General features: G+C 44.5%; 1 protein-coding gene and 1 long non-coding RNA gene across 3 annotated transcripts; both read left to right on the plus strand.

The window, feature by feature from the left end:
- Positions 1–3,092: 3,092 nt before the first annotated feature.
- On the plus strand, positions 3,093–90,302 carry BLM (BLM RecQ like helicase). Of its 2 annotated transcripts, none has more exons than XR_010404828.1 (22): positions 3,093–3,244; positions 28,354–28,455; positions 29,443–30,140; positions 31,391–31,550; positions 34,250–34,380; positions 37,695–37,827; positions 38,117–38,823; positions 40,753–40,944; positions 43,058–43,176; positions 44,052–44,165; positions 47,209–47,307; positions 47,510–47,658; positions 58,749–58,855; positions 60,911–61,071; positions 67,082–67,277; positions 70,030–70,220; positions 73,904–74,051; positions 80,898–81,097; positions 81,571–81,759; positions 84,468–84,590; positions 86,635–86,836; positions 89,940–90,302. XR_010404828.1 is itself a non-coding variant. In XM_045899365.3 (22 exons), the coding sequence occupies exons 2-22, from the start codon at positions 28,358–28,360 to the stop codon at positions 90,115–90,117; spliced, it is 4,299 nt and encodes a 1,432-aa protein (XP_045755321.2). In that variant the 5' UTR covers positions 3,094–3,244; positions 28,354–28,357; the 3' UTR covers positions 90,118–90,302. The 2 variants fall into 2 exon arrangements, 1 of the variants encoding a protein (XP_045755321.2); XM_045899365.3 differs by having other exon boundaries at positions 3,094–3,244; positions 81,567–81,759.
- On the plus strand, positions 74,067–78,244 carry LOC135361526 (uncharacterized). The gene is made up of 2 exons (XR_010404829.1): positions 74,067–74,855; positions 75,441–78,244. It is a non-coding gene; the product is annotated as an uncharacterized LOC135361526 (long non-coding RNA).
- Positions 90,303–113,791: the final 23,489 nt, after the last annotated feature.

A 113,791-nucleotide genomic window follows, 5' to 3' on the forward strand; every position in this document is an offset into this window, starting at 1 on the left:
CATGTGTGAAGGTGCATATGACATAGAATTTACCATTCACCATTTTAAGTGTACAGCTCAGTGACATTAATTCCATTCACAGTGTTGCACAACCATCCCCAACATCCATCTCTAGAACTTCTTCACCATCCCAAACATAAATTCTACCTGTTAAACAGTAACTCCTCATTATACCCCCCATCCCAAATCCTGGTATCCACCATTTCACTTTCCGTCTCTGAATTCTGGGTACCTGATATGAGTGGAATCATACAGTCAATGGTCCTTTTGTACCTGGCTGATTTTATTTAGTGTGCTGTCTTCAGGGTTCATATTGTTCCATGTGTCCGAATTTCATTCCTTTTTGAGACTGAATCATACATACTCCGTTGCATGTATACAGCACGCTTGTTTATCTGTTCACCCGCCAATGGACTCCTGGTTTGTTTCCACGTTTTGGCCATTATCAGTGACACTGCTGTGAGCGCTGGTATACAAATGTCATTCTCCACATGACAACTGAAAAGAGCTTTCTAAAATCTGTTCAACTCACTTCCCTCCTGAAAACCTTCTATGGTTAATTAAATAACAGTGAGGGCGCCTGGGTGTTAAGTGGCCATCTTCAGCTCAGGTTATGATCCCAGATCGAGTCCCCTATCAGGCTCCCTGCCCTGCTCCCTCTCCCCTTACTTCTTCCCGCCTGCTTATGCTCTCTCTCTCTCTCTCAAATAAATAAATAAAATCTCTAAAACAACAACAACGAGCAACAATGAGATACCATTACACACCCTGCAGAATAGCTAAAATGAAAAGGATTGACAATTTCAGTGTTGGCAAGGATGCAGATAATGGGACACTCACCCAGCGTTAGTGGTAGTATAAAATGATACAACCACTTTGAAAACATGACTGCCTCTACCAAAGTAAAATATATACTTAACCCGATAGCCCAGAAATCCCATTCCTAGATACTGTTTACTCAAGAAAAAGTAATGCATACAATCACAAAAAAGACTTATACAAAAATGTCCATAGCAGCTTTATTTATAATAGCCAAAGGGAAAAAACTTAAATGTCCATCAGTAGATGAATGGATAAATAAATTGTGGCGTGTTCATACAATAGCTTACTGGTGTTAAAGAATAATTTTTAAAATCAAGTATAATCATGATTCTCATTCTCATAAAATAAACACGCCAAAGGTTTTATTTAGCTCTTTAATTAATGAGATCCAGAAGGATATTACAACTGAGTCAAAGGAAAATTTAAATTTAAAATTTAAAGTACTGCACATATATACTGTAGTTAAGTAAGAAATAATGAAATACTTTACAAATAGATGAAAAGCTGGCAGGACTGATGAAATTGACAATAATTAAATGCATTCCACTGGACACAACTTGTATTTTTCTAGACAAGAACCGTTTTTTGAAAAAACCTTACAGAGTTGTTCTTTATATCAAAGACAATGAAAGGTGTAGAGCCTGCATAGAATCAGATATCCCTGAGGGTATGCTAGACAACACCTGCTCACTGGACAAGAAGTAATATTTTGGGGATCATTTCTAAGTTTTCATGAATTTTCTCTACACAGTAATAAAGAGAATGAGTCACTGGTACACACAATATATATGAAGCTCACAGACATTATGTTGAGCCAAAAAAGGCAGATATGGAGGAGTATACACCTGGTGATAGCAGCTTACGGCTGGGGGCACAGAGAGATGGGAAGCTCCCCAAGGGAATCTTACCGGCTGCTGGAAATGGTATATACCCTGATTTGGGCGGTGGAGATACATATATATACACATATATGTAAAATTGTTGATTTTACTTAAAATTAATGAACAAAGCTCTCCCTATCCCACTTGTTCCCAGATCCCTCCAACAATTGCCATTTATCTTTGGGGTGAAGTCCAAACTGAGATCTGGTCCCTGTTTCCTCTCCTGACATCTCTCTCTGTTGCTCATTTTCCTGACATTTCCTCAAAGGTACCTTACTGTGGTCTTTCCTGTTTCCTGGCCTTTGCCTCCAAATCATACCTCTTATTCATCTCCCAGAGTCTTACCTAATGCTGCCAATCTGTGTATGTGTCTCTCCTGGGTGCTCCCAAAACATCCATCAGCATTCCTATCACTTTTGTCACCAGTGTGCAAGTCTAATGTCCTGTGCGCTCCATGAGAAAGCTCTCAAGAGCTTAGCACAATGCCTGGCACTAGAGATGGCAGAAATGTGAAGGGCAATTTAGTAAAAAGCTAAAGGAAAATTGAGGCAGTGTGTGGCCCAGGCGATTTCAGCTGAGTGTCACCCCTCATTGAGTTCTGAGACGATCCTACTTATTCTGGGTAGTAGTACCCTTTGAGTCTTAGGCGCTTTCTCTTTTGGTAGATTTTTCATACCTCCTCCTTTGTCTCTATCCTGCTATTTGGCCATTTTTCTATGAAAAACCTGCTTTTGCTTTTTCCCAGCGTGTTCTGTTTGACTGCAGCGTGTTATTTTTGTAGCATTTTAAAATCGGCAGATTTCACACATAAACGCATTTTCCATTTTTCTTAGAGAAGAGAAAGGAAAGAAGGAAGAAAGGGAGGGAGGAAAAGAGAGAAGGAGGGGGGAAGGGAGGGAAGGAAAACAAATCTGGCATCACAGGGCCCACAGTCCGGCGTGGCAACAATCAGCCCAGCAGCGTGGCTTCTCACTCGGGTACTGCCCATGTCCCCCGAAGCATCTGAGCTTGCGACCCCTTTTCCCGTCAATGACAATTTACAGGAGCTCGGGTCGGGCAGAGGCCAGCGTTACAAGAAGTGGAGGCGAGAATCCGCCGAAGCCTCACAGAGACCGTGGGTAAGAGCCTCAGCTTGGCCCGTGGAAACTGCCACGTCTCAGGCTCCTCTCAACTCCGGGGTTTTTCACTCCCGCCACAGCTCTCGGTCTCAGGATCCTGTCTTATTCAAAGCCTCCGCAGACACTAAACAACTCACGGGAAACAAAGATCCCGAGGGTGCCGGAAGCCCGGGGTTTAGCCGTGGTCGCGTGACTTCGGCTTCCGGACTCTGATTGGGCGTTGGGAACACCCCGCCCCAGCAGCCCCTCCGGGGGCGGGGACAGGTGCCACGGGGCGACGGCACTGGTCGGTTTCCTCAGGAAGCAGCCAATCGGGATCGGCCGGCTTCCGGCGCGAAGGGAGCTCGCGCTCGGCGCGGGGGCTGAGGAGGCGGCGCGGGGAGTTTGGACCCGGGTTCCCCCCGCTGCGAGCCTGCGGGACAGGTGAGTGCGGCGCGCTCGGACTTACGGGCGGACGGGCCCCAGCCCTGGCCCGGCCCAGCCCCGCTCCCACGACCCGGCCCCGGGGCCGGAGTGGAAGGCTCGCCGTCTCCTCCTTGCCCGCCCCGGTCCGGCTAGGCCCGCGGAGCCCTCCTCTGTCGCGGCCAGTAGCCTGGGAGGGGAGCAGAAAAGCACGCGTGTTCGCAGACCCGCAGAGGCCCGGGGGTGGGGCCAGGGTCGCCCCGGGCGTCGGTGGAAGAGCCGGCCCAGCGCCCTTCTGTTCTTGTTCCCGTGCTCCGGTGCCTGCCGTGATCCCAGCCCAGTCCTCTGGCGCTCCCCGCCTACCCCCGAAGACCCAAACTCTACTCTTCCCGTGCCCTTCCACGGTCACGTGCCGGGCTGCTGTGTTTTGGGTGTACAGCGTGCCACGTGCTTGGGACCCTTTATCTTACACGTGTAGCTCCACGATACCTGCGCGAAGGGGAGTGCTTAGGGACAGGCTGCATCCCATTGCTGGGTTCGAATCCCGGCCCTCCCACGTACCAGCTCAGTGACTGGGTCCGCTCGTCATTTAAACTCAGTGCCTCGGTTTCCTTCTGTCCTCCGGGGGAAATCTGCCACATCCTGGAGGGCTTGTTAGGATTGAACGGCTTAATATATGCAGTAATGCTTCAAAGAGTGCTTGGCACATAGTAAGGTTCTGTTATCACCGTTACCCAGAGAAGTTGGTAAAGGTGTCCTGATTTTTGACAAGGAGAATCTGCAGCACCAGGAGATTGTTCCTGTGTTGAAAGAGCTGCCTGACTCCAGGCATCTTCCACACCAGACTTTCTCCCATACACTTCGCCTGCCCTCAGGTTACTCAGCACTTTGGACATTTAATGGCCTCAGATGGAGCAGCCACCCTACAGCTCCTGGTGCCACCAGCGTAGATAAGTAGCATTTTTGTGTCCCTGTCAAGGTTAAAGGGCAGTAATGGCAGAGACTGGTGTAGAGGTCAGAAATTGGGAAGGAAGGAAGGAAGGCAGAAGTATTGCCTATGGGGAATGTAAATAGAACTAAATTGAACCAACATTTTGTCAGCAAGGCTGCAAGACTAGCTTACAGTCTACTAGGAGGGAACGAAATTTCTGGGTCTTGAGTTCTTTTCAGTGCCAGTCACCATGATAGGCACCATATACGTTCTATTTCTACTCCACTAACTGGAAGAGGTAGTTACTGCCTTCATTTTACTGGATAAGGAAACCCAGAGTTTAAAAACTGGACAAAGCCCATAGTGTTAGATGTGTAGTGAAAGACCAATACGCAGAGAAATCATATGCATCCACTTTGGGATAGTCAGTATTATCTATGAGGGAGGGGAAGAGAAGGAGATAAGAGGAGTGAGTGGGGGGACGCCTGGGTGGCTCAGTCGGTTAAGCGTCTGCTTTCAGCTCAGGTCATGATCCCAGGGTCCTGGGATCGAGTCCCGCATCGGGCTTCCTGCTCCGCGGGGAGTCTGCTTCTCCCTCTGCCCCTCACCCCACTCGTACTCTCTCGCTGTCTCTCTATCTCTCATGAATAAATAAATAAAATCTAAAAAAAAAAAAGAGGAGTGAGTGGGATTTTAAATATATCTGAAACATTTTATACCTTTGAAAGAGAGTAGGACAGAATTTGACTTCTTAAATTTGGTTGGTGAGTACATGGGTATCATTTTTTTGTATGTTTGAAATATTTAAAATTAAATATATGCTATATTAAAATTAAATATATTAATATTAATTTTAACTAAATATACACTTATTCTAACATACAATACCTATTTTCTGTATATACTTTTATATACTTCCTTTTAAGGGAAGAAAGGATAGAACAGAGAGGCCCAAAGTAATTTAATTGCAAAGTACTCAGGAACTAAATGCTAAAAACCCTAGTGGTTCGCCATTGCCAGGAGCATGTCTTTAAGCAGTCTCCTTGTCCAAGCACCTGCTATTCTACCTCAGACTTGGCACAAATAGGCATGGACTACCCTTCACACCCCCACCCTGTCTGGAAGCTTTGACCGGTCCTTTAAGATCCAATTCAATGTTCTTTTGAAAGCTTCTCTATGATTTTCCTGAGTTTTTCCTTCACCTCGGGAGCTATAGACTGGCCCCCACCTCCACACTGGCCCATTTTGTTTTCTAAATGGAAGTATAGTTGATACACAATGTTACCTTCCTTTCCCATGTACAACATAGTGATTTGACAACTCTAGTCTTTTCTACGGTGCTCCCTGCAAGTATAGCCACCACCTGTCACCACCCAAAGCTACTACCGTACCACTGACTCTGTTCCCTGCACTCTACCTTTCCTCCCCGTGACTTATGCATTCCGTAACTAGAAGCCTATACCTCCCACTCCCCTTCACCCATTTTGCCCGTCCCCTGACCCCTCCTCTTTGGCAACCATCAGTTTCTTCTCTGTATTTATGGGTCTGTTTCCGTGGGAAGTCAGACTTTGAAGAAGAAACTTTTTTTGTGGGACTTACTTCAGTGAGTTGTAATTATTTGTTGACATGTCCATTTCCTGCCAGCCTAGAAGTAATTCTGTCTTGCCCGTCTCTACTCCAGTTCCCAGCATGGTGCCTGGCACAGAGTGAAAAATACACGCTGAAGTCAGCTTGTGAAAGGTCTTGCGGTTATGACGTATGGACTTTGTTCTCTAGAATTGCAAGGAACTATTGAATTTACTTTGTTTAGAAATTCCTGTATCTTGGGGCTCCTGGGTGGCTCAGTCGTTAAGCGTCTGCCTTCGGCTCAGGTCATGATCCCGGGGTCCTGGGATGGAGCCCCGCATCGGGCTCCCTGCTCCGTGGGAAGCCTGCTTCTCCCTCTCCCACTCCCATAGTGTGCAGGCCCCGGCAGAAGGCAGAACACGACTCCCCACTTGGTTCATGGAGCTAGCACATTCAGAGAGTCCAAATTTTTAGTGGGCAGAGGGTTCCTTTGTGACCAGTCCCCAGTAAAAACCCTAGATTTTGAGTCTCTGATAGGTTTCCTGGGGCAGAAATGGTGCATCTTCCCTGAGAGAGAGTGTGCTCTCATGGGACTTAGAGAGCAGGGTCCTACAAGCTCTGCCTGATAGGTCTTTTCCCCTTGCTGATCTGGCTGTGTGTCCCTGTTGCTATAGAAGATCTTAGCTGTGAGTAGTACTTACTATATGCTGAGTCCTGTAAGTTGTTCCAGTGAATCACTGAACGTGAGGGGGTAGTCTCTGGGGCCCCCGAAATAGCTTAATGACATACTTGACAAAGCAAACACCCCTGTACCTATGTCTCAGGTAAGAAATAGCAAGCACGTAGCTAACACCCTCAGAGGCCCCATGTCTGCCCCATCTCATCCTCTACCCCAAAACAACCATTATCCTGACTTACGTGTAATCATTACCTTGCTTTTCTTTATATTCAGTTGTCTCAAAAGTCTTGCTGTTTTAGGCTATTTGACACATAAAAGATTCTTTTTTTTTTTTTAATATTTTATTTATTTATTTGAGAGAGAGAGCACATGAGAGGGGGGAGGGCCAGAGGGAGAAGCAGACTCCCTGCCGAGCAGGGAGCCTGATGCGGGACTCGATCCAGGGACTCCAGGATCATGACCTGAGCCGAAGGCAGTCGCTTAACCAACTGAGCCACCCAGGCGCCCGACACATAAAAGATCCTTAAATTAAAATGTAATTCAATTTTACAGTCTTTTTCTTTTTTTGTTAGTGCTTTTTGTATCTTATCTGAGAAATCTCTTGGAAGTTATGAAGTTATTCTATATTATTCTCCAGAAACTTTATTTTTTTTTTTTAGATTTTATTTATTTGAGAGAGAGAGAGAAAGAGAGAGCGTGCACGCATGGGGAGAGGGGCAGAGGGAGAGGGACAAGTAGACTCCTGGGTGAGCAGGGAGCCGGACATGGGGCTTGATCCCAGAATGCTGGGATCATGACCTGAGCCAAAGGCAGACATTTAACTGACTGAGCCACTCAGGCACCCCCAGAAACTTTATTGTTTTGCCCTTTACATTTAGATCTGCAGTTCACTTGAAAGTGATTTATGTGTATGGAGTGAATGAAGTAGAGTTTAAACTTCATTTCTTTTCCATATAGGTATCCAGGGTCCCAGCACTAACTACCAAAAAGACTCATTCTCTAGTGTTCTGCAGTGATAAATGTCATAAATTGTTATAAATTATCTGTGTATGGGTTTGTTTCTGGGTCCTTTTACTCTTCCACTGGTCTTCCTGCCTGTCCTTACATCATCCCCACTATTTTTTTTTTTTTTTTTTTGAGAGAGCGTGAATGAGCACATGCAAGCAGGGGGACAGGCAAAGGGAGAGGGAGAGAGAGAATCTCAAGCAGACTCCATGCTCAGTGCAGAGCCCAATGTGGGTCTCAGTCTCACGACCCTGAGATAATGACCTGAGCCGAAATCAAGAGTTGGACACACAACTGACTAAGCTACCCAGGCACCCCATCACTGCTATGGTTTTAAAGAAGTTTTTTATTAGTCTTTTATGTGTCTGGCAGAGCAAGTCTTAACCATAGATATTTCCCTTAAGTGGTTATAAGGCTATCAGGTTTTCTGGTTCTTTTTTTTTTAAGGTTTTATTTATTTGAGAGAGAGTGAGAGAAAGAGAGCACAGAGGGAGAGTGAGAAGGAGAAGTAGACTCCCCGCTGAGCAAGGAGCCTGATGCGGGGCTCGATCCTGGAACTCCAGGATCATGACCTGAGCCAAAGACAGACACTTAACCAACAGAGCCACCCAGGCGCCCCTTCTGTTTCTTTTTGAGTGACTTGATAAGTTAATTCTTTTTTTAAAGATTTTATTTATTTATGTGACAGAGAGAGACACACAGCGAGACAGGGAACACAAGCAAGGGGAGTGGGAGAGGGAGAAGCAGGCTTCCCGCAGAGCAGGGAGCCTGATGCGGGGCTCGATTCCAGGACCCTGGGATCATGACCTGAGCCGAAGGCAGACGCTTAACGACTGAGCCACCCAGGTGCCCCGATAAGTTAATTTTTAAAGAAGTTTGTCCATTTCATCTAAATTTTAAAGTTTATTGGCACAATGTTGTTCAGGATCTATTACGATATTTTAACGTCTATGATATATATAGTTAAGTCTCTTCTTTCAGTCCTGTTAACTGATTTGTGTCTTTTCTCTTGTTTTTGGTAAGTCTTTTCACAGAACAAACTTTAGCTTATTGATCCTCTCTATCATTTGTTTATTATTTTTAGTTGTTTATAACTTTCTCCTTTCTATTCTCATCAGGCTTAGTTTGTTTTACATTTTCTAACTATTTAAGATAGATGCTTTCTGCTCATTAATTTTCTGCCTTCTTTTCTAACAGTTATGGCTGTACATTTCCTGGTCACTACCTCTTCAATTGCATATCACATTTTTATATGCGGACCTTCATTATGTTCAGTTCCAAATATATTCCAGTACCCATTGTGATATCTTATTTGACGCACAGTTTATTTATAAGTGTATTTTTCTTTTTTTTTTTTTTTTTAAAGATTTTATTTATTTATTTGACGGAGAGAGACACAGCAAGAGAGGGAACACAAGCAGGGGGAGTGGGAGAGGGAGAAGCAGGCTTCCTGCAGAGCAGGGAGCCCGATGCGGGGCTCGATCCCAGGACCCTGGGATCATGACCTGAGCCGAAGGCAGACGCTTAACGACTGAGCCACCCAGGCGCCCCAAGTGTATTTATTTCTAAACATGGAGATTTCCTATATTTTTTTTCTTTTACTTTGAAAAATTAAAAATCTTTGGAAAAGTTGCAGGATTAGTACAGTAATCTATCTTTTTTTTTTAAAGATTATTTCTTTATTCGAGGAGAGGGAAGAGGGAGTGGGGGCAAGGGGAGCAGCAGGGGGACGCTGAACTGAACGTAGGGTCTGAAGCAGAGCTCGATCTCAGGACCCTGAGATCATGACCTGAGCCGAAACCAAGACTTGGATGCTTAACCCACTGAGGCACCCAGGCGCCCCATGATCTATGTACTTAAGTGTATTTACATTCATAAAAATAGTTCATATATTACGTTGCAAGGAAAAAATTAGTAATTTCTATAAAGTAGAAACGTTGCAAACAGTTATCATCATACAACAAAACTAGAAATTTATTTATTTCTTTTTTAAAGATTTTATTTATTTATTTATTTGAGAGAGAGAGAAACAGCATGAGAGGGGAGAGAGTCAGAGGGAGAAGCAGGCTCCCTGCTGAGCTGGGAGCCCGTTGTGGGACTCGATCCCAGGACTCCGGGACCATGACCTGAGCCGAAGGCAGTCACTTAACCAACTGAGCCACCCAGGTGCCCGACAAAACTAGAAATTTAAAATGAAATTTTAAAAAAGCAAAAGTCTGGTCCATATGGAAAATTAAACCCTCAATTAAAGAACTATTGGATATAAGGAACTACAAATTGAAATAAAGGATTCCTTAAAATTAATTAAATGAAAACACAATATCAGATTCTGTAAGATACATATAAAGTAGTGGTTGGGGGGAAGTTCGTCGTCTTACACACGTTGTCAATTTAGGAAGGAAAATAAATGAAGTAAATTCCAAACTTAGAAAGTTAGAAAAAGAACAAAAGAAAACAAAAGAAAGCACAAGAGAATAAAAAACAATAAAGATTAAAGCAGAGATTAATGAGATGGAGAACAGAGAAACATCTGATTAAGAAATCACAATCTTAGATCTTAAACTATTTAACAAACCAGGTAAGCTAATAGCTAAGTTAAGAACATTGGGAGAAATCACAAATACAAAATAACAAATGACAAGTGGAAAAAAATTTTAATGATATTAATTTGCATACTTCTGTGTTAAATGATTTTGAAAATTCAAATGAAATGGAAAATTATTTAGGAAAATACAATTTACCAATATTGACGCCAACAAAGATTGGAAGTTAAATAACTCAATTTTCATAGAATAAGGTTATGAAAGAACTGTCCCATTGGACATAAAAAAAAACACTAGATATAAATGGTTTCATAGAGAAATTCTATTGAAAATTTTTTGAGTCCACATAATCCCAGTGGTGAGTACATTGTTTCAGAGCATAGGAAATGAAGGAAAACTTCCAAATTCTTTTTTTATTAGTTAACTTTGTATTCTTACTATTGTTGGTTTAGTCATCTGTCTTGAGTTGTTGAAGGACTAAAGTGAAATAAAATTTCCCCAAAACTTTCAGTCTTCTAGATGTCTTTGGGTTTTATGTGTTTTAAAGCAGTTTTATTGATCTACAATAAACTGCATATATGTAGAGTGTACAATTTTTTGCAGGGGTGTGGTGGGGGCTGTGCAGAGGGAGAGGGAGAGAATCCCAAGCAGACTCCATGCTAACCATGGAGCCTGACGTGGGGCTCAATCCCATGACCCAGAGATCATGACCTGAGCCAAAGTCAAGAGTCAGTTGCTCAACCAACTGAGCCATCCAGGTGCCCCTGTAGTGCACAGTTTGATCAGTTTTGACAAGAGATATCATCACCACAATCAGGTTCATTAACATATTCATCTCTCCCAAAAGTTTCCTCATGCCCCTTTGTCTTGCCTCCTTTCTACTCCCCTTCCCCTAGTCCAGAATGAAGAACTCCTATAGTCCTTAAAACAAATAACAACCCAATTAAAAGTGAACAAAGGATTTGAATGGACATTTTGTCAAAGAAGATACACAGATGACCAAAAAAGCACATGAAAAGATGCTCAACATCACAAATTTATTAGAGAAATGCAAATTGAAAACACAAGATATCATCTCACACTTGTTAGGATGGTTACTATAAAAAACAAAACAAAACAGAGAACAACAAGTGTTGGTGAGGATATGGAGAAATTGTGCGCTGCTGGTGGGAATGTAGAATGGTGCAGCTGCTGTTGAACGTAGTATGGCTATTCCTCAAAAATTAAAAATAATAGAATTACTGTAGGATCCAGGAATTCCACTTCTGGGTATAGACCCAAAAGAATTGAAAGCAGGGTTTCAAAGATAATTTGTACACATATGTTCACAGCAGCATTATTCACAATAACCAAAAAGTGGAAGCAACCCAAATGCCCATGGACAGAAGAATGGATAAACAAAATGTGTTAGATCCATACAATGGGATATCACTAAGCTTTAAAAAGGAAGGAAATTCTGACACATGCTACAGCCATGAATAAACCTTGAAGACAATATACTAAGTGAAACAAGCCAGTCACAAAAAGACAAATACTGTATGGGTCCACTAAAGTAGTCAAATCCATAGAAACAGAAAGAATGGTGATTGTCAGGGGCTGGGGAGAGGGGAAGTGGAGAGTTACTGTTTAACAGGTACAGAGTTTCACTTTTGCAAGATGAAAAAGTTCTGGCAATTGGTTGCACGACAATGTGAATATACTTTATTCCACTGAACTGTATGCTTAAAAATGATTAAGATGGTAAATTTTATATTACATGTATTTTAGCACAATTAAAAATGTAAAAGGATACAGGAGCCAGCTTTAAGGAGCTCCATTCCCACTAATCAAATATGAAAGCATTTGAGCATGAAAATAATGACAGTAATGGATTACAGCCCACCAAATATGTTAAGAATCCTTACTGATAAAAAGCAAATAGGGGAGAAGGGAAAGTTCTTTACAGTTTTATGCCAGCTACTGAATCATGGTGCCAACTACAAAGAATGATGGATGGGGTTATGAAAACCATCATTACACAGTCCTACTGTTTACAATCATACTATTATTTCTTCAGGCATGAATCATCAATGGATACTAAAACAGTTTTTCCAGTTATCTTTTTATTATTGATTTCTGGCATAATTACATTTGGTTGGAGAACATCTTGGGACTTCAATCCTTTGAAATTGTTGAGACTTGCCTTATGGCCTAGTACATGGTCAGCTTCTGTAAGCGTCTATTCTTGAAAAGAATGCACATTTTGTGGTTGTAAAGGTTGTGTTATTCAGATCTTCTGGGTTGTTACTGATTAGTTACTTGTTCTATCAATTACTGAGAGCTAATTTTAATTCTATAATTATAGTCTTTTTCTGTTTCTTATAATTCTATCAGTTTTTGCTTCATGTATTTTGCAGTTACTTTATGGGCCATACAGATTTAAAATTGTTATATCTTTCTAGTGAATTGAATTCTTTATCATTATACAGTGACCCTCTTTACCTCTAGTAAGGTTTTTTGTCTTAAGATCTATTTTGTCTGATATTAATATAGCAATCTCAGCTTTCTTCTGGTGAGTTTTTACATATATTTTTCATCTTTCAACCTTCCTATACACCTAGTGTTTTAGACATGTCTCTAACAAACAGCAAATGTAATAGTTAGATTTCATTTTCTAAGTTCAGATTGATAATCTTTTCAGGCAAAGTAATTGGTCAGTTTATATTTATTGTAACTAACAAATACTTGGATTTAAATCTACTACTAACTTATTTTGTACTTTGTATTATATTTTTCCTTTTCTCTCCTTTTTTATAGCTTTTCTTAAAGACTTATTTATTTGAGAGGGAGAGAGCGTGTGAGCAGGGGGAAAGGCAGAGGGAGAGGGAGAGAATCTCAAGTAGACTCCCTGCTGAGCGTGGAGTCGGAGGCGGGTCTCCATTCCACCACCCTGAGATCATGACCTGAGCTGAAATCAAGAGTTTTAAGTTAATCTATTTTTATTCTTCAGTGGTTACCTAGAAAGTGCAGCATGCATATTTGTCCTCTCAAAGTCTAAAGCTAAACAACACCATACACCCCTCACAACACAGAGGCCTTGGAACACATTAACTTTCTTTACCCTACTTATGTGTCATTACTGTTGAGTATTTTAACTATTTATTTTAGCCCTGCAAGACATTATTGTTACTTTGTGCAGTCAGGGCTTTCATAGATTTAGCCACATATTTGCCACTTTCTTGACTTCTTCAGTCCAGCTATCATCTGAGAACTTCCAGGTAGGCTCACTTTTCTACTACCTTAAGTACCTCCTTCAGAATCTCATTTAATGAGAGTCGTTGGTGGCAAACTACTGGTTTTGATGGTCTGAAAATGTTTTTATTTCACCTTGATTTTTTTATAACAACTTCGAGATGTGATTCACAAAACGTGAAATTCACCCATTTAAAGAGTACAACTCAGTGGCTCTTATTATATTCATAGACTTGTGTAACCATTGTCACGGTTGATTTCAAAATATTTTCCTCAACCCAAAGAGAACCTCCACACCCCTTGCCATCACCCCCCAATCTGATCACCACCCCCACCCTCAGGCAATCACTAACCTACTTCCTTTATACAGCTTTGCTTATTCTGCACATTTCATATAAATAGAATCATACCATATGTGGGTTTTTGTGACTGGCTTCTTTCCCTTAGCGTAGTATGTCAAGGTTCATCATTATTGTAGCATGAATCAGTACTATATTCCTTTGTATGACCAAATAGTATTTCATCACAGGGATACACATGTTTTATTTTTCCATTTGTCAGTGGATGGCCATTTGGGTTTTTTCTACTTTTTGGCTATTATGAATAATGCCTCTGTGAACATTCAGGTACAAGTATTTGTTTGAATCCATGTTTTCCGTTCTTTTGAGTATATATCTAGGAGTGAAATCACTCTCTGTTTAATCTTTTGAAGTACTGCCAGACTTTTCCAACACAGCTGCACCATTTTATACTCTCAACAGCAGTGTATGAGGGTTCCAATTTCTCTGCATCCTCAACACTTATTATCTGTTGCTTTTGTTATAGGCAGTTTTAAAAGTAACAGCTTTACTGAGATGTAATTCATATTTCACAAAATTCATCCTTTTAAAGAATATGGTTCAGTCTCAATTTTTGAAGGATATTTTTGCTGGGAAAAGAGGTCTAGGTTATTTTCTGTCAGCACATGGAAAATATCATTCTACTGTCTTCTGATCTTCATTTTTGCGGAAGAGATCAATTTCCTATTCAAATGTTGTACAATGATATATTTTGGTGTGGATTTCTTTTTTATCTATCCTGCTCAGAATTTGTTTGCTTTCTTGAATCTGAAGATTCATGTCTTTGATTCTGGAAACATCCCAGCTGTTACCTTTTTAAGTATTAGCTCTACACCAGTTTCTCCTCTTTCTGGAACTAGATTTCTGTTTAATTTCTGTTACAGTTTCTTACTCTATCTTCCATGTCTTCTAACTTCTCATATTTTCCATCTGTTTTTATCTGTGTAAGCATTTATTAAGTCAGAAATCATGAAGGATCTTAGATTTTGCCCTTCTTTTAAACTAGCAAGTTAGCCTGTCACAGGTTTTTATACACACATATGTGTACATTTACATAGTACTGACAAGATCCAAGACCCCTGGATCAGAGATACAGACAATTTATTACAGCAAGCACAGCCAGCAATATCTTACATCAGTTCCCCATGCCCTAATTCCCACAGGGTGAGGTGATGAGGGCAAGGTGATATCTGTGCATGCATACAGCTTAGTGCATCACAGAAAAGGAACTCCAAAATTTAGAGACTCTGAGCACTTAAGGGTTGCTGACACACTGCACATCCTTCCCTCCAGAGAGATTACTTGTTACCCTAGGATGTAGGCAAATCTGCCCTGGGTGAGATGGGGAAGGTGTCTTAAGGTTTATTACCCTGAAATGTAAGGAAATGTCTCCAGGGAGAGAAAGGAGATGGCTTTGTCTTTACTACTGTGGGATGTCTCTGGGGAGGTATGACTCCAGATCTGTCTTTGAGGGACACGCAATGTCTAGCTGCCAAAGATTTAACATGTCCTTTGCCCAAAAGGCTTGGACTATGTAGGAATGTGAGAAATCCCTGGAGACGGATCCTGGACACTTGCTTCTGATTTTCCCTCCCATTTACTAATTATCTCTTTAGTTGTGTGTAATTTACTGGTAAATCCATTCATTGAATTCTTAATTTTGGTTATTGTATTTTTCATTTTTAGAAGTTCTCTTGGCAAGATCATTTTTATAGTTTTCTGTTTACTGCAGATACTTTCAAGCTCGTTGATTTTTCTAAACACAGTAAGTTTAATTACTTCAAACTTTTATGCCTAATACTGTTCAACTGTTTCTCTATTACAACTAGTTCTCATTCTTGGTGCCTTGTTTCCTTGTGTACTTGGCTATTTTTGTCTGTGTTTGCTACATGTTGTCTTGAAAAATTATTTATGGAAATTATTTAAGCCCTAAGATAAAGGTATATTTCTCCAGGGACATTTTTGCATTTGCTTATGCCAGGTGCTTTGGAGTTAGGATCATTTTAATCTAAATTCATGACTCGAAGTTTTAAGGAATTATTCAGGTCTAAAAATTGATTTGAAAATATTCTTGGGCTTGTGGTCTCAGGGTCTGTCCCACTTAGTCCCTCAGCAAATGGTAACTTCTCTTTGCTTACAGACACCAGGGATAGAAATGGGGTTTAATTTTGGTTTACATTTTCCCAAATCATATAGCCATTGGGGGTGCTGGTTTTATAGGCAAACATTTCCCATACTGGTTAGGCCTTAATTCTCATTTTGTCCATCTTTTCCCTCCAAGGCTATCAAAATTGACATCTAGATTCTCGGGATTAGACACCTGTCTTAGGACAAAAGCAATTTCAGTGTTTCCATAACTCTCTGGTTGCCCACTTTCATTTTGATTTTGGCCTGATAATTTTTTTAACTTCTTGTCGGAGATTTGATGTATTTAATAATTCCTTTTTTTTTTTAACCCAACAGTAATCTAAAGCAACTATCAACAAACCTTTAAAGGGCCAGATAGTAAATAGTTTAGGCTTTGCAGACCAGATAGTCTCTGTCATAACTACCCAACTCTGGTGTTAAAGCAGCCATAGGTAATATGTGAACAAATAAGCATGGTTGTGTTTCAGTAAAACATTGCTTACGAAAACTGGCTGCAGGCCAGATTTGGCCCATGAGTTGTAGTTTGCCAGCTCCTGATCTAGAATATATTGCTTGCTAACACCCCAATAATGCTTGTTAAATACTAATTATTTTCCCTATCTTGTTATGTTTCTCTCACCACACATTAAACATTATGTTTTGGAGACTAGACTTTTCTTTTTTAAAGATGCGTACCATGCCATTTAAATTACTGTTATATTTAACATAATTGTATTTCCCAATGTTATTTCGTCTTGTGCTTTTGTCAGATGAACTTTAGAAGCATTTTTGTTGTTTTGTGAAGTGTTCTTGTGGTGTTTTCATTGGAATTTTGTTAAACTCGTGAATTAATTTATGAAAAACTGTTATCTTAATGATATTTAAAACTTTCATTGAAGAATATGAAACATTTGTCTATGAAATATTTTTCCAAACTTTTCTTTATTTCTCCCAGTAATATTTGGTCATTTTCTTTATATCATGAAGATGTATGTCTTTTGTTAGGTTAATTGGTAGTTTAATACTTTTAATTGCTATTGTTAACTGAATGCTTTTTAAAAATTGTATTTTCTAGTTAGTTATTACCACTACACGAGAATGCACTTGACTTCTGTGGATTTCTATTTATCTTTTATTTAACCACTCTCCTGAAGTTTTAATTATCTATTGTTATGACTGATTTCCTTTGGATTGTGTTGGTATATAATCATATTGTCTGCATGTAATGATACTCTCATCTCTTCTTTTCTAGTATTTTCCTTTTTGAGTATTTTTGTATTGGCAAAAATGTCCAATATGAGAGTGAAAGTAAGAGAACAGCCTTGTTTTTTGCCCCTGTTTTTATTGGATTCACCCCTAATGTAAAATATAAGATATTACATTGGGCCTTAATTTTAACTTTTTTTTTTTTTCTTAATTTTAACTTCTGTGTTTTAGTCTATTAGACATAGTTTGAGTTTTATCAGATGGCTTTTCAAAAATGCATTGGTAGTACATACTGTATAATTCTCTATATATGAATAAAGAAGTTCAAGAAGAGGCAAAACTAATCATTGGTAGTAGAGTCAGATAGTGGTTACATCTGGGGTATATTAACTGGGAAAGGGAATAAGAAGGCATATTGAGATGTTAGAAATGTTCTATACCATGATTTGAATGTTGTTTATGTAGTTGAATATATAAGTACAACTATATTGAGACATATATTTAAGTTCAGTGCACTTTACTGCATATGTGTTTTACCCCACTAGAAATGTATTTTTAAAATCTGTTCATCTGATCATACTGATTTTTATTAAGTAAACTGTTAAGATGACATATCATATTAATGGTTTTACTTAATGTTAAACCAGCTTTACATTTCTGAGATAAGCCATAGTTGATCGCAGTTAAAGTTCTTTTGAGGGGTGCCTGGTTGGCGCAGTTAGTTAAGCACCTGACTCTTGGTTTCAGCTCAGGTCGTGATCTCAGGGTCGTGAGATTGAGCCCCGCATCAGGCTCCACGCTCAGAGCTGAGTCTGCTTGAATTTCTCTCTCCCTCTCTCTCTGCCCCTTCCTCCCCTGTGCACATGTTATGCTCTTTCTCACATTCTCTCTCTCTCAAATAAATAAATCTTTAAAATAATAAAGTCCTTTTGAGCCATCCTTTCTATATTCTTTAAAATTGTTTTTATTCTTTCATTTAATAAATATTAGTTAAGTGCTAGGTACTTAGAGACACTATGAATTATAAAACCAATAATGGGGATGCCTGGGTGGCTCAGTTGGTTAGGTGTCTGCCTTCGGCTCAAGTCGTGATCCTGGGGTCTTGGGATCGAGTCCCATATCGGGCTCCCTGCTCGGCAGGGAGCCTGCTTCTCCCTCTGCCTGCCGCTCCCCCTGCTTGCGCGCACTCTCTCTTTCTCTCTGACAAATAAATAAATAAAATCTTTTAAAAAATAAATAATGGCCCAATCTGCATAGTACTTACAATCTAGTAGAAGAAATAACCAATCAAATAATTACAAAAATGAATGTAGAGTTAAAACTACGATAAGAACTGCAATTGAGAAGTATTTGTTATTATAAGAATGTATTATAGGGGAATTGTTCTTTATCAAACACACACACACATATATATTGCTTACTGTCTACCAGAGACCATTCTAAACACTTCACAAACACTAATTCACTTAAATTCACGTAACAACCACATGAGGTGGGTGGGCACTGTGTAGATGAGGAATCTGAAGTACGAAGGGATTAAATGATAATGTCCAAAGGGACTTAGCTAGTAAGTGGCAGAGTCAGGACAGAAACCCATGTACTTTGGCCCAGAACCCATGCTCTTAACCTCTTATGCTACTGCCTAAATACGGAGTTTTCCTTAAGGAAGTAATGATTCGGTTGACATGTTGAAGGATGAGTTAAGAGTAAACTGTGTCAAGAGGGTCTGATAGAAGCCTCCTGTTTCAAGAAGGAGCATATAGTCAACTATGTCATATACTTAGAGGTCAGAAAACAGAAGGGTCGAAAAAGGCTATTGGATTAAGTAACATAGAGATCATTAGTGGCCCTATTAAGCGTTTAGCATTGTGGTCAGGGTAGAAGCCAGATATATATGAGGAAAAGAGTTGTGAGAGTGGGGAAATGGAGAGTGAAAGTAAGTCTCTCAAGAAGTTTGGCTCTAGGGGTACCTGGGTGGCTCAGTCAGTTAAGCGTCCAACTCTTGATTTCAGCTCACGTCATGATCTCAGGGTTGTGGGATTAAGCACAGCGTCGGGCTCCGCGCTTGGCAGGGAGTCTGCTTGTCCCTCTCCTTCTACTCCTCCCTTGCGTGAGCTCTCTCTCTCAAACAGATAAAATCTTTAAAAAAAAAAAAAAAAGTTTGGCTCTACAGGAAAGGAGATACAGAGTCATATAAGTGTCGTGTTTTGGGGTTTTAGTAATAAATAGAGTAAGGTTTTTGGGAAGATGGAAGATGTGTAGGGGAATCTAAAGTTTCAGGTGGAGAACTTGATCTTGTCAAAGAGAGTAGGCTGGGTTCACATAAAGGGCGGGCTTGCATGTTTGGCAGCAGAAAAGTGAGAAAGTTTCCTGTGATGGTTTCTTTGTTCTCTGTAATGTAGAAAGGAAGTCATCTGCTGAGAGAGAGGAGTAGGAAGTTTGAGGAAGTAAGGTGAGAGTAGATTGACCAAAGAAATGTACTTTTCTCCAGCAGAGCTGCAGGCCCATTTGAGGTTGGTGAGCATTCTTACTTCTTACCTAGGTTTCTTACTTTGTTCTTATGATGTTTTAGGGTCAGGATCATGCTTGTGTTATAGAATGAATTTGGTGCTTTTTAGAGAAACTTTATAGTTCTTTCTGTTTCTGACTGTTCATTTTGGTTTCCTGTATCTTGTGTCGATATTGAGGACATGTTTTTTTCAGAAAAGTATTTAATTTGGATATTTCAAATCAACCAGCATACTTTTGTACTTAGTGTTTATGTTTCTCTTTATGTTTTATTTCCTTTTTTGTATTTTACTTTGTCCTTTCATATTTTGTTTTACTATTTGTCCCTTTATTGTGCTCTAGAAACAACCTCTTATCAGTTCCCCTAATTTTTCTTTATTGGCTTTCATGACATTAAAAAAAATTTTTTTTTAGGGGCCCATGGGTAGGTCAGTTGGTTAAGTGTCTGCCTTTGGCTCAGGTTGTGATCCTGGGGTGCTGGGATCGAGCCCCACATCAGGCTCCCTGCTCAGTGGAGAGCCTGCCTCTCCCTCTCCCTCTCTCTCTGTCAGATAAATAAAATCTTAAAAAAATTTTTTTTGAATTGTTATTCTGTGCTTTTTCTAAGATTATACAATGTATAATTAGTTCCTTGTTTTCCTCTCCTTCAGTCATATTCAGATAAAGCAGATTCTTTTTTTTAAATTTTATTTTATTATGTTAATCACCATGCAGTACATCATTAGTTTTTGATGTAGTGTTCCATGATTCATTGTTTGCATATAACACCCAGTGCTCCATTCAATACGTGCCCTCTTTAATACCCATCACCAGGCTAACATATCCCCGCCCCTCCCCAGAACCCTCACTTTGTTTCTCAGAGTCCATAGTCTCTCACGGTTCGTCTCCCCCTCCGATTTCCCCCCCTTCATTTTTCCCTTCCTGTTATCTTTTTTTTTTTTTTTTTAACATATAATGTAGAATGGATAAAGAAGATAAAGCAGATTCTTACCAAGGGTTATGGGTTTCTGGTGGGACTCAGAACCACCTGAAACTTATGACAAAATTGTGTTCATTTTTTTGGACAGAGGGTCCATTACTTTCATCAGATTGTTATCAGAATCTCTGACCTAAAATGCTAAGAACCACTGCCAACTAAGAGTTCAATATATAGTGTTTTAATTTTCACTGTTTAAAAATAGTATTATTCTATAATATTGAGATTTTTCTATCAGCTCCAGTTGTTTTATTTAGACCATAATTTAAACTTTCTAAATTTTGCTTTTATTTTCCTTATTAATTTGTTTTTATTAACTTGTGCCTCCAAGTTGAAATGATGTAATCTCTACTTTTTTTTTTTTTAAGATTTTATTTATTTATTTGGCAGAGAGAGACACAGCAAGAGAGGGAACACAAGCAGGGGGAGTGGGAGAGGGAGGAGCAGGGAGCCCAATGCGGGGCTCAATCCCAGGACCCTGGGATCATGACCTGAGCTGAAGGCAGACACTTTTTTTTTTTTTTAAGATTTTATTTATTTATTCATGAGAGACAGAGAGAGAGAGGCAGAGGGAGAAGCAGGCTCCCAAGGAGCAGAGAGCCCGATGCGGGACTCGATCCCAGGACCCTGGGATCATGACCTGAGCCAAAGGCAGACGCTTAACCATCTGAGCCACCCAGGCGCCCTGAAGGCAGACACTTAATGACTGAGCCACCCAGGCGCCTCTCTACTTTTTTGTATATGTTGTTTCTTTGACAGTTTTTTTTTTATTGCTTATCAACATTTTTTAAAGGATTATATTCTCCACTTCTCATTTTATTCCTGCCAGATACCATTTAGTTCTGGAATCATAGAAGGCTAATTTTAGAAGGAAACACAGAAATTCTCCCACCCAACCTCCTTATTTTACAAATGAGGATGCTAGAGAGAGTAAATGAATTCCTCCAAGCCACACAGTGAATTTGTGGCAGGATTGACCAAAGAAGCTGGGATCTCAGTACATTTCTCATTTCCACTGGTCTTTGTGTTTTGTAGTAATCTTACAATTCTGTTTCTTTCCATTATTTCTCCTTGCATTTTTAATAGTTTTAACTTTATTCATTTTCTTGCTGTGTTGTTTGGGTCATAGAAATTAAGTATAGTTTGGGCTTTTTATCATTCTGCAATGACTTTTTTATTTATTCCCTTTGCCTTGGACTCTTCTTTGATATAATGTGTAGGTTCTTTTTATAGCTCTTATCCGTTGTTTTAATTTTACTTATTAAATATAACTGGAAGTTAAATAAAAGTCTAAAAGATGGAGAATTACTTTAAATACATTTTTACTATGGGTATTAAAAAGAGAGATAATTAAAACCTTTGTAATAAAAATAGCGATATGAAAGATCTTTGGGAAAATGGACCTGGCAACCACCTGATACCCAGTAATTAATAAATTTCCCTTTCTTGTGGGATACAGTCAGATTCCACATTTTGACAGCTCTGCTCTTCTTGGGTAACTCACACAGATATGCCTCTTCCTAGAAGATAAACTATGTATGACAATAAATAAAGAAAACACATATTTATGAAATCCTAGTCAAAAGTCCCTCCTCTTCTAGAAATTGTATTTGCTTGATGTTTGATTAGAGAGAGTGTTGCTTGTCCCTGGTGCCTCATTGAGGTGGAGTTGAGGTTTGTAAGGTTATGATTGGCCCTCACTTTTGCCCCAGGAAAGGTAGCTCCTCCCTTTGGACAGTAACCAAGTGGAGCTCACCCCTAAAACCTCCACTTCCAGCAGAAAACTGGAAACAGTGCAAGACATACCTGAATGTTAGTTGGCACTGGATTTCTTAAGAGCAGTCTTTTTAAGTAGTGTATCCCCATGTCCTGAAGTAGCCATCCTAAGACAACAAAAAGAATAAAAGAAAGGCTTGACCTAGAGAGAAGGTAGTACTGATTGTGATAGATCCCAAAATAGTAACTTTAGTCTCACTTATTTGAAAGAAAAGGAATTCTGCCCTTAAAGAAAAAAAAGGAAGAAAACTTTGCTTTCTCTGTCCTATGTCCTTCTGTTTTTCTGCAGTCTTTAACCTGACTTTGGTTGTAATAACTGTGCATTTCACAGCAACTGTCCTTTTCCCGCCAATGTTCTCAGAATACGTCTCAGACCTGGTTAACTCAGATGAGCTGCTCCTTCCACGAACTTTTTAAATTTTTGTTTCTATTGTTTATTTTGAAACACTGAAAAAAGTTAATGGTTTATTATGATTTATCTATTTAACAACCTAGAAGTTCACAGCCACCAGCATTTCCAGCGCAGTTTCAGGTGCAGTTGGGAATTTAGGCATTTCTGTGGAGCTGTTAGTGTAGCGAACCTTGTAGGTAAAATACACATGTACTTTTTTTTTTAAAAGAGAGATGGGTGGTAGGGGCAGAAGGAGAGAGAGAATCCCAAGCAGGCTCCATGCCCAATGCGGAGCCCCACGCGGGACAGTCTCCCGACACCAAGATCATGACCTGAGCCAAAATCAAGTCCGATGCCTAACCGACTGAGCCACTCAGGCACCCCCACGCATGCTTTCGATAGCATACATGAAGGGATCTCTCTGAAATTGACCTTAGTAGTCTCATTCTCAGCAGACTGACTCGGGCCACGCGACGTGGCTTTTATTGTTCCGGATGTTAATGCATGTTCTTTCCGCAATAAGTTCATGACCATCCAGAGACATCAGTTTGACGTCCACGGGCCTTCACAGCCATCATAGGTGTTCTCTTCTCTACCCCTTATGTTCTTAGGAAATTCTGCTTCACTTCCACAGGAACTTTCGTAGTTTTCTGGCAAGGCAGGGACACAGAGTCTGCAAGCTACCCCTTGTGTCTACCGAAATTTGTGTTTTTAAAGTCAGTGTTGCTATTTGAACATCTCTCTTTTTTTAAAGATTTATTTATTTTGGAGGGAAAGAGTATGCATGTGTGTGTGAGCTGGGGGAGGGACAGAGGGAAAGAAGCAGACTCCCTATTGAGCATGGAGCCCCATCTATTTGCACATTTCTTAACAGCCAATTTGGGAGATAAGGCTTGTACCTCACAATGTTAAAACTCTAGGCACCTGTGTGGCACAGTCAGTTGAGCATCTGACTCTTGGTTTGGGCTCAGGTCATGATCTAAGGGTTGTGAGATTGAGGCCCCCCCCCCCCCCCGTCAGGCTCCACACTCAATGTGGAATCTGCTGGAAATTCTCTCCCTCTGTTCCCCACCCTTACTCGCTCTCCTACTCTCTCTCTCTCTGTCTCCCTCTCTCAAATAAATAAATAAATCTTAAAAAAAAAAACTCCAAGAAGGTATTTCTCTTCTTGTCACAAGTGAATGAAAGTTGCTTGGATTTTTTTTTTTTTTTTTTTTTAAGTTTTCCTTTTAGGGGCACCTGACTGGCTTAGTCAATGGGGCATGCAACTCTTGATCTCAGGGTTGTGAGTTCAAGCCCCACATTGGTGTAGAGATTACTTAAATTTTTTTTTTTCATTTTAGTTTAATGTCATTGGACTACTTCTTAGTATAACAGCCTGCTTGTTAAATAAAGGTCCTCTCAATTTCTGGCCTAAATTATTTTTGTTTATTCAAGATACTGTTCAGATAGGACACCTTTAATTATTTATTTTTTGCCATTGGTTTCCTTTAATTTACAAAGACTTGAAGTCTCGTTTACTAGGTATATGTTTTGTTTTGTTTTGTTTTAATCCATACTTTCATGCTTTATTTTAGATGAGCACAGAGCACAAGTAGGAAACAACTAGGAGAGGCATTATAGTTGTTATTATAGGATAGGAAGTGAAAAAAAAAAGTTTGAATAACTAATAGTCTGATACAATAAAGGAGTGACCTAGGCATGCTAAAAACAGTAAAATATGAAAATTTAATTCAAGATTACATACCAAATATTAAGTGTCAACTGTGATCATTCCAAGGATATCTTAACAAGAGTTTAACCTGATATTAATGGCTGAATTTTATTTAAAATTTCTAAACTTTATCTTTTTTAAAAAATTTTTTATTGTTATGTTAATCCCCATACATTACATCATTAGTTTTAGATGTAGTGTTCCATGATTCATTGTTTGTGCATAACACCCAGTGCTCCATGCAGAACGTGCCCTCCTCAATACCCATCACCAGGCTAACCCATCCTCCCACCCCCCTCCCCTCTAGAACCCTCAGTTTGTTTTTCAGAGTCCACTGTCTCTCATGGTTCGTCTCCCCCTCCGATTTCCCCCCCTTCATTCTTCCCCTCTTGCTATCTTCTTCTTTTTTTTTCTTTTTTTTTCCTTAACATATATTGCATTGTTTGTTTCAGAGGTACAGATCTGAGATTCAACAGTCTTATGTATATGTTTTGTATTCCAGCTCTGGATTGTTATCATCCTCTCATTCCTTCTTTTTACTCATTTATTTATTCTTTCTGGTTTTGTGGTTTATTTTGTTTCATTCAGTAATTTTTTTCTCACTTTTGAATCAGTATTTTGCTTATTACAATGGCTTAAGAATGATTTCCCTCCTATAAGTGCGAGAAAATTGTTGATCATTTCCAAATTATACTTGCGATTTCTGTGGTGAATCTAATTCAGAAGTTTATTTTACTTTAAGTTTTCTGGGCTCATTACTTTGTTCCTCTTTTTTGGTATTGTGAAACTTTTCACTGGTCTCTATTTTTAATTTATTTTCCTCCTTTAATTTTATATCACTGATCTTTGCTGTTGTTAGTAAACAATTTTTTTTATGTGTTAAACAATTTAATGTTTTAATGGAGTAGGTACAAAGGAGACACCTTTTTGCTTCTCAGCACTCACCAACTTTTTTTTTTTTTTTTTAAAGATTTTATTTATTTATTTGACAGAGAGAGACACAGCGAGAGCAGGAACACAAGCAGGGGCAGAGGGAGAGGGAGAAGCAGGCTTCCTGCCGAGCAGGGAGCCCGATGTGGGGCTCGATCCCAGGACCCTGGGATCATGACCTGAGCCGAAGGCAGACGCTTAATGACTGAGCCACCCAGGCGCCCAGCACTCACCAACTTCTTAAGAGCGTTCCCACTAAAGGATTATGAGTAGAAAATTGTGAACATAATAAAAAAAGGAAAATAAAATTATGTGCTTGCTACCATGCTTTGGAATATGTCTCTGGCTAGAGGATGCTGCCCTCTGGGAATAACCAAAGTGTCATGTTCCTTAAAAATAGGGAAAGGTGGCCCAGGGTTAAGGCTGACGGCATGCTAACTATGAATCCATAATGTGTCACTACAATTATGAAATATTTAATCAAACATTTGTACTATTGAGATGATTAAATACACATATCATCATGCTGTGGAGTGATGTTGGAAATCTCTTAGAGTACCATGGCTGGTTTTGATCCAAACATAAATAAGACATGGAAAATTCATAGAGGGATAAGATAAAAACTATAAAAACTTAGAAGGAATGTGGGAAAAAGTTAAGTATTGATGATGCCATGGACCATTTTGTTCTACTTAGTGTCTTAAGGTTGAAGATCTGTGTTCCCCTGCCTCCGTGTCAGCTGCTAAGGTTGAAATTCTGAGAGACAGCAGTGTGACTTCACTCTTTCTCATTTATACCGTGAAGGACTTCCACACTAGACAGACCTTGGAGAGAGCATATTTCAACAAAAGACCATTCCTTTTAACTGGATATAAAATGGGGAGGTGCCGGGGCTCCTGGTAGGCTCAGTCAGAGAAGCGTGCAGCTCTTGATCTCGGGGCCGTGAGTTCAAAGCCCACGTTGGGATGAAATGGGAAGGTGCCTTTGGGCACATGGAGACTGTGGTCTTAACATATTCTCCATGAAAAAAATCGGGGCCCTTTGGGGAAATGTCTGATTCTAAGTCTGGGGCAAAAAGTGCACAAGATTAGCCTGGAATATCTTTTCATTCCAGATAGCAGGGGAGCTCACAAAGACTAATAAGTTTATGTCAAAAGGACTAAGGAGACTCCCACTGGCCAAACATGAAATAATTGGAGAATCAATAAGGACGATAACTATTGGCCAAAAATTACCTAATATGTTTAACCTGTGAGTTTATAATACTGAAGAAAAAATTGACCATCATTGGGGGGTTGTTGGTAAATCAAGTCAGGGGCACCTGGGTGGCTCAGTCATTAAGTGTCTGCCTTTGGCTCAGGTCATGATCCCAGGGTCCTGGGTTCAAGCCCCACATCAGGCTCCCTGCTCCGCGGGAAGCCTGCTTCTCCCTCTCCCCCTCCCCCTGCTTGTGTTCCCTCTGTCAAATAAATAAAATCTTTAAAACAAACAAAAAAATCAAGTCATTGTTTTGGAAATTAATAAATAAAGGAAAGAATCTAACATTTATCCTATCTTTCCTATGTGAACTGCACTATACTAGGTAACAAAATAGTAGATCAAAGGAGGCTTCTCTTGATAGAAATATTGCAGGTAATGAATAAAGAAGGGACAACAGGATTAAAATACATTATTTGAGGAGGTTAACTTCCAGAATGGTAAGGTGAGGACACTGGGATGTGTGTATAGATGAAACGATATTGGAGGAGTTGATAATTGTTGACTCTGGGTGATGGGTATGTAGGAGTTCATTATAACCCTCTGTCTAATTTTTTATGATTACCTTGGTAACAACTTTATTAAGATCTAGTTCACAGGGGCGCCTGGGTGGCTCAGTCGTTAAGCGTCTGCCTTCGGCTTAGGTCATGATCCCGGGGTCCTGGGATCGAGCCCCGCATCGGGGTCCCTGCTCAGCGGGAAGCCTGCTTCTCCCTCTCCCTGCTTGTGTTCCCTCTCTTGCTGTCTCTCTCTCTGTCAAATAAATAAAAAATCTTAAAAAAAAAAAAAGGTATAATTCACATTATCAGTGTGAATTATTCAGTGTTTATTAATTAATTAGCTGTTTTACCTAAAGCATATTAAAGAGGAAGAAGAGGCAGAAATCATTCCTTCTGGAGATCGTGGAACAAAATTTATATCATAATCATCTTCATCAAGCTGGACAAATGGGAATTTCTCAATTGAATATAATTCCATTTCTTCCAAGTTGTTTTCACTACTATCTAAAGTAAAATAGGGGCACCTGGCTGGCTCAGGCACTCACACTCAGGAGTGTGACTTTTGATCTTGGTCGAGAGTTTGGGCCCCACATTGAATGTGGAGATTACTAAAATAAACTTTAAAAAAAAATCAAGTAAAACAGTTGTTAAACAGATCATTTTAATAATCAGCGAGTGGAATATGATTTATGTAAAACTTCGTATTTCCATGAATGTCATCTAGTGTTGTTAACCCTTCCTCTTAAGGTACATGGCATAAAATAAAAGTAGATCTCTGGTAAAGATGGAATGGGAAAGAGGATTGTAACTGTCAGCCTGAATGAGAATTTTTGACTATGCATAGATATCAGCTATCCTGTCTTCCTTCAGCCTCACGAATTTTAAGGTGGCTGAGACTGCATTATCCTGCACAGTAGCTCAGCAATATCACACTTGTCGCACGAGGGGTATAAAGGTGCTTGGTGAAAGTACTCTTTCAGGCAGAGACTTAATGATTGTGAAGCACAGCATCTTGCCGGAAAACCATTGTTCTCACTGGTGATGCCTTTCTTCTTTTCCGTTCACCTGTTCTTGTGGTTTTCCGCGTGCTCTCATCGTTCACTCCCACGCCACTCCCATCCAGCTTGTTTACTCTTCAAGCCCAAGCCAGGTCCTGTTTTTCTCCAAACCCTTTACAGATAATCTCTTCTCTGATGTCTTTTGTGCTTATTTTAGCATTGAGGGAAACCAGGTCATTTTGCTATTTAAGTGAGCCTTCAGTGAGTTAAGGGTTTTATATTTCAAATACCACCAGTTGTGAAAAAAATGTCGAAACAGTTCATTGACCAAAAAAAACCCTAATTTATCTGAGCACAGTTGGAAAGTACTGTGCATTACCCCCCCCCCCCAAGAAATACTATGATTAATGCAAAGTACGTAACTCCGCTGATAGTTCTTTTCCTTACTGTTTAGGATCATGGCCGCTGTTCCCCAGAATAATCTACAGGAGCAACTACAGCGCCATTCAGCCATCAAACTTAATAACAAATTAAGTCCTTCTAAACCGAGATCTTTGTAAGTATTTTGGCTTTCATACACGCACTGACCCACAGTATTGTACAGATGAAGTGTCTTTCAACCCTTTCACTGCACAGATGAGGAAATGAAGCCGAGGGGTCCTTGATGTTCCCACTTTGTAAATTAACGGTAGAGCATTTGCTTTAGCAGCTCAGGTAATAAATGTTCGGTACCTTCACATGGTTCCTGGCGCGTAATACTTGCTCAGTAAATATCTGTGGGCTGAATGAATAATGAATCTTCTTATAAATTTGGGCACATAGGTACTTTTAATATTTTAATATAATTTTATATCCATTCCAAAAACAGTTTATAAGGACACTGTAGCTCTCCATTTCTTTTCTTTCCTCCAAGCTAGACTCCAAACTCCTTCTGACAATATTTAATAATAATTTCTATTCTTTAATAAATATTTCTATTCTATTTGATAATAATATATTTAATTATATATAATATAATAATATATGTAATAATAATTTCTAGAGCTTTACCAACTGTTCTGGGTGCTGGACTTTAAAGTTACCATTAAACTTCATGTCACCAAGGCCAGCAGACATCCAAGACACTTGTCCCTTTTACTTGTCCTTCAGATTCCAGTGTGGCCTGTTCAGTTGTCACCTCTCTTCCCCACAGAACTTGTATCAGAGAGACCACAAGTCACCACATTTGAGTCTCTTCTCTTTTCCTTATATGCTGTCTCCTCCCGCTGGACATTAAGGACGACCTGCCTGGGAAATAAAGTAGTGGGAATGGCCCGAATCCTCTCAAAACTGAATAATTAGCTTCTAAATTGGAAAGATCAGAGCATACAAAGTATAATTGAAGTTACCATATAAATTTCAAAATCAGAGGGAGATAGATTCTTTGCTCATTTGTGATAGTGAAGGAGTTGCTGTATACATCAGTAACGAATTTTAGAGTTCGTATAGTTGGTGGGTTTGTTAAAACTAATCAGTCTAATTCAGTTTTTCACTTATCTTTCAGAGGTTTTACTTTTAAAAAGAAAATAACGACGGCCAGCAATGTATCTGTCACTAGTGTGTCAGTAGCGAAAACACCTGTGTTCAGTGATAAAGATGTTAATGTCACTGAGGCCTTTTCCTTCCCTGGACCTCCGCCCCTCACAAGTCAGCAGACAAGGCCCAGCGACTTCAAAAGTGCTCCAACAGGACAGCAAACCAGGAGAGCTGTTTTAGAACCATTATTGCCAGATGTGTTGCAGGTTTCACAGGGAGTCTTGTGTAATACGCCGAACACACCAGTTGTAAAGAAATCCAGTAATGCTACTTTCAAGAAATTAGAATTTAGTTCTTCATCAGATTCTTTTATTACCATCAATGATTGGGATGATATGGATGACTTTGATACTTCTGGAAATTCAAAAGCATTTGCTACGCCCTGCAAAAATCACTTTGTGAGAGTAAGCACTGCTCAGAAATCAAAAAAGTCTAAGAGAAACTTTTTGAAAGTACAGCTTCCCGAAGCAAATACAGGAAAGGCTGATTTGACTCCATCCTCCTCTGACAGCAGGCAAGCATGTTTGACTAAGAAACAGAATGACGACTCGGAATGGTTCAGTAACGATGTGATTTGCATTGACGATGACCCCAGTCCTGAAGAGCTTATACGTGGAGATGCTCAGGAGAGTCATCCTTTAAAAACTCATTTAGGAGAAGAAAGAGGTAAAAATGATGTTTTATCTCCTTTCAGTATGTTGACTGTATTAATTTATTCAAAGCTAGGCACCGGGAACAATAGCAAATAGATACAGCCTTTGTCCTTAGGCTCTGTGGAGGGACCTGTTACACAGTCTGTTGGCCACTTTCTTGAGGCAGGACCCACGGATGAAATGACAAATTTTATTCTAATACAGTTTTTATATAAACACCAAGGATAGCTCTATAAGGTCCATAGAAGTTAAATGGTTTCTTTTTTTGTTAAGATTTTTATTTATTTATTTGACAAAGAGAGAGCAGGGGAAGTGGCAGGCAGGGGGAGAGGGAGAAACAGGCTCCCTGCAGAGCAGGGAGCCCAATATGGGGCTCAATCCCAGGGTCATGACCGGAGCAGAAGGCAGTCGCTTAACCAACTGAACCACCCAGGCGCCCCAGTTAAATGGTTTCCTGATGGCCTACTGGCTAGCTTGTGGCAGAATTGGGACGTGAAACCAAGCCTTTCCATTATAATTCCTTTATGGCTTGTTCCCACCAAATGTGGATGTGTGACGTGATCTAATTATGCTATTAAAGTATTACAGATGACATTCAAATCATTATCTGTTTAGTTCTCCTAGTTTTTAGGTGTCCAGAACCTCACAGCTGAGATTAGCCATGTGTGGAAGTACCCGCCCTATGAAGTGGTTGTAAGTGTGAGACTAACGCTTCTAAACACCTGAATCCCATCAAGGTTACTAGGGGGTGAGAGGGGACAGAAAAGTGATTGATAATAAGTACAACTGTAGTCTAATCAAATGCTGGCTGCTTATGAAGAGAAAATTGGGTCAGAGATAAACTGGAAAGCAACCATTGGGCATTGTTATCCCACATAGTCGAGAGAGACACCGACTGTGGGGGACTTCAGTAACTAGGGTGCCTTTGTGGTAAAGTTAACAATGTACAATTATCAGATTCATCTCTTATACTTCCCTCTTATTGAAATATGAGTGAAAAATAGAAAAACAGAAGTTTCATAATTGAACTGGAGACCGTCATGCAAATCCTTAAGCAGATCTTCAGCCTCATTCCCACATCCATTAGACTTAATCCAGGTGACTCCGTCATTATTCATGAAGAAAGCCCCAGCACGGACGTGTGGAAGGAGGGCACACAGGGGGCATGAGTCGCCCGGAGCGCCCACCCCAGTGCTCCTGCCCTGCACTTTCTGTCTCAGTAGCGATGAAAGTAACCTGTGTTTATCCACGGTTTTACTTTAGATGGTAGTGAAAAGAAGAACTTGGAAGAAACGGAATTGCATTCAGTTGAGAAGTCTCCATGTGTTGAGCTTGACGAAGATGATTACGATACAGACTTTGTCCCACCTTCTCCAGAAGAAGAAGTGATTTCTGCCTCTTCTTCCTCTTTACAATGTTTCAGGTAAAACAGCAAGTTAATCAATGAACATTATTGTTTATTTCTGGGATATTTGAACTAATTCTGTTTAGCTGGGTAGTGTCATTTCTGTTTTAGATTCGTTTCATGCTTCTGCAAAGTTTTATATCCACATGAAAGCATCAAAAAAATCCCTATTTATACATTTTATTTAATTGGTGGTATTTAAAGCTGTAAAGTTACATTATGATTAATTACGTGGGACCTCCAAACAGTTTTATTTAGTTGATTTTGACGTGTGGAATATATTCCTAGAAATACTATATTTCCAAACTCCTAGACCTGAAATGACACAAAACTAACTCCTTATTTGGGAAGTGACTTAGTAAATAATATGTCCTGTTCTTTTCTCTTCTCTTCTTTTCTCTTTGCCCTGCAGAATAGAATTGGCCATTATATTTGTCATTCACTGAATTTTAGTAAATCAGTGACATGGTTGTGGTTAATTGGCAGTATTATGGGAAAACGAGGTGGTACACATAACCCATCAATAGCTTAAAATACTAGTAGTCAGTCTTACCTCCATCCCTGACCCAATCTAGATCATGGTCCAGGTGAGTGGTGGAGTATTTACTGTGAACCAGTATTTTGATGAGAAACATGTCCCTCTAGTATACCACCTTAATTAAGGAAGGCAGGCAGGAAGGAGGTGTTTGCCTGCATAACCTTGTTCCTCTGGGGTTGTGTTTTAACAGGTGGGTTAGGTTGTTTAAAGAGGAGGGAAAAGTTGGAGTGTGATTACTATTTGATGACAAAACTAATAAACTACAGGAGCTGCCCTCTCCTCCCTTCCCATAGGAATTAGGACAGAATTATAGAACATGAAAGAACTGAGCAAGAGTTCATATAGAATGTAGATTCTAAACAAGATTCTCATTTAACAGAGAACCAGCCAAGGCCCAGGGGGGGAGCAGGGGATTGCCCAGGATGATAGAGTTAATGGCACATGGACTAAGATCCAGTGTAGGGCTATTTCCTGGACCATACTGATTCCTACGGAACATCTGGGTTTTTTTTCTCTATTTATTAGAAAAGTGTGTGTTGCGCAGATGACCTTGCAGCCAGCTTACCGGGATGCTTGTCGTTTTGCAGTTCCAACAAACCAGACATTTTCTTTACCTGTGTTAGGTTTTCATACCCTCTACATGTGCATGTGATTTTTGCATTGCTGTAATCAATATGTAGCTATAATTTTTTATTCTTCTTTTCTCTTAACATTTTTAAAACATGTTCCATATTGCTACATAGTCTTTATTCTTTCTAATGGCTACCTAATTTATTGAGTTGTCCTACCATGGTTAACTTTACCTAGATTTTTAGCAGTTGGAAAATGTTTATTTCCAGGGCTATTCCCAAAGTAGTCTCTCTCTGTATTTTCCATTGCAATCTCAAATACATATTTGTATATATTTTAAAACTGAAATAGAATTTTCACAAATGATACTCTCACTATGTGCAGTACACACTTAAATTTTATTTTGTATTTTATCTTGTTTTGAAACACTGGTTGTGACTTCTGGACTAATTTTGGAGGTGTAGCAGTCAGGTAATAAATAACAAAAAAGAGAAAAATGTCTTTGTATCTCCTGCGTGCCCGAACCTCTCGAGCCAGCCCTCAAAGTCCTCCATCTTCAGGCCCCACATTACCTCTTCATTTCTATCTCCATACGCCCTTATGATAACCGTAAGCTCCAATGAGCCAAATGAGACAAACCGACAATCTAGAAAACATTGCTAAAAATATAAGGCCTTTTCTTTAATTATCAGTTTTTAAGACTATATAAAGCATAGTTATTTATCACTGTTCAATTAAGTTAGAAGATTGCATTCTGGGGCGCCTGGGTGGTTCAGTTGTTAAGTGTCTGCATTCGGCTCAGGTCATGATCCCAGGGTCCTGGGATCGAGCCCCACATCGGGCTCCCTGCTCCGCGGGAAGCCTGCTTCTCCCTCTCCCACTCCCCCTGCTTGTGTTCCCTCTCTTGCTGTGTCTCTCTCTGTCAAATAAATAAATAAAATCTTTAAAAAAAAAAACCGAAGAGGATTGCATTCCAAAATCCTGCTTTAGGCAAGTACAGTTGATATCAAATAAAGAGAATTGTCCTTTGTCTCTCCTCACGTTCCGTTACTTTTCCCATACCTGTCATTCAAGGCTTCCTCAAATCTCCCTCCTTGGCAAAGCCTTCTCAAGTTCCAGAAGGTGTTATCTTTGGATTTCCATGGTACCCTCTCTTAACACTAATTTTAATGTTCATTTATTTTGTTACTTTTAAAGTATTTCTTGTATCCAGTCAGGCTGACCATGTTTATATGTGTTAATAATTTTTGTATAGAATGATAAATTATCGGAAGAGATTGGACCCTGGATTTTCCAAATTGAGAGGAGAGTGAGGCAGAATCCCTCAGGTAGACCAAGTAGACCACGCTGGGCTCCTGTGAGGAATGTAAGTCGTGCCCTGTGACACCTCACAGGGTTACTGGAAGGACATAATTGGAGATAGAATTGAAAAGGTCTCTCAGGGCCAGAAGATGGGAGACTTTGAAGAGGTTCTAGAATAGAGATAAAAAAACATGTTTCTCTTTTCTGTTATATATTGTCTGACCAGTCGTGGAAGAACATGAGAGGAAAAATTATACATTTGGTCTAAGTCTGTACTGTGGTTGGTCTTATATTTTTTAATTTGCAGTATGTTAAAGGACCTTGACACCTCGGGCACAAAGGACAGTCCTGGCACATCCAAGGCCTTGCTAACGCCCGAGGGGGTGACAACGCAGCAGCCCGCTCAAGAGACCAGCCCAGACAGTGACGGTACAAGAGGTATTTCGACATAGCACGTATTTTAACCACCTAACGCTGGAAAACAAAGCACAGTTGTATTTTTAACCTGTGGCTGTCTGGCATAAGATGGCAAGCTTGCAGTTCCGCAGCTCTAACACAGAACCACCCCTGGGCGCTGGTTAGCCAGCATTTGCTCGAATAACCCAGAAACGCGTGTTCTCTAAAGATAGTCCATTCTCTAATGTGAAAACACTACCAGTTAGAAAGTTTTTTCTCACATTGAGTCAGAATTTGCTTTCCTGGAACTTTAATCCTTGTGAGATAAGTCTAAAGCTCCTAGAAGCTTTTCTTTTTTCCCTTTTTTTTTTTTTAAGGGCTAAATATTGTTGGGTCTTTTAACTCTCTTTATAGATACTGGTTTTGAGACCTTCCATCCTCCTGATTTTCCCTTGTTTGTACTCTGGGTTTATGACTTGATGTCCATGCAGAGTTTAATACTTTTTGTTTGATTTGTTTCTAATTCATTTTTAAACTTTCTATTAAATATCTAATATAAAGAATGCAGCCACCCTACAACTTTGGAAAGCGGCAGCCTCCTTTCCCACTCCTGATTTCTACTTCGCAGGGGCTCTGTCAGTTCCAAGGCCTGTGTCCTTCTATCCTGGAAAGTTTTCTGATACTATTTCTTTTTCTTTTCTTTTTTTGTTTGTCTTCTCTTTTCTCTTTCACTCTTCCTGGAATTATATTATTTGGATATTAGGCTTCCATGAGTTATCTTTTCTATTTTCCATCTCTTGCTTCTCTGCTTTCTGGGAGACTTACCAACTTTTATCTTTAACTCGTTTATGGGATTTTTCATTTTAATCAGCCCTCTTCCAAAAGCTCTTTTTTCATTCTCTGAATATTTCTGCAACGTGTTCTGGCCTTTTTTGATGGGTTCTGTACTTGTGTGTGTGTGCACGCGCGTGTGGTAGGGTGTGTGTGCACAACATATGTGTGTTGTTTCTGTTTCCTCCCAATTTCGTTTTCTTTATTTTGGTGTCTGAATTTATTGTTAGAGATGTCCCTGAAACACCTGATGTCCTCAGCGCTCTTCTGGATGTTTTGTGCTATTAACTTCATCCTCTCAGCAGCCCTGTAAGGTAGTTTCTCTTCTCCCCGTTTTACAAATAAGGAACCCGAGGCACAGGAGTGTTAACTAGGACTACGTGTGCTCACAGAACTAGACAACGGCAGAGCGGGGCTTGAAACCCAGCGGTGTGCAGGCTCCTGAGTTTATGTTTATAGCCATACGCTCTGCAGCTGGTGCGGCATGGTCCCACTGATAAAGTGGTGGGCTAGGCAGGGGGCAAGGACAGAATGTCATCCGAGGTCTCCCTCTCAGCTGATGTCGTGTTGTCACAAACCTGCCTTGAGACCTCGCTGCTCTCCCTGGCCCACGGGGCTGCAGAAGACTCACAGGACTCCACAGGTTCAGGGTCTGAGGCAGCAAGAGGGAACAGGGCAGGGGACATGGGCTTCTGAGTGATGCAGTCCCCAGGTACGAACCTGTCTCCTCCTGCCTCTGGCTGGGAGACTGTGGAAGATTAGTGAAGCTTCTCTGAACCTCAGTTTCTTCTATGGAATGAGAAGAATGACATCTACCTTGCCGGGTATTTGTCAGGATTCATGGTAAAGGGCCCAGTGTACTCTTGGCCTTCGATAAATGGTAGCTATTGTTATCTGCCAGTCTGGTAATCCCTTCAAAGAAGGAAATACATTAAGATTACTGATTTATTTATATGAACTCTTGCTAACTCTATAATCGTTTCCTCCTCTTCTTAGAGCTCACAAAGCAGCCATTTGATAACATGTTCTAGAATTTTGCCTTGAATTAACATCCAAAGCACCAGCCTATAGCTTTTGGCAATCCGTTCAGAATTTTTTGAAAATTAGAACAGGGTTTGCCTGTCTTCGCTCTTCCATTGACTGTCCTGTTCACTGAAGGCCTCACATATCAGCGGGATCTTCTTTGCGGGTTTCCTTTGTTTTCTGAGGTGTAATCTGTCTAGACAAGGAGACTTGAGCTCCTTTTCAATAGCTGTTCTCTCTCTGAGCCTATCTTGGCTTTCGTTTCGTTCAGACCATTGTTCATTCTCCTCTTTCCAATCTGATACCCGTTCTCCATGTAGAGAAAACAGGCAAAACGGGGATTCAGCAATTCCTCTTCACCATCTTCAACCTCACGTCCTGGTCCATGCCGGTCACAGTAAAAGTCCATGTTTCCCAAGTCATTCTGACATAGACGCTTGTCCCCCCAACCCCCCGTCTGTCCTCTCTCCCTCTCCTTCCTGCCCTTTGGACCCTACGATGGGCTGCCCTCTTCCAGTGATTTCCCGGTAACCTCATTCTCTTCTCTGACTGTTCTTTTCCTGTTAGCTCTTGGATTGTCTCCTGAGAATAGTTCCCTCTGCAGCCCACCTAAACCGTTTATTTCTCCCATATCCCTTAGGTCCTCGGGGTGGAGTAGGCATCTTCCTTGCTTCCCATTGCTACTCTAGCCCTTTCTTTTCTTCCTTCATTTAAAGCCTTACCTCCTTTGACATTCTTTTTCTTAGTTCTACAATGTAAATTTAAAAAATGTGGAGCGGGCTGGCCGGATTCTGACGTGCAAACATCATCACCAGGCATTTCTCTCTCTCACACCTGTCTTCTCGCCTCTCCTCCACCCCCTGGCCCCATCTCAGTCCCCCCGCTCCTTTCTTTCTCGTTTTCCGCTTTCCCTTGTGTGGGTCTTATTTTCAAGCTGTGTTTCTCGGGGTGGTGGCAGGGGCGGCCACCAGCAGCCTGTCCAGCTTATTGAAAAGAGAAGTCTTCTTTTCCAGTCAGAAAACCCCCAGACCTACTTCTCTTTGAGCTGCCTGACATCAGATGCCCAGAGGTTGGGGGCCTGGTGTCTCCAAAGAGAAAGTCTCAGTGCTGAGTTGTTTCCTTGAAGGAAGCGTGGGTGCCGGGCAGCCTGGGACTGCAGGTGGGGTGGAGTTCTTGATACCTTGTCTGGGCATGGTGAGATTTACCCCTGAAGTTAGTGAAAAATGATAGTAAGCTGATAAACCTTTGCATCTTACAATGACATTGGTTACCCTGAGAGAAATAATTGAAAACTAACAAAATGAAATGATGATAACGCAGTTTTGGACTCTCGTGAAATAAAGTAGAGATAACATGATTTCAGATTATTTCACAGGCAGATAATATGGCAATATAGGGTAGTTCATAATCTTGTTGTTAAACTACTGTCAATTTGACATGCGTGACTGTCAAAATTGTCTTTTTTCAAGGAAAAATATTAACGAAATTATAACACTTTATAGTTAGACAGACAAGTTTGCAGCAGCAGCTTATTCACGTGATGGACCAGATCTGTAAATTAGTCGATACTATTCCTGATGATGAACTGAAAGCTCTGGATTGTGGGAATGAACTGCATCAGCAGCGGGACATAAGGTATCTTACTTTTTCTTCTTCTGGAATATATCTGATTACATTTCGACCGACCTAAGTCAGAACGTATGGGGCAGAATTTCCAGGCATTCTGAGCAGGAAACGGAATAGGCTAATTATCACTGTGCTTTATGTTTTAAATTTATTTACTTTCCAAACCGCCCCTTTAGCATTTGTATTCACATTTTCGAGACTGAGGAAAAGAGGATATATTTCGCCACAGTTTGGGATGAAAACTAAAGGTATACTTGCGTGGCCTCACATTTCATGTGGTGTTCTGTTTCCTCTTTAGAAGGAAGCTCCTGGCCGAAGCTGACCTTAATACAAGGGACGCCAGTATTCTTGCTTCAGGGTGGAGATGCAGGCCTGACTCACCTGGTAGCCCTCCGGAGGGGATGGCCTCTGTTTCTGCTCTCGATGCGTTTCCAAAGGGCAATTCCTGTCCTACAGGGAATTCTGTTAAGGAGTTAAATTTTCCACACCTTCCCTCACATTCCAGTTCCACTAGGGAGTGTTTACTGGCTACTACCCCGGGAAAGACAGGATTCTCAGCCACCACGAAGAATCCCCTTGAAAGACCATTATTCAGTCCCCATTTACAGAAGTCCTTTGTAAGTAGCAACTGGGCTGAAACACCAAGGATAGAAAAAAGAAATGAAAGCTCTTACTTCCCGGGAAATGTTCTCACAAGCACGGCTGTGAAAGATCAGAATAAACGCGCTGCTCCAGTAAATGACTTAGAAAGAGAAATCCAGGCTGCCTGTGATATTGACACTTTTGACATAGATGGCTTTGATGACGATGATGATGATGATGACTGGGAAGATATTATGCATAACTTAGCAGCCAGCAAATCTTCCACAGCTGCCTGTCAACCTATTAAGGAAGGTCGGCCAGTTAAGCCAGTATCAGAAAGAATTTCTTCAGCCAAGACAAACTGTCTTCCAGTGGCATCTACTGCTCAAAATAAAAACTCAGAGTCAATTCAGAATTACACTGGTAAGTTTAAAATAAATGCTTATATTTTATATGAAAACATAACTGTCCAAAATCAGAATTGTGTAAGAAAACCGATAGCAAATCATCCTTGCTTGAAAAGTACATTGTTTCTATGCAAATTCCTGCTGATACTATGAATTACAAATCACAATTTCAAAAGCAAGTTGCTCCTTTGTCTCCGTAGCAGCTGTAGTTTTATAAAATGAGTAATTATAACCTATTGTAGTAAAGCTCTAAAGTCATTACAAATGTGCTTTGCCTTTAAATTAACATTTTTTAAGTCCCTAAAACAATAAAGCTCATAGGACCAAGTTTTTAATAATTTGGGGGATGAGTAAAAGCAAGGCTGAATTTATATGTTAAAACTGTAATTGTATGTATTTTTAGAACTCTGAATTGATGAAAATTGATCAATTTATAAAGTAGAGAAACATGCAGGCAGTCTAAGAAAGACATGAAGTCAGAAATTTCTTAAGACAAATTATTTCTTGGATGCCTGGGTGGCTCAGGCGGTTAAGCATCTGCCTTGAACTCACGTCATGATCCCAGGGTCCTGGGATGGAGCCCTGCATTGGGCTCCTTGCTCAGTGGGGAGCCTGCTTCTTCCTCTGCCTGCTGCTCCCCCTGCTTGTGCACGCGCGCACTCTCTCTCTGAAAAAAGAAAAAAGACTAATTATTTCTTTGGGCCTAAAATCCTTTTAATTCATTCAACAAATATTTATGGAGTGCGCACTCCGGCCCTGTTCTGTGCTGGGTTCTGGTCATAGACAGATGAGCAACAAGTAGTTCCTGTCCTCCTGGAGCTCACAGTTTAGAAGAAGTTTGTGGAGAAGTGCAATTAGTCACTGGAAAGGCTGCAGAGAGAAGCCAAAATTAATTTTAAAACCTTACATCAACCCTGTAAAGTTATTGCCAAGTGTTTTTTAACTGAAACAAGTTTCTGTGTGTAAGCTTTTATAAAGTACAGCCTTGCCTATTTTTGCCATTGATGACTTAATACCACGGAGGTTGTTCTTAACAGTTACACTGTTGACCTTTAGAATAACCATTAATGGATTTATTTTTGTATCACATTAGAATGTGTCATACTTGATGTTCCCAATTATCTTTGAGACAGTCGAGTGTTGGGATGAGAGAGACTGCCAGAGCTGGCGTGAGCAGCCCTTGTTCTATGTGCTGAACCAGGGCTGCGAGAGCAGGGATACAGAGCAGGGAGCAGAGCAGGGGGGTGGATGTGATAGACACATTGGAAGAAGAGCAGAGGAAGCCGAGATGCCTCCGAGGTTTCAGACCCAGTGACTGAGAAATCTGTGACACCATTAGCAGAGCAGGGGAGTCAGGAGGCAGAGCCGATTGGGAGAAAAGCTGAGGAGGGCTATTTTAAGACTTGTGGAGCTTAAAGTGTTGATAAGTCATTCAGGTAGAAATGTCTTGCAGACATCTGGAGACGCGTGCAGGACCGGCACTTTGGCAGGTGCCAGTGGGACCTTATGAAAGAGCATTCTGTGCACAGAGGTGATGTTTAAGATCAGAGCACTAGGAGAATTCCAAAGCAAGAATGGCTAAAAGACTCTCAAGTCTGCAAAGACTCCCAACTATAAGGGGCAGGTGGAGAAAGTGGAGCCAGGAGAGAGAATTTAAGTAGAAAACCCATGATTGTCTTGAAGGTCAAGAGAGAAGGAAGAAGGGAATAAATGAAATAGTAAGTGGTAGGTGCTGCAGAAAGATCAAGGAAAAGCCTGGAATTTGGCCTCAGGAAGTCTCTGGCGGCTTTGACATTTGGCAAGGATGAAACCCTGATAAGTGGTTAAAGAAAGATGTGCTGCAGGGACATGTATGCCTTTGATTTTGTGTGGCAAAGGGTAAATGCTAAAACTGACTTGTTAACAATAATGCACTGATTTTTCTTAACATCGATTATTTTCTCAGATAAGTCGGCGCAAAATTTAGCATCCAGAAATCTGAAACACGAGCGTTTCCAAAGTCTTAGTTTTCCTCATACAAAAGAAATGATGAAGATTTTTCATAAAAAATTTGGCCTGCATAATTTTAGAACTAATCAGCTAGAGGCGATCAATGCTGCGCTGCTGGGTGAAGACTGTTTTATCTTAATGCCCACTGGTATGTATTTTTAGATGTAAATTGGCAGGAGTCCATTGGCAGATGTTAAATGAAAGCCCTTTAGTAGAAATAAAACGAACACCCACATGGTATTTCCATCATTAAGGGACCTCTAAACCACCTGTGCTTCAGTGAGACAGTGTATTACCTCACGTCCTCTGTTGACATGATAACACTAATAGCCCGTTAAGATTCGCAGCTCAAAGCTTGTTGTGTTGAATCGATCTAGAATTTCCCTCTTTCTAGCTCTCTCTCTTTTTTTTTAAGTCTAAATTAGTCTGGAACTTGAACAAAAAAATTACCGTCAGAGACCTTGCCCATCTCTGGCACTTTATTTGGCACAGTCTAGTGTTGAAGGGTGGTTAAGATCATCGGCTCTGGAGCGGTGTGGCCTGGCCTCAACGCACAGCCCTGCCACTTACTCGCAGTGTGACCTTGAGCGAGGCCCTTCACCCCGAGCGCCGGCTTCCTCCTGTGTGCAGGGAGGATGATGATAATACTGCACAGAATGTCATGAGGATTAAACGGAAAGCGTTTAGCCATAGCTTTCTTGGCCTCCGTTTTGAAGAGATCCAGGACTTTTCATTGTGCCATTAAAGTCTGTAACAGCTGTCTGATGGTTTACAGTCATCCAAGAAGGAATATTAAAGCAGCACTTAGCATAGGGAACTCAGGAATCCGAGCTGCGGTACTTACATGGAGCCTTCCCTCTGCCTTTTACCCACCTTGCTGTGAACTTTAGCAATTAGTTATTGCCATCGTTATTAAATTATGTTGAGCAAGCATCTGAGCTTTTTCAAGCTGATTGTAGAATTTAGACAACACTGGTTTAATAATCAGCGTCTCATATTTCATTAACTTGTTGTTCACTGTCTCCTGCTCTGACTTGGTTTGGTATTGCAGAACAGAAGTTGGAAGGGATCATGACAATGATCTAGTCCAGTGGTTTCAGGACTTTTCATGGTCCTTTAGGACTTCGAGGGGCTTTTTGAGGGTCTTCCCACCCCAGTTTCAACCTCTTGATTTATACAGATAAAGATCCAAATAAGGTTTCTTTTAGAACCACCCCCCCCAAAAAAAAAACACTGATCTAGTACATTTTGCAGGTGATAAAATTGACGCCTGGTAAGGTTAGCTGGTGTTTCTAAGTCAGACAGCCTATTAAGTAGTGGAATAGAAGCTAAAACACAGCTTCCCAATCTTTCCTTGACATTTACACGTACATATATACCAAAATGAAATGTACTTACCCCACATGCAAAAAAAAAGGTAGAATGTGATATACAGTTTAAAAAAAAAAACCTCCTAGAAACTGCCTGGCACAAGCTTCTACCTTTAGTGGATGGGAGAAGTTGAAAATTAGAGACTAATCATTTTAGTTCTCATTAAATGTGTACTGATTGTCTTACCATCTTGAATTAGAGTTACACAGAGAGATGGGGGTGCATCTCAGAATGTCTTTCTCTTCATCTTCTGTTAGTACACACCAGCGTAGTTCTACCCTTCTTTTTATCTCAAAGGCAGATTGGGAATATTTCCTTATTGATAAACATACAGGGAGTCAAAGCACAGATATTTAACGTTGAAAGGTTCATACTAGTGGTTTAAAAAAGTGAGATCCTGCAAGCGTTTTCTTAATCATCAAAGAAATATTAAACATGTTCACTGTGGTCTTAAGTGATGTATAGTTTATCACATTTTAAGTCTTTAAAAATTAAAATATTATACAGAGTAATTATTTTCATCCTAATACTGTGGTAGAATACCCCTTGTATTGCATTTGGATTTCCCAATTAGATTTTTAAAGCCATTCTATTGCCTCTAAGTTCTCTGCCCTGATTCCTGCTTTTGCATTCATGTATGAGTACATGAGATGTCCTAAAAGGTAATTTTCGCACATTTAAATTGTCTAAATATTTTGACTCATTCGAATATGGCAAATTGTTGGCACCATGGGGAATGTCACTTGGTGTCCTATTACTTAATTGCTTTTAAATACTACCATATGATTTACTTTGTAACTTTTGCCTTCATGTTCTCAAGATAGAACCTGACAGGTTTTTTTGTTTTTGTTTTTTTTGTTTTTTTTGGTTTTTTTTGTTTGTCCTTTCAGGAGGTGGTAAAAGTCTGTGTTACCAGCTCCCTGCCTGTGTCTCTCCTGGTGTCACTATTGTCATTTCTCCCTTGAGATCACTCATAGTAGATCAAGTCCAAAAGCTGACTTCCTTGGATGTAAGTTAAAACACTACCAATTATAATAAAAATACTAATAAACACATAAAAATAACTATATTTCAGTACTCTGGGTAACCTTTTTTTGTTAAGTAGTTCATGAACTATAAGAATAAAACGCAGCAGTTTCATTAAGTTGTACGAGTCTTTGAAAATTCTTATAACAGCTAACCTTCTGTAGTTCAGTCTGATTTTATTCTAGAAAAATGTAATTTATCAAGAACTTTTAACCTGTATTTTGCTGATGTGAATTTCTTTTACTAATGTGAAAGGATTTCTTTTCTTACTACTGTGGGATCAGCATAGTTCCCACCTTTCTTCACATCTCAAAATGCGTACACAGGAGCACCCCCACACGTGCATCCTTTTTCCTCCTGGCTGAGGTTAAGAACGTATATGAATGTATTCTGCCAAATCCTGCATATTTTCAAGGTTATGAGCCCCCACCCCTCAACAAGACCACTGGTTTGATTTTTCTCCCAAAGAATGTGTTTGTGCGGTGCCCATCCCCAGTGGCCCACCAGGCCTGATGCTACGGCTCTCTCATCGTCCCTGTGCTTTAAAAATGCTGGAGATACATTTTCCCAAACTAAAACAAGCCGTACCTTAGGATGTGACTCTCTTGGGTACTGAATTCATATTTATCTTCTTACAGATATGAAAAGCAAAGGCAGTCTAAAAGAGAAAAAAGAAAGAAATTAATGGGAATATTTTGAGTTATGGCTAAGAGAAGTTTTTTTAAAATACGTTCTAAATACTTATTTTCACTGCATTGAGATTATCTTTCCTTTGACCCAGGTTTGATATGTGACTTATAAAATATTTATAGAACCTAAGGATAAATATATGCTTACGTTTACCACTTTTGTACTTAGATTCCAGCTACATATCTGACAGGTGATAAGACTGACTCAGAAGCAACAAGTATTTACGTGCAATTATCCAAGAAAGACCCAATTATCAAACTTCTATATGTTACTCCAGAGAAGGTTTGTATTGATACCATTATTTTAAAATATGGTATTAAAGCTGTGTTAGAAAAACCGTCCAGTGCTGCCTCCTGAGGAGGGAAAAACCCAGTCTTCCCCTTCTGTGTTTTCTCCTTTTCCATCACCTAGAGTGTTTCACTTCTGGTGACCAAATGTGTGGACGTTTTTCCTCACTCTGAGCAGCTCTCTGTGACCCCAGCAGGGTGTCCTACCGTTTAACTCAACTCTGACACTGTCTGCACAGAGGTAGCCTCGGATCCCACGGGTTAAGGGCTTGGCCTCTCAAGATGGTTCCCACCCTTCTTTAGATGCCAACAGCAAGTGGAAGGTCCCCAGGTCCCATACCTTCTGTCCGATTTGGCTAACAAATCAGAGGTTCCCATGACCCCCTCCTCAGTTCGATTAATGTGCTAGAGCGGCCCGCAGAACTCAGGGGAACACTTAACATTTACCAGTTTATTAAGGGACGTGATAAAGGATGCAGATGAACAGCCAGATGAGAGACACAGGGCGGGGACTGGCAGGGACTGGGAGGGTCCCAAGCGCAGGAGCTTCTGTCGCCGTGGCACTGGGATGAGTGACCCTCCCGGTGTGCATGCATTCACCGTCCACTTTGGAACTTGCCAAGCCCCCGACTCTCAGGATTTTGTGGCAGCCTCCTCACTTAGGCAGGATCATTTCCAGCCCCTCTCCCCTCTCTAGAGGACGGGGTGCTACTGAAAATTCCAAGCTTCTGATCGTGGCTGGTCTCTCTGGTGAGCAGCCCCCACCCAGAAGCCATCCGGGAGCCCACCCAGAGTCACCACACCCGAACAAAAGACTCTCCTGCTGCTCTTATCACTTAAGAATTTAGAAGGGATTTCGGAGCCTTGTGTCAGGGATGGGGTCAGAGACAAATACTAGAATCAGGGAGGCTTCTATTCTTTTTTTTTTTTTTTTTTTTAAGATTTTATTTATTTATTTGACAGAGAGAGACACATCGAGAGAGGGAACACAAGCAGGGGGAGTGGGAGAGGGAGAAGCAGGCTTCCCGCGGAGCAGGGAGCCCGATGCGGGGCTCGATCCCAGGACCCTGGGATCATGACCTGAGCTGAAGGCAGACGCTTAACGACTGAGCCACCCAGGTGCCCCGAGGGAGGCTTCTATTCTTATCACTTAGCAAATTACAAGGGTTTCAAGAGCTCTGTGCCAGGAACTGGAAGCAGAGACCAATATATTTTTCTATTATCTCATTAAAGCCCACTAGAATACGTATTATTTTTAAAATTTTGACATGATCTTTTTTTTTTAAAGATTTTATTTATTTATTTGAGAGAGAGAGCACGAGCACTGACTGAGCCACCAACCGACTTAGCCATTGACGTAATTTCTGATATACAGTATAGTACAAGGATTCCTGTATAACTTTCACCCAGAAACCCTAAATGGTAACATTTTACTATTTTACTATAATTGCTTTATCGTTCTTTCTCTCTCTTTACTTTTTTCCTAAAATATTTGAGAGTAGGTTGCAGACATGATATCCCTTTCAACCCTAAACACTTCACTGTGCATTTCCTAAAAACAAATTCCGGGGCGCCTGGGTGGCTCAGTCGGTTAAGTGTCTGCCTTCGGCTCAGGTCGTGATCCCAGGGTCCTGGGATCGAGCCCCGCATCAGGCTCCCTGCTCTGCAGGAGGCCTGCTTCTCCCTCTCCCACTCCCCCTGCTTGTGTTCCCTCTCTCGCTGTGTCTCTCTCTGTCAAATAAATAAATAAAATCTTTAAAAAAAAAAAAAATCATTGAAATGAGAAAATGTTTACTGATACCATACAGTGACTTAATCTGTAAACCTTATTCTGGTCTCACTAGTTGTCCTAATAATGTCCTTTATAGCAAAAGGAAATCCTAGATTATGGATTGCATTCGGTTGTCATGTCTCTTTAAAGTTTTCCTGTCTTTCCTGATTTTGACAGTGGTGAGGCGTGAAGGCCAGTAGTTCTGAGGACTGCCGTTCAGCTCGAGTGCATCTCGTGTCCCCTCATGACTAGGTTTATGTCGCTCATTTGGGCAGTAGTATCACAGGTGTTGGTAGGTGCTCAGTGCGTCCGACTGACGCGCTTGATGTCCACTCCTTCCGCTACTGGTGATGTTAACTTTGATCACTTGGTTGAGGTAGCGTCTGCCCGATTTCTCCACTGTACAATGATTTCTTTGTTGTTGTTGTTGTTGCCATTAATATAATAATTACAAAAATAAACATACATTTTTTGCTTTTGTAATGAGTAGGTATCCTGCTCTGGGGCACACTGAGACTGTATAAGTATCCTGTTACTCCTCAGACTTTGACCCAGGAGAGTCTTTATCCTCCGTTGATGACTCCATCAGTGTTTACTATAATGGATGCCAAATGATGATTTTTCTACTTTAGTTGGCATTCTCCTGTAAGGAAGAGCTTTCCCTTTTACCTACATATATATTTATATCAACATAAAATCATGGGTTCTTAATTTGTCAGGGGGCTATAATCAGTTCTCTTTATTTGGATCTTCTAATTGTCCTTGACTTGGCAAGTAGAAGAGCTCCATCTCACTGCTTCTGTGTCCTTTTGACATGTCCCTATCTAGACGTGGATGCCAGATGTTGTCATTGCTACTGGGCTATCATTGCTTCTAGGCCCTGTATAGACAGAACCATGAAATACATACATACGAGAGTATGTGTCGCCCCCCGAAATGACATGCATTCCCACGACACACATCTGTAACCCTGTTACCAGCGTAAACGTGTGGTGAACCTCAGGTATATTGAGGCAAAAAAAATGTTTTAGAACCATTGACCTAATACATAACTGCTTGCTAAATGAAGGGTGAATATTCTATAAGGTCTCATTTGGAATTTTCTATTACTTCTGCCAATTCTCTTCAAACACTGAAATAAGAACTCCTTTTATATGGAGGTGTTGATGCAGCCTAAGTTGTAGTGGAACTTAAAGACAACAGAGTCCTTAAGGTGATGTGGTGTTTAAATGTTTTCAGATCTCTAATGGATACATGTCTGGTCTAGGTCTGTGCGAGTAATAGACTGATTTCCACTCTGGAGAATCTGTATGAGAGGAAGCTCTTGGCACGTTTTGTCATTGATGAAGCACATTGTGTCAGTCAGGTAAATACTGGTTTATGTGACTTGAAATATCAATAAATACATACTACCAACAGGATATATATTTTCAGAAGAGAGGGAAATCAGTGACTTATTCTAGCTCACTGAAAAAAAGGATAGTTCTCAATACAGTGAGCAGTGTTTGCTTTTTATGTAAGGAAGATCCAAATAGTCTGAAAAGTGGTATTTTTTTTCTCCCAACTAGTGGGGACATGATTTTCGCCAAGATTATAAAAGAATGAATATGCTTCGCCAGAAGTTCCCTTCTGTTCCAGTGATGGCCCTTACCGCCACAGCTAATCCCAGGGTACAGAAGGACATCCTCACTCAGCTGAAGATTCTCCAACCTCAGGTGTAAGTTGCTGAAAGTTCTGAATTTAAAAACCCTGGGACAGTGGTTCCCGGATTGCTGCACATTGGAATCGTGCACTGAGCTTTAAAAATCCCAGGCACAGATTGCACTCTGTCAATTAGATCACAATTTGGGGGGCCGGGGGCCATTGTTTCTAAAAATCCCCAAGTGACTCCACTGTGCAGCAAAATTTGGGAACCGAGGCCCAACGGCTTTTTACTTACTAGCATTAAAACTCTACCCCAATATTTTGGAAGTAGGGATAAAGTGTGTGCTGTACCTGTTAACTCTAGGATGGTCCCAGGAGTAAATGAGCTTTTATTCATCTCATTTCAGCTCCCATACATCCCAGAGTATACATCATGAAATAAACAGATGACCCTGCTTTGTCATTTTCCCCTGAAGTCCCACTTATATCCAAGATATTGAAAACCGTCCAGAAACAATGTGTAACAGCTTTTATACTTTGTTTGCCTCTCAACAGCAAAGTGCTTCTTGTTGCCACCAAATCCATAATTACTTGTAACAGAAACTACTATAAAAAAAAAAAATATCCCCACATATCTAGGTTGTCCTGGATTGTTCCGTACCTCCGCGTGAGTTTGTAGAGACAGGTGCCTTCTCTGATAGGTTCATTCACTCAGCAGATATTTACTGAACAGCTGCTGTGTGCCAAGTTAAAATACTGTTCCCTTCTAATTTATTAATGGGTGGTTTGAGTCTGAGGAATGCCTGAAGAAATGACCGATAGTTGGGGTGAATTCTTACGGCACACCTTTTGTTCATTTGGAAGTAAAGACAATAAGCTGGCTCTCTAAGTATGGTCGTTGGTAAAAACAGCAGCATCCCTCAACGGGTTATGGGAAGAACCGAAAGTGCCACATGAAAGATATGGGAGTAAGACAGCCACAGGGATTAAACTGGCATTCTTGAGCACGCAAATTTTAGAGTCCTCAGAATTTTGTGTGTGAAATCACAAAATTTGGAATGGAATATTTTACTTTAATCTCACTTGCAGAAGGGTGTTTGTGTAGAATTTGGAGATGCTGGGAGACTTTGCTTCCATAATTGGTATACATTATAACATTAGATTTGAGGTGTCACAGTATGCTTTAGATTCTAGGGAATAACCTACATGCTAGAAATTCACTTTTGTAAGTACTATATTGATCTGTGAAAGCCTTTCTTTTTTTTAATAGGCAATGTTTTTAGCTTTTTTCCACCAAATTTATGCCAGATGCAGTCTACTCTTCTTTTAGGCCAGTCATATTAATTGCCAAATGCACACAGTTAAAAGAAATTGTATAAATTCAACTCACTTTTTGAGTAACTTTCTGTAAGTATGGAATCTGTCATTTTTGTTTGAGTAAACATTGCACATACGCATTTAGAGACAGACACCTTTAGTATCTTTTCCTAGTCACGTGAGGAGATAAGCCTGGAAAAGCAGTAGATTGTACATTTCCTGAGTCTAGCATGTGGCGCCCTGTGCATAATTGGCACTCAGTAAGAATGAATAAATGGAACATATGGAGGAATTTTGGTAAATGTGGGTAAAATATGAAGATTTGGGCAAGTCTGTTGATTCCTTAATATATTTGGTACTTCTATATTTGGGAGAGTTTAAATCTCTTAGTGGAAGTAAAAGATTTTAACAGACACTTTCTAGTACATTTTTTCCTGATCTCTTTTGCCAAAGGCCCTTGTTTGGATTAAATTTATCCAGCTGCTGCTGTGCTGTGGGCCCTGGTGAAGGCAGGTCTCCCTAGGCTTGGAGCCGTGGCCCCCGTGCTCCTCTCCTACAGTCAGTCTGTGCTGATCTTCTTCTTTGGGAAGTACAAGGATAGGTAATAAAATAGAGACTTTATTCCTTTTCCTTAGAACCTTAAAATATAAAGTGAGAAACAGGAGACAGACATATAGACAGTTGATAGAACAATAATATCGTAATACAACAATAACAAGAGCTGACAGTTACATATTTCGCCTATACAATGTGCCAGGCACTATTCTTGACATTTTATGTATATTAACAATTTCTCTACACAAAAGGTGAAGGCTTATGAGGTTAAGTACTCCTATTTTCCTCACTTTGGGATGAGGAAATGGAGGCACAGAGAAATAACTTCAACAAGGTCATATGCTTCGTGAGTGCTGGAGGGAGGACTTAAACCCAAACAGTCTGGTTTTAGAATTTAAATACCTTTAAATACTTTTTAATAAGTTGCAGAATGAAGTAAGTGGTAATTAGAGATGTAAATTATGACTGCAGGAACTCAGGAAGGCAAGATTGACTATAACCCAAAATAACAACTAGTTGTTAATGAGGAGGGGTCAGATAGGGTTGTTTTTTTTTTTTTAAAGATTTTATTTTATTTATTTGACAGAGAGAGAGACAGCTAGAGAGGGAACACAAGCAGGGGGAGTGGGAGAGGGAGAAGCAGGCTTCCCGCTGAGCAGGGAGCCCGATGCGGGGCTCGATCCCAGGACCCTGGGATCATGACCTGAGCCGAAGGCAGATGCTTAATGACTGAGCCACCCAGGCGCCCCTAGATAGGGTTTTATAAGGGAAGCAGGCTTTGTAGAATGAGTAGTCTTTTTTGTAAGCAGCTGTGTTGAGATACAGTTTACATACCTTAAAATTCACCTATTTAAAGTATGCAACTCTATGTTGTTTTTTTTTTTTAGTTTATTCACAGGGTTGTGCAACTCCACAACTATCTAATTTTAGAACATTTCTGTCTCCTTAAAAGAAACTCCATACCCATTAGCCATCACGTCCCACTATCCCCCCCCATCTCCCCAGCCCTAGACAACCACTAATCTACTTTGTGTCTTTATAGATTTTTGCCTAAGCTGGACATTTCATATAAATAGAATTTTACAAAACATGGCCTTTTGTGACTGGCCTCTCATGTAGCATCACATGTCCACGGGTCATCCATGTCGTAGAGCGTCAGTACTTCATCCTGTTTCAGTGACAAAAAATATGCCATCGTAAGCATACTCTCTACATTTTATTCGTTCATTTATCATGTGTTGGATATTTGAGTTGTTTCCATTGTGTGGCTGTTATTATTAGGAATAGTGCCATGAACCTTTGTGTCTAAGTTGTCACGTGGACAGGCGCTTTCCTTTCTCGGGGACATCTGTCCAGCAGTGGCGTTGTTGGGTCAAAGGACCTGCAGGTTGTTTTCCCAAGCAGCTGCAGCACGCAGTGTGTGAGGGTTGCGGTTTCTCCCCACACCAACACGTGTTACTGTGTGTCTTTTTGATGATACTCATCCTAGTGGGTGTGAAGTGGTGAGAATGGCGCTTTCGCAGGTGGAGAGTGAGGATTCAGGGCTGAAGTTTCAGGCATCAAAGTACAGGTTGGTTCCAAGGAACAGAATAATCCATGGGATGAGTGGAGAGACGTGGAGAAGGGCTGGCCCTGGGGAGGTGGCTTGATGCCTGATCCTGGGGATCTTGCGTTTCGCAATGATAAAGTATTTGGACTTAGTCCTGTGGGCAGCTTGACTTGGGAAGTGGCTTGACCTGAACCCTATGGTAGAATGATCCACTGTGGCAGCAGAGCAGAAGGTGGAGCGGAGGAATGAGAGATCAGAGGCCAGACAGCCCTAGGAAGCCCACTGTAGCGTTCTAGGAGAGGGGTGATGGGGACGCAGGGGACAGGGTGGAGGGAAATCACAGTTGAATCCGTAAGACTGGCAGCCGATGGCATAAGAAAAGCAGACAACGTGGAAGTTTCTACTTGTTTCTGGTGCAGGTGACGAGCACCACTGACCATAACTGGACGTGCAGGAGGGGAGAGGGGTGGAGCGGTGGGTAATGAACTTGATTTTTAGATCTGTGGTTTGGGGGTGTTTACGGGATGAGTGGGGATGGTCATGGCCTCAGTCTTCATACTTTCTTTGGTCATATGGGCCTCCTAAAAGAATTTTGGAAAACCGTACCACTTGTGTATTTCTAACGTGACACCAAATATTTTTCAGCATGAGTTTTAAATAGAATATGGTCTGTTGTAAATAACATTTTTAAATAAAATTGTTACCTAGCCCTTTTAAATGTATCCAGTAGAATATAAGCATAATAGCAATTTTGTACCTACTTTCACTCATTTAAAAAACACATTAAAATTTTTTAACTTTAAATTTCTTCAAAAATTTCTTTAACAGATATTTTACATCTTTCCTTTTTCTTTTTGAACTCCTATTTCTCTTTCAGTTTCCCCACAGATTTTTATCCTAAGGTAATATGTTTTTATACATGAAGTCTTGTTTCTTACTCTGTCATACTTACCTGCAACAAAAATAGGTAATATAAATTAAAAGTTGTTTTTAAATTTCCCATGCCAAAATTTTCTTCCAGATTGAATTATTATAATCATTAGTTATATATAACTGATCAGAATAGTTTAACTGTATTTTTCAAATTTTAAGCATACATTTTGATTGGGAATGTAATTTAATGAGATAGGACTTTTCAGTTAGCTGATACCTCTGTGGACAAATCAAGACAGTTCATATTTCTTATTTTTATAGATGTAAGCATTGAGAACCATTGCTCACATAAACATGTAGATGGGAATGGAAAGCATTTTATTATAGCAGTAACGCTCAATTATTTGAATTTTTTCTGACGTATATGCCAAAATTACATAATGATCTGTCATCAAAAATTATTTTTAATGATCTGTCAGTTGACAACTTAAGTCCTTTAAATTTTGTGGAAAGCAAAGAATTATAAACTATTTGGCAAAATAAGTCAGATCATTAGTTACTCACTACTTTTTCTGGGAAACATGCTATAAAAATATTTTACCAAGGCTTATCTAATGACCATTAAATATTGTTGTTGCTGGGGCGCCTGGGTGGCTCAGTTGATTAATTATCCAAGTCTTGGTTTTGGCTCAGGTCATGATCTCAGAGTTGTGAGATTGAGCCCTGCGTCAGGCTCTGCACTAGGCATGGAGCCTGCTTGAGATTCTCTCTCCCTCTGCCCTTCCCCCACCAATCAATAAATCAATCAATAAATATTCTTGTTCATCTTTCACTGAAATTAATCTTGTATCCATTATATTCGGAAGAGTTGGGGGAATCAAAATGCTGTTAGTTTCAGTACACCTTTTTAATATATTTTTGACAGGTATTTTTATTGTGGGATATGCTTTTAAATAATAGTTTTACCAAAATTCTGTGGCTACCAGTTAGCTTTTTCAAATACTGGGACATGACTACTATATAACCTGGTTGGCAAAGCCAATGTACATCACGAGACCCATCACCTAAATTAAACTTACTTTCATTTATTTAAAAGGAAAATTCTGACTTGGTTTCTCAATCCACATAAACTCTTTAGTACACATCCCCATGACAACTCTCTCAATTTCAAAAGCAACAAGAGCTGAGCACAAATTGATTCCATTTCCTGACAACGTCACTTAAAATGACATGAGTTTGACACCCTGGACCTAATCACAGTTACCAGGTTAATGTCAGCTGATACAGTGCTCCCTTAGTGAAGATACAGTCTAGAGTCTCAAGCTTTTTAAAAAATAAGATCTTTATTGAGATATAATTGGGGTGCCTGGCTGGCTTAGTCGGTAGAATGTGAGACCCTTGATCTGCAGGTGGTGAGTTCAAGCCCCACATTGGGCATAGAGCCTTCTTAAAAAAAAATAAGAGAGAGGGAGATAATTGACACATCATAAAATTCACTCATTTAAAGGTTAGCATTTGGGGCACCTGGGTGGCTCAGATGGTTAATTGTCTGCCTTCGGCTCAGGTCATGATCCTGGGGTCCTGGGATCGAGCCCCACATCAGGCTCCTGGCTCAGCAGGGAGCCTGCTTCTCCCTCTCCCTCTGCCTCTCCCCCTGCTCATGCTCTCTCTCTCTGTGTATCTCTGTGCCTCAAATGAATAGATAAAATCTTTAATTGGGCGCCTGGGTGGCTCAGTTGGTTAAGCGACTGCCTTCGGCTCAGGTCATGATCCTGGAGTCCCTGGATCGAGTCCCGCATCGGGCTCCCTGCTCGGCGGGGAGTCTGCTTCTCCCTCTGACCCTCCCCCCTCTCATGTGCTTGCTCTCTCTCATTCTCTCTCTCTCAAATAAATAAATAAAATCTTTTAAAAATAAATAAATAAATAAATAAAATCTTTAAAAAAAATAATAATAATAAAGGTTAGCATTTGGGGGGGATTGTCTTTTCACAAAGTTATGCAGCCACCCCCCAAATCTAAGCGTAGAACGTTTTCATCACCCCAAAAAGAAACCTGGAACTTGTTAGCGGTCACTCCCCATGCTCCCCTTCTCGTGTGTGCCCATTGGCTTTCCCTGAGCAGAGTTTTCTCAAGGCTTATCCATGTTCCCACATGTATCAGTACTGGGTTCCTTAAGGCTGAATAATCTTCCATTGTATGGGCATTCCGGGTTTATTTATACATTCATCAGTTGATGGGACCTTTCTCTGACTGGAATATTTGGTAATTCCAGACGTCCCATTTTCCAACAGACCAAGTAAGACAAACTCTAAGCCTCTGTTTACGTTCACATCGTAGCAAACTGTGTACAGCTGCTTTTAGCCAGGGGCCCATGTGCTGGGTTCAGCGGGCCTTTTGCAGCTTTGTGGTTTTGAGTTTGAGGTCGGCAGCTTTATTTCCTAATCTCATGTCATTTTATTATTTTTAGTAATTTGTTTGACTAAGTTAACATTTCTAAGGTGTTTTTTTAAATTATGACACACATATTAAAAATTTTTCAGATTGGGGCTCCTGGGTGGCTCAGTCATTAAGCGTCTGCCTTCAGCTCAGGTCATGGTCCCAGGGCCCTGGGATCGAGCCCCGCATCGGGCTCCCTGCTCAGCGGGAGGCCTGCTTCTCCCTCTCCCACTCCCCCCTCTCTCGCTGTGTCTCTCTCTGTCAAATAAATAAATAAAATCTTTAAAAAAAATTTTTTTTTTCAGATTCTGTGCCAGTTTTTGATAACCGCTTTATTGAAATGTAATCCACATACCATACAATTCACCTATTTAAAGTGTACAATTCGATGGGTTTTAGTGAGTTTTACCACAATCAATTTTAGAACGTCTTCCTCACCCTGCAAAAACACCCATGTCCGGTAGTCGTCACTGCCCCTCCCCCACACCCCGCCGGCCCACGGCAACCTCTAATCCACCTTCTGTTTCTAGATCTGCCTGTTTTGGATATCTCATACAAATGAAATCACCCGATCCGTGGTCTTCTCTAACTGGCTTCTTAACATGATGTTTTCAAAGTTTATTGCTGAATAATAGTCCATCGTATGGGTGTGGCCCATTTTATTTATTGGTGAATATTGGGGTTGTCTCCATTTTTGGCTCTTATGACTAATGCTAAAATATATGTTCACACACAGGTGTTTGTGTGGACCCCTGTCTTCCTTTCTCGTGAGCACGCACGCAGGAGTGAAGTGCACATTTGTAGGGTGACTCTCTTTTTCACCTTCTGCAGAACTGCCAGGCTGTTTTCCAAAGGAGCTGCACCGTTTCCCATTCCTACCAGCAGAGTTCTCGTGCCCCCTGCACTTGATATTGTCTCTTTTTTGACCCAGACCTTTTTTTAAAAAAAATACATAAAACACTGTTCTGAAATTAAAGCATAGTGTAAAATGTAGGGAAAGGTAACAAGGCCATTCTCGTCTGTAGGCATTTCAGCATTTGTGTGGGTAGGGAGACTCACGCACCATTCCCAATGTAAGCCCAAAGCAACTCAAATTATTTTAAAGACCATCTACATCATTTGTATACCTGAGCAGTTCTTTTTATGCCATCATTCTGTCAGGACTGTGGTTTTCTTTGCTGCAACAGTGATTGTAAGTAATTGAGAACAATCGATCGAAGTCGTCCGTCGACGGATCAGTCCTTTACCTACTGCTTTTTCTTGCCACAACCCGCTACACGTTCCTCTGCCATTTCCAGCCCTAGAAAAGAGCTCTCAGGGTTTGGTGCATATAAATAGCAAAAGAGGGATGGTTTCAAAGGATTGGTTAACAGACATCTCACAAGACTCTTAGAGCAAGATATCCTGTGACAGTAGCCAGCTATGCAAGAAGCAACATCGTAAGGTGAAAATCATCTCCACTCCCACCACTTTGCTCTCGGTGTATCTGAAATCAGAATATCCCAGCAAGGGCCAGCGTACTTCATTCCTCGTGTCACACTTTACTCCCAGCAGAAATTTGTAAAACCCTTACAAGACAAGAAGCCCTACCAAGGGTTTCTGGTACTTTGATTAAAGAAAGTTTCAGGGGCACCTGGGTGGCTAAGTTGGTTGAGCATTGGACTCTTTTATTTATTTTTTTTTAAGATTTTATTTATTTATTTGACAGAGAGAGAATGAGAGAGAGAGCACATGAGAGTGGGGAGGGTCAGAGGGAGAAGCAGACTCCCTGCCGAGCAGGGAGCCCGATGCGGGACTCGATCCCGGGACTCCAGGATCATGACCTGAGCCGAAGGCAGTCGCTTAACCAACTGAGCCACCCAGGTGCCCCGAGCATTGGACTCTTGATTTCAGCTCAGGTCATGATCTCAGGGTCGTGGGATCGAGCCCAGCGTCGGGCTCCACACTGTGCATGGAGCCTGCTTAAGATTCTCTCTCTATCTCCCCCACCTCTCCACCCCTGCTTATGCATGCACGCTCTCTTTTCAGAGATTATTTATTTATTTATTTATGAGATAGATAACGTGGGGGGGGAGGGTGCGGTGAAGAGCAGAGGGAGAGGGACAAGCAGATTCCGTGCTGAACACAGAGCCCAATGTAGGGCTCGATCCCACGACCCTGAGATTGTAACCTCAGCCAAAATCAAGAGTTGGACGCTTAACCAACTGAGCCATCCAGGCGCTTCCCCCGCCTTAAAAAAAAGAAAAGATAAAGTTTCAGCTGCACCCATAATTATATTCAGTTTGTTCCGTGTGGTGTCCTGGAGGTTTTTACTGCCAGACCAGTGCTCGGTTGTGAGGTTCAGAATGGGTGAAAAGTGGGGTTTGTTTGTTTTTAGAAAGTGAGGGGACAGTTGTAAAAGGGAGAGGCGGGGCAGGGGTGACAAGCAGGATGTCGGGACTGCAGGGGCACCCTCAGATCAGTCTTCTGGGAGAAAATACACGTGAAAATGGAGGATCTGCAAATTGATTCCTTTACAGTTGTCTTTGCTTATGTACCTTTAGAAAGTCTTTGTGAACCCTTGGGGGACGCATACCCCAGTTTCAGACCACTGATTTAAAAAGAAGTTGGACTGTGGTTTAGAACTCTAAGGTCTGAGCAGGGGACGGAAGTTGGGGCATGTGGGGACGACACTTGGGTGCTGCTTAAAGCGGCAAGTGGGGTCCCCAAAGAAGGTGACGGGGAGAAGAGAAGGAGCCAGATGCTGGGGAGTGGTCCCCACTTAAGGAGTAAGCAAAGGAAGAAGATAAGGAGACAAATTAAAGGAGCAAGGGGGGCACGTCCATGGACTGTGAACTTGTCCGTGCCCGTAGGGGGTTTCTGTGCGGAGTGACAGAGAGGTCAGAGAGAATGAGGTCTGCACAAAGACCCATGCGCACGCCGCATGCAGCAGGAAGGTGACCACTCCCTGCTGCGTGGCCTTCTTGCCTGCGTAGCAGTCCCTTCACGCACACGCTGCCCTCCACATACAAGCCATTCTTCTGTCCTCAAACCAGATGAGCTTACCCTACCACTGGCAACAAAACCTGGACCCGACCAGCTTGGATTCAGGTACAAAGACAGAAAGCCAGTGGTTTTATTCCCCATCTTCCTTCTCTCTGAGCCCCACCCCCCTGTACGTCGGCATCCTCCTTAACCGTGGGTTATTACAGTTACGGTCTCTTTCTTTTCTTCCATCCACATGGGCACTGACATGTCTTTATGCTCTAACCTTAACTGTTCTGCAGTGTTACCTCTCCTTCCTGTGGAGATGTTGGGACCTGGGGTAGTGGGGGGTCCCTGCAGGGCCAAGGACCCTGTAACAATCCCCTCACCTTTCTTTACGTTTTTTTTTTTTTTTAATAAAGATTTTATTTATTTATTTATTTATTTGACAGAGAGAGCACAAGTAGGCAGAGTGGCAGGCAGAGGGAGAAGCAGGCTCCTCGCTGAGCAGGGAGCCTGATGCAGGACTCAATCCCAGGACCCTGAGATCATGACCTGAGCCAAAGGCAGATACTTCACTGACTGAGCCACCCAGGCGCCCCTGTTTAGTTTTAAAAGCCTGGATAGAACAATTTTGGCAGAATGGTAATGGCAAAAGCTAGAATGGAGGTGCCGAGAATTGGAATTGGATGTACGGTTAGTTGGTTGGGGGCCTAAGTGTCTTCTGAGAAACTTGCCATTGGAGGGAAAGAGATGAGGTGCCAGCCACAGTGGAATATAGGGTCCAGAGGAGCTTCTGTTGCTTTTAGGATTGGTGGTCCTATAGAACATACTCAGACAAAAGGGAAGAATTCGTGGAAGAGACTGAAATACAAGAGAGGAGAGAGTGGAGAAAAGCTCCCTAAGGAAGTGGGAGGGAGGAAGTGGGCCACCAAGAGCAAAGGGCCATCAAAAGGGGAGTGCGTCTGTCTCTGACTCAGCCACATCCCCTTTGGGGCTTAGAGCAGAGGACGGTGACCCATGATGTGTAGGGCGTGAGCTCCCACTGCCGCCCTGCCATCAGCTCTTCGTGTACACAGTCAAAACTTGGGAACGCCGGTGGCCTAAAGACGTGTGTTTTCTCTGATTTTCTTAATCTTTTAAATAATGTTTTGGCTGGCTCTGCTTGTCAACCTCGTCCTGGTGACTGGGCTCCCAACTCACCTATCTTTCTACACATTCTCTTCTACAGCCCTCCTGATTCCTTGTCATCTCATCCATAGACATTTGCTCCTTATCCCCGTTCTGTCCACAAACCCTTCACCTGACTTCCATTCCAGGGTTCTGTTACGCAAGCTGCCGGTGGTCGTATTCAGCTTGAGATGGCTTGATAATTAGGTTGGCATAGTGGAAAATCAGTGTTTAATGTGTGAAGGTGGCTAAAACTGTATTTTCTTACAATAACAAAATTTTATGTTTGGGACTTCTAGGTTCAGCATGAGCTTTAACAGACATAATCTGAAATACTACGTGTTACCGAAAAAACCCAAGAAGGTGGCATTTGATTGCTTAGAATGGATCAGAAAGCATCACCCAAGTGAGTACAGCCATGTGACAGATTATGTCCAGAAGTAATAAATGTCTTTTTATTACCACAATAGAATATATCAATGTGGGCGCCTGGGTGGCTCAGTCGGTTAAGCGACTGCCTTCGGCTCAGGTCATGATCCTGGAGTCCCGGCATCGAGTCCCGCATCAGGCTCCCTGCTCGGCAGGGAGTCTGCTTCTCCCTCTGACCCTCCTCCCTCTCATGCTCTCTGTCTCTATCTCATTCTCTCTCTCAAATAAATAAATAAAAAATCTTTAAAAAAAAAAAAGAATATATCAATGTGCATATTAAACATTTCTTTTTTCGTTATAATAGCACTAACTAGCTATTTATAGAACAGAATATTGCAACTCTCTCAATCCTGGAAATTATAAAATCGCATTTGGTTTGATAACAATAAACCCTAAGAAAAAGTATATGAAATATTCCCTCCTACACAGCCGTGTTATAATTCACGGTTTCAGTGTCTCTCCTTTGGCTTCTGTTGGTATGAATTACACCGATCTCTATGTTAGGGCCTTCTCCCAAGAGTGCCTCTGAGTTCTGTTAACTAAAATGAGATCCTGAAATGCCTGGTAGTTTTCCATGTAACCCCTTTTCTACTTTCCCGCAGAGAATTGTTTCTGTTAACCACCTCTGTTTCATTTTTTGAAAACTAGTATACATGTTTGCAGGGCGCCTGGCTGGCTCCATAGGAGCAAGCGACTCTTGATCTCGGGGTCGTGAGTTCGAGCCCCACGTTGGGTGTAGAGATCACCTTTTTTTTTTTTTTTTAAGATTGTATTTGTTAGAGAGCACGAGCGGGGGGGGTGGGCAGAGGGAGAGGAAGAAGCAGACTCCCCACTGAGCAGGGAGCCTGATGCGGGACTTGATCCCACGACCCTGGGGTCATGACCCGAGCCAAAGGCAGACACTTAACTGACTGAGCCACCCAGGTGCCCTGGAGATCACTTTAAAAAAAAAATAAAATCTTAAAAAAATTATTATATGTGTTTGTTTGAACAAATCAAACGATGCAGGGATAGACTAAGAAGTCATCCACGATCTCCCTCCCAGGCCTCCTTCTCCCAAGCAGAGAACGTAGACAGCTTGTCTGTCTATACCTTTGGCTCTGCCAAGGAGAGAGGACTTTTTCTTCCATAACTTTCGTTTTGTGACTCTAGAAACAGTACATATAATACGTGTTCACTGAAGAAAAACCGTGAAAGCAACAAGAAGAAAGGAGCAAAAGGCAAAGCTTATCTCAAGACAAGTCACCGTTACCGTTCAGGGTTTATTTCCTTCCAGCAGTTGTGTGCATTTTTCTTTCCATTAGCATACTGTGTCTACAGCTTTCCTACCCTTAACCTGTTTTATATCTTGAGCATTTTCATGGGTTTTTTTTAAAACTTAGAAATCACGTAAAAAGTTTCAGTATATCTTATTTCATAATGTCCTTTCTTAATTTCCTAATGTTGGCCATTAAAATTTTTCTAATTTTCAAAAGGAGAAACAAAACTTTTCGTAGAAATCCTTGTACCACTTATTTCCTAGATTAGTTTCCTAGAAGGAAACTGAATCAAAAGCTAGAAGCATTTGTAAGGCTGATATGTGCTACTACACACTTTCCACAGCGTTTGTGTAAGGGTCCCCTCCCATGTTACCGCCCATGTGAAGTAGAGCCCGGGCTTCGTCCAGGTCCACCCCAGGAGCCATTCGGGGGACAGAACAAAAGGTCACATCTTGTGATTTCCCGTACACGTGAACTCCTTGCTTAAATTACTCTGTGTGACCCCGCTCTACTCTAAGAAGACTATGGAGGTCTGCTTGTGGTTTGTTTATTTCTAAGAACATAATGAGGGGCACCTGGGTGGCTCAGCTGGTTCAGCGTCCCACTCTTGGATCTCGGTTTGCAGCTTGATCTCGGGGCCGTGGGTTCGAGCCCCGCATTGGGCTCCGCGCTGGATGTGGAGCCTACTTAAAAAAAAAAGAACATGACAAAAATTGTGTTGTTATTTATGTCAAAAGCTCTCATTTCTCAGTACTGTTTTGGTTTCTTGGCAGGTGACTCCGGGATAATCTACTGCCTCTCCAGACGAGAATGTGACACCATGGCTGACACTTTACAGAAAGATGGTCTCGCTGCGCTTGCTTATCACGCCGGCCTCAGTGATTCTGCCAGGGATGAAGTACAGCACAAGTGGATTAATCAGGATGGCTGCCAGGTAACATTTTTTTAAATAAACAAATAAAGGAAATAATCTTTTATAGTATGTGAACACGCTTGTACAGGCTGGATGAAAATTGTTTTTACTTTTAAAGACTGCAAACATCAAAATAAGACTGAAATTTAAAAACAGATCTTTTTGAGACTTCTTAAGTTGCTTTTTCTTTCTTAAATAAAAAAGATTTTTTTTTATTCAGTTGTAATTTACATGCCATAAAATTTGCCCTTTCAAAGTTTACAAGTTAGTGGGTTTTAGTATATTCACAAGGTTGTGCAAACATCACCACTGTCTGATTCCAGAATATCTCATCATCCCCGAAAGAAACTCCATACCCTTTAGCATCCACTCCCCAGTCCCTGGCAACCACTAATGGAACCACTGCTGTTCTGTCTCTATAGATTTGTCAACCTCTATAGATTTGGCAACCTTTACATTTCATATAAATGAAATTATACAGTATGTGTTCTTTTGTGACTGTTTTATTTAGCATAATGTTTTTAAGACACTGTGTATCTCTTTGTACACCAGATAACATTCCATGGTATGGATATATCCTAGTTTGTTACCCATTCATCAGTTGGTAGACATTTAGTTGCACCCACTTTCTGGCTATTATGAATAATGCTTCTGTGAGCATCTGTGTACATTTTTTTTTTTTTTTTAAGATTTTATTTATTTATTTGAGAGAGAGAATGAGAGAGAGAGCACATGAGAGGGGGGGGGTCAGAGGGAGAAGCAGACTCCCCGCCGAGCAGGGAGCCCGATGCGGGACTCGATCCCGGGACTCCAGGATCATGACCTGAGCCGAAGGCAGTCGCTTAACCAACTGAGCCACCCAGGCGCCCCTGTGTACATGTTTTTGTATGAACATGTTTTCAGTTCTCTTGGGTAGATACCTAAGAGTGGAATTGCTTAGTCATATGGTAACTCTCTGTTTAACTTTTTGAGGAACTACCAAACTGTTTTCCAAAGCAGCTACAGAATTTTACATTCCTACCAGTGATGTATGAGGTTCCAATGTCTCTGACTTCTTATTATTACTACTTTTTTTTTGTTTTTTTTTTAACTATATCCATCCTAGGGGATGTGAAGTGGCATCCCACTGTGATTTTAATTTGCGTTTCCCTAATAACTAATTGTGTTGAGATGTCTGAGATGACAGATTTGTCACCCAAGTGGATCAAGAGGGAGGAAGCTAAGAACACTCTAGGCATCCCGTACGGTGGCAGGTGCCAGCCTTGGATAGATCTTTCTAAATACAAGGATGAATTTGAGAAAAATGACTAATAACTTTTTTTTTTAGCCTGTGAAGTTTTCAGTTCATAAAAAGAGAAATTACTCCAAAGATTCAATGGAAAAATATCTCTCAAAATTATTTTGTAACAGAAAACAGGAGAAAATCTTAGAGGATATTAGCCTAGTGTCCTTGGAAAGATGTCAGAATACCTCGCGTATATGAACTAGAAGTACTTTGCCATAAGAAGATCACAGGCTGAGATGAAAGCACAAATAAAAATGCAGTTTATCTAGATAAGAAAATGCACAAAAGGCAAAAAAACAAGTAGGATCACTATCAAGACATAAATGGTTCAACTCGGTGCAGACATCAGCATCAGTCAGGTAGTGAATAACTTGAAAATGTCAGCCTAAGAATAATCATTGTATCCAAGGAAGAAATGAAGGTGGCTGAAGTAGCTAAAGTAGTCAGATGTGTTCTAAATGAATACATAACAAATATTTAACAAATTTAAAAGCATTATCTCAGAGTCGCTGGGGGAAAACTTACATGTAGACAAAGGTCACCACTTTGTTTGATTTGCAAAGACCTAAAAAATTATATTCACGAAGATACAGAGGTAGGATGCTCTACAAAAAGCAGGCAGGCCTGAGACTGTCCCACTAAATAACAAAAGCAGGAACACACTGTCTTGAATCACAGGAGGGAAGCTTGGGACTGAAGGATTTCACAGCCAGCTCATTGTCACAGCTGTTGGGCCCAACAGGAAGGCACTTTCAGATTCGTCAAGTCCAGAAACGCATCACCAGCTTATCTTCACTCAAGTAATGACAGATGCCAGTCTTCCCTAATTTGTATATTGAATAAGCAAAATTCTAGTAGGTTTTTTTTTCTTTGATACACTTTTTCTAAAGTTTGCCTGGAAGAATATTCAAGTTAAAATAACTGAAAGAATTTGGCAAGAAAATGAAAACACATGAACATTGATTTTTGCAGTACATTGCAGACAGTTCAGTGACACAGAAATCCAGAATTAGGAAGGAAAACATGTAAAACGGGGTGCCTGGGTGCTAGTCAGTTGAGCATCCAACTCTTGGTTTCTAGATCGTAAGATCAAGCCCCGCATAGGGCTCCGTGCTCAGGGCAGAGTCTGCTTGAGATCCTCCCTCCCTCCCTCTCTCTCCCCGCACCCCGAAAAAAATAAATAAATCTTAAAAAAAAAAAAAAAAGGAAAACATGCAAAAACAATATGTGGCAAGGATGCATTGAAAAGTAATGAGGAGGGACGCTGGGTGGCTCAGTCGTTAAGCGTCTGCCTTCAGCTCAGGTCATGATCCCAGGGTCCTGGGATCGAGCCCCGCATCGGGCTCCCTGCTCAGGGGGAAGCCTGCTTCTCCCTCTCCCACTCCCACTCCCCCTGCTTGTGTTCCCTCTCTCACTGTGTCTCTCTGTCAAATAAATAAATAAAATCTTTAAAGAAAAAGAATGAAGAAAGGAGGATGATCCAGCCAGTGGTACCACTTACCTGCTGGGGGGAATCATTTTGGATCCTCTTATCAAAATTAATTACAGGTAAATAAAAGTATTGTTTTTTGTTTTGTTTTTTAGATTTTATTTATTTGATAGAGACAGTGAAAGAGGGAATACAAGCAGGGGGAGTGGGAGAGGGAGAAGCAGGCTTCCCCCTGAGCAGGGAGCCCGATGCGGGGCTTGATCCCAGGACCTTGGGATCATGACCTGAGCCGAAGGCAGATGCTTAACGACTGAGCCACCCAGGTGCCCCAGAAGTATTGGTATTTTTAAATGTATGAACTCTGGCTGGAAGAGAACCCAAGCTTAAAAAGAGCTCAAAAGGAAGTAATTGCTAGAAATGATTAAAAATCTAAATAACTAAACACTTCTATATCGATGAACAAAATTGAAGGCAATAGCAAATAAAAAACAACTAGGGAAATAATGTCTTCTGCAAATAAAACATCCCAAAACTTTGGTGAGAAAAACATGAGTCTCAAATAGTAAATTATCCCAGGCTATCAAGAGACATCGAAAAGGAGCCACAAAAGGCTAAGTAGAATTGTTTTTCAAAGTGCAACTTTGCTAATTATTAAAGGAATCCAAACTTAAAACAGTGAGAGACCATTTTCACCTCTGTATCAGCAAACTTTTATTACTTGTTGGGGACGGTGCTATAAGAGGCGATTTCCTGCAATGTTCCTGAGAGCCTTTCTGGAAAAGAAGATGGCAGACTGTTATAGGAGCCTCAGATCTGAAACGCACGTGTGGAATTTACATCAGTGTTTGTTTATGGGTTTTTGGTTTTTTTTTTAATTGAAGTATAGCTGATGTATACAGTATTATATTACTTTCAGGTGTACAATATAGTGATTCAACAATACTGTACATTACGAAATGCTCGCCACAGTAATTGTACCAACTACTTAGCACCATACAAAGTTATTACAATATCATTGACTGTATGGTAGTATTATGTTTTTTTTAAGATTTTATTTATTTATTTATTTGAGAGAGAATGAGAGAGAGAGAGAGAAACAGCATGAGAGGGGAGAGGGTCAGAGGGAGAAGCAGGCTTCCCACTGAGCCGGAGCCCGATGCGGAACTCGATCCCAGGACTCCGGGATCATGACCTGAGCCGAAGGCAGTCGCTTAACCAACTGAGCCACCCAGGCGCCCTGATAGTATTATTTTTAATACTAAGTAGCTTAAATGTCCTGAGAGAGTGACTGGGTACATTATAGTGCGTTCCTGGCATTGAAAATGGTTTATAAAGAATTTCATAATGATATGAAAATGTTCAGATGTCAATGATGGAGAAACATAGGGACAAATAGAACCTAAATGAGTGAAATCTCAACCATAAGAAAGAAAATTGAGAGGCACCTGGGTGGCGCAGTCAGTTAAGCGTCTGACTCTTGGTTTTGGCTCAGGTCGTGATCTTGGGGTCTTGGGATTGAGCCCCACATTGGGCTCTGCATTCAGTGCAGAGTCGGCTTGAGACTTTCACCCTCTGTCCCTCCCCACTGCTCTCTCTAGCTTTCTCTCAAATAAATAAGTAAATCTTTAAAAAAAAATTAAAAAGAAAATTAATAGAAAAATAGATGAGAAAAAAAGAAAAACTAATTCTTTTCAAGTTCTTTAAATCTTTTTGTATAGTATAAACATTCTACAATATCAATGCACACATACATACATACCTGTATATATGTATATAAAACACTTTGATCAAAAATACAGTTCAAGAAAATGGGTGAGTTTTTGTTTCTGTTTTCAGACTAATCCTCGCAGTCAAGATATAATTATACAGTCACTGGACAACCTTGATCTTGTTAGATTTGTAAGATAGAATAAAACTTCATTGTTTTTCTTCACGAAGAGATGATTATAGTCTGAAGTTTCAAAAGCAGCACAGAAATAAGGAAGTAACAGCTCGACTAAGCCGGTTTTCCCAGTGACAAGAAGTAAAGGCTTTCAAGGGGGAGCGGGCTTTGGGCTTGCCTCACTGGGAGCCCGCACACTGCCTCGCGGCCGAGGCCCCCCCAACCTGGGGAGCCACACCCGCACCCCCGCTTCTTGGACGGCTGCGGGCTGCCCACACCTCCCTGCACCACCTCTCACCTGCTCTCCACCACTAGAGGCTCCAGTAGACTTTCTCTTTTCCAAGGACACTTCCTTCGATCAAAGTGCCCTAAATTTGGAGGGCTGACTGGCCTGTAGCTCAGGCCGCAGCTGCCCCCAGCACTGCCGAGCACACCCGTTCGCTGGCCATTTCTCCACCGCCTGCACTTGCTCGCCCTGGTGCTCAGTCACCGAGACCACGTCCTCAGGCTCAGTGTGGCTGCCAGGTAGTTCAGTTGCTTTTGAAATACTGTTCTTGCAGTTGCTACTTATTTTCTTGAGAGCTAAAAAAAAAAAAAAGTCTTGCACCTTTATTTGTATAATATAATCTTGCCTGGAGATGTAATGTTTTTGTCTGGGTTAATAAGTCCTACGTTTGCAACGGAAATGGACATTCTTGAAAATGATTTTTTTTTTTTTTTTTTTACTAAAAGCGGAGTTATGAAGCTCCTGAAATTTAACTGTCACCTTGCTTTTCCTAAGTAATTTGCATAGGCCAAGATCCACAGTCTCCAGTCTTTTTTTCTAGTATAAGCACGTCTCAGACTTTCACCCACGTGAGTTCCAATGAAAATTTCACAAGTTTTTACTCTGAAATCAGCTGTTGAGGAAGAGGAGCTGGTGTGTGATCCATCAGCTGCTCCCACTGGGAGCACAGACGGTAAGCGCGGGGGCAGGTGAGAATATGCCACTGCTCCCAGAGCATCAGAGAAACCGGCAGAGGTGACCTCTGGGAGCTCAAGCCCTGGGAACTCTCGTTCCTGACCCTGACGCTGGATGTCATGGCCGTGTGGACAGTGCCCCTCACGTATCAGAAATGGAAGAGAGCAGGCAGTGGCCGCCCACCAAGACGTCACGGCTCTTGATTCTGGCCCCTTCCATGATACCAAATAACACAAGAAAGTGCCTGCCGCCGCAAGCTCCTCTTTACCCTCTCGGGTCTTCAAAGGATTGCAGGTCATCAATAGTAAGACCTCACATTAGTCATGCTAAATAATGGGACCAAGTTAAGATATTAGATTGCTATGTAGAGTGCGCTTTAAAGTAAAATAGAGGGTAGAGCTTTTAGAGGCGCCTGTTACTAAAATGTTCCTTTCTGTCTATTATGAGCCTAAGCGGCTTTTGCTCTTCCATCAGGTTATCTGTGCAACAATAGCATTCGGAATGGGGATTGACAAACCCGACGTGCGGTTTGTGATCCACGCGTCTCTCCCTAAGTCTGTGGAGGGCTACTACCAGGAGTCCGGCAGAGCTGGGAGAGACGGGGAGATATCGCACTGCCTGCTCTTCTATACCTATCATGATGTGACCCGACTGAGGAGGCTCATACTAAGTAAGCTAAGCCCCTGTCCTCTTCAGTCTCCTGATAGAGTCTGCTCCTACCATTGTGGTGCTTTTGCTCCAGCTTTCTTTAAATGGTTATAAAAATATTACATGCTTGTCATGTAAAACTCAAATGATATGAACGTGTGTATACAGACATGTACACGGCAGAAGATGTCCAGACCGTGCCTTGCATACAGTCCTGGCCTAGGAAATAACTCCAGCTGTCGGCTTCCTGTGTATCCTTCCAGATCCAACCTCTGCATGCATCCTTGCATGTAACACATATTTCAAACATGCAGAAAGGTAGAATGGGAAAAATAACGAACCCTCACATACCACCGGGATAAGAGATAAAACCCCCCATATATCCCTCTCCTACCTCAGCCCTCTACTCCCCCATCAGAGAGAAGCAGTATCTTGTATTTGGTGATTACCCCTGCCATGTGCATATATTTTGCCATTTGTGCTTGGGATTATATTATATGCCTTTGTTACATACATATAGTTTGTTTTCAGTCTACACTAGGATGGAATTATGACTCTAACTGATACATGTAGTTCAACTACATAGAATTCCATGTCTATTTTTTTAATAAAAGATTTTATATACTTGCCAGAGAGAGAGGGAACACAAGCAGGGGGAGCGGCAGGCAGAGGGAGAAGCAGGCTCCCTTGCTGAGCAAGGAGCCTGATGCGGGACCCAATCCCAAGACCCTGGGATCATGACCTAAGCCGAAGGCAGACGCTCAACTGACTGAGCCACCCGGGCACCCTCCATGTCTGTTTAACCAGTCCTCTTGGAATACGTGCCTAGATTGTTTATTGTTTTTCGTGGTTATCAGCAGTGCAGTATTGAGCACCTTTTGCAGGTATCTTTGGGCATTTGGACAATTGTCTGCATAGGATAAATTTCCAGACTTAAGACTTGCCAGGTCAAAGTGAATACATATTTTAGAATCTTATTATGTCTTTTGCCCACTGTTCTACTAAGTTGTGATAGTTAAATATATTTCCTAAATAAATTTGCTATTTTGAGACCACTTTTGAATGGATCCTGCCAGAGATACTACACATGGGATATGACACTTACCAGGCACTGTGCCAAATATCGGGTCATCTTTTGTACCCATATCCCTAGCTTTTGAGGTAGACTTCATCCCATGGTAAGAGGGAACTTCATTAAGGTTTTGTAACTTGCCTCCAAGAGAGCACGGATGGGCAGCAGCAGTGGTAGGAGTGGGGGGCGGGGGGGATGCAGTGGTAGCAGTACTGACAGGTGACATTGCTTGGTACCTGCTGTATACGCTGTCTTAGCTGCTTATTATATCCCTTCATCACAACAGGCCTCCAGGTACTGCTGTTACTCTCATTTCACACAGGAGCACGGCAGATGTAGAGCCAGTAGGTGGCAGAGCCCTGATGGGGCCCAAGTCTATCCAGCCCCCAAAGTCCACGCCCCTTGCGCTCTATCGAGATGATTCTCAGTGAGGGCACCTCGGTGGCTCAGTTAAGCATCTGCCTTCGGCTCAGGTCATGATCCCAGGGTCCTGGGATCGAGCCCCGCATCCGGCTCATTGCTCAGCGGGGAGCCTGCTTCTCCCTCAGACCCTCCCCTCTCTTGTGCTCTCTCTCTCTCTTTGTCTCTCTCTTTCAAATAAAATCTTTTTTTTTTCTTTTTAAAAATATTTTATTTATTTATTTGAGAGAGAGAGAGCATGAGAGGGGGGAGGGTCGGGAGGGTCAGAGGGAGAAGCAGACTCCCCGCCGAGCAGGGAGCTCGATGCGGGACTCGATCCCGGGACTCCAGGATCATGATCTGAGCTGAAGGCAGTCGCTTAACCAACTGAGCCACCCAGGCGCCCCAATAAATAAAATCTTTTTAAAAAAATAAAAATGAGACTTTTAAACTTAGCATGACCGTTTGTGTTTTTAACAGAACCTATATTGTTAGGTCCAAATAATTCAATAAGCATTTAAGTTTTAAATGCTTAGCAACGTTTTGAAAAAAAGAATAGTCATAAACTAGAAAAAACCATTTTATTTGCATTCTTAAGTAACCTCAGTTGCTTACAAACGGAAAGTATGTGCATGTGATTCTCAAACCTTGAAATTAGATTAGACACTGCCACCCTTATTTCCTGTTTCACATGGATTTTCTGGAGGTACTTGTATTTATCACAACTGCCAAAAGTTCAGTTTCGCAGCGATGGCATTGGAAGGAGTGTAGGGCACCATGTCCTCAGACTGGCAGTTTGGGTGGTGTTCGAATATTGCTGTGTTTCCCTTAAATTTAAAATACCCTGCCAACATCCCCGTGAGTTCACCGCAGCACCCCAGGGCTCCTTGGCACGTGGCTTTGGGACCACTGGCTTAACTACTTGGACCCCAGATACCCAGGGAGGTGCCTGGCCCACTGCCGTAATTGCCTGCTCTGCTGACTTGGGACGTCCGGCTAAGGACATGCTTGTCTGATAAATATGGCAAATTTGATTCAGATCTTCATCATCGGGAATCATGCAGATTTGAACGTTTTTTTCAGCTACTCATTTATTCCTATAAAACTAAAAATTTGAGGGATAAACATAAGTACAAGATTGGTCATGATATAGAATGATGTCATACTGATCTATAGTGCTATTAGTAATTTTATTTCATTTAATATTGAAAGTTATATGAATCTATTACAAATATTTCTGTGATATTTTCTTCTGTTTTCCTACTCTAATAAGTATTTTTACTTTGTTCTTTACCTCTTTTAGTGGAAAAAGATGGAAACCATCATACCAGAGAGACTCACTTCAATAATTTGTATAGTATGGTGCATTACTGTGAAAATATAACAGAATGCAGGAGAATACAGCTTTTGGCTTACTTTGGTGAAAATGGATTTAATCCTGATTTTTGTAAGAAATACCCAGATGTTTCTTGTGATAATTGCTGTAAAACAAAGGTAAAATAAGAAAGTTTTAAATTCCTTGTAATTCAGGAAATTGCCAACACTTTAATTTAGCGAAGTTAGATACAAGATACAAGATAACAAAGGTTACCATAAATGGGCCCTCAGGGATTGAACCGGGGAAAGATGGCTTCCTCCCCATAGTAATTTGGAATAGAAAACATTTAATAGTAATTCTGTGGAATAGCTTTTGAATTAGAAGCCTATAAAAAAATATCGTGGACCTATCTAAAATATTGAAGTTATATGTGTGTACTATAGAATATTTTAGAAATATCATTAATCTGTAAATATCCAAAAAGATCAACATGGGCAGGTAGAATATTTAGATTCAATCCCAATATATATTTGAAGTTCTCATTCTGAAGAGTTATAATAACTGGTGTACTGTGTGTTTGAATCAGGTCAATTACATTATACTATAAATTGGTTATTTAAAAACTATAAAGAATTAATGGCAATAGCTTCTAGATGAATTTGCTATCATCTGTCCTAAAAATAACCGTGAGAAGTTGTTAAATTCAATCATTAGGTACTTAATTTTACCTTTCCTGGTAATTCTGTGTTTTAATGTCTCCGTACTTTACAGTTTACAGAGCATTTTCACATTTGATACATTATTTGAAACGCCTGTGCAAGGTGCCGGGGACTCACAAACGAGCCTGTTGCGGGCCAGGTCATAGACGGGAGGGGGGCAGACATACACGTATTCACATGATTGTAATGATGCTGCGTGATAAGCAGTCACAAAGATCCGCAGCACTAGCCAGCGCAGAGGGCGGGGTCTGCAGATTCACGTCCATTTGCACCCCCCACGGCCTGCCCTGCAGACGTTACCAATCAGTATCAGTTCTTGTTTAACAAATACTTGAATGCCTGCTGTGTGGCAGGCACTGTTCTAGGAGATTGAGATGCATCACTGAGCAAAATAAAAAGATCCCTGCCCTTGCGGGGCCTACGTTGTGGCTGAGGGAGGCTGAATACGGACAGTGTAAGGGTCTGTGAAGCTCAGCGGTGTGGGAGCCAGGAGTAGTGGGTGGGATGCAAGCTGCAGGATCAGGTGCGGTGGCCCAGGGAAGTCTTATCACAGAGATGCAGCCAGCCTGAGCAGGGGACACCTGAAAAGGGAGTTAGCTGAGCAGCTCCCTGGACATGGGCATTCTTGGCCCCCAGGTGTAGGGGGCATGCCCGTGCATATGAGGGATAGCAAAGGGAGCGCGTGTAGCTGAGCAGGGCTAAGAGTCAGTCGGGGGGAAAGAGATGACGGGCCAGAGCTGCAGCTGGAGGGGTGGTGTGACTGACCTTCAGCCAAAATGCCTGGGGATGGCCATTTGGCAGGGCAGATCGGCTCAGTTTGGGGTGTTTTGAATTAGATGTATCTGTTAGATTCAGAATTTCTGAAAAGAGGCTTGTGGTACCTACCAGTTTGGGAGTGGTTGGTGTACAGATGGTATTCAGAGCCATAAGAGCAGATGAAATCTTCAGGGGTATAAAGTTAGACCAAAGAGAAGAAAACCAAACCACCGAGTCCTGGGACATTCAGAGATTAAGGAGAAGAGGAGGGACTAGAGAAGGAGACCAAGAAAGAGAATTAGCAAGGTAAGAGGAAAAGCACAAATCCGTACAGAAAGCGTCCCAGGGAGGAGGGAGTGCTTCCGCTAAGCCAGGCAGGAAGGGACTGAGAAGACGTGGCTCGATTTGTTTGACAGTTTCCACAGAGTGGGGCAAACCTGGAGGCGACGAATACAGAGAACTCTTTCAAGTTTTGCTTCAAGGATGATCAGAGAAATGAAACGGCAACTGGCAGGGAAGTGGAGTCAGGAAAAGACAGGAGAAGTAACATCTGTCTGGGCTGATAGGAACATACTTGCATAGGATGAAAAGCTGATGTGTAAGGAAAGGGGAGAACCACTGAAGCAATGTCCTTGAATAGGTGGGGGGGAGGGGGACCTAGTGTGCAAGTCCAGAGATTGGCTTCAGGCAGGAACCGAGAGATTTCATCTGTAAGAGCAGGAGGAGGGAGAAGACCATGTGGGGCATTTGCTGGTGACCGATGTTGTGAGGGAAGTTTGTGAAAGCTCTATGTGGTTGCTTCAGTTTTCTCAGTGAAGTAGCAGGCCAAGTTGTCATCTGACAGTCAGGATAAGAGAGGGGATTGAAGAGAAAGGAGAAAGTGAAGTAGTCTTGTCATCTAGGACAAGGGTCAGCGAACTTTATCTTAAAGGGCCAGAGTGCGTACGGTAGGCTTTGTGGGCCTTAGAATCACAGGCTCTGTCACAAGTACTCAACTCTGCTCTTTTAGCCCAAGAGCAGACATAAACAATAAATACATCGATTTTCCATGGCCGTGTTCCAGTAAATTTGATGTACGGAAACAGGCATCCAGCTCACAGGCCTTAGTGTGCTGACTCCTGTTCTAGAACAGAGGAGTGGGACACCAAGGATGTGTGATGATTACCTGGCTGCGTGAAGGGTCCACTTGAGGTTTGTGGCCATGTGTTGAAAGTGCAGACTTTCCACATGGTTGCATGTGTTTCTCCAGCCAAGGTCTCTGGCTACCGAGGTTTAGGCACAGAATGGTGAAGAGTTGGATCTAGTGTGTATCGTCAAACAACGAATGGGATGAATTGACCTGAGGGCAAAGAAGCTGAAGGTATATGAGGGGTTATGGAATTTAAGCTGAGTTAGGGGAGCATCCGAGGATGGGAGTGAGTGGATAGTCAGGCTCAGTGGCCTGTTGGAATCAGAATATACTAGATGGCACGAGGTGGCTGTCAGAGAATGAAGGGGTTGCTGATTTTAGTGAGGCCAAGGTCGTAGGTGTGACCAAGGGAGTGAGCAGCGGGCATACGTGGAAGATGGGGTCAGTGGGGCAGAGGAGCTCAAGATGCCAGAGGCCAAGATGGGAGGATCATCTGTCTGCTGAGTCACCAAGAATTAAGGCAGGAATGGTGTTGGAGAGAATGACAGAGCACTGTTTCGTGATGGTTCTAGATAGAGCCTCAGAATCACTACTAACTGTTAGAATAAGACAAGAAACCTGTTTGTCTTGAGGTTGTGAGATTGTGGCAGAGGAACAAAGGTTAGAAGGTGAGGAGGCTGCATAGACAGAGGCCAGAAGCATGATGCTGCTTTTGAGAACAATGGCTGGTTAGTATTGCTAGTTTGGAGATCTAGGATGGATGAAAGCAGACAGACCATACAGTAATGGGGGCTTTAAAAAGTAGGCCGAGTTTGGAGACCAGTGAGGAGATGGAGAAAGGGAACTGACAGGAGATCATTAAAAGGGTTGACTATGACACCAAAGCCCCAAAAGTGATCAGAACTCACAGATTTGCATGGTTGGACAGTGTTTTTGATCCCAGAAATCACCATCCAAGTGACAGAGCACTGTTCTAGAGGGTATGAAGGGTTTGAAAAGGAGCAAAGGATACTCCTACCCACAGCATGCTGAGAGGTATGTCTGTAACCCAGTAATAACATAGACGTCGTAGAGTGCTAATGTTCTAGACACAAGCTTAATGTAAGAGCATAGAAAAGAAAGAACATTTGAAATTTGGGCTTGGATCTTGGTTTTGGTGTGGAAATGGTTTGTTATGAGACTACCACAGTGTGAAACCCTAGTGATCTAAGTATCATCTTAATTACAGCAGAAGGTAATCTCTTTTTACTCATAGGATTATAAGACAAGAGATGTGACTGATGATGTAGAAAATATTGTCAGATTTGTTCAAGAACATAGTTCATCGCAAGGAACAAGAAATAAAAACCATATAGGTCCTTCTGGGAGATTTACTATGAATATGCTGGTCGACATTTTCTTGGGTAAGTTATCTTTTTTATTGTTTGAGTTATAGCAATTAAAATTGAACATCTAGGGGCACCTGGGTGGCTCAGTTGGTTAAGCGTCTGCCTTTGGCTCAGGTCATGATCCCAGGGTCCTGGAATCGAGTCCCGCATTGGGCTCCCTGCTCAGCAGGGAGCCTGCTTCTACCTCTCCCTCTCCCTCTGTGTGCTCGCTCACGTAGGCGTGCACTCTGTCTCTCTCTCAAATAAATAAATAAATATTTTTAAAAATAAAATTGAACATCTAAAGAATTCATCACAAGTACATAGAAAAAATCTCTCTTGTCTGTCTTGTAGAAATTAAAGATTTCAGAATAAAACTTTTCGAGTAATGAAAGAAAATCAACTTTATTGAATTATACCAATTATTTATATAGGATTTATATGTTACTAAGGTGAGGTTTTCACATTCAGAAGAACAAATAATAGGGCAAAATGGGTGAAGGGGATTAAGAGGTACAAACTTCCAGTTATAAAATGAATACGTCATGGGAATGAGAAGTACCTGATAGGAAATGTCGTCAATGACATTGTAATAACGTGACTACACCCATCATGCTGAGCATAGTGTAATGTAGAGAATTGTTGAATCGCTATGTTGTACACCTGAAACTGATAAAATACTGTATGTCAACTATATGATAATAAATATAATAGTAATAATAAATAAATACACAGAAGTTATTATAGCATATACAATTTCATCTGAATTAGTGGAATATAACTTGCTTGGAGAATTACCTGTTGAGTGACTTCCAGTTCCGGATGGCAGCCTGGGTAAAAGTATGTCTTCTTTTTGTTTGTTTGTTTGAGACCCTATTAAAATAATAGGAAATAAAATGGGGATTCAATTCATTAGGGCATAGAGAACCAGAGGGAGACCATCATCAGATTCAAGATTTTTCAAATCTTTTAGGAAATGGTTAGAAGCATGGTGACATGTGGAATGAAATAACAATAAGCCACCTGCAAAATGAATGTAGAGGCAAGTGTCATAGAAGGGGGGGGACTATGGACCAGGCAGAACTCCACTGATCAGGAGGCCTCAGACTGAGTCTATGGGTCCAAGGGGGTGGGAGTGAAAGCAGAGGAGCCAGAAATAGGGGGGAAAGAACTGCAGCAAATGCCAGCCTGGAATTGATTCTAGAACAGAAATAAATGGCCTAAGGAATAGAAAGGCAGCTGAGTTAGGGGCCAGAGCGCCTAAGTGGCATTTGGGGACCACCCAGCCCACCCACTTACCCGAAAGCAAACCTGGATATTCCCATTCAGGGGAGGAATTTGAGAGGAAATAGATATAAAATAACAGAGGAAGAGCGCCTGAGTGGCTCAATCAGTTAAGCATCTGACTCTTGGGTTTCGGCTCAGGTTACGAACTCAGGGTCGTGAGATCAAGCCCTTTATCGGGCTCCACACTCAGTGGAGAGTCTGCTTGAGATTCTCTCTCCTCTGCCCCTCCCCCCGGGCGCTCACGCTTCTCTCTCAAACAAGTAAGTAAAATCTTTAAAAAAAAAATTTTTTTTTTTTTTAATAACAGAGGAAATCCACCTCAAAAGTTTAACCTGATCCCTGAAGGTAAATACAACTGGGCAATCAGAGAAACCAAATAAGTTTTTGACCCTGAGGATAGAGAGAATTTAGAAAAGAAGCAGTAGCTTTAGGGAGAACGGAGGAGAAACTCCTAATTTAGAATCTTCACAAAGACTTAAGTAATAATAGAATGTTATGGAAAAGAAACAAAGAGTGAGAAAGCTGTTAAAAATTTTATTTATTATTTCGGACGCCTGGGTGGCTTAGTTAAGCGTCTGCCTTCAGCTCAGGTCATGATCCCAGGGTCCTGGGATCGAGTCCCACATCAGGCTCCCTGCTCAGCGGGGAGGCTGCTTCTCCCTCTCCCTCTGTCTGCCGCTCCCCCGGCTTGTGCTCTCTCTCTCTCTCTCTGACAAATAAATAAAACTTAAAAAAAAATTTTTTTTAATAAAAAATTTAAAAATTAAATTTATTTTTTAATATTTTATTTTTAAGTAATCTCTACATCCAACATGGGGCTCAAACTCACAACCCCAAGAACAAGAGTCGCAGGCTCCTCCAACTGAGCCAACCAGGCATTCCAAGAGCTGTTAAAAATTTTAAATGATTGACAAAGTAAATTTAGTGGAAATGTTGAAAGATAAAGTCAAGAAAATTTCCTGAGACCTGAGCAAAAAGATATATGGAAAATATGAGAGAAAAAATATAGATCAATTCTTAAGAGATGTGAAATCTGACAAAATTTTTGATATAGGGAGTTATCAAATCAGTGATATAAGAAAATTTCCCTGAGTGAAAGAGAAAAAAGCCTTCAGATTAAAATGTTCACTGAATGCCAAAGGAGATGCTTCATGAGATTTGAGAATACCAAGAATAAATTGATGTTGGAGAGGAAAAACTTTTCCTCCATCCTGTTAGATTTAGTGGTTGGGAGCCTGTGAATTAAACTGACAAAAGACAGATTTCATCAAAATGTGACTCAAAGGGCCAATTAAAATTGGGGCTTATATACCATCTTAATAGCAGAAAGGGAGGGGGAGAAGAACACTTACGGAAAAACAAATGATTTTTTGGAAAGATAAGTGGGCCCTTAGGAGAATAGATGAGAGGGAGATAGAATAGTTTTGTGACAGTGTTTAGGAGTGGTATGGAGACTTCTCATCTCCAATGATAAGAATTAGTCTTCTTTGGTTGCTCTCAGGGAGAGAATTTATGACAGTTGAGGTTTTTGGGGGGGGGGGTCTCTGCTTTTTTGCCGATAAGAGGTTTCAGGAACTCAAAAGCCTGCTCAAAATAATTTTTATGCCACAGTGGCATATTCTGGACCCCTTCAGAGATAATCCTGAAAACTTTGGAAAGAAAGAAACCAAACCCAAACTGGTGATTAATATCAGCAACCCTAGAGGCTAGAAGGCAAAAAAGAGTGAGTGCACTCATTCTGATACTATAACAGGGGAACTGACCCATCAGTCCAGGGAAAAGAAAGCCCGGATCCACAGTATAGTAAGCAGTCTGTGCAAATTGTAACAAAGTCAAGAAAAATAGGTCCCAAGCATTGTGAGAAGGAATAAGAAATGATCTTTTTTGATGGCAGTAAAGAATGTAAATGTTAATTCTCAACAGAAGGAGAAAGACATTTAGAAATTCCATGGGAAAGATTATACAAAGAGAGCCAAGGTCAAATGTAAAACAAAGGAAATTGTTACAGGATTTTGAGTAATTGATAAGATGTACAAAAAGCAATCCAGTTGTCTGGGTGCACTAGACATTCTCCTGAGGGTTGCACGGGAGTCAGGACCTTCTAAGTAGGGAAGGAAACTTGTCATAAACACTGCTAACGAGCTGCAACAGTTAGAGTCAACGTATAGACTGAAATATGTTTAGAGAACAGGACAGGAGGTGTTAACCTTGATGATGTAAAAATAAAAGTCCAATAAATAAAAGGCTTGGGGTGCTCATAACCTCCTATGTAAAAGGTAGAGTAACCAGAAGTTCTGTCTAAAGTTACAAAATAGGGGCACCTGGGTGGAGTGTCTGCCTTTGGCTTAGGTCATGATCCCAGGGTCCTAGGATTGAGCCCTGCGTCAGGCTCCTTGTTCAGCAGGGAGCCTGCTTCTCCCTCTCCCTCTGCCCGCCGCTTCCCCTGCTTGTGTTCGCTCTCTCTCTCACTCTTTCTCTCTCTCTCTCGTCAAATAAATAAAATCTAAAAAAATAAAATAAAAATAAAGTTAACAAAATAATCAATAGATTAAACAATATTATATAACTAGCCGAATTTGGGGCAAGGCGAAGTATAGGGAGTAGTCTAATGAGATGAAGCCTCATCTTACGTGGTGGGGGGTCAGTAGGTCAATGTCAGGCAGTGGCTCTGGCTAGTGGAATGACAGCAAGGGTTTAGGTTCCTTGTGGAGGTGGCCACCAGAAGAGCTGAAAACAAAAGCTATTTAAAACAGGACTGGGTGCCTGGCTGACTCAGTCGGTTAGGCATCCGACTCTTGGCTTCCATTCAGGTCATGATCTCAGTCCTGAGAAGGGCTCGTGAGTCAGCTTGGGAGTCTTTCCTTCTTCCTCTCCCTCCCTCTCTGCCCCTCCCCACACCCTCGTCTGTGCCCTGTGTGTGCGCTGAGCATGCTCTCTCTCTCTCAAATAAATAAATAAAATCTTTTAAAAAAAAAAAAAATTACTGCCTTGGGGCGCCCAAATGGCTCAGTAGGAAGAGCACAACTCTTTTATATATATAATATATATTTTTTTTTCTTTTAAGGTTTTATTTTATTTATTTGACAGAGAAGAGAGAGCACAAGCAGGGGGAGCGGCAGGCAGAGGGAGAAGCAGGCTCCCCGCTGAGCAAGGAGCCCGATGCGGGCTCGATCCCAGGACCCTGGGATCATGACCTGAGCCGAAGTCGGACACTTAACTGACTGAGCCACCCAGGTGCCCCAGGAAGAGCACAACTCTTGATCTCAGAGTCATGAATTCAAGCCCCACATTGGGAGTAGAGATTACTATGAAAAAAAAAAAAATAATAAAACATGATTGCTTTCCAGAAGAGAGGAGGATGGGAGGAGGGAAGGATGGGACAGAGGAATGTTGCTTTTCATCCTAAACCTTTCTGTACTATATTTTATTTTTCCCATGTACATACCTTACTTTAATTTAAAAAATAGATAAAGCAATTAATAGGTGCATTTATTTTTTAAAACATTAATAACCTAGATTGGTGTAGGAATGTGGTTTACTCAGTTCCTCAACTATTCCTTCTGGATCTGCTCTTTCCTCCGGACAAAAGCAACTTTTAGTGCTGGTCTTCCCGTTCTGGATTCTTTTTTCTTTTTCTTTTCTTTTTTTTTTAAGATTTTATTTATTAGAGAGAGAGAGCACGAGCAGGGGGAGGGGCAGAGGGCAGGGGGAGAATTTTATTTATTAGAGAGAGAGAGAGAGAGCACGAGCAGGGAGAGGGGCAGAGGGAGAAGAAGCAGTCTCCCCGCTGCGCAAGGAGCCTGACGCGGGGCTCGATCCCAGGGCTCTGGGATCATGACCTGAGCCAAAGGCAGACACTTAAGGGATTGAACCACCCAGGGCGTCCCTCCTTTTTTTTTTTTTTAAGATAGTATTTATTTGGGAGAGAGAGACAGCATAAGCAGGGGGAGAGGCAGAGGGAGAGGGAGAGGGAGAAACAGACTCCCTGCTAAGCGCAGAGCCTGATGTGGGGCTGGATCCCAGGACTCCCTAGGACACTGAGATCATCACCTGAGCTGAAGTCAGACATTTAACTGACTGAGCCACTCAGGCGCCCCCCTTTCTGGATTTTTGCCTTTGAGTTTGGACTTCTTTCGGGAGTCAGGAGGAACAAGGGGTTGCAGATAAAATAATGTATTATAAGACTGATATGTGATCACTCCACATTGCAGTGTGTAGAAAATACAAGTAACTCCAGAAAAAAATGCTAATATTTTAAGATGTATTTGTTCACAATCACATATTTATCATATTGTACATATAGTTTATATCATTTCTATATAACAAGATAAAAGCATTTCTTAATTTTTTTATTCTAAAGTAATTTTTAGTAATTTATATTTTATCATATTGATGAGATGTTTTTAAGTAGTCTTATTTAAGGACATATTTTTCTATTATACATAATGATGTGATAAATGGCCTTTTAAGTATACCTTCAACTGCATCTCTGATTGCACCTTTCATGTAGTTTCCTAGAAAGATTACTAAATCAAGCATTTTTCTGACATACCCAGTTTCTCATTAGCTCTTTCATGTTTTTAAGAAAATTGTGGTTCAGCTTTATTTTTTTAGTAATCTCTACAAACAGTGTGGGGCTCGAACTCAAACCAGTCCCCCCCTTACTTAATTTAAGTTTATTTATTTTTCCAGCTTGCTTAGTTATCCCCAGTACTAGGGCTAGTCCTGTAATGTGATGTTTTAGGGATACAAACCACTAAAGGAAGGAAAACTTGAATCATGAGGCATATATGACCAGAAGCCATCTGACATTTACACTAATGTAATTATTTGGAACTCTTAAAATAGAACTAAAGCTTTACAGAGTAACTGTTAATTCTGATTATAATCAGCATCACAAGCCTTCTTAAGTAGATTGCAATAATAAAGTTGTGTTTACAATGAAGACATTAATAATTACAGCAGATTGGATATGAGACCAAAGATCCAGCCCAGTGTGGTGCTCTTAGCCAATAGGAGGAGGAGGAAAGGACGCAGTCTCCTGGAGTGATGTGTTTTTGTCTTAACAGTCTAAAGGCTTCCTCTGTGAGGGTCACAAAAAGTATGGGCTTCAGTAATTGGACTGCACACGAGTAGTGCTTTCAGTATAGGACCAGACATAGTATTTGTGAAAATGGTTGTCCAAATTTTTTTGTAACTAGATCAGTAATGCACAGTTATCCTAATGTAGCACAGTGATATGAAGTGCTTAAAGTTTATGTAAACTCTCTCTTTGATTTCTTTGCTCTAATGTAATTTTATAAGTTGTAAGTGCACCATCGTAAAATGATAGCCTTATTTTGCTGCTGGTTTTGGTCAATGCATGTTATAAAAAGATGAGGAAAAGTACATAGAACCATAGAAACTTTAGAGTTCTACTCAAATATTCTCATTTTATGGAAATGGGTGTCTACTTGTGCTGTGGGTTTTCCTGTGGAACAGATTATCTACCCCATTTATCCAGACCTGTCCATAAATGACTTTTTCAGCCTCTCCTACTAGAGGCTTCTGACGTACCTACATTTACTAATCTAACTCCTTGGGCCTCCTTGCCAGGGAGTAAGAGCGCAAAAATTCAGTCGGGGATATTTGGAAAGGGCTCTACTTACTCACGACACAATGCCGAAAGACTTTTTAAAAAACTGATACTTGACAAGATTTTGGATGAAGACTTATATATCAACGCCAATGACCAGCCGATTGCCTATGTAATGCTGGGAAATAAAGCCCAAACTGTACTAAATGGGCATTTAAAGGTATGATGTTCTAAATGTTTATTTTAATTATCTTACAGTAGTGGGCAAAAATATATTACTGCAAATTAGAGGGTCTTCTCCAAAGCTTATGGATACTGAATTTATATATACTGTCCTATGAACATACTCGGTTCCTCTTAATCTGGAAAGAGAGCTTAAAATAGAACCCAAGTAATGTAGCACCTGCCAAAGTAAATTCAGTTGGGTCGTCCGATCTCTGAATCATCATACATTCATTAGGTAAACGTTTATCAAGAAGCTGTTCTGTGCCAGGCACTGGAGATGTAAAAATGAGGAATGCACAGCCCCTATTCCTAACGGGCTTGCTATAGCTACTTAGCATAACAGAAATACAAAACAAGAAAAAAAAAAAAAGGGCACACAAATGCAATTAAGAATTAAATGAAGCCTGTATTTGGATACAAGTGCGTGTGTACCCACTCCTGTGATCACTTTCTCTCTCTCAAAGGTAGACTTTATGGAAACGGAAAATTCCACCAGTGTGAAAAAACAGAAAGCGTTAGTGGCAAACATATCTCAGAGGGAAGAGGTGGTGAAGAAGTGTCTTGGAGAACTGACAGAAGTCTGCAAATCTCTGGGAAAAGTTTTTGGTGTTCACTACTTCAATATTTTTAATACTGTCACTCTCAAGAAGCTTGCAGGTAGGTATGGGTGAATCTTCTGTTACGTGGCATGAGTTAATAAGCCAAAAGTTAATCTTGCTAAAGAACTTTTTAGGTGCATAGATCTAGCTCAGTTTATTTTCATTATTTTTATTTAATCTCTAAATTGAGAGCTCAAAGAAACAACTTCCCCAAACTTGAGATGAAATCTGGTCTTTAAGATGTATACAGTGGGACGCCTGGGTGGCTCAGTCGTTAAGCGTCTGTCTTCAGCTCAAGTCATGATCCCAGGGTCCTGGGATCGAGTCCGGCATCAGGCTCCCTGCTCAGTGGGGAGCCTGCTTCTCCCTCTGCTTGCTACTCCCCCAGCTTGTGCTTTCTCTCTCTCTCTCTCTGACAAATGAATAAAATCTTTTAAAAATAATAAGATACATATAGTACTGTGTTATTCGGACACACAGCATAATTTTAATTTAAACTTCTCCCTCTAATGCCGGATGTTAGGATTTGGATAATTGTAATCTCTAATACCACCCGTCACTCAGAGATTTTGTCTTCATTTTCTGCCTGCTTTATGATGATTGGCTATGTTAAGTACAAATGTCTTTGCAAGGAGGAGCTAACGTTCCTTATGAAAAGACATTATGTTTCATGCTTCTTTGAACCCAGATCTAGCACACTGCTTATCTTGAGTTAAGAAATACATGCTGACCTGAGTTATTTCCATAGCTTCTGACAGCTCAACCCAGAATCCTAATAGGAAAGCACCTGGAAAATGAAATAAGTCCTTCACATAGCTGACTGATGAGTGTACATGTTGCCTTCTACATCCTTCCTTCATAAAATCTCATGATGCACACCTCCTCTCTGTTCCATTCCCATTCCTACCACCCTAGGTCATCACGGCGTCTCATCAACTCTGAGATGCTGTTTTCAGGCACTGCTATTTTGTGGACTATTAAGAGAGAAAAAATTATGCTAATTAAACAGTGACACAGTGCTTTTATGGAAAGAATTGTTTCTGACCTATTTAAATACAGATTTTTATTTTATAGAACTCTGTGCATATATGAAAATCGCATAAAATCAAAGCAAGTTGATTTAGGTGCTTAGAGAAATTCATATCCAAAGCCCGACTCTTGGGAATCACTTTTGGACTCGGCTGTCCGTGTCTTTCCCTCGTGTCATTGAGAACGCTAGCGACACAGCCTTTCTAGCACACTCCAGTCTTCTCCCCGGCATTTTAACCAAATCCCACACCAGCCGCTCTGATGTGATGGTGGCGTGTCCCCCGATGATGCCAGAAGGCGTCGGCGGGAGGCCGCACATCTCTCAGGGACGCAAACGTGATGATGCTCCATTGGCTGCCGGCGTCCTTTTCGGGTCCCATAAGCACTTGGTTGTGGCTCGCAAGAAGTTAGGGAATTTATGGCCTTTTCCTCAAAGGCAGACATCGGCTTTATTTGTGCCAAATCCGTTCCCCATGACCCTGAGCTTTTCTGCATCACAGTCACCTTTCCAGTGCTCTCGCAGTCTCTTCTGGCGGACATTTCGTGTGGCGGCTGCCGTTTCGCCAGCAGCCCCTGTCAGACGCATGCTGACCTCAGGAATGGCACAGCGTGGAAAAGGGTGTGTCTTCGAATCGAGGAAATGCAGCATTTTGTTTTTAGGCTATTAGTGAGTTCCCTACCTGGTCTCTAACTCCAGATACGAACAGGAGACCCATTTTTAATCTCCCACAGAGTCCGCTAAAACTCCAACAGCTTTTTCGAAGAGGGACAGATTTCTGCTTGCCTGTCCAACTTCATCTTCCATTAACCTTCCCTAAACCTGCTGGTCTGTCCCACAGGTCTGTTCCTTTTCCTCTAAACATAGAAATATGTGAAAATCACAGATTTGAGATCAGCCCTTTCTTTGCTCAAATAGTAGGAATTATCACTTCCTCACTCCCCAGAGCCAGACCCGGCCTCTGAAATGTGTCCAGATCTCTCTCCCGACCGAATCCAGTACCGAGTTGTTAGTTCACAGCATCTTTGCCTTCTCCTGCAGGGGCTCCCCCCAGGCTCCCAGTTTCCTCTCTCCCTGATAATTCATTTTCCATGCGGCAGCCAGAGTGATCTTTAAAATGACAGGCTTGTCTAGCTACAAGACTGATGGGCCATCTGTATGCAGAGGACTCTTAATGGCCCACTTGCTCAAGTCCGAATACTTGCTTCCCCCAGCTGCTCCCATGCAGAGAGACTGGAGGAAGCACCGGCCTGGGTTGGGGGTGGAGGAAGAACTCAGTTACGGCCTTATGGAAGAGATGATATCCATGTCTGGAGTGCCGGGGAGCAATCGGAGCTGGGAAATACAAATGTGGGCGTTCTCCAGAAACAGGGAGCATCAGTGTGGCAGCTAGACAAGTCTTTGTTGTGAGAACAGCAGGCGAGAGCGAAGTCTGGTTAAACTCGGAGGCGCGTAGCAGAGGTACCCGCCTCCAGTTTCCCCTGGTGCCCTTCACCGTCTGCCGCCCCTGCCCTGACTTACACACCTCTGCTGCTGGAATTGCTCGAGGGGCTCCTTCCTCCGGGCCTGTCGGCTGCCTCTGTTGGCTCTCACTGCTTTTTAGAAAATTGGCCCGTGTGCCTGGTGCCCTGCAGCGAGTTGGCACTTCACAGGCATGTGCTGAATGAGTGAATGAGTGTGAATTCAGTGGGTTTTCTATGGGTGGTAATTTAAATTCCTAATTTTATGCCCATGCACAGAATCTTTATCTTCTGATCCTGAGGTTTTGCTTCAAATTGATGGTGTTACTGAAGACAAACTGGAAAAATATGGTGCAGAAGTGATTCCAGTATTACAGAAATACTCTGAGTGGACATTGCCAGGTTCGGTATATAGCTAACTCTGTGTTTTCTAAAAGCCTGTTTGAATGTTAAGCAATGCATCTCACTGGATTAGAATTTTGTGGTTTCTGGGTTGTATTAATGCTTCCTCCACCTTGTCACACTGACACTCAAGTGCAGAGCAGTCCCAGTGCTGTGCCAGGCACCTCTTAGAGGACACTGGCGCTTAGGCCCCCCGGGGGAACGCCCGTGACTGGACCTGCTGGTAGGACCCAGAGAAGGACCTTTGGGCCCAGGAGTTCCAATTCTGTTAAGGCAAGTGCCCAAGGACTCCCATCTCTACTCTGCTATCCTTGGCAGACCACAAATAACCTCTTTGTGCTTGGTTTCCTTATCTGCGGGAGGAACATGTTATCTGACAAGCATGTCTAAAGATAAAATTTAAGAGCGGAGTTTAAATGTTTTGGGAAAATGAATGTGCAATTGGAATGCTAGATAATCACGGTTATCAGAAAGAATCTGCCCAAGGGAGCGCATCGTTAGCAGACAATCCCAAGAGTTACAGTGGTCCCGTCATGTAGCCCCTCATTGTCAACCTCCTCACTGAGCTATAGACAGCATTAACTGTGAGAAGATCGAGACAGAGATCTTGTAGGAGATGCGAGGTCCCATGCCCTCCTCCCGCATATGGCCAGTAGACAAGCCAAGTTCAATGTTTCTCCTGTTTCTGTAACAAACAGCGGGGGTTTCTTCCCAAGGCTGATGGGAAAGGTAAGCAGAATGAGGAATGAGTGAGCATTTCTTTCAAGTTCTGTCCCTCCTCCTCCGTTTTTTACCCATTAACAAAATGCTGAAAAGTGGGGTTTTTATAAATTCCTCTGTGTGGTAATTATCCCATTAAGAGCCTTGCTTTGAATATTGGTAGGAACTTAACATTTGTTTAGTGTAGTAACTTGTTTGGAAGGGGATTTTTGCCCACATTAGACAGGCTGCTCTGTGGAAACAGCCCACAGTGTGGTGATGATCGCTCCCACTTACTGAGGGACAGACGCCGTGCCAAGAGCTTGGCCTGTTTTGTATCATTCAGTCCTCACAACACCCCATTTCATAGCCTTTTTATTGCCAAGCCCCACAGCTAGGATGACGGGATGACAGCTTCACCAGAGCCGTACTGCCTCCCCGTGTGAACCGTTGGGCGGACGCGGAGTCCCATGGATTAGGGCCCTTCCGGTCAGGCAGTAGCGTAGCCCGAGGGGGAGCCAGACCAGCCCCGAAATACCTTCCTTCGAGAATGGAGCCGGGATCCCTGTGGACCCACAAGGAGGTTTCATGCTTTTTAGGTGCCTTAGGATGCCAATACTCGTGGAAGTTACCACCTTTTTTGCAAACTAGTGCTTTCATCCCGACCCATTTCCTGCATGGTATGTGAAATGTTCACAACCATAACAAAGAAACGTTTTTTGTCTTTGAAGAGTATGATAGGGTCTGGGGTTTTCTAGCACTACCTAACTGTTGCTCAAACGTGAGGTACAGAGCATAGTTTGTTATGTTTCTCTTATATTGGGCTTTTTTTTTACAGCCTGTGTTAAATGATAAATAAAATTGTCTTTTATATAGCACTTTATACTCTTCAAAGTGCTTAGCAGGATTAACTGCCCAAGCAATAACAGGGACACAGATGATGTGCAACAGACACCTGATGTCTCTAGTTAAGTTAAAGAGTTTCGCAAGTTTCTGGGGCACCTGGCTGGCTCAGGCAGTGGAATATGTGACTCTTGGCCTCAGGGTTGTGAGTTCGAGCCCCACACTGGGCATAGAGCTTACTTTATATATATCTCACCAGTTTCTTTAACAAATTCTGATCTCCTTACGTTAAAAGTAAATTTCCATTGAGGACTCTGGGGCTCTGACATAAAAGAAATCTTCCATTCTTGTGGAATTGTTGAACCCGTGTGGCAGGAGGCCCCCAGGAAAGCAGCTGGGTATCAGCCCAACTGCACCCCTGCTGGTGTTCTTCCACGTGGACATTCACAGCGCCTGGGCCGTCACAGCATCAGGGACAAACGTCTGCATTATCCATTTGTAGCTGAGGACGGTTCCCCACGGGGAAGCCCGGGCAGCCGCAGAGGCACCAGAAGACGCGCCGCGGAGGAGTTCGATGAGGAAACACCCGTATCTTCTCACTACTTTGCAAAGAAAACCAAAAGCGAAAGAAAGAGGAAGAGAATGTCAGCCTCCCAAAGGCCTAAGAGGAGGAAAACCAGCTTTGGTAGCTCCAAGACCGAAGGGTAGGTCCTGCCCCCAGGGCTGCGAGGCGGCGGGTGCCCCAGGGAGGAGAGTGCAAAAGCGCTGCGGCTCCCGTGCGCTCGGGAGCGTTTATCAAAATGAGCCATTGTTAAATGTTGCCTCTCTAGTGAATGGAGTGATGATTAAGACTGAATCCAAAACAGAAACATTTGTTTCAGATTTTTAAAATCTCTACTCCTAAGTTATCATTCAAGTTGTCTGCTTTGCCAAAATGTCTCCAGTTTTAATGTTACCTTTGGAAAAAAAAATTTTTTTCTTTGTAATTTCTCTTCTTAAGGGACTTTTCCACCTAAAACGCTATAAATCCTATACTAGCTGAGTAAACAAAGGGTTTTGTTTCCCGTTGCTTTTATGATTCCATCAGTACCCTCTACACTGCTTTCATTGGTGTGGCAGCTCCCGGCCTTTGCCCCCAGGCCCTGCTCACTCCCTGCCCTTCCTTAAGACCTGGGAGAACCGACCTCCCAACTTGTGCAGGGTAGCAGAGAAGAGGAAACCTGAAGGTCAGTTAAGCCAGGCCTGCAGGGGCTGCAGGAATGTCTTCCACCTCCCCTCTCCCACATTTTCCTGGCCCCGGGGCTGGGATGTGGCACCTTTAGGGCGCTCCCTGCACACCAGCGGGGACCGAGGCCCTGTCAGGTCCTGGCCGATGATCTGTGCAGTGTTCTTATGTCTTCATAATTGCACTGCCCTTGCCTTGTAGGTGAGCAAGGTCTGGCTGGATCGGGACCATCCCGTCAGCCTGGAGAACGTGGCCCCCCAAGTAACCGCATAACCTAACAGAAATGCTTACAGGAAAAAGGAAGCAAGTCCTCAGTAAACTTTTGCAAGCTGTTGTGTTATTCTTTTGCAGTTTTTCTACCTCTTTTCCTGCTGGGTAATTAAAAAAAAAATTGAGTGGGGAAAGAGAAAGGAAGGCAAATGTTACCAAATTGTCATTTTCTTGTTAAGTCCATATACAAACACCTTGTATGTGCTGATCCCTCTGCCAGGGTACAGAAATTAAAGGCGTTAGTAACTGTTAGTTTAATTCTATGGTTTTTCGTGTGCAAATGACCAGCAGATGTTCTTCAGTGGCAACATTTTCTTATTTTCCTCATTTATTCCTCTGTTTTGGGAAATACTCATTTCCTCAGGAGCTCAGGGAGTAGAAGGAGAATTTAAAAGGCCTCTGGTCCAGCCCCCCCCCCCCCCCCCCCCCCCGGGTTTTATGATGAGGAAGCTGAGACCTGGCCTGGGAAAGGCTTGTGTGAGGCTTTTCCCAGCCGGGTCTCAATTTCCCAAGTAGGACCGGCCTCTGGCTCACCCACGCCCACCCAGAGTGCTTTCATTTCTGCACATTGCCGGTGGAGATCCCTTACACATGACTGTGATCTTCCCATTCTTTCTTGTTCGAACAGAGCGCGCCATATTTCAGTGTTCATTGCCCTTGGCTCCCTTTGCAGTTTTTCCAACTTCTGTTTGTAAGAGTGAAGCACTTCGCCCTGTGGGTTCGAACCTAATCTAGGAAGAAGTAGTAAAACTCACACTTCTCAAAAAGCCAGTACTGATTTGAATGCTGGTTGTTAATTAACCTACGTGTTTACCGTGGGATTCTCTTCTAATCCCTTCTGGCCAAAACCAGGGAGTTTTGTAACTTTTTTTGACCCTCAGTAGCAGCCTCTTTGTGCACGTGCTTCATTCCCCTTGTTGCCGCTGAACCACTGTGACCGTTTCCCACCACTTCCAGGCTGCTCACCTGGCTGAGAGGCAGCCCCGGAATACGGCGGCTCTGTGCCAGAGACCTTAACTCCCTTCTCTACCTTCCGAGCTTTACATCTTCCGAATAACACACAATGAACCAGTTGTGTTCTGGTCTCTCAGAGTGGGCGTGAAATGGATGGCCTGGGCGCCAGAGACCACTGTTGGCAGAATCCTTCTGTAAATCAACATAAACAGCAGGTTTTCGCTCAGGGCTTAATTTCTCAGCAGGAAATCAGCATAGGGAAATTTAAGGCTGCTTCTCTGCCGGGTGCAGCAGATCTTTGCCAGTTCTGCAGTAAAACTGCCCTCAAGCAAGAGTTTAAAAAGGTTGAAAAAAGCACTCCTCTCCCCCCCCCCCCAGTTGAATGCCTTAAGTACAGATGGGTGGCCCTGAGACCCTGGCCTCTACATTCAGAGATGGGAGGCCACTTGCAGGCCCTGATGTTACCGATTTAACTCTGGGCACGGACTCAGCCTGGTTACAAGCCATGGGGAATAACCCAAGCAGTTTGGAAAGACTTCTCCCGTTATCCTTGTAAAATGCTAGCCCTATGGTTCTCTTCTTTCGTTTCATTAGCAGGGAGAAAAGAGCTGGTATCTTCAGTTGGGGGGGGGGGTGCGGGGGAAGCTGCTGGCAGGACTTTGTAATAGGCTGTGGCGGGGCTTCTTGCCTGGTTTTAAAGGCAGCTAGTAGGAGAGGAGAGTGGGCAAGAGAGCGAGCTGCTGGCGACCCTGACAAGGTGCCAGACCCAGGTGCCTCCCCGGGGGGCCGCATCTGCCGCCCTCCCGGCGCTGGGACCGCTGACCCGGAGAAGGCTCCCCGCTGTGCTCTGCTGCCACCCCGCTAGGCTGAAAGCAGGACCCCAGCTCCACTCAGCCACACAGCTACCTTTCTCTGAGCTGGGCAAGCACTGTAACTCCACTGTGTCTATTGTCCGGGCATCTGGGACCTTAAATCAAGGTATTCTCCCTTCCTTGGGCAGAATAGATTGAGCACTGTGGATCTGGGCTCTGTTGTCCAGAGGGAGGGTTTTGATTATCAGACGTGAATGGTGTGGGTGGGGAGCAGGCACAGGGGGTTGGTCTCAAGTCCCAAAATTAAGAAACAGTCCTTGCCATTTTAAGAAGACAAGTTGAGGACAGAATTGCGAGAAGGGCAGCAGTCCTTTATTCCTTGAATTGTAAAGGAAACTGCCAGGGGATTTATAGGCAGGAAATGCACAGAGATGCGGAAGAGCAAGGAAAATCGCAGACTGATTATAGAGCTCTGTGCAGGCTGAGAGCAAGTTCACTTCTGATTTTATTTAACATTTTAATTCTCTTTTCTTTGTCACCTTTTAGGGGGTCCACCGTGTGCAGAAAGACATCTTCTAAAAGTAAATCCTCCAACATATTTGGACCCCATTCCTCTGTGCATGGTTCTCAAGCAGCATCAGGAGCCACTAGAAAATTGGGGATTATGGCTCCACCAAAGCCTATAAATAGACCGTTTCTTAAGCCTTCATATGCATTTTCATAACAACCAAATCTCAATGTACATAGATCTTATTTCTTGTTTGTCAGCATCTCACCATCTGTGAATATAAAGCTGTTAGTTTTGTTATACCATTTATAATTTTTACACATAACTATTAATATTTAAATAAATGCTTGGGGTGACAGTTCTTATTTTTAAAATAAACGTTTTCTTTTGAATAAGCATGATTTGCTACCACTGTAAGCCTTGTGGCCTTCATTTCTCAGAACGACTGAAGCAGCAATTGAATCATCTCAGCGAGAGAAATTCTAAGCACGACATGAAACACAGAAGCTGCAGGAAGAGACATGCTTGGGACATTGTGAAACTGTAAAACTCCGCAGAAGGTGACATAAACAAAATTAAAAGACAAATGACAGAGGAAACAGAGAAAAATATCTGACGAAGAACTAATATCCATAATACAGAGTACCTATATCAATCATTGAAAAGAAAAGAAAACCAGCTCGGTAGAAAAATGAACAGAGGCTGTGACAGGCTCTTTCCAGAAGTACAAATGGCCCACAAATATGTGAAAAACGCACAGTCTCCCCAGTTACAAATATAAATTAGAACAATGAGATGCCATTCTTCTGCCACTTAAGTTGTCAACAGTGGATAATATCCCCAAATCTGGGGCCAACAAGAGAATGGTCAAACATTCTACTGGTGAGAATATAGGAGCTGTTTATGGTTAATATTAGGGAGGCCTCACTTTTCAAGACTTTCCGCAGGTAGGCTGCTTGGCCAGAAAGTCTTAACGTGGGATTTTAGCACCTCTTTTTGGAGCTTTAGTACCTCATTTTTGGAGACCTTTCGTCTCTTAGCTGTAAGTTACCCTGGTGACCTGTTTCGTGTCCCACTTCTCTCCTGGACCTTAGTCAGGAGAGTGGAGCACAGGAGGCCCTGCCTGGGCAGAAGGTCCTGAGGTGGGATGTGGCTAGAAGCCTTGTGGCCTCTGCCCGGAGGCTCAGTTGCGCCGTGGAGCCTGCACCCACCCTGAGGGGCAGCCCTCAGCTGCACACCTACTTCCTGCTCCCATGACTGCCACCTGGGGCTTTGGGCTCCACACTGAACGGAGGAGACTGGCCCGACAGGAGTCTGCTGAGCGCTGTGCCCTGTTCTCTCAAGATGTCTTCCAGAGCTGACATTTTCTTTTTCTTTTTTTTTTTTAAGATTTTATTTATTTATTTGACAGAGAGAGACACAGCGAAAGAGGGAACACAAGCAGGGGGAGTGGGAGAGGGAGAAGCAGGCTTCCCGCCGGGCAGGAGCCCGATGCGGGGCTCAATCCCAGGACCCGGGATCATGACCTGAGCTGAAGGCAGCTGCTTAACGACTGAGCCACCCAGGGGCCCCCAGAGCTGACATTTCCAAAGAAACCATCTTTCCAGCAAGCTCTGACTCGAACAGCCAGAAGAACCTTCTCTGGGTGAGGAAAGGACACAGGACAAAAGTAGCCTGTGGCTGAGGCTGCTGGGATAGGATCACCTGGGAATGTTGGCAATGCATGAGGGGGTCTGGCAGGAGGTCACATCCACCTGTGGCAGCTTCGGGGGGGTGAGGGGGCAGCTCTGCGCAGAGACAATGGTTCACTTCCTGGCTCCAACCTAACTCGTTCCTTTCCTGAGGCCTCTTCTGCCCAGCTCCTGGAGAGTGCTATCTCTGTGGGAGTGCCCCTATCTTCGGGGCCAGGGGTTGGAGAAGGGCGGTGCAGAGGGAGCCGACTCTGACCCTAACCCTAACCCCACCTCGCAGCAGGAACCTGGGGCCAGCCCAGGGTCCAGTAGCAGAGCAGGGCCCCGCACCCACCTCTTTTTAGAAATTCGGGGTTGGAACAGGCTCTGGTCAATTCATCAGGCCCCAGGAACAGGCACAGAAAATATAAGTGGCCTCCTCCTCCATTTCAGCCTCCAGCCTTCTCAGATCCCCCTGCTGGAGGACCGGAGCGGGGGAGGGGGGGGGAATGAGGCCACATCACATCCACGTGGGGCAATCTCAGGACAACAGAAGCACACAGACTTTTTTTGTGTGCCCCCAGCAGCCAAAGAGAGCCAGTGACAGCAAAGCCACCGGGCCCTACTGGGGTCTTCATGCACAGAAATCACCGTGGCGCAGAAGGAAGGTGGGGGACAAGTCTGCCAGAGTTCCAGCCTAGGACCTTTCACTGGCCCACCCTCCCCAGGTACAGGAAGGCCTGAGGGCGGGGGTGCGGGGGCGGGGGTCTAGGGCTCTACCACCTTCCCCCATCAGCCCTGTGGAGGACACAAGAAGGACTAGAATCTTACTCCAGCTGTATACATACCCTCGCTGGACTCTCCCACCGTGAGGACTCCAACAAGCGGACAGATCCTTGCTTACTTTTAAGAATAGGAACCCCACTTCTTCACAGGAGGAGAACAAACCTGCAAACCCCACTCTCTGCCGAGGGCTATTCCACAAATTTTCACATAATTTAATTCACTCCTTTAATCCCTCCCAACAGCCCTGGGAGGCAGGCACAAGATATTAGCCTTTTTTATGCAGAAACCACAGAGAGGTTATGTAACTGCCCAAATCCGCACAGCTAGGAAGTGGTGATAAGTAGGGTAACGTACATCCCTGTTTGCCCGGAAGAGTCCCAGTTGGTGTTTGCTGTCCCAGTTGGTGTTTGCTGTCCCAGTGTAGTAATTAAGACAGCTCCCTTTCATTCCTGAAAGTGCTCCAGTTTAGACAATAGACTGAGGAATCCAGCTGTGCTCTTTCCCTGGACAATCCAGCCTCCTCTCCCAACCCCATTTTTTTTTTTTTTTTAATTTGAGAGAGAGAGAATGAGAGAGAGCACATGAGAGTGGGGAAGGTCAGAGGGAGAAGCAGACTCCCTGCCGAGCAGGGAGCCTGATGCGGGACTCGATCCCGGGACTCCAGGATCACGACCCGAGCCGAAGGCAGTCGCTTAACCAATTGAGCCACCCAGGCGCCCCCCAACCCCATTTTTCCGTCCAAAGCCCCAGGGGCCACCTGCCACTACCTGCTGAAGTGTCAGGCTCCAGGGATAGAGCTGCAGAATTATCAGCCAGCACAGCTGAGCTGCGGGGTTTTCTCCAGAACGGAAGAGGAAGTGGAGGCTGTGGTCCAGGCCCTCTTGCTCTAAGAAACTGTTTCTCCTATGACTTGGAGCTGCTCCCAGCCCTCGGGAGCCTCTCCCGGAGCCCCGGCCCCGTCTCTCAGACCCTGAGCGGTTCCCAGGGTCGGCAGCCGCCATGGGTCTCCAGCCTTGGGCTCCCACCCTGGCAGAGACATCTGGGCGGAGAGACACTGGCCTTGTGGGCCCTTTGTGAGCGTAGGGTGGAGTCCCCAAGAGCCGGCAGCGGCCACTTCTCCCTCAGTGCAGCTGCCTCGGCCCCCACGTGGCCTCATAGACGGTTTGGACAAGCCGGCTGGTGGGACGTGCTCAGGGCACTCCAGCCCTGACCGGACCCCCTCTTGCTGTGAGGCACGGCCTCAGCGTCTGCAACTGTGCAGGGCACCGCCGAGCGGCTAGGACAAGCACCCTTGGCCTTTAGAAAGCTCCTGCTTTCCCAAAAGCACTCATGCTCATGTTCTTCCCACCCCCAGACCGGCTTTCCCTGCCGGCGGGGGGAGAAACGAGAGGGAACAAGACTCCACCGTGGTTCTGGTGGCCGCTGGGCCCTTGTTCTCCTGGTTGTTGGGGGAGGACAGAGGACAGGATAAGGGGGTAGACAGAAATCCAAACTTGAGTCCACAGAACCCTAAAGAGGGGAGGCATCCCTCAAGCAGGGATGGGAGCCTGAGGAGTCAGTGTCCTCACAGCTTGGCTGTGGTTCCTCCATCCCACAGAGGGTTTGGTGACCACTGGTGACCATCAGTGACTTGGATGGCCCCTGGGCCTTCTCAGGATGCTGGAGTTCACCCCCGTGGGCCTGTCCCTTTGGGTCCCACACAGGGCCCAGCATACACACAGGCCGCAGGTGTCAGCCTGTCCCGGCCCCATGTCCCCAGTCCCTGACAGGAGCCTTGAGGCCCCACGAGGGTCAGACCCTGGCCCTTTGCCCAGCTCCCGGTCAGAGCAGAGCACGCAGGTCCCTGCCTCCCGCAGAGAGAGCTCCCTCCGTGGGGCAGAACCCAGAGCAGCGAACCCTGGAGTGGAAGGTAGGGTGGTGAGCTGGGAACCCTGACTCAGCCGACCTTCACGGATTTAGGAAGGGTCTGAAGAACCTCCATGAGACTGAATCCCAGCTGGGAAGGAAGTGCGTCTCAGAGACTGAGACCTCTAGCTGGAGTCCTGCCCACACCCAGCACCCTTGGGCCTCGCCAGCGAGGGACCTCATGCCTCTCGTGACCCTCGGGAGGCTGTAACCCTTCTAACCTCAAGACAGAAGCGTGAACGTCTGCGGTGGCTGTGGTTTAACAGTTAGTGCCAGAGAGAAGTCGCCCACGCGAGCCCCACTGCGACTCAGCCTGCACGTGCACCGCGAGTGCAGGGACGGCCGTCCCTCTGTCACTGCCGGCTCCTCGGCACCCAGCCAAGCAACCCGGCGCCTGCCACACTAGGTGAGTGACCTTTGTGTGCTCCGTGGCTTCTCTGAGCCTCCGTTTCTCATCCGCACAATACAGGAAACACAGGGTCCCTGCGGGCCATGGTGGCGGTGGGCACCGCTGTGGTCACGTACTCCATGAACGTATGCTGCCCGGAACCCAGAGACTCGGGCATGGCCCTGGCCCTCGGCAAGCTTCGGTCAGGGAGACAAAGGCTCTCATGCCCCAGGAGAAGGAGAACGGAGCAGTATTTGGGGTGCCGTGGGAGGCCCCAGGGGAGGCCTAGTCCAGTCTGGGGGGGCACGAGAAGTGAAGTTCAAGCCCTGAAGAATGAGGAGGAATTCAGAACAAGAGAAGGAGGCCCCAGGCCAAAGGGAACCGCAGAGGGGAGGGCTGAAGGTGTGACAGAGCACGGCCCATTAGGGGGTCTCCCCGGGCTCAGGACAGGCTGGGGGAGGGAAAGAAGCCAGTCCACACGGTCCTTGCGCCCAGGCAAGGTGCTAAAGCGGGAGAGAGCTATGATCTGGTGTGAGTGTTAGATAAATTGCCCTGACCGCAGGGTCAGGAAAGACCAGAGCAGGTGAGCTGGACGCCAGCAGACAGGCAGTAGGCCTTTGCTTGTCCGTGGCAGCTTTCAGGGTCATAGGCGACAGGAGCAGACCGATCCCACTGGCCAAGGAGGGAAAATGGGCAGGGCCAGGGGCTGCCAACATGCTCTGGTGACACCCCAGAGGGATGGCGTGTCTGCCTGAGTGATACCAACAGTCCCTCCCACTCCCCAGCGGGAGGTCACTGTTGCCTGGAGGGTCCATTTGGGGCCCCCGGTGCAGCCGCCTGGGCTCGGGATCTCCCCCAATGTGCGTGAGTGTATGTGCGCGTGTGTTCTCTCTCTCGCCCACACCGCCTCCCCCAAGCTCAGAGAGTGATCCCTCAAAGGCCACACACGGCCCTCTGTGCTAAGTTATGTTTTATCGAAGAGCATGTGGTGAATGCACTGCTCGTTGGCCTGGGGAGTCACCACAGCTGTGGGGGGGGGGGGGGCTCGGTGGTCATACGGCTTGTAAACATCAGCTCTTCTTTTCCTGAAAGCAGGCTACAGAACAGCACGGCTACTAAAGAGAGAGAGAGAGAGTGTGTGTGTGTGTGTGTGTGTGTGTGTAGGAAGGTTGCTGACCAAAACAGTAAAAGTGGCAGGATTGAGGTGATTTTTACTTTGCTGAACTGATTGACTTTTACAACAAGCTCTGTGTCATTTTTATAATCAAATAAAGCAAGGAGACAGCCCCTCGGCCACCTTGGGTTCAGCTTTGCTGAAGGGCTGTGGGGTAGGGATGCCTGCGGACTCGGAACGGGCTGTGGGGCCACGGGCGACCACCCCCTCCCAGAGCCACGCCGGGCCTGCTGGCGCCAGTGGGGCTGGACTTGGGCCGGGGGAGGCTGAGCAGCCCTCAGGCCAGGGGTCCCAGGGCTCATCCAGCCCCACTGGCTCTCCTTTCCTCACCTTCTGGGAAGGCTGAGAGGACCACAGCCAGCCCAGGAACCCACTTCTGAGCAGAAAGTGACCCTTCTCCACCTGACCGCCCTCCTCCCTTCAGCGGGACAAGCACCCTGGGCTGGGTCACCTGCTTAGGGGGCCCCAAGGAGCACAGCAGGAACTCCCGCTCAAGGAGCCGGGGTTGCGCAGGGGAAGCGGGAGGGGGCCCCAGCCAAGCTGCAAGGACCCCCACCCCACAAGTCCCATCACTCCCTCCTCAGTCCTTACCTCAGCTTTGTGCTTTGGCCCAGCCTGGGGTTGTGGTGGGAGAAGCTACCACACGACAGGTGCCTGACAACGTCCGTCGGATGGGGCATGGCTGGGGGATGGGTAGAGCGGTGGGTGGGCGGACGAAGAGGGCCGCTGTAAAGGCGTCTGCCTGGACTGCCCTCCTCATGGGAGGATGAGGTCGGAGGCTGGCGACAGGGGCCTCGGGCCTGCTGAACCGTGGAATCCCACAGCCCAGTTGGCAGACCCGTCCCTCCGGGCTTCCCTCACCGCTTCTGCTGGCTTCACGAAGGCGAGTGGAAGTTGCCCTCCAGTTGGCCTTGTTCACTTCGGTCCCCTTTTGTGTGTGTTCGCTGAGGTTTTCGGTTATCAGAGAGCTAGCTGATTTCCCCACTTACTGATTGGGAGATGCATCATCCGCTACGTGCTAAGATTTGTACCGTCACCGGCATCTGTTTCCAGCTCCCTATTCTCTGCGAGGTATCTGGAGTCATCACGCGTGGGAAAGGCTCCAGGGAGGGGCCGAGGTGCGGGGAGGGTGGGAATTCAAACTTGAGTCATTCCTGCCTGGACAGGGCTTCACGTCGCAGCCGAGAAGGCGGAGGCCTAGGGTAGTGGTTCTCAGCTTCGGCATCACTACAGGAGTAGGGCAAACGGTTTCTGATTCCGAAGATCGGGGCTGGGGCCCGAGGGTCTGCAGTCAGGACAAGCGCCGCCCGCCTCCCCCCCCCACCGTGAGGCAGATGCTGCCAGTCCCTTCACCACCACCCCCCACCCCCATCCAAGCCCCTAACCCCTGGCCTCAGGTAGAGGAAAGGGCACCAGGGGTCAGCCCTCAGGGCGAATACAAACCTTGGCTGCTGTGAATTTTAGCTTTGGGCCTTGGGCAAGGCTTTCACCCTTGCTTTCCGCGGATGACTAAGCTCCCTCCATGCATGATGTTGGACGAGCCCCTCGGGTGGGGCAGAAGCGCCCGGAGGGCGTTTAAGGAGATGGCAGTGCGACAGCCTTGCTCAGCGGGGGCCCTTTGCAGGCAGGGGTCTGGTGTCACGAGAGAGCCAGGCTCTGCAGCCCCTTCCAGCGCCGACGTACGTCTTCACCTGTGGCTCGGCTGCAGGGAAGCAGCTTTGCAGAGCGCCCCGGGGGCAAAGGAAACCCCCTCGGAAAGGGTGGAAAGGAGTGTAAGCTGACATTTCCCAGGCCTTGCCAGCCTGCGGGGTCAAATGGGATCACATTACCGGCCAAATTTGCCTGAGAGCGGAGTTCTGTCTCCCCACCGGGGCCAGGCAAATGCCACTTCATGATACGGTCCATCGGGGACTCTCAGACAAGGGGGCCGGGGCGCCAATGTGTTACAGAGGCTTTCCAGAAAAACGCCATTTCGGTGTTTACTTGGCGCCTGCTCTCTTTGCCCAGACCCAACAGGATCCAACTGAGCTGGGAACAGAGTTGTCTCAGAACAGATCTGGGCTGGCCTGCCCTGGCTGTCACCAGCTCACAGGAAGGAAGACTGTCACAGGCCCCTGGGTCAAAGGCCACCGGTTGGGTCAGCGTATTGCGTGACCTTGAGTAACTTAACTTTCCTTTGCCTCAGAGAGATCAGAATAGCATGACCCCGTGGGATTGCTTGTCAGGAAGATTTAAGATAACACATGAGCAGCATGCAGCACGGTGCCCGGCACTCGCTGAACGTGGGTGGCTGTCATTCCAGCAAAGACCCACGCTATGTATTTGTTGTTGTATGTGGCCTCTATCTGTGTCAGAGTTGGCTGGCGAATAATCCGGACATCGTTCTCAGTGGGGTCAGCCATTCTCAACATAATCCTCTCATAAAATTGTTCTCTCCAAAAAAGATGCCTGCTTCAGGCATGGCCACACCCAGCTATCCAAACATCATAAGCATCCAGATTCTGGGGTTCTGGAGCTTGGCACACAGCACCCCGTAACGTAGGAGGCCTTAATCTAGACCAGGAACCCCTGGGAAACCCAAGGAGAGACGTCAGAGGGAGTATCAACTCCTAAGTTATAAGTTTATCTTTGTGAGTCTGTGCAGATTTCTGGGAAAGAGGCCACGACTCTCATCAGGTTGTCAAAGGGGCCAGCGCCCCTGAGGTCCTGGCCAGGCTCCCCGGACAGTACAGCCACTCCCGGAACACACAGGGCCTCCCCCAAGCCAAGCCCCTGGGGCAGAGATGCGGGGAGCCGCTCAGCCCTGCCTGTCCTTCCCTGAGAGCCAGGCTTCCTCCACAGTGGGAGGAGGACTCCATAGTAAGATGGTGAGAGCAAATGAGGAGGGTGAAATCCCAGGCAAAACTGTGTGATGACAGTTGGCCATAATAACGAGGCGGTCTGGGCCCCGTGAAAGGGGAGCGGGCCTGCCCCTCACAGACCCAGCGATGACCTGCTCAGCGGGACGGCTGGGCGGCCACACCGTCAGACGTGGAGGGGTGTTTGGGGTCCATTCCTCCACCACATGAGCCCTTAGCTTCTCTTCGCCTCACTTCCTCATCCAAAAAACGGGATTCCATGGGGCCAGAATTGGCGGTGGCTGCCTGGCCCCTCTTCCCCCAGGGGTTGCTGTGAAGAGCCAGGAAGGCCGGACACGGAGGGGACGTGTTCAGCGTCCGCCGTGGAAGCAGCTGGAGCCTGGGCGCCTGAGTTTGAGGCCAGAGTCGGCACTCCCTCCCTGGGTGCTCCTGGGTCTGGTGGGGCCCGGAGAGGCCCCACCGGGTGCTTGCCGGAGCCTGGCGCCAGTTGCAGCCATTGTCGTGATTCACACACTCCCCAGGACACAGTTGGGGGGCCGTGAGAGAGCTGGGCCTGAGCAGTAGAAGGGACGCTGGGAATAGGTGGGGGGTGGGGGGGACTTAGCAGGGAAACATCAGAAATGCCCCCAGAGAGAAAATTGCAGCTCTGTGGTGGACAGTGAGATTCCTTTTCCCCATCACCTCACAAAAAACTCCAGTGAGATATTTCTTGTTACCTTGTGGACTGGATCTATTTTGGGCTCGGCGGCCCCGTTACCGAGAGCCTTGTCCCCGTGTGCCTTTGCAGGAATTAATCCCCGCCACAACCCTGTGGAGAGGGTCCTGTTATTTTCCTGAGCCAGCGGAGCTGTGGAGGGCCGTGGAAGGAGGGAGGGGGTGGAAACGGGCTTCTCCTCGCGCTGCCCGATGTCACCAGGCTGGTGGGGTGCGACAAGGACAGAGCCAGGGGCCGACGAATAGCCAGGACACGCCGAGCATCTCTGTCCGACTGCCCTGAGGGTCCCAGCCCAGTGTTCTGGTCAGAGTGCTAAGCTGCACTGCCCAGCCAGGGCCCAGCTGCTTTGGCAGCCCCTTCCCCTGGCAGCTGGGGGACCCTCTGAGAGAGGCCTGACCCGAGCCCTCTCCGGCACTCATCTGGATTCCCTGCCTTTCCCGCCGCTGCTTCCTGACCAGGACCGCTCCACCTGCCGCCTGGCCCCGGGTCATCAGCAGGCCCTCGGCTCGTGCTGAAAGCGGGTGGGGGGGGGGCAGGCGTGAGAGGAAGTGGGGCCACCCCTTCCGGGAGGGTTGGATTTGACAGTGTGCCTCCTGGGGTGGCCACCCTCCCCCAAGGAAGCTCGTGACCACAGTTCCCCAGGAGCAGGGCCACAACCATTTCCTCTCTGCAAGGCCGGGAGATGGGAAGGGGGGGCTCCTCATGCTACCAACAAAGCCCTCCCTGCCCTCAGAGGTGGGCTACCCAGATCCCCAGGCACCATGTCTGGGGTTGGCATTTCCATTTCTTCAAAACTGTCTGTTGCTGGCTTGCTGCATGACCTTGGGCCAGTCACTTCCCCTCTCTGGGCCTCCGCGGCCTCACCAATAGAATGAGTGATCAAATTTGCCCACCCACTTAGACATTCCAAAACTGAACCGTTCAGAGCCACGTGGTTTCACATAATCAGAGCCATCTTCCTTTAATGTGACCAAAATGCAAATGGCCCTGGTAGATGACTCAGCAGTTCTCGCCTCCAGGTCTAGACACCCCACCACTCTGGGTGGGGAGGGAGAGGTCCCATGCAGACCCACAGAAGCAGTCTCTCGGGTCCTGGACACTGGCATTCTTAGGAGGCTGCCCAGGAGAGGAGCTCAGACTTTGGGGGACAGAGTGAGGGGAAGAATTCGGGCGCCCCCACCCCATACAGATGAAATGAGTAACAATGACAAATTGTTTATGAAGAGAATGACCAACAAACCAAGAAGAGTCTCCATAGCTGTGGCCTCCAGGATCCTCCATCTTCACGGATCCCGGGCTGCCCTGTGGCGGGTGAAGGACACCCTCCTGGCCGGGCAGAGAGGGTTCTGGGTGCAAAGTGTGTAGGGAACAGCAGCAAAGACAAGGCCTGTAGCCCCCAGCCAGGCGGCCTCCGTAGAGGACTCCATCCCTGCACACCCGGGCTACTGAAAAGGGAGCTGAGAACCACGCAGCCCTCACAACTGTCCTGGGGGGACACAGGCTGGTTCCCATGTTACAGCCGCGAGTAGAAGACCACGGGACATGCTCAGCGAACCATGCAGATGAAACGAACCTGCAGGACCACCCTGGCAAGTACCAGGAAAGGGAAGGAAATCACATGAGGGCATGAAAGCTGAAAGAGGCCCAGGATCAAAGGCAGCTTCCATGAAACCAGCAGCCCCGGGACAGAGGAAAGTGCGTGAGAATCCGAATCCAATATATAAGAGCACCAGGAAGAGACAGTCGAGAAACCACATCAAGACATACCGAGGGAGCTCTCAGACAGGAGGACCCAAGTAGGACCACAGCACATCTAAGAAACCGAGTCACAGTGTAGCACGCACATCTGAAAAGCAAACTCACAGCGCAGAGAGAAAGGTGAAATAGGTGAAATAATCACCATGAACTCAGAGGACAGACTCAAATAGAAGATGGTCGTTATGGAGCCCAGAGCCTCCAACCTAAGAGGTATTGGCTCCTTGATTATCCGACAGCTGAAGCCCAAGAATATTTAGAGATGGAGAGGGCACAAGAGGGATTCAGGATGATCACCATCAGGAACATATCGACTCTGGCTGAGTTACTGAACTTTAAGGACAGAGAAAACAAGCGTTCAGGCTCCTAGGAGGAAAACCCAAGTCACAAACAAGGGGAGAAAAAAATCAATCTGGCCTCTTGTTTTTCCCCAGCAACATTCAATTCCAGAAGACAAGGGAGCTTAGTCTTCAAAGTTGTGTGGAAAGGGGGAACCCAAGAATATTACACCCAGTGAGCTTGTTCTGATTTATAGACAACATGGAAAGGATCAGGGAAAACAGCACCCTTGAGCCTTCTTTGGGGGAAAAAAAAAAAAAAACTATTCAGCAATGAAAACCTAGCCGAAAGTTAAAAGGGTCCATTTTTTTTTAAAGGTAAAATCATGACTCTCCTACAATATAAAATGAACACATGTCAAAAATTTTATTTAACCTGTTAAATAATTAGGGAACAAGTAATAGGTTCCAACTGGTTTAAAGGAAAATTAGAACAAGTACACACAAACAGGCAGCTAAGGAGTCCCTAAATGAATGTACATACACGTATGTAACTGACAAGAGCCACGAGGCGGCATTCCGAGGCATTCCAACGCACAAAATTCGTTTCCATGTCTCTGAACAAGACCCATTTGCATTGCCCTAGGTTTTCTACAACTTAGACTTGCTCCAAGATGACGAAAGGCACAGGTCCCCAAATACAGGACTCCCCGTACACTGTTTTTAGGGGCAGGGATACCGTTTCAAAGTCTTTCCCCCCACTTTTCCTGGTACAGCCAGGAGATGACTCCTAATGCAAAACTCAGGGACAAAATGTGCTTTAAAAAAGGAAATGGAATCCATTGAAATACAGGACTAAGATGAGATACTAGGAGAACAGTGGCTGCAGAGCAGAATCTCAGTGATAGAAACCTTGACAAAGGGAAAATATTAGAGTCAGAGTCAGGAACAGAGAGAAGGCCGGTAAGGCAGGTGATCACCTTTTTCATCCTGAGGAATGATGGCACCTGCCCAAGTGAAGCATTTCTTGTTTTGCCCCAAGACTCCAATCTCTTGATGAATTTCATCATCTTTTTTCTTAACATGAGACACATTCATCATGAACGAATACCTCTGTGGAAAGTAAAAACTCATCTAAGTAAGATTCAGCAATTTTTGGGGTGTTTTTTTTCCTGTTAAACTCAAGTAAAATTACTTTTAGTTTTAAATCTAGCAGGCGCAGTACAATCCCATCTTTTAAAATTATTTGGACCTATTTACCTGTCTACCGACACCTCTTTACCTCTCCAAAGTTCTCTGTGTATAGATGACATCCCCCAAATGTGAACACTGAGCAGTGGGCTGTATTAAGCATCCACTCTGTCCCAGGAAATTCCAGGTGCTGGGAGGACAGCAGAGAAGAGAAAAGACCCTGCCCTTAGGAAGCTGGCCTTCTAATGGGGGTGGGCAGGTTGCTGCTTCCTTCTTTGTACTTTCCTGTATCACTCGTTTTGGTTTTTTGAGAATGAGGCAAGTGTTATTTTTATAAAAGCACACACACCTCAGATGATTCTAGACAGCCGGAACTGAGTACTGCTACATTTCATTTGAGCCATTGACACTTTATTTTTTATTTTTTAAAGATTTTATTTATTTATTTGACAGAGAGAAACACAGCGAGAGGGAACACAAGCAGGGGGAGTGGGAGAGGGAGGAGCAGGCTTCCCACGGAGCAGGGAGCCCGATGTGGGGCTCGATCCCAGGACCCTGAGATCCCGACCCGAGCCGAAGGCAGGTACTTAATGACTGAGCCACCCAGGTGCCCCGAGGCAGTGGCACTTTAGTATAAATAAGGTTTTCAGGAAGTAGTGTGAGGACCCAGAGTCCCTGCAGGTCCCAACCTAGGCAGCTGCATCCTGCGAAGAAGAGCTGAAGAGGGGAGCCACTCCCCAAGGAATTCAGTCTCTCTTGCCTGGAAGAACCCTTGAGCTTGTCCCCCAAGTCCCCGTTGCCAGGGGTTCCTGTCCCTGCTGTGGGATCCTAAACCCGTGAGACAGATGCCCATTCTTTTTTTTTTTCTTTTAAGATTTTATTTATTTGTCAGAGAGAGAGAGAGAGAGAGAGAGAGAGCACGAGTGGGGGGAGGGGCAGAGGGAGAAGCAGACTCCCTGCTGAGCAAAGAGCCCGATGTGGGACTCGATCCCAGGACGCTGGGATTATGACCTGAGTCAAAGGCAGATGCTTAACCCACTGAGTCACACAGGTCTCCTGACAGATGCCCATTCTAGCTGGCACAGGACCCAGGCAGCTGGGGGCCCAGCCCAGCCTTGACAAGTGTCTGGGACATGCCTGCCAGTCGAGGCTCTCCTCCCTGCAGCCTTGGGGGCCCCTGAGCCCCATCTGACTCCACCACCCTCATCTACTCTCACCTCGTCTGAGCAGAGCCCTGTCTCCTGTCCTTTTCCATTTGCACCCTCACTCTAGCCCCACTGGCCTAAGCTTCCCTTTCCCACACCACTGGGCCTTTGCACATGCTTTCTCCACCACTGGAATCACTTTCCGACCTTCCTTCCCTCGCCCCAGATCCCAGGTCTCCTCCTCTGGAAGCCTTCCCTGACATACTCCCAACCCCAAAGATCAGGCCCCTGCCCCCGGCTGTGAGCTCCCCACAGGCCAGCATGGCTCTGATCATTCCTGCAGCCCAGTGACCTGCGAGGGCCCAGCGACGGGAGGCAGAAAGGTACGTGGGTGAGTCTGGGCCTTCACCTCTTACCAGCAGGGCCCTTGTCCTCACTGGCTGTCCTATCCGAAAAATAGGGACATGGTAAAATCTTCCCCATGGGGTCCTTGAAAGGAATAAAGAACATAGTATGCCTTTTTAAGGTTTGTTAAAAGAATGACAATGGGTGTAAGGAAGGAGGGGGAAGTGAAAGGAGGAATCACCAAGTGAGTAAGGGAAGGAAGGAAAGAAAAAAAATTAACTGGAAAAGTCTAGCTTTTCTGGAGCCAGCTGCAGGTCTGTGGGGGCCGCAGGGTCACGTACTTTGAGGATCCTGGACGGGGCTGGATCCCTGGCTGCCAGGCCCAGCCGGGGCTCCCTTCCCAGGCCCCCCCACTTCCAGCCCAGACCCCCACGTCCCCCAGAGCCTCGGGAGGCGCCACGCCCACAGTGTCCACCACTCCTGCAGAACTCCCCCAGATCATACAGTATTCACGGGGCGAGCCCCAGCGCTGGCAGGGGACTGAGGTCACCCCGGCCGCTAGCAGGGCTGGCTGGCAGGGCAGGCGAGAGTGAGGGCTGCGGCTGTCAACCGCGTGTCACCTGATGCGCCTCTTCCTCCCTCATGGCATGAATTCTTCCTCTCAGGCACGTCATCTGCTGTGGGGGCAGCCTGGGGAGCCACAGCCCAATGTGTAACCCTCACACGGCGCCTGTGGCAGGCAGGGCAGGTTTCCTCCCAGCAGACGACTCAGGGCACCTCCCCGAGCCCGGCCCTGCCCCTGGTCTGCACCCCCATAGCCCCCACGAGGCAAAACTCAAGTCACAGTCGCCTTTACTGAACACCCGCTTTGCGGGCCGGGTGCTCATGTCACCTGTGAGGTCGGTAAATTGTCCCCACTCTACAGAGGGGTACACTGAGGCAAAGAGTGGCAGCTGGGTGGCTCAAGGCCACTGGGATTGGTAGGCCCACCCGGCTCTGCAGTCTCCCGTCTTCCACCTCACTCCTCTGGCCCCCCTCAGTGCCAGGCCAGGGACGGAGCGACACAAAGCAGGGGCGCTGAGGGTGGCTGGAGGGGGTGCTCTGAAGGACATGGGGCGTCTCGCTGGGGTGGGGGATGGGCTGGGTGCCTGCAGGGGGGCGCAGGAGCTGCCCTTCCTGTGTGAGAACACTCTGGAAACCTCGTTCTTTTTAAGGGCTCTGGGGACTCCGCTGAATGGATGCCCGGGATCACTGATCCCCCAGTGTTGGGCATGCAGGTTATTTCCAGCCAAGCGGTGCTGCGAGGGCTGCCCTTGTCCTACATCCCTTTGTACGTAGGTGTGTGTAGGAGAAACCCTCCGAGGGCTCTGCGAGGCCCCACGTGCGGGATACTGGGCCTCACACTAGGAGGGTGTTTGGTTTCCAGGAGGGCCCCTCCCCAGGGTCTGACCCAAACCCTCCCTCCAGAGCCAGCCGGCTCCCAAGAGTGGATTCCCCAGAGAGACTGCCCAGGAACCCCAACAGGCATTCCTTTTGCCTGGAGCTTTGCTTGGCTGGTGGGTTGGTGGTTTCTGTTTTTGGCCAGAGGGCAGTGCTGGGCTTCAGCTCTAACTGCAGAAGGTACATAGCAAGTCTGGGCACGTGGTCATGCAAATCCAACAAGGAAGCAGCGCTTGGGGAGCAGAGGGGTTCCCTCTGGGCTCCCTGTCAGGGAGGAGCACCCGCCTCAATTGCAGTGTCAGAAGATGTGATAGATTCCATGGCGGAAGTGCATTTAGCTCCCCTGTAAACACGCCAATCAAGGTGACACCGAGTCATGCCATCCCCAGTGGCATATACACATCAGCACCTGACAGTTGATCACCCGCTGTTTTCATTTTACCCCAGCTGCCTCCACCCTTCACGAGTGGGGGCTGAAAATTTAGCCCATTGCAGCAGCTCCTGATGGTCTGCTCGGATAAGGATCCAGGTCAGGGTACCTGTTACTCAACACTTGGTGCTGAGAGCAAGCCTCCAGGTCTTTGCATGTGCGTCCCTCTGCCGAGGGAGCCTCTTACTATCATCCTTTTAAGAAGAGGTGGAATCATGACTGTCATACATATATAAAAATGAACATGTGTTAAAGTTTATTAAACTCCGGGGCGCCTGGGTGGCTTAGTCGGTTAATAAGCATCTGCCTTCGGCTCAGGTCATGATCCCAGGGTCCTCGGATCGAGCCCCATGTTGGGCTCCCTGCTCAGCGGGGAGCCTGCTTCTCCTTCTCTCTCTCTGCAGCTTCCCCTGCTTGTGTGCTCTCTCACTCTCTCTGTCAAATAAATAAAATCTTAAAAAAAAAAAAAAGTTTATTAAACTCCTAAATCAGTGAGGGAACCAGACACATGTTATTACCAGTTCACAAAGAGAATCTGAAGAACAGATGCATTTATTGATCAGGAATGTGCAAATGAAGGCAAAACTGGGGAGGGGGAGATCAGTTGGTGTTCTACGGGACAATCCAGAGTCCGCAGGTCTATAGGTAAGAATGGTTTTGCATTATCTACAATTTGCAGAGTTGTAAAATAGCCTACATAGGATGGAATCAGTCCAAGAGGTGTCCCCTAGAGTCTAGATAATGCATCGCTTTTCCATAGATGTACATGTTTTCCTGCAACCATGACCTGACCACCCAAAGTCCTTCGCCTGGCAACTGAGCCCACATCCTGTCCAGGAGGCAGCCACCCACCCCCGCTCCCACCGTGGGTAGGTGCCATCCACCAGGCTTCCTCAGACCCTTGAGCTTCTGATCACACTGTCCTGTCTCCCCCATCAGTCTTAACAAGATTCTTAAAGCCGAAGTCGCATTTTTACCTCTCATCATGCCAGTGAGTAGTCAAGGTGTGGGGCGCCTGGGTGGCTCAGTCGGTGAAGCATCTGCCTTTGGTTCAGGTCATGATCCCAGGGTCTTGGGATTAAGTCCCAAGTTGCTCCTTGATCAGCAGGGATCTGCTTCTCCCTCTCCCCGCCTCTCTCTCTCTCTCAAATAAAATCTTAAAAAAAAAAAGTCAAGCCATGTGGAATAGGTGAATGAATGATAGAACAAAGGAGAAACACAGGGTGCTGGACCCAGGGCGGTCCATGGGGTGCCCCCACAAGGCAGGCAAAGACCTGCATGCAGGCTGTGGAAATGTGCAGGCTTCAAGCTTGATCTTACTAAGAGCTCCCCAGAAATAAGGCTCCGAGAGCAAACAAGCTCAGAAATGCTGGGTTAAACACAAACAGGTCGTCTGCTTTTTCCCTTTTAACCACAGCACTTCGGAGAGCCTTTACTGTATCAAAGTTCCCAATGAATGTCTTAGAAGGAGAATGCGATGTTCCAGTGTTTCCCATGCTTATCTGATGGTGAAGCAACTTTTTAAAAAATTTTTTAAAAGATTTTATTTATGGGCGCCTGGGTGGCTCAGATGGTTGAGCGTCTGCCTTCGGCTCAGGTCATGGTCCCGGAGTCCTGGGATCGAGTCCCGCATCGGGCTCCCCACTCTGCGGGAAGTCTGTTTCTCCCTCTGCCTCTCTCCCTCTCTCTCTCTCATGAATAAATAAATAAAATCTTTATTAAAAAAAAAATAAATAAATAAAAGATTTTATTTATTTGAGAGGAAGAGAGAGAGAGAGAGAACGAGCAGGGGGGAGGGGCAGAGGGAGAAGCAGGCTCCCCACTGAGCAGGGAGCCCTACGTGGGGCTCCATCCCAGGACCCTGGGATCACGACCTGAGCTGAAGGCACATGCTTCACCGACTGAGCCACCCAGGCGCCCTTGTGAAGCAGCTTTTCAAAATGAAGAAAAGATGAGGGTTCTGGAGAATTCACAGTGAGACCAACTTAATCCAGCCTGCCTGGGCTTATATAACGTCACATAAACTACTATTACCTGTGTCAGAATGTCGGCCTCAGCGTTAGAGCGCCCGAGGCTTTCCATAGATGACCCGACGTCTCTGCACCTCAATGTCTTCATCTGTAAAATGGGACTAAAAAGAGAATTCGCCTCAAAGTTGCTGGGAGGGTTCCATGAGTTTCTGCGAGAAAAACGTGCAGCATTGAGCCCGGTACGGTGTGTACTCAATAGATGTGAACTGTGTCCCTATTTATTTATAAAAACCCATTTATTGACTTGTCTCTGTACCATCTTGCTTGACCGTCACAACAGCTATGAGGCCGGATGAGGAAGATAAGGCAGATGAGGACAGAACACTCAGGAGGTGAAATCACTGGCCTGAGGCCCTGCAGCTGGCAAGGGGCCAAGGTTCTTGGGCCAGGCACGAGGCCGAAGAACGAGCTAGCCAAGGGCTTGGCATGAAGCAGGAGCTTAGTAAAGACTGGTTTCTCCTGTACCGCCCTCCTTCCTCCTTCCCGTCCAAAAGCCATGCCGGGCCCAGTCTGAAGGTCACCTCTGGCCAGGGTTGTGGTGGGACAGACGGCACCTCAGGCCGAGGGCTCCCAGGTGCTCGGACAAAGCCGGCCCCAGGCCGAGCCTGGCCTTCTCCCCCCACCAGCTCAGGTTCTCCCTACCCCTTTCCTCCTCGCCAGGCCTCACCACTCTGCATACCCTCTGAGTTGTCTGGGAAGTTGAGGCCCCGGGGGTCCCTCCCTTCTCCTCAGCCACCTTGGTGACAAAACAAAGAAGGGGCCTAAAATGGGCCTTGATTCAGTGAAGGAAGCCCATGCTCTGGGGTTTGAGTGGACCTGCCGAGCCACCTGGGGCTGTCCACAGGCAAAACCCAGAGCCACACAGAGCCACACCCCAGGCCTGGCCAAAAATGTTGCCCCAGCTGAAGGCTTGTTCAGAGAAATGACTCAGCTTGAGTGCTCGATGCAATTTCTAAGTTTTATGAACTAAAGGTGTTTTCATAACAGCTGGGGATGATGAGCCACCAGCAGACTGGAAACAGCAATGATCTGGTTGAAAACGCCCAGGTCTGAGCCCCCACCCACGAGCAAGCCCCCACCCACGAGCAAGGCTGTGAGCTTCTCCACCAAGGCGCTTCCTTCACACCCAGGTGAAGCCAAAGGCTCCTTGCTTCATCCCGGCAAATAGCATGGGCTCCCAAAATAACTGGGCGGAGAGGCACCTAGGCCACCTCTGTAACCGAGGAGGGAGGCGGGTGACACAGCCAGACCCACAGCCTACCGGGCCTGCTTCTGTCCTTCCTCGGGCCTCCCGTGGGGCTGGAAGCCTTCCAAGAGCCAGTGTCCTGGGGACAGAAGTCTGGGAGGCCCAGCCCTGAGCTGGAATTTTCAGGGGCAGTGCCACCACGCAGGCAGGGAAGATGCCCCTCTCCCCTCACCGCAATGACAGTCCTGCTTGGGGAACATGACCCAGGTGCCCTAAAACAGAGAATTGTGTAAAACAGGGAGGGTGGTCCTTCATCCTCCCGGAGGATGCAACGGTCGCAGGAGGTAGGACGGCACCACCCCCACCCCCACCCCCACCCTTCCCTCCTTCATTCAGTCATTTATCAGGCCTTCACGTCCTCCCCTGGATCCTACCAGATATTAAAGCTTGTTAAAGAAACGAAGCCCACCAGCTTTGGCATCAGGCTACAAAGAGGTGAAGGGAACAGAAGAAGGGCTCAGAGGCACAACTGTGCATAAGTGAGAACTTGCTACGTGACAGAGAGGTATCACCCACGTGGGGACGAGACTCTTCTAAATGGCGTCAGGACAAGTGGTGATCCATATGGAGAAAGTAAAATTAGATCCCCGCCTAACGCCACACACACAACTCCAGGTGGAGTCAAGGCTTACCTGTGAATAATGAACGTTTAATACGTTTAGAAGAAAACCTAGGAGAATATTTTTATGACCTCAGGGTAAGGAATGATTTCTTTTTTTATAAAAAAAAAAGCTTTTTGTTAATTACAACATGCATAAAGGAAAGTGCATGTCATACGTGCACAGCTCAGTAAAATTTCACAAAGCGAACCCAGCTTTGTACCCAGCGCTCAAGCCAAGAAATGGGACGCAGCTGGCAATTTGGAAAGTCCCGTGGTGCCTCTTGATAAGGAAGAATATCCCAGGTACAAAAAGTATCAGCCATAAAGGAAAATATTAAATGAGCCTGATAACATTTACATTCAAATCTTCAACAAAATATACCATAACCAAGATGGTAGGATATGCCCACAGTCTCGGAGGAGATATTTGCAATACATATAACCAGCAGGAGATTAGTTTTCAGAGTATGTAAAGGACTTTTGCAAATCAAAAAGACAGCCAAACCAACCCAACAGAAAATTCAGCCTAAGTTGAGAGCAAACACCTCACAGGAAAAGAAAGCCCATAGGACTCCAAAGCATCCAGCAGCCCCCATGGCTCCTGACTCCTGAGCCCAAGCTTGTAGGGGTCTCCCGTTCAAGGGAGTTAACTGTTACTGGCCTCAAGAATTTGGATAGGGCCCACCGGAGGGGACAGCCGTGCCTGCCCCACCACACCTGGGGCCTCAGCTGGAAGACTCGACAGCAAAAACTGGAATCCTGATCCATCAGCGGAGATCTTGGCTTGGCATTGGCCAGAGCCTCCGCGGGGCCCGGCCCGGGACGTCCTCGCACCATGGCAATGGGTTCAAAGGTCAGGAGAGACTGGAGGGCAGAGAGAGGCCACAGCCTTATCATCTTTAGGGCCTTTATGACCTTGCCACCCACGGCTGCCTCAGCGAGTCAGCCACAAAGGCCTGCTCAGGTTCAAGGAGAGGGGAAATGACCTCCACCTCCTGTGGGGGCGCAGCAAGGTTTCAGACCGCGTGGGACTGAAAAGATTTCTGTGGCCATTTTTAGGCAGTAGACATAGGAAAATACTCGTATTTCGAGCCGGAATGAGTTGGGCAGAGTCGCAGCAGGTGAAGAGTAGGAGCCTCTCAGGCCGCACGGCAGGGAGGACAAGAGGCAGGGAGGACAAGAGGCAGGGAGGACAAGAGGCAGGGAGGACAAGAGGCAGGGAGGCCCACGGGGAGGCCGCTGCACCAGTCCAGGCCTTTGTGAGGAGGGGACAGGATTGCGGGTGAGGCCCACTGATCATCTCAGCTTGGTCACCAGTGTGGCAAGGAACTCTCCTTCCTGGGGCTTGCCTTGTATCACCTGTCAAATGAGTGGGACAAAAACATAAAGAGAGGAGGGCTCGTATGCAGTTGTGGATCCTTCGAGAATCTGATGGGAGGAATGAACCCTCCCCTCAGGGGAAAGAAAGTGCACTCAGGCACATGCGTGCAAACCGAGGCTGAAAGTCCCAGGGCACTCAGAGTCCCCCTAGCTCAGTGGTAACGACATGTGGGGCCTCTGGACCCAGAGTGTCCGGGTGTGAATCCTGCCTCCGCTCCTTGCCAGGCAGGAGACCTCGGGTGAGTGACTCCTTCTCTCTGTGTCTCTGTTTCCCCACATGTGGACTTAGGAACGTGTTAGTCATCAGGTAACCGAGGACCCAACACTCAGTAGCGCTGGCAGAACAGAGGCTCTGTTTTTCTCATGTGGAGAAGCCCAGATGTGTGTGTTGCTGGTGTTGGTTGGGAGCTGGGACAGAGGATCTTTGTCCCTTCTCTTAGAAAAGCTCTCCATGGGATGCCTGGGTGGCTCAGTCGGTTAAGCGTCTATGGGGTGTTTGGGGGGACATATCAGGTCATCACAGTGATTGGGCATCTAGTGGAAGGGGCCACGGCAACACAGGGAACACTTGTACATGAAGGATTATCCCCTCACGATGCCGAGAGCACCTCTCTCCCTTTGAAAAACTCCGAAGCTCTGCGGTCTCTAGAGTGGAAGCAATGAAACGGGGAGCTGGAAACATGGGTTGGCGTTCGCCACCACATTTACCTCACGGGCGGCAGCCAGGAGCCTGGGATGCGCTCAGGCCAATGCACACACAGATGTGAGGGTCTGGGGGGCAGGCCCGTGACCAAGGCCCGAGAAGAGAGGCTGCGGAGAACCAACTCTAGGACCAGGACGTGGTCCTATGGACAGGGACACAAAATGTCTCTCCTCTTGTTTTTTTTTTTTCTTTTCTTTCTTTCCTTTTTTTTTTTTTTAATTTTATTTATTTTATTTATTTTTATTTTTTTTATTATTATTATTTTTTAAGATTTTATTTATTTATTTGAGAGAGAGAGAGAGAATGAGATAGAGAGAACATGAGAAGGGGAGGGTTAGAGGGAGAAGTAGACTCTCCGCTGAGCAGGGAGCCCGATGCGGGACTCAATCCCGGGACTCCAGGATCATGACCTGAGCCGAAGGCAGTCGCTTAACCAACTGAGCCACCCAGGCGCCCCTTTTTTTTTTTTTTTTTAAAGACTTTATGTATTTGACAGAGAGGGAGAGAGCATGAGCAGGGGGAGTGGGAGAGGGAGAAGCAGACTCCTGGCCGAGCAGGGAGCCCGACGCGGGGCTCGATCCAGGACCCTGGGATCCTGACCTGAGCCGAAGGCAGATGCTTCAGTGACTGAGCCACCCAGGCGCCCCATGCCTCTGCTCTTGCTCTCATTTTCCTTGGGACTTCTTGCCGAGCCCTCAGGGACCACCCAGAGCATCACCACATCCTGCTGTGTCATGCCACTTCCTTTGGTCAGTCCCCAAAGGGACCCTGATTCAGCAGCACACGCAGTGGGGCAGGTAAAGGAAGTGGGGGAAACGTCACGGGGGCCTGTTACCATGTCCTTCCGCCTGACCCGGTTCCCGGCAGGCCGGCAGTCAGCCCCCTGGGAGGTGTGGGCCAAACCCAAACTCGCGGGACCCCTGCCGCCTTCAGGACTGGGGGATGGGAGAGGGCTGGATCTGACCCACGAGCAAGAGGGAGGAGGTGCCCCCCCCCCCCAGTCTGAAGGCCAGAGAACCAGATCTCACCATTCCCCAGGGAGGAGGTGCCCCCCCCCCAGCCTGAGGGCCAGAGAACCAGATCTCACCATTCCCCAGGGAGGAGGTGCCCCCCCCCCCCCCCCCCAGTCTGAAGGCCAGAGAACCAGATCTCACCATTCCCCAGGAGCCGACCTGGCCCGGCTCTTGCCTGAGGGTCACCAGCCACGGAGGTGTTGGTGGCTGGGGGCGGCTTGAGGAAGTCTGCCCTCTGCTCGCTTTGGGGCCCAAGCCGTAGGCTTCGTGGACATCATTTAAGGGTAGTGGGGTTTGTTGTTGCTGTTCTGACGATAAAAGCAAATCGTGTTCACAGTCGAAAAGTTTGAAAGCACAAGGAAGAAACTAAAAACCCAGCCTCCAGCCCATCACCTGGGACAACTGCTCTCAGCCTGCTGGCATATTTCCTTCTAGCTGTGGCTCAACGTGCAAACGTAAACTCCATTTACACGTACTATTTTATAACCTGGTCCTTTTTTATCTTGTAAATTTTCAGTATGGGCCATCTTTGTGTTTTCAAACACTACAGACAAGGCAAAACCAGCCCTTCGTTCTCCCACCCACTGGCGCCAAAGGCCCCCGTCCCCCAGCATGGCCTGTGTGATGTGGGTGGGCACGCGGGAGCTGAGGTCACTGGGGACGGGCTCTTGGGAAGCCAGAGGTAGGCAGAGTGACACCCTGTCTTTGCCAGAACCGGCTTCCAAACAGGAGATTCACTGATCTGTCCGCCTAATCCCCAGCCAGCCGGCCTCATGGGGAGTCCCCTCCATGAATGGAAGGGGCCCTCTGTCTGCAGCTCCCAGCACAGAAGGAGGG

Source organism: Mirounga angustirostris, unplaced genomic scaffold (genome assembly GCF_029215605.1).
Source record: "Mirounga angustirostris isolate CCGP_5_RB_7025 unplaced genomic scaffold, mMirAng1.0.hap1 SCAF_9, whole genome shotgun sequence".
Lineage (NCBI taxonomy): Eukaryota > Metazoa > Chordata > Mammalia > Carnivora > Phocidae > Mirounga > Mirounga angustirostris.

Coding starts and splice junctions, on each gene's coding strand:
- BLM (XM_045899365.3), top strand. CDS start 28,358: ATGGCCGCTGTTCCCCAGAATAATCTACAGGAGCAACTACAGCGCCAT. Junction 37,828..38,116: donor CATCAGCAGCGGGACATAAG/GTATCTTACTTT, acceptor TTTCCTCTTTAG/AAGGAAGCTCCTGGCCGAAG. Junction 58,856..60,910: donor GATCAGAAAGCATCACCCAA/GTGAGTACAGCC, acceptor GTTTCTTGGCAG/GTGACTCCGGGATAATCTAC.